This window comes from Loxodonta africana, chromosome 11 (genome assembly GCF_030014295.1).
Source record: "Loxodonta africana isolate mLoxAfr1 chromosome 11, mLoxAfr1.hap2, whole genome shotgun sequence".
NCBI lineage: Eukaryota > Metazoa > Chordata > Mammalia > Proboscidea > Elephantidae > Loxodonta > Loxodonta africana.
This window is the reverse complement of record NC_087352.1, coordinates 102,816,080-102,960,258: the sequence shown is the minus strand read 5'-3', so window position 1 is coordinate 102,960,258 and position 144,179 is coordinate 102,816,080. Positions and strand designations below refer to the sequence as shown.

General features: G+C 39.2%; 1 protein-coding gene across 2 annotated transcripts; it reads right to left on the bottom strand.

Moving 5' to 3' along the window:
* Nucleotides 1-80,678: 80,678 nt before the first annotated feature.
* Nucleotides 80,679-141,048, bottom strand: VAPA (VAMP associated protein A). 2 transcript variants are annotated; one of them, XM_064294730.1, is made up of 7 exons: nt 140,760-141,048; nt 113,245-113,397; nt 110,215-110,318; nt 109,775-109,855; nt 95,410-95,544; nt 90,911-91,084; nt 80,679-84,098 (listed from the first exon to the last, which is right to left on the bottom strand). In XM_064294730.1, the coding sequence occupies exons 1-7, from the start codon at nt 140,836-140,838 to the stop codon at nt 83,940-83,942; spliced, it is 885 nt and encodes a 294-aa protein (XP_064150800.1). In that variant the 5' UTR covers nt 140,839-141,048; the 3' UTR covers nt 80,679-83,939. The 2 variants fall into 2 exon arrangements, with proteins under 2 accessions (XP_064150800.1, XP_064150801.1); XM_064294731.1 differs by lacking the exon at nt 95,410-95,544 and having other exon boundaries at nt 140,760-141,034.
* Between the last annotated feature and the right edge of the window lie 3,131 nt (nt 141,049-144,179).

The following is a 144,179-nucleotide window of genomic DNA, read 5'->3' as shown; positions in this document are numbered from 1 at the left end:
GGAGTGTATCTTCTACACAGCATAAGGATGGACCGTGTTTTTTGTTTGTTCTGTTTTTGCTTTTTATCCATTCTGTTACTCTCTGCCTTTTGATTGAAGAGTTTAAACCATTTACATTTAAGGTAATTACCAAAAACAAAGGACCTACCTCGTTCATTTTGCTAAATATTTTTTGTATGTGCGTTGTGTATCTTCTTTGTTCCACTATTCCCATACTTTTGTTATTTTGTGTGTTTAGTGCTACTTTGTGTTGAGCCTTTTTCATTTCTTCCTTTTTTGATTCTGTGTCTATTTCCTCAGTATTTTCTTAGTGGTTAACACAATTGTAAGTTGTTCAATGTGATACTTGTGTTAACCACTAAGAAAATACTGAGAAAATTGCATCAACTTATTTCAGCTTGATGCCAACATTTAACATACAAACAACAAGTAACATACAACATTAACATACTAAAACTCTATTTCTGTTTTGCTCCTCCCTCCCTCATTCCTGCTGTTGAGTCTCCAGTTACGTCATTATATATCCTATATCTGATAGGTTAATTTGTACGTATTTCTTACACTTTTGATGCTGTATTGCTTGTGGAACTTGACTACTAAGTTTACTCCCTGGAAATACCATATACTTGGCCCTTGTATTTGCCCATGCCATTACCTTTACTGGAGATCTCTCTCTCTCTCACTGTCTCTATTTGTTTTTTGTTTGCTTGTTTTGTTGTTTTTTTACCTTCCCATGTGCAGATTCAAGTATTTGTCTAATTTTCTCTCCTTTCCAACCAAAGAATTCCCTTAAGTAACACTTGCAGAACAGGTCTGGTAGTAACAAATTCCCACAGCTTCTATTTATTTGGAAATGTCTTGATTCCCCCTCCCCCATTTTTAATGACAATTTGGCTGAGTAAAGAATTCTTGGTTGACAATGGTTTTCCTTCAATATTTTATATATGTTGTTCCATTGTCTCCTGAGGAGAAATCCACATTAATTCTTATGAAAAATCCTTGATATTTTGTATTGTGCTTTTCTCTTGCTGCTTTCAGAGCTCTCTCCTTGTCTTTGGTTTTCAGGAATTTTATTACAGTTTGTCTTCCTGTAGAATTCTTTGTATTCCTTCTACTTAGAGTTTGCCAAGTTTTCTGAATTTGCAGGCTCAGTTCCTTATTCAGGTTTGGGAAATTCTCTATCATTATCTCTTTAAAAAAAATTTGTGTGTCTTTTTTACTATCCTGTTGCTCTGGAATTCCAGAAATCCTAATGTTGCATTTCTTAATTGAGTCCTACTACTCCATTTGGCTTGGTTCACTTTTTTTGTTGTTTTCTCTTCTTTCTCTTGAGACTTGATAAGTTCAGTTACCCCACCTTCTAGTTTGCTTATCCTGTCTCTTATCTGCTTGAGTCTATTGTTGGATGTTTCTCTCGCATCTTTCAATTCAGTTATTTTATTCTTCAATTCCAGTATTTCTCTTTGGTTCCCTCCGCCGCCCCCCCCCACCGCCGCCCGCAATATTTTCAGTCTCCTCATTGAGTTTCTTAGTTTGTTTCCTTGTCTCCATTAGTTTGTTTTCTGTGTGTCGTTTGCTTTGAACATATTTAACACTGTTGTCTAGAGGTCCTCAATTTTTCCCATTAACCTGGCCTCCGCTTCTTCATGGTTTTCTTTTGATTGGGCCATCTTCTCCTGTGAATTTGTTTTAGTATTTTTTTGTTGCGTGTGGGATGTTTGAGTATCTTACTATGATAATCTGGAACTCAACATTTTCTCTTTTTCCAGGAATTGTTTTCCCTTTATTCCACCTACTTTCTCTAACTTCCACTAGACGGCACTGTGGCCCCTTGGTTTTTCCGGCACTGACAGCTGTTCTGAGGATGTGTGTACCCCTTCCCTCTTTCATGGCAGGGTCTCAGGTTTTTCCTTTGTTGATAAAGGTTCTACTCTGGTTCCACAGATTTTAGACGTTTTGGAAAATTTTAAGTCTCTGGGTTCCAATTCTTAGAATCACCTACGGCTTTGTGGAGACTTTTCCCCACAGTGGCTTATGTCACTGGGGCATGAGCTTTCCTCTGCAGCCTGTGCGCTGGGGTGCGGTCTCCCCAAGGTGACTTCAACACCAGGGTGGGGTTTCTTCATGTCTGTCTGTAGGGATAGGGCATGGCTTTCCTTCTGTGGCTTATGGTGCTAGCTCGGGGCTTTCCCACTGGCCACGGGTTGAAGGGCTGAGGCATGGCTTTCCTGCGGCAGCAGGTAGTGCTCTGTGTCCTTCCGCATGAGCGACATGGAGAAGGCTGTCCGGCATTGACTGGTTGTTGGATAGGAGCCAGCTGATTCCCGGTGGACTGCCTGTTTTTAAAGGTTCTCACCCTGGGTGATGGATGGGTCCTACAGTTACTCTGTGGACCTGGATCCTGGTGCCCTCCTGCCTCTGCTCTCAGTGAGACACAATAGCACTTACCTGCACCTTTCAACTTCCCTGTGACCTCCCCAAGTGCATACTCAGGCTTCTCTTCTCCCTGCTCATGAATTCCCACAGTCCAGTCTGCACCACTTTAATCAGGCTGGAATTTCATTGGTTTCCTGGATTTCAAATCTACCTTGTGGCAATATGCCACTCTCTCAGTTCTACCTGACCGAGTATGCACCTTACCCATTTGCCTCTGCTTTCCAAGGCTATTTAGCCAGTATCTCTGAGTCAGTCTGTGTCTTTAGTGTAGTTCCCATCCTGTGCTCTTTGTTCAGGGCTGCAGCCTGTCTCCATCCCAAAATGGCAGCAGTGAATCGAGCTGGCAGGTAGGATGTGGACAGTCAGCAAATCTCAGTCTTTCCACTGTCCTTGCTCTATCTCTGCCCTGATTTGGCATTCCCTTCGGTTCTCCACTTTAACTGCTGTCTAGAAATCTGAAATTTCTGTTTGTATTAATTTTTATTTGTTGTTTACTGACATGCTTGTAAGGGAACATGATGGTACAACTGTTTACACTACCATCTTGCTTCTCCTCCCCTAATTTGATCTAATTTTAATTAATTTAAACTTAAATGACTAGCAGCTATAATATTGGACAGTGCAGGTCTAGGTAAAGAAAGACAGTTATACAAGCTCTTACAATACTGTGTGCTGGGGCTATGATGGGGGAGTGGAGGGACCTCACATAGTCCAGGAAGACTTCAAAGAAGGTCTTCAAGAGGGAGTGACATTAAAATGGACATATGAGAATGAGTGTTTCCCCAGGAAAGAGGGCAGCTCCAAACAAAAGAAAGAAGTATGAAGGACCAGAGGTAAAAGAGAACATCACACATTGAGGAACTGAAACTCATTCTGTGTCGATCACTGATGGGCAGGGGGAGGAAAAGGGATTAGACAGAGGCAGGGCTAGGACACAAAAAACCCACACAAGTTAAGAACCTTGGACTTGAAGGAGGCGGGGCCAAGATGGCGGACTAGGTGGACGCTACCGTGGATCCCTCTTGCAACAAAGACTCAGAAAAACAAGTGAATCGATCACATACATAACAATCTACGAACTCTGAACAACAAACACAGATTTAGAGACGGAGAACGAACAAATACGGGGAGACAGTGATTGTTTTCAGAGCCAGGAGCCAGCGTACCAGTCAGGTGACCTTCGGAGCCCGATTTGGGGCAGAGCCCAGGGGGGCAGATGGCACAGACAAGAGGCCCAGCCCTAGCCCCTGAACTCATCCCAGGAGGAAGCCCAGCCAGTTGGCGCGGGCGGCGTGGTGGTGCAGTCGGTGGGAGAAGTCCCCGGGAGGCAGTGACTAGTCTTGGAGCAGGGAGAGTAGTGTCCCGGCCAGGGAGCCATCCCGCCGGGATTTTGGCGGGAGCGGACATAGCGTGAGCGCGGGGACCAGCTACCTTCCCCTGAATTGACCCCGGGGGGGGCCCAGCCATTCGCCCGGGCGACGCCCACCCAGTTCGCGTGAGCGGCGCGGCGCGCCGGAGGGAGAAGTCCCCGGGAGGCAGTGACTGGTCTTGGAGCGGGGAGAGCAGCGTCCCAGCCGGGGAGCGGTCCCGCCAGGATTTTGGCAGGCGCGGGCAGGGCATGAGCGCCGGGTGCAGCTCCGTCCCCCTGAATTGACCCCGGGGTGGTCCCAGCCGGTTCGCGCGGGCCCAGCCGGTTTGCGCGGGCGGCGTGGTGGCGCAGCCAGTGGAGGAAGTCCCCGGGAGGCAGTGGCTGGTCTTGGAGTGGGAAGAGCGGCGTCCCAGCCGGGATGCGCAGTCGCGGCTCAGGCGCGGAGAGCTGCTCCGCTCTCCTGAGCTGACCCCAGGGCGGGGGAGCCCACCCGGTTCGCGGGAGTGGCGCGCGACGTGGCTGGCGGGACGGGGAGTCCCCGGGAGGCAGCGACTGATTTTGGAGATGGGAGTGCTCCGTCCCAGTAGGGGAGCCTTAACCTTGGGGGTGGGGCCGACAGCGGAGGATCTGACTGTGACGCCAGCGGGCCAGACCCCCTGGGGGGCAATCTCCACACAGCCAGTACCTATAGGCGACATGCCCCATGGAAATCTCAGATATAAGAGTCATTCCAAGTAAGACAAACAACTCTGGCTATATTCTGAGGTGCTATACTCCTAGCTCTCTGATCCCTCCCCCACCCTCCCCAGGCGGCTCCATTAACATCCGAATAGCCTGAGCCAGAGGGAGAACTCTGATAGGGATCTGACTGCATTTTTTTTTTCGTGGATTTTCTGGAAAAACTAGTTTCCCAGTGATGGCTCGGAGACAGCAGTCCATATCAAACCACATAAAGAAGCAGACCATAACAGCTTCTCCAACCCCCCAAACAAAAGAATCAAAATCTTTCCCAAATGAAGACACAATCCTGGAATTATCAGATACAGAATATAAAAAACTAATTTACAGAATGCTTCAAGACATCACAAATGAAATTAGGCTAACTGCAGAAAAAGCCAAGGAACACACTGATAAAACTGTTGAAGAACTCAAAAAGATTATTCAAGAACATAGTGGAAAAATTAATAAGTTGCAAGAATCCATAGAGAGACAGCATGTAGAAATCCAAAAGATTAACAATAAAATTACAGAATTAGATAATGCAATAGGAAGTCAGAGGAGCAGACTCGAGCAATTAGAATGTAGACTGGGACATCTGGAGGACAAGGGAATCAACACCAACATAGCTGAAAAAAAATCAGATAAAAGAATTTAAAAAAATGAAGAAACCCTAAGAATCATGTGGGACTCTATCAAGAAGGATAACTTGCGAGTGATTGGAGTCCCAGAACAGGGAGGGGGGACAGAAAACACAGAGAAAATAGTTGAAGAACGCCTGACACAAAACTTCCCTGACATCATGAAAGAAGAAAGGATATCTATCCAAGATGCTCATCGAACCCCATTTAAGATTGATCCAAAAAGAAAAACACCAAGACATATTATTATCAAACTTGCCAAAACCAAAGATAAACAGAAAAATTTAAAAGCAGCCAGGGAGAAAAGAAAGGTTTCCTTCAAGGGAGAATCAATAAGAATAAGTTCAGACTACTCAGCAGAAACCATGCAGGCAAGAAGGGAATGGGACGACGTATACAGAGCACTGAAGGAGAAAAACTGCCAATCAAGGATCATATATCCAGCAAAACTCTCTCTGAAATATGAAGGAGAAATTAAGATATTTACAGATAAACACAAGTTTAGAGAATTCGCAAAAACCAAACCAAGGCTACAAGAAATGCTAAAGGAGATTTTTTGGTCAGATGACCAATAATATCAGGTACGAGCACAATACAAGTTAACAAAACAGAACGTCCTGATATCAACTCAAATAGGGAAAGCACAAAAACAAACAAATTAAGTAATTCTAAAAAATAAATAAATAAACAAAATAAAACACATAACAGGGAATCATGGAAGTCAATAGGTAAAAGATCACAATAATCAAAAAGAGGGACTAAATACAGGAGGCATTGAACTGCCAGATGGAGAGTGATACAAGGCGATATAGAACGATACAAGTTAGGTTTTTACTTAGAAAAATAGGGGTAAATAATAAGGTAACCACAAAAAGGAATATCAACTCCATAACTCAAGAAAAAAGCCAAGAAAAACGTAACGACTCAACTAACATAAAGTTAAACATTATGAAAATGAGGATCTCACAATTTACTAAGAAAAACGTCTCAGCACAAAAAAGTATGTGGAAAAATGAAATGGCCAACAACACACATGAAAAGGCATCAAAATGACAGCACTAAAAACTTATTTATCTATAATTACACTGAATGTAAATGGACTAAATGCACCAATAAAGAGACAGAGAGTCACGGACTGGATAAAGAAACACGATCCATCTATATGCTGCCTACAAGAGACACACCTTAGACTTAGAGACATAAACAAACTAAAACTCAAAGGATGGAAAAAAATATATCAAGCAAACAATAAGCAAAAAAGAAGAGGGGTAGCAATATTAATTTCTGACAAAATAGACTTTAGACTTAAATCTGCCACAAAGGATAAAGAAGGACACTATATAATGATAAAAGGGACAATTGATCAGGAAGACATAACCATATTAAATATTTATGCACCCAATGACAGGGCTGCAAGATACATAAATCAAATTTTAACAGAATTGAAAAGTGAGATAGATACCTCCACATTTATAGTAGGAGACTTCAACACACCACTTTCAGAGAAGGACAGGACATCCAGTAAGAAGCTCAATAGAGACACGGAAGACCTACTTACAGCAATCAACCAACTTGACCTCGTTGACTTATACAGAACTCTCCACCCAACTGCTGCAAAATATACTTTTTTTTCTAGCGCACATGGAACATTCTCTAGAATAGACCACATATTAGGTCATAAAACAAATCTTTGCAGAATCCAAAACATCGAGATATTACAAGGTATCTTCTCAGACCACAAGGCAATGAAACTAGAAATCAATAACAGAAAAACTAGGGAAAAGAAATCAAATACTTGGAAAATGAACAATACCCTCCTGAAAAAAGACTGGGTTATAGAAGACATCAAGGAGGGAATAAGAAAATTCATAGAATGCAATGAGAATGAAAATACTTCCTATCAAAACCTCTGGGACACAGCAAAAGCAGTGCTCAGAGGCCAATTTATATCGATAAATGCACACATACAAAAAGAAGAAAGAGCCAAAATCAGAGAACTGTCCCGACAACTTGAACAAATAGAAAGTGAGCAACAAAAGAACCCATCAGGCACCAGAAGAAAACAAATAATAAAAATTAGAGCTGAACTAAATGAATTAGAGGACAGAAAAACAATTGAAAGAATTAACAAAGCCAAAAGCTGGTTCTTTGAAAAAATTAACAAAATTGATAAACCATTGGCTAGACTGACTAAAGAAATACAGGAAAGGAAACAAATAACCCGAATAAGAAACTAGAGGGACCACATCACAACAGAACCAAATGAAATTAAAAGAATCATTTCAGATTACTGCGAAAAATTGTACTCTAACAAATTTGAAAACCTAGAAGAAATGGATAAATTCTTGGAAAAACACTACCTACCTAAACTAACACATTCAGAAGTAGAACAACTAAATAGACCCATAACAAAAAAAGAGATTGAAACGGTAATCAAAAAACTTCCAACAAAAAAAAGTCCTGGCCCGGACGGCTTCACTGCAGAGTTCTACCAAACCTTCAGAGAAGACTTAACACCACTACTACTGAAGGTATTTCAAAGCATAGAAAAAGACGGAATACTACCCAACTCATTCTATGAAGCTACCATCTCCCTGATACCAAAACCAGGTAAAGACATTACAAAAAAAGAAAATTATAGACCTATATCCCTCATGAACATTGACGCAAAAATCCTCAACAAAATTCTAGCCAAAAGAATCCAACAACACATCAAAAAAATAATTCACCGTGATCAAGTGGGATTTATACCAGGTATGCAAGGCTGGTTTAATATCAGAAAAACCATTAATGTAATCCATCACATAAATAAAACAAAAGATAAAAACCACATGATCTTATCAATTGATGCAGAAAAGGCATTTGACAAAGTTCAACACCCATTTATGATAAAAACTCTTACCAAAATAGGAATTGAAGGAAAATTCCTCAACATAATAAAGGGCATCTATGCAAAGCCAACAGCCAATATCACTCTAAATGGAGAGAACCTGAAAGCATTTCCCTTGAGAACGGGAACCAGACAAGGATGCCCTTTATCACCGCTCTTATTCAACATCGTACATGAAGTCCTAGCCAGGGCAATTAGGCTAGACAAAGAAATAAAGGGTATCCGGATTGGCAAGGAGGAAGTAAAGCTATCAGTATTTGCAGATGACATGATTGTATACACAGAACACCCTAAGGAATCCTCCAGAAAACTACTGAAACTAATAGAAGAGTTTGGCAGAGTCTCAGGTTATAAAATAAACATACAAAAATCACTTGGATTCCACTACATCAACAAAAAGAACACCGAAGAGGAAATAGCCAAATCAATACCATTCACAGTAGCCCCCAAGAAGATAAAATACTTAGCAATAAATATTACCAAGGATGTAAAAGACCTATACAAAGAAAACTACAAAGGTCTACAACAAGAAATTCAAAAGGACATACTTCAGTGGAAAAACATACCCTGCTCATGGATAGGAAGACTTAACATAGTAAAAATGTCTATTCTACCAAAAGCCGTCCGTACATACAATGCACTTCCGATCCAAATTCCCATGACATTTTTTACTGTGATGGAGAAACAAATCACCAACTTCATATGGAAAGGAAAGACGCTCCGGATAAGTGAAGCATTACTGAAAAAGAAGAAGAAAGTGGGAGGCCTCACTCTACCTGGTTTTAGAACATATTATACAGCCATAGTAGTCAAAACAGCCTGGTATTGGTTCAACAACAGGCATGTAGACCAATGGAACAGAATTGAGAACCCAGATATAAATCCATCCACATATAAGCAGCTAATATTTGACAAAGGCCCAGTGTCAGTTAATTGGGGAAAGGATAGTCTTTTTAACAAATGGTGCTGGCATAACTGGATATCCATTTGCAAAAAAATGAAACAGGACCCATACCTCACACCATGCACAAAAACTAACTCCAAGTGGATCAAAGACCTAAACATAAAGACTAAAACGATAAAAATCATGGAAGAAAAAATAGGGACAACCTTAGGAGCCCTAATACAGGGCATAAACAGAATACAAAACATTACCAAAAATGATGAAGAGAAACCAGATAACTGGGAGCTCCTAAAAATCAAACACCTATGCTCATCTAAAGACTTCACCAAAAGAGTAAAAAGACCACCTACAGACTGGGAAAGAATTTTCAGCTATGACATCTCAGACCAGCGCCTGATCTCTAAAACCTACATGATTCTGTCAAAACTCAACCACAAAAAGACAAACAACCCAATCAAGAAGTGGACAAAGGATATGAACACACATTTCACTAAAGAAGATATTCAGGCAGCCAACAGATACAGGAGAAAATGCTCCCGATCATTAGCCATTAGAGAAATGCAAATTAAAACTACGATGAGATTCCATCTCACACCAACTAAAAAAAAAAAAAAAAATTAATCCAAAAAACACAAAATAATAAATGTTGGAGAGGCTGCGGAGAGATTGGAACTCTCATACACTGCTGGTGGGATTGTAAAATGGTACAACCACTTTGGAAATCCATGTGGGATTATCTTAAACAGTTAGAAATAGAACTACCATACAATCCAGAAATCCCACTCCTCGGAATATACCCTAGAGATACAAGAGCCTTCACACAAACAGATATATGCACACCCATGTTTATTGCAGCTCTGTTTACAATAGCAAAAAGCTGGAAGCAACCAAGGTGTCCGTCAACGGATGAATGGGTAAATAAATTGTGGGATATTCACACAATGGAATACTACGCATCGATAAAGAACAGTGACGAATCTCTGAAACATTTCATAACATGGAGGAATCTGGAAGGCATTATGCTGAGTGAAATGAGTCAGAGGCAAAAGGACAAATATTGTATAAGACCACTATTATAAGATCTTGAGAAATAGAAAAAACGGAGAAGAACACATACTTTTGTGGTTATGAAGTGGGGAGGAAGGGAGGGAGGGAGAGGGTTTTTTATTGATCAATCAGTAGATAAGAACTGCTTTGGGTGAAGGGAAAGACAACACTCAATACAAGGAAGGTCAGCCCAATTGGACTGGACTAAAAGCAAAGAGGTTTCCGGGATAAAATGAATGCTTCAAAGGTCAGCGGAGCAGGGGCAGGGGTCTGGGGAACATGGTTTGAGGGGACTTCTAAGTCAATTGGCAAAATAATTCTATTACGAAAACATTCTGCATCCCACTTTGAAATGTGGCGTCTGGGGTCCTAAATGCTAACAAGTGGTCATCTAAGAGGCATCGATTGGTCTCAACCCACCTGGAGCAAAGGAAAATGAAGAACACCAAGGTCACACGACAACTAAGAACCCAAGAGACAGAAAGGGCCACATGAACCAGAGACCTACATCATCCTGAGACCAGAAGAACTAGTTGGTGCCCGGCCACAATCGATGACTGCCCTGTCAGGGGGCACAACAGACAACTCCTGAGGGAGCAGGAGATCAGTGGGATGCAGACCCCAAATTCTCATAAAAAGACCAAACTTAATGGTCTGACTGCAACTAGAGGAATCGCGGCGGCAATGCTCCCCAGACCTTCTGTTGGCACAGGACAGGAACCATCCCCGAAGACAACTCATCAGACATGAAAGGGACTGGTCAGCGGGAGGGAGAGAGATGCTGATGAAGAGTGAGCTAATTAAATCAGGTGGACACTTGAGACTGTGTTGGCAACTCTTGACTGGAGGGGGAATGGGAAGATAGAGAGAGAGGGAAGATGGCAAAATTGGCACGAAATGAGAGACTGAAAGGGCTGACTCAATAGGGGGAGAGCAAGTGGGAGAAGGCAGTAAGATGTATGTAAACTTACATGTGACAGACTGATTGGATTTGTAAATGTTCACTTGAAGCTTAATAAAAGTTAATTAAAAAAAAAAAAAGAACCTTGGACTTCATTCTAAATGCAATGGAAGCCACTGAAAGTTTTAATCAGAAGTGACTTGGTAAGAGCTGCGTTTTTAAAAGATTACTGTAGGGGCAGTTTGAATAATGGATTGGAGCACAGTAATACTCAACACAGAACAACCTAAGGGGCAGCTGCAGTAGCCTAGGCAAGAACTGATGGTGCCCTGGATAAGGGGGTCACAGTGGGCATGGGTAGACATGGCATATTTGAGATGCACCTAGTAAATAGAAGTCACAGGACTTGGTGATTGATCGGAGAGTGGGGCAAGAAGGACGAAGAAGTCAAGGATGAAGCCCAAGCTTCTAGACTGAGCCATGAGGCTGGTAGTGGTATAATTCCCTTGAAATAAGGATAGAGAAAGAGGAGTAAGAGGAAAGATAAGGAGCTCAATTTTGTGCATGCTAAGTTTCAGGTGTCTATAAACACCCAAGCAGAGATGACCATAACCAGTGGGCCGTGCATACCTGAAGCTCAGGAGAAACAACTAGGCTGGATATCTAGATTGGAGCCATTGGAAGGTACAGATGGTATTTCAAGCCATGGGAATAGTCACCATCAATCAATGGGGCATCCAGGTTAAGAAGGGAAGAGAAACAATCGGGTGCGAGGGGCATCATCCAGAGAGAAGGGGAAGACCAGAAGTATCATAAAAGCTAAGAAAATGTTTCAAAAAGGAGGAGGAGATCAGCAGCTTCAAATGCTGCCAAAAGCTCATTGGTTTTGTGGCCACAAGGTCACAGGTGACCTTGTTGAGCGCTGCATTGGTGGCAACAGAATCTACTGAGTAGATGAGAGGCGGGCAAGAGGAGACAAACTCTCAAGAAGTCTGACCATTATGGGGAGGAGAGGACACACTGGGGTTGCTGGAAAGAAATGCAGGAAGGTAGGTAAGGAGCCCTAGTGGTGCAACAGTTAAGCACTTGGCTGCTAAGGGAAAAGTTGGCAGTTCAAACCCACCCAGGAGTTCTGCAGGAGAAAGGCCTGGTGATCTGCTTCTATAAAGATTACAGCCTAGAAAACCCTATGTGGCAGTTCTGCTCTGTCAAATGGGGCTGCTATGAGCTAAAAACTGACTTAACAACGCCTAACAACAACCAAAAAACCACAAACCATCAAAAATTCTTAGAAGAAAATGCAGGGGCAACACTGTCAGGCCTAGTTCTTAACAATGGATTACCTAATATAATAACAAAAGTACAAACAGTAAAAAACAAAATAATAAATGGGACCTCAGAAAAATTAAAAACTTTTGCCATCAAAAGACTTTGCCAAAAAAGTGAAACGACAAGTTACCAACTGGGAGAATTATCTTTGGAAACCATATATCCAGCAAGAATCTAATAACCAAAAAATACATAAAATATTGACCAAAAAAAGGACAAATAACCCAGTCATAATATGGGCAAAGGACTTGAATGGATATTTCACCAGGTTTCCTGTCCCTTCTGCCTTTTTGTCTTTACTTTTGGGCAGGTATTTTCCATTTGGTCTCGTATATTTGATTGGACTAGAAGGACATTCCTCACGTGTGTTATTGTTTGTTTTATAGGCCTGTCTAATCTTTGGCTGATATATGGACTTCTGGAGTAGCTTCAGCCCTGAGTTAACAGGGTGGCTGGGGACCATAATTTCGAGGTTCCTCTTGTGTCTATCAGACCAATAAATCTGGTCTTATTTTGTGAATTGGAATTTAGTTCTACATTTTTCTCACACTCCGTTGGGAACTATCTATTAATATCCCTGTCAGACAGTCTGTGGTAGTAGCCGGGCACCATCTAGTTCTGGGCTCAGGCTGGTAGAAGCTGTGGTAGTTGTGGTCCATTAGTCCTTTGGACTGATACTTTCCTTGTGTCTTTGGTTTTCTTCATGACGGGACCGGTAGACGCATCTTAGATGGCCACTCACGAGCTTTTAAGACCCCAGGTAGTTCTCACCAAAGTAGGATGTAGAACATTTTCTTTATGTTATGCAATTGACCTAGATGTCCCCCAGACTATGGTCCCCAGCCCTCAGCCCCAGTAACTCAATCACTCAAGGTGTTTGAATGTGTCTAGGAAACTTCCATGACTTTGCCTTGATCAAGTTGTGCTGACTTTTCCTTTACTGTATGTTGTCTTTCCCTTCACCAAAGTTAACACTTGTCTACTGTCTAGTTTTAGTTTTTTTTACTGTCTAGTTAGTGATTTCCCCTCCTCACCTCTCCCCTCCCTCATAATCATCAAAGTTTTTTTTTTCCCAGTGTAAACATTTTCTTGAGATTTTATAATAGTGGCGTCATACAGTATTTGTCTTTTTGTGATTGACATTTCACTCAGCATAATGACCTCCAGATTCATCCCTGTTGTGGGATGTTTCACAGATTCTTCATCATTGCATAGTATTTCAATGAGTGTGTGTATCATAGTTTGTTTATCCATTTCTCATGGATTGAATTGTGTCCCCAAAATATGTGTCAACTTGGTCAGGCCATGATTCCCAGTATTGTGTGGTTGTTCTCCATTTTGTAATTGTAATTTTCCTATGTGTTGTAAATCCTAATCTCTGCCTGTAGTTAATGAGACAAGATTAGATTACGTTAAAGAGGATTAGGGTGGGATGTAACACTCTTAGCCAGGTCACATCCCTGATTCAATGTAAAGAGAGTTTTCCTGGGTGTGGCCTGCTCTCAAGAGCTAAAAGGAAAGGGAAGCAAGCAGAGAGTTGGGGATCTCATACCACCAAAAAAGCAGTGCCAGGAGCAGAGCACGTCCTTTGGACCCAGGGTTCCTGTGCAGAGAGCCTCCTAATACAGTGGAAGATTGATGAGAAGGACCTTCCTCCAGGGCAGACAGAGAGAGAAAGCCTTCCACTGGATCTGACGACCTGAATTTGGACTTGTAGCCTACTAGACTGTGAGAGAATAAATTTCTCTTTGTTAAAGCCATCCACTTGTGGTATTTCTGTTATAGCAGCACTAGATAACCAAAACACCATTCATCTGTTGATGGGAACTTACGTTGTTTCCATCTTTTTGCTATTGTGAATAGTGCTACAATGAGCATGCATATACATATGCCTATTCATGTGACAGTTCTTATTTCTCTAGGATATATTCCTAGGAGTGGGGTTGCTGGATCATACGGTATCTCTATTTCTAGCCATTTAAGGAGGCACCATATCATTTTCTATAGTGATTGTACCATTTTACATTCCCACCAGCAATGCATACAGGTTCCAATTTCCCCACAATCTCTCCAACATTTGTTTTTTTCTGTGTTTTTGATTAGTGCCAGTAATGTTGGGGTGAGATGGCATCTCATTACAATTTTGATCTGCATTTCTCTAATGGCTAATGATCCTGAGCATTTCCTTAGTCACCTATTAATCGCCTAAATGTCTTCTTCGGTGAAGTGTCTCTTCATATCCTTTGCCCATTTTTAAATTGGATTATTTGTCTTTTTGTTGTTGAGATGTTGAAGTATTTTATAGATTTTAGAGATTAGACCCTTGTCAGATATGTCACAGCCAAATATTTTTTTCCCAGTGTGTAGATTCTCTTCTTACTCTTGTGGTGAAGTCTTTTGATGAGCATAGGTGTTTAATTTTTAGGAGCTCTTTGTTGTTGTATAGAAATCCAACTGATTTTTGTATGATGATCTTATATATTGCTACTCTGCTGAGTCTATTAGTTTCAGTAGTTTTCTTGGAGAATCTTGGTTCTCTATGTATAGTATCATATCTTCTGGAAATAGGGATAATTTTAATTTTTCCTTTTCAAATGGGATGCCCTTTATTTCTTTTTCTTGACTTATTGCTCTAGCTAGGACTACCTCGATACAATGCTAAATTAAAAAAAAAAATGTTAAATAGGAGTGGTGAAAAAGGGAACCCTTGACTTGTTTCCATTCTCGGGGGAATGCTTTCAGTCTTTTTTCATTGAGAATGAAGTTGGCTGTTGATTTTGTAAAGATGCCCTTTATTATGTCGAGGAATTTTCCTTCTATTCCTATTGTATTACAGTTTTTATCAGGAACAGGTGTTGGACTTTATCAAATGCCTTTTCTGCATCAATTGAGATGATCATGTGACTCTTTTCTCTTGTTCTCTTTATGTAGTGGATTACATTGATTGATTTTTTTTTTTAATTGTGTTTTAGGTGAAAGTTTACAGAGCAAATTAGTTTCTTGTTAAACAATTAATACACATATTATTTTGTGACATTGTTTGCCAACCCCACGACATGTCAACCCTCTCTCTTTCTCAACCTTGGGTTCCCCATTTTCATTTGTCCAGCTTTCCTGTCCCCTCCTGCCTTCTTATCCTTGCCCCTGGGCTGGTGTGCCCATTTAGTCTTGTGTATGTGGTTGAATTATGTGTGTTATTGTTTTATAGGTCTCTCTAATCTTTGACTGAAGGGTGAATCTCAGGAGTGACTTCAATACTGAGTTAAAAGGGTGTCTGGGATTCATCTCTGTCAGACCAGTAAGTCCGGTCTTTTTTTATGAGTTAGAATTTTGTTCTACAATTTTTTCCAGCTCTGTCAGGGACACTCTATTGTAATCCCTGTCAGAGCAGTCGGTGGCTGTAGCTGGACACCATCTAGTTGTGCTGGACACAGTCTGGTAATCTTTCCCTTGGGTCTTTTGTTTTCTTCATTCTTCCTTGCTCCAGACAGGGTGGGACAAGTAGACCTCTCTTAGATGGTCACTCCCAAGCTTTTAAGGCCCCAGACACAACTCACCAAAGTAGGGTGTAGAACATTTTCCTTATAAACTATGTTATGCCAACTAAGCTAGATGTCCCCTGAGACCATGGTCCCCAGCCCTCAACCCCAGTAATTCAATCCCTGTGGGAGGTTGGATGTGTCTGTGAAGATTCTGTGACCTTGCTTTGGTCATGCTGTGCTGGCTTCCCCAGCATTGTGTACTGTCTTACCCTTCACCAAAGTTACCACTTACCTATTGTCTAGTTAGTATTTTTCCCTCCCCACGCGTCTCCTCCCTTGTAACCATCAAAGATTGTTTCTTTCTGTGTGTAACTCTCTTAGTGTGTTTTTATAATAGTGGTCTCATACGGTATTTATCCTTTTGTGATGGACTTATTTCACTCATGATAATGTTGTGAGATTCATCCATGTTGTGAGACGTTTTGAGGATTCATCATTTTTCTTCATTATTTTTCATAGTATTCAATTGTGTGTATGTACCATAATTTTTTTATCCATCCTTCTGTTGATGGGCACTTAGGTTGTTTCCATCTTTTTGCTATTGTGAATGATGCTGCAATGAACATGGGTATGCAGATGTCTATTTGTGTAATGGCTCTTATTTCTCTAGGATATGTTCCTAGGAGTGGGATTGCTGGATCAAATGGTATTTCTATTTCTAGCTTTTTAAGGAGGTGCCATTTCATTTTCCAAAATGTTGTACCATTTACATTTCCACCAGCAGTGAAATAAGAGTTCCAAACTCCCTGTAACCTCTCCAATATTTGTTCTTTTCTGTTCTCTTTTTGTGTGTGTGTGCCAGGAATGTCGGAGTGAAATGTTACCTCATTGTAATTTTGATTTGCATTTCTCTAATGGCTAATAATCTGAAACATTTCCTCATGTGTCTGTTAGCTGCTTGAATGTCTTCTTTGGTGAAGTGTCTATTGATATCCTTTGCCCATTTTTTAACTGAATTATTTGTCTTTTTGTCATAGAGGTGTTGGATTTTCCTATGGATTTTAGAGATTAGACCCTTGTGGGATATGTCACAGCCAAATATTTTTTCCCAGTTTGTAGGTTCTATTTTCACTCTTTGGTGAAGTCTTTTGATGAGCATAAGTGTTTAATTTTTAGAAGATCCTGTAATCTAGCTTATCTTCTGGAGTTTGTGTGTTGTTAGTTATGGTTTGTATCCTATTTATGCAGTCCATTAAGGCCTCTAGGTTTGATCCTATTTTTTCATCTATAACCTTTATAGTTTTGGGTTTTTTATTTAGGTCTTTGATCCATTTTGAATTAGTTTTTATGTATGATGTGAGGTATGGGTCTTGTTTCATTTTTTTACAGGTGGATATCCAGTTTTGCCAACACCATTTTTTAAAAAGACTGCCTTTTCCCCCATTTAATGGACTTTGGGCCTTTGTCGAAGATCAGGAGGATGGATTTACATCTGTATTCTCAAGTCTGTTCCATTGGTCAATGTGTCTGTCATTGTACCAGTACTAGGCTGTTTTGGCTACCGTAGCTGTTAGTAGGTTCTGAGGTCAGGTAGTGCAAGGCTTCCTGCTTTGCTCTTTTTCAGTAATGCTTTACTTATCCAGGGCCTCTTTCCTTTCCACATAAAGTCAATGATTAGTTTTTCCATGTCTTTAAAGAATGCCATTGGTGTTTGGATAGGGGTTGTATTGTATCTGTACATTGCTTTGGGTAGAATTGATATTTTCACAAGTTTTTCCATTTATGTAGGTCTCTTGGTTTCTTGCAGTAATGTTTTGTAGTTTTCTTTGTATAGGTCTTTTATGTCCCTGGTTAGATTTATTCAGAATTTTTTTTTTTAGGGGCTATCATAAATGATATTGCTTTTGTGGTTTCCTTTTCATAGTTCAGTTTATTGTATAGGCATCCAACTGATTTTTGTATGTTTATCTTGTATCCTACTACTCTGTTGAATCTTTCTATTAGTTCTAGTAGTTTTCTTGGGGAGTCTTTTGGATTCTGTATGTGTAGTATCATATCATCCACAAATAGGGACAGTTTTACTTCTTCCTTACCAATTGAATCCCCTTTATTTCTTTTTCATGCCTTATTGCTCTAGCTAGGACTTCCAGCACAACGTTAAATAGGAGTGGTGATAAAGGACATCCTTGTCTTGTTCCTTCTCAGGGGGAATGTTTTTGGTCTCTCTCCATTAAGAATGATGTTGGCTGTTGGATTTGTATAGATGCCCTTTATTATGCTGAGGAATTTTCCTTCTATTCCTATTTTATTGAGAGTTTTTATCAGGAATAGGTGTTGAACTTTGTCAGATGTCTTTTCTGCATCAATTGAGATGATCATGTGATTCTTTTATTTATGTGACGTATTACGTAGATTGGTTCACTACTGTTGAACCATCCTTGCATACCTAATATGAATCCCATTTGATCATTGTGCATTACATTTTGATAAGATGTTCAATCCTATTGGCTAACATTTTGTTGAGGATTTTTGCATCTATATTCATGAGAGATATTGGTCTGTAATTGTGTGTGTGTGTGTGTGTGTGTGTGTGTGTGTGTGGTGTCCTTACCTAGCTCTGGTATAGGGACTGTACTTCATAGAATGAATTCAGAGTATTCCCTCTTTTGCTATGCTTTGAAATAGTTTGAGTAGTACTGATGTGTGCTCTTTTCTGAATGTTTGGTAGAATTCTCCAGTGAAGCTGTCCAGGCCAAGACTTTTTGTTGTTGTTGTTGGGAGGCTTTTTTTTTTTGTTTTTAATTACGTCTTTAATCTCTTATTATGGGTCTGTTCAGATTTTTTTTTAACCAGTTTGTGTTAGTTTAGGTAGGTAGTGTGTTTCTAGAAATTTGTTCATTTCCTCTAGGTTCCCTAATTTGTTGGAGTACAACTTTTCATAGTATTCTGTTATGATCCTTTTTATTTCAGTTGAGTCTGTTGTAATGCCCCCACCTCATTTCTTATTTGCGTTATTTGTTTCCTCTTCTGTTTTATTTTGTCAGTTTGGCCAAAGGCCAAAGAACCATCAAAGAACCATCTTTTGGTCTTGCTGATTCTTTCTATTGTTTTTCTGCTTTCTATTGCATTTATTTCTGCTCTAATCTTTACTATTTCCTTTCTTCTGGTGGTTGTGGACTTCTGCTGTTCTCATTCTATTTGTTCAAGTTGTAGTGCTAACATTTTGATTGTGGTCCATTCTTCACTTTTGATGTGTGCATCTATTGCTATAAATTGACCTCTGAGCACTGCCTTTGTGGTGTCCTAAAGGTTTTGGTATAATGTGTTTTCATTCTCATTTGATTCTAGGATTTTTTGTCGATGTTGTTCCCTCTTTATTTCTTCTGGAAACTCTGGTGGTGTAGTGGTTAAGAGTTTGGCTGCTAACAAAAGGTTGGCAGTTCGAATCCACCAAGGGATCCTTGGAAACACTATGGGGCAGTTCTACTCTGTTCTATACAGTTGCTATGAATCAGAGTAGACTCGACAGCAACAGTGTTTTGATTTCTTCTATTACCCAGTTGTTTTTAAGCAATATGTTATTCAGTTTCCATGTAATGGATCTTTTTCCTTGATCTTCCTGTTATGGCTTTCTACTTTTATGGCATTGTAATCAGAGATAATGGTTTGTCTTATTTTGATGTTCTGGATTTTATCGAGGGTTGCTTTGTGGCCTAAAATGTGGTCTATTCCGGAGAATGTTCCATGTGCATTGGAAAAGAATGTATATTTTGCACCTGTTGGGTGAAGTGTTCTATATATGTCTATGAGATTGAGTTGATTATGGCCTTTAGATCTTCTGTATCTTTGTTGAGTTTCTTTCTAGATGTTCTGTCCTTTACCGAGAGTGGTGTGTTAAAATTCTCCTACTATTATTGTGGAACTGTCTATTTCTCTTTTCAGAGCTGTTAGAGTTTATGTATTTGGAGCCGTGTCGTTGGGTGCATAGATATTTATTAAGATCACATCTTCTTGGTGGGTTGTCCCTTTAATCATTATATAATGTCCTTCCTTATACTTACGGTGGATTTTGCTTTACAGTCTATTTTATCTGAGGTTAATATTGCCACTCCTGCTCTTTCTTGGTTAATATTTGCTTCATATATTTTTTCCATCCCTTGATTTTTAATATATTTATACGTTTGTGTCTAAGGTGTGTCTCCTGTAGACAGCATATTGATGGGTCGTGTTTTTTTTTTTTAATCCATTCTGCCAGTCTCTGTCTCTTTACGAGTACATTTAAGCTATTTACATTCAGTGTGATTATTGATAGATATGAGTTTATCACTATCATATTATTGTGCTTTTTTGCATGCGGTGCTATATTTTTGCATGTGGTACTTTGCTACTTGCTCTTCTGTGGGCACAATAGCACTTATCATCTTATCTGGGTGTGCAGGGCAGCAGCAAGCAGGGAGAACCTGCTTCACTGTACACTAGTTTGGCAAGGTGGCTGAGGGTAGATTGAGCAGGCACTATCTCACTCTTGATGGTGTCCAGTGGTGTGAGAGCATTTGCAGCCCTTGCCAGATGGGCAGAGGTGTCAGGGAGTGGTATGGGCTTGCTTCCCACCATTCAGCAGCTGGTCGAGTGGCAGAAGAGGAGGAGCATTGTGGGCCCAGCATGGCGGTGAATCTGAGAGCTGGGGGCACCCTAGCCAGGGCAGCATGGGATGGGCTGGCAGGAAGGGGAGAGAGGTGGCATATAGGACTACGTGAGAGGGAGAAAGACAGAAAAGAAAAAAAAAGGGCGGTGCTACAGGTGCTGGTGGGTGGGGTCAGGGAGGTCTTATAGGCTGGTGGGAAGTGGGGTGGGGGGAGATGGCATATGAGGCAGAAGGGTAAGGGATGGCAAAGCATGTTTCTCTGGTTACCAGGTGCTCTGTCTCCTGTTGGGAGTTCCTTCTATGAAGTTCCTTCCCATACTCCCTGTCAGGGGTCGTTTCTGGCTGTGTTTCAAGATGGCCATGCTGTGCCATGTTAGTTGGCAAGGGACCTCCACTCCGTATCTCTCCTGTTCTTTGTTTTCCATTAGTTTCTTCTTCCATTTGATGTTTGATCTAATTCTTTATCCCTTCATTTGTTACTCAGGTTTGCAGGATTGATGTTTGTAACTGTTTTGCTTAGTTTTTCAGGTCTTTGCTGCAGAGGGATGGTATGGTGCGTCTGTCTAGGGCACCATGTTTGATATTTTGAATGTTTTTTAATTTGAACGTTCATGCTGAATTGTGCATGTAAAAATGGTTGACATGGCAAATATTTCTTATACTATTTTACCAAAATAAAAAAAAAAATTTTTTTGTTTCGTGAAAAATCAATGGAATAAGTTAAAGTGCTACTCTCTTCCAGCTTTGGAGAATTGGCTACAACTACATCACCAGCATTATTAGCCAACACCACCACCACCAAGCCTCACACACACACGCTCCCTGGCAACGTACACTTTACACTGGCAAGATTTTCCTAAATGTGAGAGGGCAGCAATTTTCCCTTGGGAAAACTTTCTATAGCTGTGTCTTGAGCTGCTCACTGCGTTCGCTACTTTCCTGGGCATCATAGGCTGGGGAATATTCTTCCACCTGCTCCATACAACTTGTTTCACTACTAAAATCTTCTAATCCAGAATGGCTAAGAGATCAACTGATGAGTAGTACTCAAACTGAGTGGGCTTTGTAGAACTGCAAGACAGCTTCCTTCGTGATTCCTGTCATTGGGTATAAAAGGAAATTAAGATACTGCTGCCATAAATATGGCATCCTTATAGCCTTATATCTTATTGCTTTGGATTGGGTTTTGTTTTTGCTGTTTATAATTAAAAGAGCTTCAATTTTTTTTCCGATTACATGAAAAAATACATGATCTATATTTTAATACTTTCGCTTTGAATAATACCTAAAAATACAAGGGAGAAAGAGCTATTCACTTAAAAGTCCAGTATCCTGAGATAAACACCATTAACAATTTGACACTCTTTCATATAAACCTTTACGCATAGACGTATGGACACATACACCCACACTCACATAATGTTACCTAATTGGATCATATCACACATACTTGTATATGATATGTTATGGATCAAATTGTGTCCCCAAAAAAGATATATGGAAGTCCTAACCCCTATACCTGTGAATGTGACCCTGTATGAAAATAAGGTCTATGAAGATGCTATCAGTTAGGTTAACATGAGGTCATACTAGAGTAGGGTGGATCTTATGTAACTGGTGTCCTTATAAAAGAGGAGAGGCAGGGAGACAGAGGAAGGATGCCATGTGACACAGTAACCGCAAGCCAATGAATGCCTAGAGCTACCAGAAGCAAGGAAAGACACAGAACAGATTCTCTCTCAGAGCCCTCAGGATGAATCAATATGGCCAAGATCCTGATTTGGACCTAGCCTCCAGAGCCGTGAGACTATTCTCGTAAGTCATCCAGTTTCTGGTATTTTGTTACAGCAGCCCTAGGAAAATGAAACACAATGAAAATTTTTTTTATATCTCTGTTTTTGTTTTTTAGTTTCCTTCTAATTTAACCTTCTTTCCTATGCCAATACCATAAATTTTTGTTGTTGTTGTTGGTTTTTTTTTTTTAGTACATTTAAATATTTGGCAAGTCAACTTACACACACACACATTTTTCAAATTTTTCATTTAGTTTTCTAAACATAATTTTGGGAAACTAGCATTCTTATGATGTTAAATCTTTCCATTATGGGCTGTCTTCCCATTTTGTTCAGATTCTGTTATTCTTCATATAGATATAATATCTTTCTTGTTCAATTTACTCCTAATCACTCTGTAGTTTTTACTGTTTTTGTGAGTATTTCCTGTTTCATTATCATACAGGGCTTTGCTGATAGTAAAGCTATTGACTTTTGTATGTCTATCTTATTCAGTCACCTCTCCAAACTACCTTGTAAATCCTAATCATTTTTTCTAGTGTTTCCAGGATTTTCTAGGTGTATGATTATGTTATCAGCAGAAAAATAAATTTTTTTCTTCTTTTCCAATATTTAAACCAATCATTTAATCATATTGCATTAACTAGAACTTCCAAAATGGTGTTATTAAATGGCAACAGTAGATGACATTGCTTGTTTCTGTTTTTAATTAAAATGGTTTTAGGATAGGCAAAAACATTAATCAAGAGTAGAGGTCCCCAAACTACGGATCATGGACCAAACCTTCAACCCATTTTTGTAGATAAAATTTTATTGGAACATTGCCATGCTTGTTCATTTAGGTATTGTTTATGGCTGTTTTGGGCTACAGTGGCAGAGTTGAGTAGTTGTGACAGAGACCATATGACCTGTAAAGCCTAAAATATTTATTAGCTGGCCCATTACAGGAAAAGTGTTCCAACAACCCCTGATCAACAGAGGTTATGCTATGGTAACAAAAAACTCCAAAATCTCTGTGGCTTAACACAACAAACATTAATTTCTCACTCCCACAAATCCTTCTGTGGGTCTGGACAACCCTCTAGGCTTGTTGTTCTCCATGAAGTGATGTAGTGTAGGCTATTTGAATCCTGTGGTTCTGCCATCATGACACAAAGCCTCCCGGGTCACCATAGTGGAGGAGGAGAACACATGAAGTTCTCACACCCACTCTTCCATGCTTTGGCACAGAAATGATACCACATTTCCATTCACAGTTCATTATCCAAACCTACTCACAACTCCACCTAGATAGCTGCAAGCAGGCTGGGAAGTATAGCTTTCTGTATGTCTGAAAGGAGATAGAAACTGGATATTAGTAAGTACTATTAATATCTATTGGAGCCCTGGTGCTACAGTAGTTAAGAGCTCGGCTGCTAATCAAAAGGTTGGCAGTTTGAATCTATCAGTTGCTCCTTGGAAACCCTATGGGGCAGTTCTATTCTGTCTTATAGGGTCACTATGAGTCAGAATTGACTCGACAGCAATGAGTTTTAATATCTTTCAGACTTTATTACATCTTAGTAATTTCCTTCCAACCCTATTAAGAAGTTTTTATTTGGTTGCTAAAATTTCAGCATCTATTGATATGTTCCTATGGGTTTTCTCCATAGAAAATGTAATGAAATAAACTATGTTCATAACTTTCTGAGAGGAAAGCATTCATGTGTTGCTGGAATAAAGCCTACTTGATCAAAGTTCGTTATTCTTTGATGAGAATTGAGTTATATGTTAGCATTTTATTTTTGCAACTATATTCATAAGTACAATTAAGCAATCGATATTGTTTTCCCTTTTCGTACTATCTTTATCATGCTTTGAGTGCAGATCTTAATCCTGTGCATATTGGGATTATCTGGGGAACTTTTACAAAATACTGATGTTCAAGCCCAACTCCAGACCACTCAGATCAGAATCTTTGGGGGTGGAGCCCAAGCAGCAGTATTTTTTTAAACTCCCTGGGAAATTCGAATTGTGCGAATTTTACTAAGGTTATATTCACTCATGTTCTTTTGTAGGAAGATAAAAATCACTCTAGGCCTCAAATTATTTTACCATATTTCATATACAATTTCTGACATTAAAATAAAACTAACCAAGTAGACAAGAAAACATAAACAAACACCAAGAAAAACAACAAAATGGAAACTGACCCTTTGGATTTTAGATAATGGAGGTATAAGGCACAGAATTTAAAATAGTTATTCTTAATATATTCAAGAAGATAAAGATACAAGAGTGAAAATTTAGTCAGAGAACTGAAAACAATAACAAAAAAAATTCTAGAACTGGAAAACAAAGAAATCAAAATTAAGAACAGAGTAAATAGGTTTAACCACAGATTAAACATAGCTGAAAAGAGAAATGGTGAAGTAGAAGGAAGATCATAAGAAAATATCCAGGCATAAATCACAGAAAGACAAAGGATGTAAAACACAAAAGAGGAGGTAGACACATAAGGGATACAATGGAAAAGTGTAACATATGAGTAATTGGAGCTTTATTAGGAGAGAAGAAATAATTTGGGTAGAATATATTAGAAGAAATAATGGAGGAGAATTTTCCAAAGCTTATGAAAGACAAAGTCACAAAATCAAGAAGCATTACAAGCCTCTACCCCCGCCCCCAAAAATTAAAAAACCCACGCTTAATCACATAGTAAAAGTGCTGAAGACCAAAGACAAAGAAAACACATTTAAAAAGCCTGAGGAAAATAGGCAAAATCATAAAAGGAGCAATAAATAAACTGACAGCTGGCTTCTCATAGAAACAATGGAAGCCAAAGACAATGGAATTTTTTAAAGAACTGAAAAAAAACTAACTACGAACCTAACAAAAATATCCTTCAAGATGAAAGTCAAACAACGGTATTTTCAGATAAATTCTTTTTCAAAAATTTAAAAGGAAAGGCTGTAGCACAGGCAGGTTAGGAAGCACCAGACTGCACAGGATCAGTTTTCAAATGCAGCAATAAAATCCTAGGTAAGCAATAGTCTCTGCCACTAAGCAACCAGGTTTTCCCGTTCTCACTCTGCCTGGCTTTGGAAGTGGGATGAATACCTTTGGTCAATTCTGAGGGTTCAGGAGGGTAGCAGGAAAAGAGATCTCAAGAGAGAGACTGAACTTCTTGCATATATGGACATGTGACAACTGAAATGTTTTACTAAGAGAAATAAGAGTAATTATACTTATACTGGTGAAATGTGATGTATAAATTAGGAACGAAGAAAATTTGACCACAAGGCACTTAAACAAATTAGGCTGTTATTTCTTTCTCATGTCACATGAAATCCAGCAGAAAGCCAACTGGCATTGGTTCAGTGGCTACTAGACATGAAACCAGGCAAACTCACATTTCAACCTGGAAAAAGGAACAATAGCAAAAGGAAAAAAAGTGGAAGCTAAAATAGGAATGTAAAACCTTCCCAGACTTTTCCAGTAGTCTTCTGCTTACTTCTGATTGTGCCCTTTCCCCAGCTACAAAGGAAGCCAACAATGTAATTTTTTTATTTGGGCAAGCGCTATCCCAAACGAAAGCAGGATTCGGTTAGTAAAGAAGAAAGGGTAAAATGGTTACTGGGTAGGCAAGTAGCAGGCGTACCAGTTACACATGAAATGCATTATTGTAATGCATATGCAAAAATTCATTGTAATGTCTACTTAGATTTCCAAAATACCTCTATTCTTAGCAATAAATTTATTTAAAAATTATATCTTATTCTCTAAAAGCCTGTATGGTATTTTTTGGTTTGTTTGCTTTTTACAGATGTTTCCATGCTGAGTTTCTAGAACATGGTTTGGACACCACAAAGACTGTTTTAATCTTTATGGTCGATAAAAAAAAATGTTCTTTTAGAAGTCAAAGAACATCATTAGAAATGGAATGTTAAGAAGTAAACATAAAACCATTCCTCAAAAGGTTAAAATTAGGTCTTTTTTTTTTGTCATCGAAAATGTCCTGAGGCTTCATTCCTTTCCATTAAGGAGGCAGAGAAAATGTATTTATCCATTCTTAGGATAAGCTGTTTCATAATGCTAACGAGCTCCACTTAGCCTCTCTCTTCTCCACACGCAGCCTAATGAGAAGCAGACATTCCCAGTGGTGCCTCCAGGCTGTGTTGTTTGCTCTCATTTCTAATGCAGGCGGAAAGCCGGAATGAGCCATGGCTGGAAAATGAAGGCAATTCCGTTTCCTGGTAGGCCATGTCAGGTAAAGGGGAAAATGCCCCATTAGCTACCAGGGGGAGACACTATGGCTTCTCTCCCAGATTCTGGCCATAAGACTGGATTTCCTTATGCTGGAATTTGCCAGTCTGATCACCTGAAGCCCACCAAAGGTGCTGTAGGGTGCAACAGAGATTGGCTCTAACCCCAGCTCAGCCTCTGCTTTAGGGGACATTTTAACAAATATTAAACACGCACATAATTTTTTTAAAAAAAAATCGTTACTGTCGAGTCGATTCTGACTCATGGTGACACCATGTGTTTCAGAATAGAACTGCTCCATAGAGTTTTCTTGGTTGTGATCTTACGGAAGTAATCTCGAGGTCTTTCTTCCACAGTTTGGCTGGGTGGATTTGAACCGGCAAGCTTTCAGTTAGTAGTCGAGCACAAAACATTGGCGCCACCTAGGGACCTGCACGTGTTAATAGCCCCTTAAAGCATATTCCTCTGTAGTCTCCAGATTTATCTCTCTGGGGCAACAAAGGGCAGGTACTTGGTCCTTTAGCAGGACAACAGGCCTGAAAAAGTGGCCTAGATATTCAGAAGGGTATCGCAATTTTCACTAGCTTTTATAGAACCAAAGTTAGAGAATTCAAATCAATTTCATTCCTTCCTATTACTATGACTAGACAAGAATTTGGGGACAGGAGGGTGTAAAATTTAGTATTTTATAGTTCTGAAGGTCAGAAGACCAAAATGGGTCTCACTGGGCTAAAATCAAGGTATCAGCTGGGCTTCATTCCTTCTGGAGACTAGGAGAAAATCCTTCCTCGTCCTCTTCTGAATCCAGCTTGAATTTCTGGCAGTTCCCTGTCGATGTACAGCTGCAAACACTTTTGAATGGTCTTCAGCAAAATTTTGCTTGCATGTGATATTGTTCAATAATATCACATTCTGTTGGATCACCTTTCTTTGGAATGGGACAAATATGGATCTCTTCCAGTCGGTTGGCCAGGTGGCTGTCTTCCAAATTTCTTGGCATAGACGAGTGACCACTTCCAGTGCTGCATCCATTTGTTGAAACACCTTAATTGGTATTCCACCAATTCCTGCTGTCTTTTTATCAATGCCTTCAGTGCAGCTTGAACCTTTTCCTTCAATACCATTGGTTCTTGAACATATGCCACCTCCTGAAATGGTTGGATGTCAATCAATTCTCTCTGGTACAGTGACTCTGTGTATTCTTTCCATCATCTTTTGATGTTTCGTGCATTGTTTAGCATTTTGCCCATAGAATCCTTCAATATTGCAACTCAAGGCTTGAATTTTTTCTTCAGCTTTTTCAGCTTGGGAAATGCCACGTGTGTTCTTTCCTTTGGTTTTCTACCTCCAGGTCTGTGCACATTTCGTTAAGATACTTTAGTTTGTCTTCTCGAGCTGCCCTTTGAAATCTTCTGTTCAGCTCTTTTACTTCTTCATTTCTTCCATTTGCTTTAGCTACTCAACATTCAAGAGCAAGTTGCAGAATCTCTTCTGACATCCATTTTGGTCTTTCTTTTCTGCCTTTTTAACAATGTCTTGCTTTCTTCATGGATGATGTCTTGATGTCATTCCACAACTCATCTGGTCTTTGGTCATTAGTGTTCAATGCATAAAATCTCTTCTTGAGGTGGTCTCTAAATTCAGGTGGGATATACCCAAGGTCATATTTTGGCTCTCGTGGGCTTGCTCTAATTTTCTTCAACTTCAACTTCTGTTTGCATATGAGTAATTGATGGTCTGTTCCTCAGTCGGCCCCTGGCCTTGTTCTGACTGATGATATTGAGCTTTTCCATCATCTTTTTCCACAGATGTAGGCAATTTGATTCCTGCCATGTAGCCTAACATATTCACAGGTTCCAGGGATTAGGATCGACATGGATATCTTTGAAGCCATTCTCATTCCTAACATACCAGGTAAACCTGTTCTCTCAGGTGAGGGGTGGCAGAGATGAGGTTGCTGGGAGAATTCAATGAGCTAATGTAAGTAAACTGAGGTCACATAGTAGGTGTATGCAGTGCACGCTCAACCCCACCTTTGACTAAACCTTGGGTCTCAGGCCTGCTTTAGCCCTATCATTAATCCCTTTGTCAACCCCTATGGCTATCACCTGCCCAGATTGGTGGGGTTTTTTACCAGGTGCAATTCAAACATTCAAAAAATGGTGACTCAAGTCAGGGATAACCACCCTCTTAAACTAGTTACCGTGGAGTCAGTTCTGACTCATGGTGACCATATGGGTGTCGGAGTAGAACTGTGCTAGATAGGATTTTCAATGGCTGATTTTCTGGAATTAGATCACCACACCTTCCCAGGTGCCTCTGGGTGGACTTGAATTTCCAACCTTTTGATTAGCAGCTGAGTGTGTTAACCATTTGCACCACCCAGGGACTCTACCCCCTCTTAGTCCTTGGCTTTTAGGTAGGATGGTGTGTTGAATTCACAGGCATGGGTGTGTGTTAAGTGAGATGCATTCCAAATAAGTGTGCACACAGAAAGAGCTAAGCATTTTATCCTGCCTGAGAGCAGAGAAAATCTACAGCTAAATCGTGTTTCAAAGCTACATAGTAAACCGTTAATGCGGTTACTCTCATTACAGTTTCAAAACAGTGAGCTGAATTATGCTAATGTTTTTAATGATATAAAAGTTATGAGTTACTGTTTTTTAAATTATTGTTACATTTCAACCCTGATTCAAGCTTTGCTCTCTCCTGGCCAGAGGCTCCACTTGACAGCTTCTGGCAGGATGTGCATTTACATGTTAACCTGTGTGTGTGTGTGTGTGTGTGCACGTGCAAGTGTGTACATATGCAAGTGTGTGCAGGTGAATGACAGGGGTAGGGAGGTGATGTATACGGAACTCAGAATTTAACAATTTCCATGGTTAAAACAAAAAGTCATTCAACATTTTAGTGAAGGGCCAGATACAAATAAAGACATAATGCCATAGGTAATTTTAAGGCATTATAAGAAATTAATGCTTGCAACAAATTAAGTCACACAGATGAAAATGACTATTAAATTAAAGGAATTATTCTATAGTATCTTTCATCAAAGATACCACAAGGGTTTACCCACATTATTGTTATAATTATCCCAATTTCATAATAGGCAAACATATTTTATAGCAACTATCTGATATCTTGGGGAGAGGGAGGGTTATATCTATTTTCAGAATGAAGACAAAAGCTTCCTTCAGTCAGTAATTACAGTTTAAATAAAAAGCATAATAGTTTGCTTTTATTTGAGATGAAATTCTTTCAGAAATTCACATATTAATACAGATAGAATAAACCAACTTGGGTTTTCCATCCTTTAGCAAGTCTCAAGACATAAGACTACATTGCCATCTGGTGTCAGACTTAAATTTTACAATTCATTTTTAGAGCTCACCAGCTGTTATTTTACAGTTAAAAACTGAAAATCATGTGTTTTCAATGTTTATAGTTTAACTTTGAGAAAGATAAAAGGGTTTGGGGGAGCAGGGGCTGTGAGTGTCAAATCTCTGTGAGTACCTCCCTGTTCTTGGGTCTGGGCCCAGATTGCTGAGGAAATCCCTCTTTCTCCAAGGCCCGAAGCTTACCTCATTTCCAAATAACCACCCAGAATGACTCGTAATGAGCACACCAATACTTCTCCAAAAAAATTTCCACCTAGTCGTCCAAGACAATCACTAAGAGGCCAGCACTGATTCATTTCCTAAAGCCAGGGTTAATTGATTTTATACATAAGTGCTCACTTTGACTGCAATACTGAATGGTCCTGAAAATAAAACAAAGGGAATGCTCGAGCCACCTAAAGGCCTTTGCACTTCCTAGAACCTTCCCTATACCCTGTGAACCCAGAAAGGGTTGGTGTTTGTTAAGATGATGGGGAGGGGGGGTGGGCACTGAAGCAATAAAGCTAAGAGTATTGGCTAAAGAGGGATTAGAATAATGGACTGTGGAATCAAATCCGGACAAGGAAGCTGAGAAAAAATTGTTGCATAGTGAGAAAATGGGGGATTTTATGGGTGGAAGAGTTATGTGGGGTCAAAAATTATAGCAGTGAGGGAGCTAACATGGCATTATAGACAGAAGCACCATGCCAGCCCTCTACAGCAAAGACTTGGAAAATTAAGCAAAACAGATACAAACATCAATATTGGAACCCTAAGTTTCAAATGAAGGAATAAAGAACTTGATCAAGCACTGAAAGGAATGAGAAACTGACAGAGAACAGAGAATGAGGAGAGCTACAGAGTGAAGGTCACCTATCAGCTAACATGGCCAGATTTGCCATCTTGGAGTACAGCCACCAAAGAATGCAGATAGGAAGTACAGAAAGGCAACTTCAAGTAAGGAACTCTCAACAGAAGACAGAGCACCAAGTAACCAGGGATAAACACTTTCCCACCACCCCCCAACTCTTCTTCCCTGTACGAGGCTTCCGCCACTTGCCAATGGGCCACAGTCACTCAGCCAGAGAGATACCAGTTCCCTGCCGCCCAGATTTACTATCTTAGACCTTAGCCACCAAGGACTGCAGACAGCAAGCATGGGAAGGCAACTCCACAGACCTCCCAGCAGGAGACAGATCACCTGGTAATCAGAGATACACACTTTCCCATCCCTCACCCTTCTTCCCTGTACCAGGCCTCCACCACTTGCCAATGGGCTGGTCACTGAGTCAGAAAGATACCAGTTCACTCCTGCCCAGACTCACCATCTTCGACCCCAGCCACCAAGGACTGCGGACAAGAAGTATGGGAGGGCAGCTCCACAGAGATCCCAGCAGAAGACAAAGCATCCAACAAGCAAGTGACAAAACACACCCAGCCCACCTGCCCAGATGTAACCAACCAAAACAAAAAATCAAGATGAAACAATGAAATCTACAATCAATAAATGAAGAAAATAATTCCCGAATGTCCCGGAGACAGCAGACAATATCAAAACATTAAAAAAAAAAAAAAAAGGACAAGGTGGCTCCAGAAATCAACCATAATAAAACACCAAATGACCTTCTGCTAGAAGAAAAGGCACCAGAACTACCTGACAGGGAATTCAGAACTCTAATATTCAGGGCTCTCCAAGAGATAAAGGAAAACACATGCAAGAATAAGGAAAAAATAGACAAAATTATGGAAAATACAGACAAAACAATGGAAAAATTCAGGAAAATAATGCAGGCACAAATCTCAAAATAAATGAAAATTACAGACCAATATCTCTCACGAATATAAGAACAAAAATTCTCAACAAAATTCTAGCCAATAGAATTCAGCATCATATCAAGAAAATAATACACCACAACCAAAGGGGATTCGGGCCAGGTATGCAAGGATGATTCAACATTAGAAAATCAATCAATGTAATCCACCACATAAATAAAATAAAAGAACCATATGATCATCTCAATTGAAGAAGAAACAGCATTTGACAAAGTCCAACACCCATTCATGATAAAAACTTTCAATAAAATAGATATAGAAGGGAAATTCCTCAATATAATAAAGGGCATTCATACAAAACCAACAGCCAGCATCATTCTTAAGGGAGAGAGGCTGAAAACATTCCCCTTGAGAACGGGAACAAGACAAAGATGCCCTTTATCACCACTTCCATTCAACATTGAGTTGGAAGTCCTCGCTAGAGCAATAAGACAAGAAAAAGAAATATACGGCATCCAGATTGGTTAGGAAGAAGTAAAGCTGTTGCCATTTGCCAATGATATGATACTATACACAGAAAACCCAAAAGACTCCACAAGAAAACTACTGGAACTAATAGAAAGATTCAGCTGGGGAGCAGGATGAAAGATAAACATACAAAAGTCAGTTGGATTCCTATACACCAATAAACAGATCTAAGAGAAAGAAATCAGGAAAACAATACCATTTATAATATCCCCTAAAAAAATAAAATACTTAGGAATAAATCTAACCAGGAATGTAAAAGACCTATACAAAGAAAACTACAAACGACTACTGCAAGAAACTAAAAGACACCTACATAAATGGAAAAACATATTATGCTAATGGATAGTAGACTTAACATTATGAAAATACCTATTCTACCTGAAGCAATGTACAAATACAATGCAATTTTGATCCAAATACCAATAGCATTCTTTAAAGAGATGGAAAAACTAATTATTAACTTTATATGGAAAGGTAAGAGGCCCTGGATAAGCAAAGCACTATTGAAGAAGAAGAATAAAGTAGAAGGACTCACACTACCTGACTTCAGAACCTGCTATACAGCTACGGTAGCCAGAACAGCCTGGTACTAGTACAATGACAGACACATTAACCAACAGAACAGAATTGAGAACCCAGATGTACATCCATCCAACTACGGTCATCTGATCTTCGACCAAGGCCCAAAGTCCATTAAATGGGGGAAAAGGCAGTCTTTTTAGCAAACGGTGTTGGCAAAATTGGATGTCCACCTGTAAAAAAATGAAACAGGATCTATACTTCACACCATACACAAAAGCTAATTCAAAATGGATCGCAGACCTAAATGTAAAACCAAAAACCATAAAGAACATAGAAGAAAAAATAGGATCAATGCTAGAGGCCCTAATACACAGCATAAATAGAATACAAACCATTAATAACAATACACGAACACCAGAAGACAAGCTAGATAACTGGGATCTTCTAAAAATTAAACACTTATGCTCCTCACCAAAGGAATAAAAAAAGAACCTATAGACTGGGGAAAAAAAATTGGCTATGACAAATCCAGCAAAGGTCTAATCTCTAAAATCTACAGGAAAATCTAACAACTCTACAAGAAGGCAAATAATCCAATTAAAAAATGGGCAAAGGATATGAACAGACACTTCACCAAAGGAAAGATTCAAGTGGCTAACAGATACATGAGGACATGCTCACAATCACTAGCCATCAGAGAAATGGAAATCAAAACCACTATAAGATACCATCTCACCCTAACATTACAGGCGCAAATAAAAAAAAAACAGAGAGCAAATGTTGGAGAGAATGCGGGGAGTTTGGAATGCTTGAGCACTGCTGGTGGGAATGTAAAAATGGTACAGCCATTTTGGGAAATGATAGGGCGCTACCTTCAACAGCTAGAAATACAAATACCATATGATCCAGCAATCCCACTCCTAGGAATATATCCTAGAGGAATAAAAGCCGTCACATGAATTAGACATAAGCACACTCATGTTCACTGTAGCATTGTTCACAATAGCAAAAAGATAGAAACAACCTAGGTGCCCATTAACAGGTGAATGCATAAACAAACTATGGTACATACAATGGAATACTAAGCAATGATAAAGAACAATGATGAGTCTCTGAAGCATCTCATAACATGGATGAATCTGGAGGTCATCATGCTGAGTGAAACAAGTCAATTACAAAAGGACAAATACTGTATGAGACCACTACTATAAAAATTCATGAAAAGATTTACACACAAAAAGATACAATCTTTGATGGTTACGAGGGAGGTGAGGGATGGGAAGGGAACAACACTAAATATGCAATAGATAAGTGGCAACTTTGGTGAAGGGTAAGACAGTACACAATACTGGGGAAGCCAGCACAACTTGTCCAAGGAAAGGTTATGGAAGCCCCATAGACATATTCAAATTCCCTGAAGGACCAAGCTACTGGGCTGAGGGCTGTGGGGACCATGGTCTCGGGGAACATCTAGCTCAATGGGCATAATATAGTTTGTAAAGAAAATGTTCTGCATTCTACTTTGGTGAGTAATGTCTGGGGACTTAAAAGCTTGTGAGCAGCCATGTAAGATACTGGTCTCAGCCTGTTTTCAGCAAAGGAGAATGAAGAAAGCCAAAAACAGAAGGGAAAGATTAGTGCAAAGGATTAATGGACCACAACTACCACAGCCTCCACCAGACTGAGTCCAGCACAACTAGATGGTGCCCAGCTACCACCACTGACTGCTCTGACAGGGATCACAATAGAGGGTCCCGGATACAGCTGGAGAAAAATGTGGAACAAAATTCTAACTCACACACACACACACAAAAGACCAGACTTACTGGTCTGACAGACCGGAGAAACACCAAGACAATGGATCCCAGACACTCTTACAGCTCAGTAATGAAATCTTTCCTGAGGTTCACCCTTCAGGCAAAGATTAGACAGGCCCATAAAACAAAATGAGACTAAATGGGGACACCAGCCCAGGGGCAAGGATGAGAAGGCAGGAGGGGATGGGAAAGCTGGTGATGGGGAACCTAAGGTCGAGAATAGGGGAGTGTTGACATGTTGTAAGGTTGGCATCCAATGTCACAAAACAATATGTGTGTTAACTTTTTAGTGAGAAACTAGTTTTCTCTGTAAATCTTCATCCAAGGTACAATTAAAAAAATTACAGCAGCGAGTGATATTGATGCAACTAAGATGGAAGACTAAAAAGTTGTTACGGAAAAGTGGTATACTGAGATCATGAACTCAGAGATGTATAGCTGACAAAAAAAAGAATAATCAAACTAAAAAGTGAAAGATGGGACATCAAAACTGACCTGATAGAAATAAAAAGAATTATGACAAAATATTATGAGCAACTGTATGGTAAAAAACTGGATAACTTAGATGAAATGGACAGATTCTTAGAAGCAAACAATCTACCCAAGCTGACTCAAGAGGAAATAAAAAGTCTCAACTGACCGATGACAAGTAAAGAGATAGAATCAGTGATCAAAACCTCTCAACAAAGAAAAAGTTCTGGAGCAGGTGGCTTCACCGGGGAATTCTACCAAACATTTAGAAAGGATTGACACCAATAGTGTTCAAATTTTTCCAGAAGGAAAGAATACTCCCTAATTCATTCTAAGAATCAAACATAACCCTGATACCAAATTAGACAAAGACACCACAAGAAAAGAAAATGACAGACCAATATCTCTTATGAATACAGATGCAAAAAGCCTCAACAAAATACTAGCAAAAACAATCCAACAGCATATTAAAAGAGTAATACACCACGACGAAGTGGGGTTTATTTCAGGAAACCAGGGATGGTTCAACATTAGGAAATCAACTAATGTAATACAGCACATCCATAGAACAAAGGAAAAGCACCACATGATCATTTCTATGGATTCAGAAAAAATATTTAATAAAATCCAACACCCTGTCTTGATGAAAACCCTCAAGAAGGTTGGAATAGAAGGAAAAGTCCTCAATATGATTCAGGCAATACATGAAAAGCCAACAGCCAACATTACACTTAATGGAGACAGAATGAGAGCTTTCCCTTGGAATTGGGAACTAGGGTGCCCACATTCACTACTTCTATTCAATATTGTATTAGGAGTTCTAGTCAGAGCAATAAGACAAGAAAAAGAAATAAAAGCTAACCACGTTGGAAAAAAAAGAAGTAAAATGATCTCTATTCATGGATGATATGATCCTATATATAGAAATTCCACAGTCCACAAGAAAGTTTCTAGAGCTAATAGAGGAATTTAGCAAATTGGCAGGGTAAAGGATCAACAAACAAAAATCAGTTGGGTTTCTATACACCAGTAATGAGAAAACTGAAAGGGAAATTAAGGAAACAATTCCATTTACAATAACATCTAAGAGAGTAAAACACCTAGGAATAAATCTAATCAGGGACATGAAGGACTTCTACAATGAGAACTATAAAATACTGCTGAAAGAGATTAAAGAAGACTTAAAGAAATGGAAAGATGTTTCATGTTCATGGATTGGAAGACTTAGTATTGTTAAGACATCAGTATTACCCAAAGCAATCTATAGAGTCAGAGCAATCCTGATCAAAATTCCAACAGCCTTCTTTACAGAAATACAAAAACCAATCCTCAAACTTACATGAAATGGCAAGAGGCCCCAAATAGCTAAAGCAGTGTTGAAAGAGAACAAAGTAGGAGGACTCACAGTGCCTGATTTTGAAACATACTATGCAGTTATAGGAATCAAAACAGCCTGGTACTAGTATAATGATAGACACATAGACCAATGGAATAGAATTGAGAGCTGTGGTGCAATGAATTACCTAATATGGCCCTTCTAGCCATATTGTTTGTAACTCTCACAAGTGATCAGATGAAACCATGCTAATAAGGTATATGGAACCCTAACAAGGGGGTTGGTCAGTTTTGCCATCTTGCTAGGCTTAAAATGAGCTATCCCAGAGACAGGAGGAAAGAATCTCACCACCACCAAGGAAGAAGAGCCAGGAGTGGAGCACATCTTTTGGACCTGGGATCCCCGTGCTGAGAAAACGGGAGAGATAGAGAGAGCGAAAGCTGTAACTTCAAAGATGGCAAGAAGCAGCGGCAGAGAAATGGCAGCAGCATAACCAGGAAAATGGCAGAAGATGGTCCAGCCCATGAGAAGATGAGTGACTTTGGGCAGGAGATTGCTGACAGAATAGGGTGTCTTTGTGCACTTAGTGGAGTTAGGCTTGCTGAGCCATGAGTTGAGTGCCTTTGGACCAAGGCTTACTGGTGGAGTGGGTGCCTCAGTGCTCTTATTGGCAGAGCTAAAAGAGCTCTGTAACACTTGCTCAAGCATGGGAGAGACTTGAGGGGCCAGAGAGAGGCATGCCTGAAAGCACAGCTGAAAAGAGGTTATCCTGGTGGAAGAACTGTATCCCAGCATTCCTGAACCTGAATTGTAACCTGTTGCTTCCCTAATAAACCCCATAATCACGAATATGGTCTGTGAGTTTTCTGTGGCCATTGCAAAGGATCACCAAACTCAGCAGAGAAGTAGAGAGTGCCATGGGAGAGACGGTTGGGGTCAAAACTGGTAAACATGGTGGAAACAGGAGAGATTTCTGACCTCTGTCTCCTAGGAATTAGCCTTGGGTTGTTGATCTTGATTCTCCTTGCTCCTTGTGAAGTTAGAAGAGGTCAGACATCTCCGTCAAGCCATTTTTATAAGAGTCCAGAAATAAATCCACACATCTATGGTCAACGGATTTTTGACAAGAGTGCTAAGTCCACTTGATGTAGAAAAAACAGTCTTTTCAATAAATAATGCCAAGAAAATTGTATTTCCACATGCAGAAAAAAGAGATAGGATCCATACACAAAAAGCAAATTCAAAATGGAGTAAAAACATAAATGTGAAAGCTAAAACCATAAATTCTTAAAAGGCAGGACAAAACTGTCAGGCCTTGCTTTTAAAAATGAATTATCTAACATAATAACAAAAGCATAGACAGAAAAAGACAAAATAAATGGGACTTCATAAAAATTAAGAACTTTTGTTCATCAAAAGACTTTACCAAGAAAATGAAGACAAACTACTGACTAGAAGAATATCTTTAGAAAACATATATCCAGCAAAAATCTCATAACCAAAAAATACATAAAATTTTGACAACTTAACAACAAAAAGACAACCCAATCATAAAATGGGCAAAGGACTTGAATGGACATTTCACCAAGCAGGACATTCAAATGGCCACCAAACACATTAAAAGATGCTCAGCATCATTAACCATCAGAGAGACGAAAATCAAAACCACAATGAGATACCATTTCATTTCCACTAGGATAAAAAAAAAAAAATGGCTAAGATAAAAAAAATAAATTAAAAAAAGAGGGCGGTGCCAAGATAACAAAGTAGTCAGACACTTCCAGTGATCCCTCTTACAACAAAGACAAGAAAAAACAAATGAAATGATTATATTTATGATAAGCTAGGAGATCTGAACATCAAAGGCAAAGTTAGAAAACGGACAGAGCCGCATGGGGAGGGAGAGACAGTTCAGAAACGGAGAGGAATTGCCGGACCTGAATCACTGGGAACCCTCAGGCACCATTCCCTGGAGTGATTGCGGTGGGCTGATGGTAGCGTTCCAGGCGCAGTTTCCTCAAGGAGGGACAGCCAGCAACACAGCCTACTCACACCTCGGGGACCAGAGGAGAATGGCGCTCTCAGCAAAAGTTAAATATTCGTGTATATTTTTAATGCGCCCCCCAGCCCCCAAGCTGGCTTCTTTGGCTGTTGATTTCCCTGGGCCTGAGATAGGTCCTGATGAGTGTTCTGAGCCATTCTCATGCCCTTGGAGAAGGAATAAATTCACAATTGGGAAAAAGATAATCTGCCAGCTCCACTCACCTGGGGAGCTCAGGACAGAAGCAGCTCCTGTCCAAGCATAAACGGTCCATGGAATTTGAATACCTTTTCCCCCTGCGTGGACCTGTATGGGCCTATTTCAGAAGAATAGTCCCTTGTTGGCAGACTGCGACCGTTTCAGCTGTGCAGTGGAGAGGTGGGTGTTTGATGTTTAACACCACTTTGCCGATTAAACAGGGCCCTCACCTACCCACATGAGGATCCTGCTCCACCCACATCACCCAGCCATCAGCAACAGGGGTCCAAGGATAATTGGTACCTCCCAGTCCTTACAAACAAAAGCATTGGATGCCTATGGTCCATTTGCAGAACCGACCCACCTATGCACTCTAGGGAACAGGGACACGCTTTTCTCACAGATACATGGGGGATGGTTGTCAGCATCCTGCTTTGTTCAGAGTGTGACCCCCTGCTGCAACCAGATACTGGTACCTAAACCAATCACCCCCGCCCCTCTAAGACTGTAGGACAGAGCCTATACCACACACTTGATGACCAAATACCTGGACCTGAGCTGAATGCATACAAGAAAAGTGAACAGACTCCTAGGCTCATATACCTAATAACAGCTCTAGCCATCTGGTGATAGGATGTTCCGAACTTCAAAGGTGAAAATAATCAAGCTAGCTCACTCAAGCAACCTATTTGGGCATATCAAAACAAAACAAAGCAAGAAGCTAGGATACAGTAAGCAAACATAAAACCAACTAGTACAATAACTTATAGATGTCTTGGTCACAACACTTAATATCAAATCACATTAAGAACCAGACCATTATTGCTTCAACAAGCTCTCAAAAAAAATCTAGAGATCTTCTGGATGAAGCTGCCTTTCTGGAATTACCAGATGCAGAATACAAAAAATTAATATACAGAACTTTGAAGACATCAGGAACGAGATCAGGAAGGCGATCAGGAACTACACAGAACAAGCCGAGGAGCACACAGATAAAGCAGCTGAAGCAATTAAAAAGGTTGGTCAAAAACATAATGAAAACTTTAATAAGCTGCAAGAATCCACAGACAGACAGCAATCACAAATTCAGAAGATTAATAATAAAATTACAGAATTAGACTATTCAATAGAAAGTCAGAGGAGCAGAATTGAGCAAGTGGAAGGCAGAATTAGTGAGACTGAAGATAAACACTTGGCACCAATATATTTGAAGAAAAATCAGATAAAAAATTAAAAAACAATGAAGAAACACTAAGAACCATATGGGACTCTATCAAGAGAAATAAGCCACGAGCCATTGGAGTACTAGAACATGGAGAGATAACAGAAAATACAGAGAGGATTGTTGAAGATTTGTGGGCAGAAAACTTCCCTGACATCATAAAAGATGAGAACATATTTATCCAAGGCGTTCATCGAATGCCACATAAGGTAGCTCTCAAAAGAAAGTCACCAAGACATATTATAATCAAATTTACCAAAACCAAAGATAAAGAGAGAATTTTAAGAGTGGCTAGGTATAAACAAAAAGTCACATACAAAGGAGAATTGATAAGAATAAGCTCAGACTACTCGACTCAGCAGAAATCAGGCAGGCAAGAAGGCAATGGGACAACTTATATAAAGCACTGAAGGAAGAAAATTACCAGCCAAGAGTCATGTATCCAGCAAAACTGTCTCTCAAATATAAAGGTGATATTAGGACACTTCCAGATAAACAGAATGTTAGGGAATTTGTAAAAATGAAACCAAAACTACAAGAAATACTAAAGGGAGTTCTCTAGTTAGAAAATCAATAATATCAGGTATCAACCCAAGACTAGAACACAGGATAGAACAACCAGATGTCAAACCAGATAGGGAAATGACAAAAATAAATCAAGATTAAAAAAATGTTCAAAACAGAGATGTCATTATGTAAAAGAAGATAACATTAAAACAATAAAAAGGGACAAAGAAATGTAGTCATAGATCTTTTATATGGAGAGGAAGACAAGGTGATATAAAGAAATAAAAAATAAGTTTAAACTTAGAAAAATTGGGGTAAATATTAAGATAACCAAAAGGAGACTAACAACCCTATTCATCAAAATAAAATACAATAACAAAATAGAAACTCAGCAGAAACAAAATCAACAATAATGAATAAGAAGAAAAGGCAATATATAAAGATAAAGTACTCAGCACAAAAAATTAAGTGGGAAAAAGAAACGGTCAGCAACACACACAAAAAGACATCAAAATGACAGCATTGAGCTTATACTTACCCATAATTATGCTGAATGTAAATGTACTAAATGCACCAATAAAGAGACGGAGAGTGGGAGAATGGATTAAAAAACACAATTCATCTCTATGCTGTTTACAAGAGACACAACTTAGACTTAGAGACAAAAACAAACTAAATCTCAAAGGATGGAAAAATATATATCAAGCAAACAACAATCAAAAAAGAGCAGGAGTGGCAGTATTAATCTCTGACAAAAGAGACTTTAAAGTGAAATCCACCACAAAGGATAAGGAAGGACAATATATAATGATAAAAGGGACAATATACCAGGATCATATAACCATATTAAATATTTATGCATCAAATGTCAGGGCTGCAAAATGCATAAAACAAACTCTAACAGCATTGAGAAATGAGATAGACAGTTCCACAATTATACTAGGAGACTTCAACACGCCACTTTCAGAGAAGGAAAGAACATCCAGACAGAAGCTCCATAAAGACACGGAAGATCTAAATGAGGCAATCAACCAACTTGACCTCATAGACATATACAGAACACTCCACCCTGCAGCAGCCAAGTATACTTTCTTTTCTAGTGCACATGGAACATTCTCTAGAATAGACCACATATTAGGTCATAAAGCAAGCCTTAGCAGAATCCAAAACACTGAAATATTACAAAGCATCTTCTCTGACCATAAGGCCATAAAAGTAGAAATCAATAACAGAAAAAGGCAGGAAAAGAAATCAAACACTTGGAAACTGAACAATACCTTGCTCTAAAAAGACTAGGTTATAGAAGACATTAAGGATGGAATAAAGAAATTCATAGAATGAAAACACTTCCAAACAGAACCTTTGGGACACAGCTAAAGCAGTGCTCAGAGGTCAATTTATATCAATAAATGCACACATACAAAAAGAAGAAAGGGCCAAAATCAAAGAATTATGCCTACAACTTGAACAAATAGAAAGAGAACAACAAAAGCAAGCTTCAGGCACCAGAAGAAAGCAAATAATAAAAATTAGAGCAGAATTAAATGAAACAGAGAACAGAAAAACAATTCAAAGAGTTAACAGCACCAAAAGCCGGTTCTTTGAAAAAAATTAACAAAATTGATGAACCATTGGCCAAACTGACAAAAGAAAAACAGAAGAGGAAGCAAATAACCCAAATAAGAAATGAAGTGGGCAATATCAAAGCAGACCAAACTGAAATTAAAAGAATCATATCAGACTACTATGAAAAATTGTACTCTAACAAATTTGAAAACCTAGAAGAAATGGATGAATTCCTAGAAACACACTACCTACCTAAACTAACACAAACAGAGGTAGAACGACTAAATAAACCCATAACAAAAGAAGAGATCGAAAAGGTAATAAAAAAACTCCCCCCCCCCCAAAAAAAAAAGCCCTGGCCCTGATGGCTTCACTGCAGAGTTCTACCAAACTTTCAGAGAAGAGTTAACACCACTACTACTAAAGGTATCTCAGAACATAGAAAAAGACGAAATACTCCCAAACTCATTCTATGAAGCCAGCATATCCCTGATACCAAAACCAGGTAAAGACACCACAAAAAAAGAAAATTACAGACCCATATCCTTCATGAGGGAACCCTGGTGGCATAGTGGTTAAGTGCTATGGCTGCTAACCAAACGGTCAGCGGTTTGAATCCGTCAGGCGCTCCTTGGAAACTCTATGGGGCAGTTCTACTCTGTCCTATAGGGTCACTATGAGCCGGAATCAACTAGACGGCACTGGGTTTGGGTTTTTGATTTTTATGCCTCATGAACTTAGATGTGAAAATCCTCAACAAAATTCTAGCCAACAGAATTCAACAACATATCCAAAAAAAAATTCACCATGACCAAGTGGGATTCATACCAGGTATGCAGGGGTGGTTCAATATTAGGAAAACAATTAATGTAATCCATCACATAAATAAAACAAAAGACAAGAACCACACGATCTTATCAACTGATGCAGAAAAGGCATTTGACAAAGTTCAACGCCGATTCATGATAAAAACTCTCAACAGAATAGGAATAGAAGGAAAATTCCTCAACATAATAAAGGGCATTTACACAAAGCCAACAGCCAACATCATCCTAAATGGAGAGAGTCTGAAAGCATTCCCCTTGAGATCTGGAACCAGACAAGGATGCCCTTCATCACGACTCTTATTCAACATTGTGCTGGAGGTCCTAGCCAGAGCTATTAGGCTACATAAAGAAATAAAGGGCATCCAGATTAGTAAGGAAGAATTAAATTATCTCTATTTGCAGATGACATCATCTTATACACAGAAAACCCTAAAGAATCCTCAAGAAAACTACTGAAACTAATAGAAGAGTTCAGCAGAGTATCAGGATATAAGATAAACACACAAAAATCAGTTGGATACCTCTACACCAACAAAGAGAACATCGCAGAAGAAATCACCAAATCAATATCATTTACAGTAGTCCACAAGAAGATACAATACTTAGGAATAAATCTTACCAGAGATGTAAAAGACCTATATAAAGAAAACTACAAGAAGCTACTGCAAAAAACCAAAAGAGACCTACATAAGTGGAAAAACATATCTTGCTCACGGATAGGAAGACTTAACTTTGTAAAAATGTCTATTCTACCAAAAGCAATCTATAGATACAATGCAATTCTGACCCAAATTCCAAGGACATTTTTTAATGAGATGGAGAAACAAATCACCAAGTTCATTTGGAAGAGACAGAGGCCCAGGATAAGTAAAGCATTACTGAAAAAGAAGAACAAAGTGGAAGGCCTCACACTACCTGATTTTAGAGCCTATTATATCGCTACAGTAGTCAAAACAGCCTGTTACCGGTACAACAACAGTTACTTAGACCAATGGAAGAGAATTCAGAAGCCAGACATAAATCTATCCACATATGACCAGCTGATATTTGACAAAGGCTCAAAGTCAGTTAAATGGGGAAAAGACAGTCTCTTTACTAAGTGCTGCTAGCATAGCTGGATATCCATCTGCAAAAAAATGAAACAAGACCCATACCTCGCACCATGCAAAAAAACTAACTCAAAATGGATCAAAGACCTAAATATAAAATCTAAAATGATAAAGCTCATGGAAGAAAAGATAGGAACAATGCTAGGAGCCATAATACATGGCATAAACAGTATACGAAACATTACTAACAATGCACAAACACCAGAAGAGAAACTAGATAACTGGGAGCTCCTAATAAACACTTATGCTCATCCAAAGACTTCACCGAAAGAGTAAAAAGATTACCTACAGACTGGGAAAAAGTTTTTAGCTATGACATTTCCGATCAGCACCTGATCTCTAAAATCTACATGATACTGCAAAAACTCAACTACAAAAAGACAAGTAACCCAATTAAAAAATGGGCAATGGATATGAACAGGCACTTCACTAAAGAAGACATTCGGGTAGCTAACAGATACGTGAGGAAATGCTCACAATCATTAGCCATTAGAGAAAAGCAAATCAAAAACTACAATGAGATTCCATCTCACTCCAACCAAAAAAAAAAAAAAAACAAGGCTGGCATTAATCCAAAAAACACAAAATAATAAATGTTGGGCAGGTTGTGGAGAGACGGAAACAGCTACACACTGCTGGTGGGAAAGTAAAACTGTACAACCACTTTGGATATCAGTTTGGTGCTTCCTTAAAAAGCTAGAAGTACCATACGATTCAGCAGTCCCACTCTTTGGAATATATCCTAGAGAAATAAGAGCCTTTACACTAACAGATATATGCACACCCATGTTCACTGCAGTACTGTTTACTATAGTGAAAAGATGAAAGTAACCAAGGTGCCCATCAATGGATGAATGGGTAAATAAATTATGGTACATTCACACAATGGAATACTACCCATCATTAAAGAACAATGATGGATCTGTGAAACATTTCATAAAATGGAGGAATCTGGAAGACATATTATGCTGAGTGAAATTAGTCAGTTGCAAAAGGACAAATATTGTATGAGACCACTATTATAAGAAATTTAGAAATAGTTTAAGCAGAGAAGAAAATATTCTTTGATGGTTACAAGAGTGGGGAGGGAGGGAGGGGGTATTCACTAATTAGGAGACAAGAACTATTTTAGGTGACGGGAAAGACAACACACAATACAGGAGAGGTCAGCACAACTGGACTAAACCAAAAGCAAAGAAGTTTCATGAATAAACTGAACGCTTCGAAGACCAGCGTAGCAGGGGCAGGTGTTTGAGGACCATGGTTTCATGGGACATCTAGGTCAACTGGCATAATAAAATCTATTAAGAAAACATTCTGCACCCCACTTTGGAGAGTGGCATCTGGGGTCTTAAATGCTAGGAAGTGGCCATCTAAGATACATCAATTGGTCTCAACCCACCTGGAGCAAAGAAGAACAGAGAATACCAAAGACACTAGGTAATTATGAGCCCAAGAGACAGAAAGGGCCACATAAGCCAGAGACTACATCAGCCTGAGACCAGAAGAATTAGATGGTGCCCAGCTACAACCGATGACTGTCCTAACAGGGAACGCAACAGAGAGCCCCCGAGGAAGCAGGAGAGTAGTGGGATGCAGACCTCAAATTCTAGTAAGAAGACCAGACTTAATGGTTTGAGACTAGAAGGATCCCAGAGATCAGGATCCCTAGGCCTTCTGTTAGCCCAAGACAGGAACCATTCCCAAAGCCAACTCTTCAGACAGGAATTGGACTGGAGAAAATGATACTGGTGAAGAGTGAGCTTCTTGGATCAAATAGACACTTGAAACTATGTGGGCAACTCCCGTCCATATGGGAGATGAGAGGGCAGAGGGGGTCAGAGCTGGCTGAATGGACACGAAAATAGAGAGTGGAGAGAAGGATTGTGCTGTCTCATTAGGGGGAGAGCAACTAGGACTATACAGTAAGGTGTATATAAAATTTTTGTATGAGAGACTTGATTTGTAAACTTTCACTTAAAGCACAATAAAAAAAAATTTTTAAAGCAGAAAATAACAAATGTTGACTGAGATGCGGGGAAATTGGAACCCTTATCCATTGCTGATGGGAATGCAAAATGGTAGAGCCATTGTGGAAAACAGTGTGACAAAAAACCGAAACCAAACCCATTGCCGTTGAGTCTATTCCGACTCATAGCGACCCTATAGGACAGAGTAGAACTGCCCGATAGAGTTTCTAAGGAGCACCTGGCCGATTTGAACTGCCGACCCTTTGGTTAGCAGCCGTAGCACTTAACCACTACGCCACCAGAGTTTCCAACAGTGTGACAGTTCCTCAAAAAACTAAAAACAAAAGCCTACCACGTGATCCAGCAATTCCACCTCTAGGTATATACCCAAAAGAATTGAAAACAGAGACTCAAAGAGAGGCTTGTACACCAGTGTTCATTGCAGCACTATTTCACAATAGCCAAAAGGCAGAAACAGCCTAAATATCCATCAACAGACAAACAGACAAACAAAACGTGGTACATATACACAATGGAATATTATTCAGCCAGTAGGAGAAGTGAAGCCTTGGTGCATGCTACAATGGGATGGAGCTGAGAGATATTACGCTGAGTGAAATTAGTCAATCACAAAAGCACAATTATTGTATGACCTCACTTATAAAAAAGACAGGAAAAGGTAAATGTATAGAGAACAAAGTTTATTAGTGGTTACCAGGATGGAAAGGGAGACAAGGAAGGGTTAACGGTGATGGAAATATTGCATTGATTAAGGGTACAGTTGCACAACCAATTATTGTAATTGTCATCAATAAATTGTACACCTGGAAGAAGTTGAATTGGAAAAAAAAAAAAAGAATTCAGTGGTGTTTCCGTTTCTTGTGACAATAAAATCCAGGAAAGGCTATGACAGTGGGTGGTGTGGAGAAAAAATGTCCTTGTCAGTGGGTGATCAATAACTAGAGACTCAGCCCATGGAAACCCCCAATGATGACGGACTAGGGGTTTGAGGAGGACTGTGCATGGGGCTGAAGCAGGAACTGCGATGCTCAGTGACAGGGGAGAGGAGCAGGCGGGCTCTCAGAAGGTGTGTTAGAAATGAGTGGTGACTTTTGCAACAGGGAAGGAAACAGGAATGGGGATGTGGAAGGAAGCCAGCCCTTCCTCTGGCTCCGAAGTGGATGGTGTGAAGAAAATAGTCTCCACTTGAGAAGCCTGCAGGCCCTCAGGAACAGCCAGGGAGCAGAAGGCCAGCCCTTAGAAGCTGAAGGTAAGAGAAAGCTTGTTGATCACATAGTGTGAATTCCAGACGTCTCTGCAGACACTGGGGTAAGGAGAAGGGCGAGGGTTAGGGTCAAATTAAGTCAGGGGCTTCCAGATTTTTCTTTTAACTACACCCCACAGTAAAAGTACATTTCACACTGCGAGCCAGCATGCATGCACAATCCCTCATGCACTTGATGTCCCTCTCAACAAAGATGTCCTGTGCTCCCACTGTAACCCGACAGCCTGTCCTAGGCACTGGGTACAGCGTTGAGCAAACATACAAAGTCTCTGTCATATGGCACTTGCGCTCTGGTGGGGAAGCAGACAATAAACAAGATAAGTAGACAGCATATTAGATGGAAATGAGGGATGTCAGGGAACAAAGAGCATGAAGAGGCCGAGAATGTGAAAGGCAAGTTATCACAATTTCAGCTGGCGTGGCCTTGGAAGGTCTCACAGAGAAGGTGCTGTAAGTGAAGACCTGAAGCAGGTGAGGGGAACCATGTGGCACTGAGGAAAAAGCATTGGGACAGAGGTAACAGCGAGTGCGAAGGCCTTGAGACTGGAATGTGCCAGAGTGTTCCACGAGTGAGTGGCTGAAGGAGAAGGAAACTGGAGAGGTAAGTGGGGGTGGGGTCAGGGGAAACAGTGGAGTCCAGTAGGGTATTGCAAGGTCTTGATTTCTCAAAATGAAACAGGAAGGCTTTGCAGCATGATGAGCAGAAGAAAGCGAGGCTCTGGCTTGGTCTGATGTGGGTACCCTGTGTCCTGGTCTAAGAGCAGACTGAAGAGGAGCAGCCAGGAGGCAGACCTGGTGAGAGACTGCTAAGAAAAAGAGGGACATGAAGGGGCTTAGACCAGTGGTAGCTGTGGAGGTGGAGAGAAGTGACTGGCGTGTGGGTGTATTCGGAAAGTAGAGCCAACAGCAGTTTCCAAGAAGATTGGTTGTGGCTTGTGAAAGAATGAAAAGGGTCCAGGATGACCCCAGGGTTTGCCCTGAGCACCAGGACATGGATGGGGAAGGCCTGGAGAGGGTCAGGTTTGGATACATCTTGTTCAAGGTGTTGAGTAGATGTCCAAGGTAACTGCAGGTATAAGTCTGGAATTCAGGGGAGATATATGGACTGAGGCTGTAACTTAGAAGTCATCAGCATAGAGATAGGATTTAAAGTAACAGGGCTGCATGAGATCACAAGGCAATGAGCACGCACAGAGAGAGAAAGGTCCAAATATTGATTACACATTAAAAAGGCAGGTAAATAATAAGACCACTGTGTTGCTGTGGTACAGTAAGCTATGCTGCCAGCATTTAAAATATCAGCAGGATGTCCCATGATGGACAGGTTTCAGCAGAGCTTCCAGAGTAAGACAGACTAGGAAGAAAGGCCTGGTGAGCTATTTCAAAAAATCGGCCAAGGAAAATCCTATGGATCACAACAAAACTGACTCACTTGCTTTGGATACATCATCAGGAGGGATCAATTGCTGAAGGAAAACATCACGTTTGATGAAGTAGACGGCCAGTGAGGACGAGCGAGACAGTCAGTGAGATGGATTGGCATGATGGCTGCAACGATGGCATTTGTGAAGATGATACGGAGCCAGACAACATTTTGTTCTGTAATACATGGGGTCCCCATGAGTACAAGTTGACTCAACAGCAGCTAACAACAACAAACGAGGAAGAGCCAGTCAAGATGTTTGAGAGGGAGTGACCACCGAGGTAGGGATGAAAACCACCAGAAGAATGCCATGTTTGCGGAGTCATGTAAAAGAAGCGTTTCTGAGAGAAAATGATCAACTGTGTTCCTGGGATAAGGAAAAACTTTATCCTAAGAATAAAAGAGAGAGTAAGAAACAAAAGGAAAACAAAAACTGTTTTCCTAAAGACCCCGTATCACAGTAGAAAATTCATCATAACTTATATATATTCACAACAGCCATTTTCACGGTGTACACTTACATAAGAGTCTAAGATGCTTTTGAAACGTTAAACTCAATATCTGCTCTTCCTTAAATCACCGTAACTTAGGAACAAAGAGGACAGCCTCCCCACCCCAAAACTTAGAGTTCAATAACACCGGTAAGAAGGACACTCTGAGGTAGAGCGAAGACCTTTGGTGGAGAAGGGAGAAGGGGAGAAGGGAAGCCAAGAGAAACAGTGAGGACACGTGTGAAACCTGGTGGGAGCAAGAGGTGGTAGCAAATGGCCTAAAATTCCCAGGATAGCGAAGAAAGAAATCCAAGGTGAGAGCTCTTCACAGTGGGCATTCTAGCAGGAGGCAGCCTCAGAAGAGAAAATGTGCTATGGCACTAGGAAGAAAGAGAGCAAGGAGAGTGGAGTTTCTGTCCTCCACTCAGTCATCCCACTGGGGGCTGGGAGAATAACTCTGATGTGAGAGGTCTCAGCCCTGGTGGTGGAGGGCAGGACACACTGGGGCAGGGACAGGTGGCAGAATGCAGCTGAGACCAGAGGACCCCAGCACCAAGGAAATCCAAATCTTTGGGATGAGAATAGTGTCAATAGTACTTGAACCTTGACTTGAATATGACTCAACTAATCCAAAAGGGACTTACTAAACCAGAAGAAACAGATCCGTTTAAGTGGTCAGGTTTTATCTCTTCTCATTGGCTCTGGGTCACATTCCTATCTCTGAGCCAATGGGTCCATTGATTGGCTTTAGATTTGGATTTAGTCCCCACTCTCTGTGGAAGAGAGGAAACCCTGGTGGCATAGTGGTTAAGAGGTATCTATGGCTGCTAACCAGAAGATCAGCAGTTCCAATGCACCAGGCATTCTTTGGAAACCCTATGGGGCAGTTCTACTCTGTCCTATAGGGTTGATATGGGTCGGAATCGATCCAACGGCAGTGGGTTTGGTTTTTTGGTCTGCGGAAGGTGGGGCCCAACCCAACTTCCATTGACTGAGAGTGGGGGAGGGATGGTTCCTATAGTTGACTGAATAATGGCCCCACAAAGAGGCTTGTGAATATATTTCCTTATATGGCAAAAGGGACTTTGCTGATGTGATTAAATTAAGAATCTTGACATGTGAGATTATCCAGCTGTGCCCAATGTAATTGCCAAACCAACTCATGGTGACCTCATGTGTTACAAAGCAGAACTGCTTCAATAGGGTTTTCATGGCTGTAATCTTTACAGAAGCAGATCACCAGGCTTTTCTTCCATGGTACCACTGAGTGTGCTCAAACCACCAATCTTCAGTAAACCAAAAAAAAGCCAAGCTTCTCACCACCGAGCCAATTCTGACTCATAGGGACACTATTGGACAGGGTAGAGCTGCCCCATAGTGTTTCCAAGGAGCAGGTGGTGGATTCAAACTGCTGACCTTTTTGGTTAGCAGCTGAGCTGTTAACCACTGCACCTGTGCAAACTATTTGTGCCACTCAAGGACCTTAATGTAATCACAGGGGTCCTTATAAGAGGGAGACAGGTCAGAGTGGGAGACATGTGGTGATGGAAGCAGAGGTTGGAGTGATAAGGGCCCATGAGCTAAGGAATGGTCGTGGCCTCTAGAAGCAGCACAAGGCAAAGAAACAGTCTCCCTAGAGCCTGCAAGAGGGAATGCAGCCCTGTCTACACCTTCATTTTAGCCCAGTGAGACTGAGTTTGGAACCCTGATCTCCAGAACAGTAAGATAATAAATTTGTGTTGTTTTCAGCCACTAAGTGTATGGTAATTTGTGAGAGCAGCAACAGGAAACTAATACAGTTCCCCAGAACCGATCACAGTAACAGAAAGAAGAGGGAATAAGTCTGTTGCATAAACCATGTCCTGTATCCATGTTTGCTTGCTCAGCTCCTCTGCTTGATGAGCATAGCTATTTGCTCTCCTTTTCTTCTCTCTCTCCTTCCTTCCCTAATGCAAGTGACGACTGGGTGGTGATCTTGTTTCCTAGCAAGGAAAGTATTTACGAGCAGGTAAAAACACACACACACACACACACACACACACACACATACCAATTGCCCTTGCATCAATTCTAATTCATGGTGACCCCACATGTTAAAGAGTAAAGCTGCTCCATAGTGTTTTCTTGGCTATAATCTTCATAGCAGACCACCAGGCCTGTCTTCCACTGGCACCACTGAGTGGGCTCAAATTACCAACCTTTCAGTCAGCAGGTGAGCGCAAACCATTTGCTCCACCCAGGGACCTCAGGTGGCATCGCCATAATTCCTCACACGTTGTGTAGATACTTACCTGTAATAGGTGAAGCCAGCATGGAAACCCAGGCTGTCTGATTCCATGTCTTAACCATAAAGTATGTGGGTTCTTTTTCCACAATTCAGTTGAATTTTTATTCACAAACAAGTTGACGAACCACGTGTGCCTCTGGGCACGATATCCTGAGAAGGGCATAATCTCACTTCTGCAGAAATCTACCTGAGAATTCATTACTTGAAACTAATACTGAGGAAACATTAAAGAAAGCCCAAATGAGGACAGTGTTCTTCAAAGATAAGTTTAATAAAGGGCAGATGGAGGAAATAGCTCAGATCAAAGGAGACTAAAGAGACATGAAAACTAAATGTCATCTCAGACCGAGAAAGGAAAATGCTATAAAAGACATTAGCCAACTTGGATAGGGACACAGATCTGGGGAAAAAAGTATTGTGTCAATGTTTAATTTGCTGAAATTGATAACTGTACTCTGGTTAGGTAAAAGGATCTTATTTTTCTTAGTCTTAGGAAATACATTCTGAAGTTTTTAGGGAGAACATATGCATGCTGTATGGTATATGCAACTTACTCTTGAATGGCTAAAAAAAAATAAAGTGTGGGTATATGTATAGATTATATATATATATGTACCTACACATACATGTATACACATACATTGTGAATGCGTGCATATATGTACATATGAATAAATTGTGTGTATATAAAATGCATATGTACTTATGTGTAAATGTATGGAAGAGACAGAGTGCAAGTGACAAAGCAAATGTGCAAAATTTTAATAATAGGTGAATCTGCTTGAAGGATATATGGGTGTTTTCATGAACCTTTTCTTGAAAAATTCCAAATATTGTTTCCAGATAAGTGATTTATTTTAATGATAATTTTGTTAATTGGTTTACAAAGATACATATGTTGATTTAAAAAAACAAATTAAAGCATTGTCATTCAGTTGATTTCAACACATGGCAACCCCATGTAATATAATATTCATTATATATATATGCTACCCTCCTCCTATGCATTAAAAAAGTTGTTAATAAGTTATATCTGGGGAGTGAGATATTGAAAATTATTAACTTTTTCAAATTTTTTTCTCTAATAATTTTTACTCTTCAAAGATTAGACAGGACTATAAAACAAAAAAAAAGTAATATATATGAGGAACGTGCTTCTAAGTGTAATCAGACACACAAGACCAAATGGGCAACTCCTGTCCAAAAGCAGGATGAAAAGGCAAGAAGGGACAGAAACAGATGAGTGGACACAGTGATTTAGGAAATAACATTGGAATCATTATTCCCTGTCCTTGAGCATAGAGAATGTGACGCAGCTAAAGCTGGGCTCACAAGGACTCACAAGGACACATCAAGTGAACCCTCAGGTATAAAGACCATAAAAAAATAAAAAAACCATAGATAGGATAATCTTGGAAAATATCTTTTAGGGAACGTTACACACAAGCCAATCAAACAGAACACAAAAGAGTTTCCACTCTTATATTTTTCTATTAGCATGTAGTGAATAGAAGATTTGTTTGACAAGTGAAGACCTTCCTGACTGTCCTTACTGAAACCTGTACCAATGATTGTTAAGAAAGATGATTCAAAATGTAGGATCACAGTTTCTAGCCAATCTGTGAAAAGGTGAAGCTTTCAACGGTTTTGCCTATTTGTAATGTTAATAGATATTGATGATTCTGTAACATTCCTTGGACTCAGGCAGACATGACTGTGGCAGCATGCGTGTCCATTTTCCCACTCTTGTCTACTCTATAATATTCTCTGGTCATGGGCAGACATAGCTGTGGCAGCATGCTTATCCATTTTCCCACTCCTGCCTCTTCTGTAATATTCCTTGGACTCAGGCAGACATGACTACAGCGGCATGCTCATTTTCCCACTCTTGCCTATTCTGTAATATTTCCTTGGATTTGTGGACACATTAGCTCTGGCAGCATGCTTGTCCATTTTCCTACTTTTGCCTTTTTGAATACATGCTGAGTAAAACTTTCTTTTTGCTTTATGATTTTTTTTTTTTACCCTACAGCAGTTAATGGTGTAGTTGTCAAGGATATCTGAAACCATGGATCGAATGCAGCCGAACTCAAGGAGACCTGGACTGTGGAACAGAAGCCAGCAAAGAAAGGTCCTATCTCCTAGACCCACATATGTTCCTGTTACTGAACACAATGGGTCAGCTGCTTGAGCTCCATTAAGAATAACTAAGAGTCAAGTGGATTTAAAACAGGCATAGTTTTATACCCTCAGCGAGTAGGAGACAGGGAGATCACTCTCTAAGCACTGTCTCACAGAACAAAGGACTGGGAAAAGTTTTATACTATGCAGTAAAAGGGAAGTTATACGTATTTATTTTTATGCATATGCATATTTTAAAAAGGGCTGCGCTGAGACTTAACACGGAAGTGGAACCTCTCTCCCTTCTGAATTGGGTCCAACTTTTTTTTTTTTTTATTGTCTGGTGACATATATCTGGTGTTTTTAGTTCCTTGGCATGAGACTTTTGGTTCCTAAGTAGGACTCATTATGAGATGGGGACATTCATTGGTCACCCAAATCGTTTTTGTGCCTGTGCGGGAGTCTGGTTTTAGCTGGTTTGCCTGAAAAACAATCCCAAGAGGAAGCATTAAGGGAAATCCGATCACTTATCATTTAGAATTTAGCCTCAGGTTGAGATACTGGTTTTCTCGTGTTCAGCCTACGCCATATCTTGTTTGCCTTGGAATTTTTTTACAGCCTCTGTTCACAAGAGAGTTAATTTTACCTCAGAGCCCCAGACCTGTCTCATTCCCACTCCATTGTCTTTTCAACACTGACAGGATGAGTGCTCTTAGAAAAAGAGCCTTTGCTTAATCTTTTTTGTTTCCTTTCTCACGTTTCCTTAAGCTTTGTTCAGCATATTTGTTTGAAAAACCAGTTGTTTGATTAAGGAGAATCTTTCTTAGATTTTTGCCTGATCGTTTGGTTAAGAGTGACATTTAGTAACTCTTTGGCTGAACTGCTGTTTAGTTCCGAATTCGGGTGTTTGAAACATTAAAAAGGTAATTCTGTTTTCAAAGAGTTTTGAGCCACTATAATAAATAAATAAATAAGCCTATAAGCCACAAAAATTCGGGCACAGGTCAACCAGTAAAAGTCATTACAGTGGTAGCCGGTGCTCCTCACAAGCATTAAAGTCTCCCATGCCAGATAAGGCAGTCTCAGGACAAGCTAGAGCACTAGGCTACCTGCCACCCGCAAGCCATCTCTCGCGTAGCAGAGGTACACGTGGTCTAACACAAAACACTGTCCAAATCCCTTGGTGTCCTCGTTAGGGTTTTTTTTTTTTTTTGGTGGCTCAGAGAAAACCTGGAAAATCGTGCTGTTTTATCAAATTCTCAGGGAGAGATGGCAGCTTCTGACTTGTGTTATGAAATTCTCAGGGGGAGGTGGCACCTCCTGACCTATGTTATGAAATTTAAGGGAGAAGTGGTAGTTCTGTACCTTTTTTTATGATAGTTTCTCAGTGAAGAATCACAATGTTAAAATTAAAATCATCAGTAGCTTTAAAGTACTTTCCAATTGGAAGAACTAACATAAGTCTAAAATAAGAGACTAGGTCTGTAGCCAGCAAAATGAATTAAGTTCAAAAAGAAGGAAACCAAAAGCTTGAACCTTAAAGCTTAATAGCTTTGATAAAGAAGCCTGGATTTCCCCCGTTACTGAGACACTGGTTTAGGGTTTGTATTTAGAAACGCCATACACTGAGTACACTGGAGATAACTTGGAATTTCAGTGAACATACTGGGAAAATGCAATTTCCTTTGGGTTGTCCTTTCTTTCCTCCGTAGGAAAATTTTGCTTGATGCTCAGGTTTTGTCCAAAGGTCTAATATTCCCTCCATCTGAGGTTCTGGCAGGTTAATAAGTTTTATCTAGAACCTGTTTTTCCCATTTAATTGAGTTGATCTTACCAAAAATTGCTATACACACTTTAAGAAACTGGATTTCCCGTATCCTTGTTTTGTGTGGTATTCTTCGGTGAGTTTATGGATCTTTCTGTTTCCTTTTGTTCTGAGAGCTTGCTCCTGGTGTAGAGCCTGGTGTCTAAGTTTTTGTCTTGTATCAGGCTGGAGGCTATGGCTGAGAATTGCTGTTTTTTGCAAGGCTGTCTAAATCCTCAGATCTTTCCTCATCCAAGAAAACTGTGTCTTGTGTCTGTCTTAGGATTTAGATTTTTAGTAGTAATTTAGAGAAACTTTTATATTAATTGGTCTATTTGAAAAGTACACCAAGACCTTTACATTCTATTTTCAATCTTAAAAGCAAAACCTAAGTAACTTAAGCTAGATATTATATGAAATGTGTTTTATTTAAGGAAAAGGGATGATTTTTGTCTTAAAGTAAAAGTAGCAGTTCCAGAAAAGTAAAAGGGGGAAAAAAAAAGTTATCTTTTTTGCCTTTCAAATGCCTAGGTCAACTTAAACATACGTAAGTAAATGGGAATGACCTAATCTTGTCTGCTACCATGAGTTAAAAAATAGGGAGGGCAGGGGCAGGATCAGTCCTCCCCAGCCCCAATCTCCAAGGCCATATAGCTCCAGGGAAGATTTCCAAAGACCCTTTCCAACTAGGTGGAGACCTTTTTGAGACAAAGAGAAGATTAAAAAAAAAAATTGCTGCTTTACCATAGTTATCAGAAACTGGGTGGATCCCAATTGTAAAAGAACTATAAACAAGTTCTCTCTATTGTAGGGGAACTTTTAAGAAGTTAAAAGATAGAAATCACAATGAGGCACACCTGAGATGGCCTGGAAAACTGTTTCCAGCAGTACCCAGAGACTTAAGGTTATATCCATATCAATGAATTGGTCAACTGAACAGAGACTTCGTGATTTCCAAAGCCAGTTGATAAAAATTTAACGGCTAAAATTAGATTGGGGAAAATATGAGAAATAGTAAAAGCTGAATGAAAATTTTAAATGCTTAAACAGACTTTATTTCAATTATAATTATGTTTTATGGTATACGGGCTTAAAATATTTTCCAAGACCTTTTAGGTAACTTACTGATATTAAATTGAGTTAATAATTTAAGTTTATATACTTTTTCTTTTTATACCACAAAAGAATATATATAGTATATATGTACATATTTAAGTCTGCTAATGAGTGTTTATTTTTGCTATTTTAAAGGGGTGCACCCTAAGAGATACGCAACAAAGGCAACATTTAAGAGGCTTATTAAAAGAAACTTATTTGATACAGTCAGAAGTTTTATCTGTCTGACTGAAGTTTAATGGTTTAATTTCTGAGAATTACAGGATCTTTAATGTTAAATAGCATATAAAACTTAGAATTAGGCTTCCTGCTGTTATTTTAAACAAAATTTTCTTTGATTATTGAGTTTAAAGAGTTAATCTATTCTTTGTGTAATCTGCCTCAAAGACAAAGTTTCAGTCTCTAATTAGAATAAGATTCCTGAGTTGAAAACCAAGCCACATGACTTCAGGGAAAAAAAAAAAAGCTAAGGTTTTTACTTTAAGATCATGGTTAAATAAAGTATCGTTTCACACTAATTTATGATAAACTCCTGATAAGCTTGAAACGTCATGGAAATCCACATTTTTTTTTTTTTAAATAAAGGAAAAGCTCTAAAAAAGTTTATTTAACACGTTATGTGGCATGTACTGTCAAAGTCAAGAGAAGCACCTGATTCTCTTTGGGTTAAAATTTATATGTTAGTATTTCCTCTTACGTTTTTGCCTAATATCAGTCAGCAAACACATATTATGTCATACTTTTATTATTATATCTTTAATGTTAACTTGGTCACAAACTTGTATTTTTTTTTAATCTAGCATCATCAAAACCAATAGTTTGACTGGGGAATTCAAATTATTTACCTATGAAGTTATTTTTATTAGTACAAGGAAGAGTAGTCTGTGCTGAGGCAAATACCTCTTGTTGCATTTGAATAACACAGGAGAAGTAGAACAAGGTATACACAGAATTAGACAGCAAGCTACTTGGTTACACACTGTAACACCCGTACAAACACCATATTTATTTGGTTGGTTATCATCAGGAATAAGTACATGTGATAGATCACTACTGCAAGAGAGAGTAATATTCTTAGTCTGCATCCTGATAGTATTAGATAAAATTTATCTTCTATCATCTTACACACTTAAAAGGCAAAAGAAGGCCTCGGACTAAACTGTTGACGCATGTTGAGTCCACTCACTCCGGCAATGGGATTGATGAGAAGATCCTGGTGAAGAACTAGATGGTATCCAGTGGAAAACCAGCACCATGAGTTTAAAGAGCCTGCAATGGCCACTATATAGGAGCTCAACTAAATACAAGTATTGATCATTGATGCGTTATCTCCAATTTCCGATCAAAAGGAGGGAATGATTTAGGAAATAATATTGGAATCATTATTCCCTGTCCTTGAGCATAAGAATGTGATCCAGATGGAGCTGGGTTCACAAAGGGCTCACAAGGACACATAGACTGGGCCCTGAGGTATCAACTGGGCCCTGAGGTATAAAGACGATAGAATAATCTTGGAAAATATCTTTTGGGGAAACTTTCACATAAGCCAATCAAACAGAGCACAAAAGACTTTCCACTCTTATCTTTTTCTATTAGCATTTAGTGAATAGAAAATTTGCTGGACCAATGAAGACCTTCCTGACTATCATTACGGAAACCTGTACCAATGACTGTTAAGAACGATGATACAAAATGTAGGATCACAATTTCTAGCCAATCTATGAAAAGGTGAAGCTTTCAATGGTTTTGCCTATTTTTAATATTAATATATACTGATGATTCTGTAATGATCTTTGGACTCAGTTAGACATGCCTGTGGCAGCATGCTTGTTTCCGTTTTCTCACTTTTGTCAATTCCATATTTCCTCAGATTTGGGCAGACATTAGCTCTGGCAGCATGCTTGTCCATTTTTCTACTTTTGCCTTTTTGAATATATATGTTAAATAAAACTTTCTTTTTGCTTTACTTACCTTTATGATGTTTTTTTACCCTACAACAACAGGGAATACAAGGTGGAAAGGGGGAGGGTCCCGTCACATTGTGGGGATTGCAACCAATGTCATAAAACAGTATGTATATAAATTTTTGAAAGGGGGGAAAAAAGTAAGGACTAACTTAACAAAATTGTAGGTATAAAATAGATATTCATTCAATTGATGAAATGATTTTAAAATTATCGATAATTATGTATCTAATAATATTTTCTGTGCTAGGGACCATTTTAAACACTTGACATGTACGTCAACTAATTCACCTTTATGTTGCAGATGGAGGCTCAGCATGAAATTTTTTTCTACTGTGCTTTTCCACGTTTTCAAAAATTCCTGTAATCCACTAGTGTTACCTTCATATTCAGAAAAAGTGAATCAAAGAACAAAAAAGTGCATCATGTTAACACTCACAGATTTTTCAATTTCAAGAATAGCCTTCATCTGTACATTTGAAAATATTTTTACATTTTCTAACTGAAGATCCTACATGACCATTAAGCAGCTATTAAAACTTTTAAGAGGGCAGGGCCAAGGTGGCGGAGTAGTCAGGTGCTTCCAGTGGTCCCTCTTACAACAAAGACCGAAAAATACAAGTGAATTGATTATATGTGACAATATAGGAGCCCTGAACATCAAAGACAAAGTTGAGGAATCAGACTGAGTGGCAGAGGGAGGGAGAGATGGTTCAGAAGCAGCGAGGAGTTCCTAGACCTGATCCAGTGGGAACCACACCCTGCAGGCCAGATCGGCTGGTGTGCACGGTGAGGCAAGCAGTGGCGTTCAGGATGTGTTTCCCACATCGGAAGAGACTGAGTAGCAGAGAGTCTACTCAAGCCTCCAGAACCAGTGAAAAGTGGGGCTCAATCGGAAAAAGATAAGTTCGTATATCTAACCTATCGCGCAGATCAAGAAACACCCTGTTCGGGAAGAACCTCTCTCCCATTTACCTGCTCCCTCCCCACTCTGTACTGGGTCCCAGTCTGGCTTCAGTGATTGCCATGTCCCCTGGGCCAGAAGTAGAACCTGTCACACCCACTGAGCCATTCTCCCAGCCTTGGAGAGTGAACAAATTAACAAACAGGAAAAAATAACCTGCCAGTTCCCCAAGCCAGGAACTCAGGGCAGCCACAGTTCCTTTGCCTAGGCACAGGCATAAGGGTTCCATGGACTTTGAATGCCTTTCACCCCTGCATAGACATGTGTGGGCCCATTTCAACAGCGTAGGCCCTCATTAGCACAGTACAAGAGGGTATATACCTGAAGCCTAACTTCAACTGTGTCAGCTATAAGGTGGAGTGGCAGGTTTGTGATATTTGACACCACTCTGCCTATTAAGCAGGGTCCTCACCTACCCACATCAGGGCCAGAGGACTGGGAACTCCACCCATGCCACCTAGCCCCCTATGACAGGGGTTCAAAAATAAGTGGTGCCTCCCAGTCCTTACAGCCAACAGCATTGGGTGCCCATAGACCGGCTGCAAAACCCATCCACCTATGAATGCACTCTAGGGAAACAGGGACACGCTTTCCTCCCACTTAGGGGCAGCTGTCAGCCTCCTACCTTGCTCAACACGTGACGCCATACTGCAGAGATTTACCTGTGCCTACTCCAGTCACCCCTGCCCGTCTAGGTCTGTACGTGAGAGCCTGCACCACACACTTCATGAACAACTAGACTACCTGGACACCTAAGCTGAATCCATACAAGTAAAGGGACTTCTGGGCTCACATACCTAGTAACAGATCTAACCACCTGGTAACAGGACATGAGAGCTTCAAAGATGCCAATAATCAAACCAGCTCACATAAGCAGCCTATTTGGGCAAAACAAAAAAAACAAGAAGCTAGAACACAGTAAACAAATATAAAATAAACATAATAACTTATTAATGGCTCAGAGGCAACAGCCAACATCAAATCACATAAAAGGCAGGCCATGATGGATTCTGCAAGCTCCCAAAACAATCAAGAAATCATCCAGAGGAAGAGAACGTCTTAGAATTACAGGAGGTAGAATACAAAAGATTAATATACAGAACTCTTCAAGAGATCAGGAAGGAGATCAGGGAAAACACAAAACAAGCCAAGGAACACACAGACAAAGCAATAGAGGAACTTAAGAAGATTACAGCAGAGCATAATGACAAATTTAACAGTTTACAAGAATCCATAGAGAGACAACAAACAGAAATCCAAAAGCTTAACAATAAACTTTCAGAATTAGACAACTCAATAGAAAGTTATAGCAGCAGAATTGAGGCAATGGACATCAGAATTAGTGAGAGTGGAGATAATATACTTGACACCAACTTATTTGAGGAAAAATCAGATAAAAGAACTTAAAAAACAGGAAGAAACCCTCAGAATTATGTAGAACTCTATCAAGAGGAATAACCTACGAGTGATTGAAGTATCAGAGCGGGGGGGATAACAGAAAATGCAGAGAGAATTACTGAAGATTTGTTGGTAGAACACTTCGCTGATATTGTGAAAGATGAGAAGATATCTATCCAAGATGCTTATCGAACCCCACGCAAAATAGATCACAAGAGAAAGTCACCAATACATATTATAATAAAACTTGCCAAAACCAAACACAAAGAGAGAATTTTAAGAGCAGCTAGGGGTAAACAAAAATCACCTACAAAAGAAAGTCAATAAGACTAAGCTTGGACTACTCAGCAGAAACCATGCAGGCAAGAAGGCAATGGGATGACATATATAAAGCCTTTAAGAAAAAAAATTGCCAGCCAAGAATTACATATCCAGATAAACATAAGTTTAGGAAATTTGCAAAAGCCAAATCAAAATTACAAAAAAATACTAAAGGGAGTCTACCAGTTATAAAATCAATAACATCAGATAACAACCCAAGACTAGAACACAGGACAGAGAAATGAGATATCAACCCAGATAGGGAAGTCACAAATCAAAGCTTTTACTGAAAATAGGGAAACAGAGACGTCAATATGTAAAAGATGACATTAAAATAAAAAAGAGGGACTAAAAAATGTAGAAATACATCTTTCATATGGAGAGGAAGTCAAGGTGATATCAAGAAATAAAAGATGAGTTTAAACTTAGAAAAACAGGGGTAAATATTAAGGTAACCACAAAGGAAGCTAACAATCCTACATATCAAAATAAAAAAAACAAGAAAAACATAAAGACTTGGAAAATACAAAATTAACAACAATGAACTGGATGAAAATACATAAAGAAAAATGACTCAGCACAGAAAATTAAATAGAAGAAACTCTCAACAACACACACACACACACAAAGACATCAAAATTACAGCACTAAACTCATACCTATTGTCATGAATTGAACTGTGTTCCCCCGCAAATATCTGTCAACTTGGCTAGGTCATGATTCCGTTGTTGTAAATCCTATCACTACGATGTAATAAAATGGGTTAGTGGCAGTTATACTGATAAGGTCTACAAGATTTGGTGTGTCTGAAGACCACCTCTTTTGAGATATAAAAGAGAGAAGCAAACAGAGAGACGTGGGGACCTCATACCACCAAGAAAGCCTCACAGGGAGCAGAGTGCTTCCTTTGGATCTGAGGTTCCCGCACTGAGATGCTCCCAGACCAGCTGAAGACTGATGCATCACAAGGACCTTCCTCCAGAGCCGACAGAGAAAGCCTCCCCCTGGAGCCAGCGCCCTGAATTAGGACTTCTAGCCTACTGCACTCTGTGAGAATAAACTTCTCTTTGTTAAAACCATCCACTTGTGGTATTTCTGTTATAGCAGCACTAGATGACTAAGACGTCTATCAATCATTACGCTGAATGTAAATGGACTAAATGCACCAATAAAGAGACAGAGAGTGGCAGAAGGATAAAAAAACAGAATCCTGCCTACAAGAGGTCCACCTTGGACTTAAAGACACAAACTAAAACTCAAAGGATGGAAAAAAATATATCAAGCAATCATAAAAGAGCAGCAGTAGCAATATCAATCTCTGACAAAACAGATTTGAAAGTAAAATCCACCACAAAGAATAAGGAATGACACTATATAGTAATTGAAGGGTCAATACACCAGGAGGACACAAGCATAATAAATACCTATGCACCCAATGACAAGGCTCCAAAATACATAAAACTCTAACAGCATTGAAAAGAGAGATAGACAGCGCCACAACAAAAGTAAAGGACTTCAACACACCACTTTCGGTGAAGGACAGATACCACAACCCTACAAGGTTACAAAAGCCCTACAAAGTTACAAAAAAAAAAAAAAAAAAAAGAGGAGTTAAAAATTAGGTGTTACAGCTAAGGAAGTTAAGATTCTGGAGAGGTTAAGTAATCTGTTCAAGGGCACATACCTATCAAGGGCAGAGCTGGGCTTCAAACCCTAATTTGCCTGTTCTCCAAGGCCGGTATGTACATGCCCCTGCAGGGGCACAGTAAACAGTGTCGCACTGTCAGGGAATGCCGTCAACTGCGACACTGAAATTAATGGCTTCAAAAATAAATAAAATTCCAAGCCAAACACCCATTGTCTGGATATCTCATGTGAATTTTAAACCCATTCAGACAACTGCCCATTCTTCCACTTCTCATGTACATATACAAGTAATGGCTAACATTTGTTGAGCATCTGCTTTGTGCAAAGCTCTGCTCTAAGAGTTGTAACTATATAATCACCTTTACATCCAATGAAATAGTTAGGTTATCATTCTGTCGTAAAGAGGCAGAAACTGGAGCACAGAGAAGTAAACTGCCTGTGGTCATAACTAGGAAATCAATAGAGCCAGAATTATAAATTCCAGTCTCTTTAGAGACCCCAGGCTCAGTACCACTGCTAGGCTTAACAATGGAAACTACACTACATATCATTCATATAGTTACTAATCTAGGTTAACCGGTTGAAAGCCCAGCGGTACTGAGCCTTAAGTTCAAAATACCTTAAATTTTGAAACCAAATTGCAGACACATCCCAACGTCTAACCACTAGTGCAGTGTGTAATCAGCTTTAGGTACATTATTCCTTGATTTAGAATTTTTTCAAAAGTGGGAACAATTTATTTTATATTCTTAGTACTTGGAGTGGCTGAAACCAAAGTTAGCTCTGATTTTAATTGAACTGAATACCATTAACTCTGTTTCAGTCTTATTCCTGCCTTTGAACGGCAGTATGTATAGTGAAGGCACAAGCATGGCACAAGATTTGCCTCTACTATGGTAAGCCTGGACACGTCAATTTCTCTGAATATTTCTCATCTGTGTCAAAAAGCTTGAAAGTTTATTCATACAAAGGTACTCCATGTAAGTACGTCTTATGGATCAAACTTTATTGCTATGTTTCAATTTATCATATTTTGAACATTCTGGGATCAATCATTCATTGACTAGGTACAAGTGTTTTTAAGTATTGTCTCCTGATAATAGAATCCTCTTAGATCATAGTATCTGGAACTAAATTATAATCTGGTATAATCTTACCCTACTTTCCACTGCACCCCCACTCCCAACAGTGCCCAACACAGGGGAACTACCTAATATTTATTAATCTGTGATGAGTATCTAAACTAGGAGTCACAGATTCAAATGAATACAGGGATTATATGGGTAACAAAACAGAGCATAAAACGATAAGTGATGGGGAATTGTAGGTACAAGTGACTCAGTTCTGGCAAACTTTTGCCACATGGTAATGCAAGTCCTGTGCTCCAAATCTTGAATTTTCAAAAGTATGAATTCCAGATCTTTGTGACATGTATCCATTTTCAAAACATGCAATAAAACCACGACACCACACATATAGGCTTGTGTATCTCATCTCTTAGTTTTACACTTACTCACTTCTAAAATTGTTTGCATGTGTACATATATGCACATACGCAGTCAAATATAGCAGGTGGCTTTTAGGGCAACATTTGCCACACCAATTGTCCTCTGCTCAACTTTCATATCTGAGTCCTAGAACAAATGACCTACAATGAAAGGTCCAATAAAAATGAAGAGTTGAGATGTTCTGTGTGCTATGACCATCTGTGCCAGAAGTATGAGAGGTGTCATTCCTCAACAGGCCCTAGTGCTAACATCAGGAATTGAATCATTAACAGGGTTCAACAACAGTGGCAGTGCCTTTGGTAGGTATTAGTGTCATACTTTCAAGTTTAGCATTGGCAACAGGAAACATCACTGCAACGAGTCCAAACTGGTACAGTAGAGGAAAATGGCATACTAGTTAATGGAACACACATGAGACTTCCCAAGAGAATATCTGGAAGATGGGGTGCAAAAAATTCTGTTGTTGTTAGGTGCCACAGAGTCGGTTTTGACTTACAGCACCCCTATGTACAACAGAATGAAACACGTTTCCGCCCTGCACCATCCTCACAATCATTGCCATGTGAGCTTATTGTTGCAGCCGCTATCAATTCATCTCATGGAGGGTCTCCCTCTTTTTCACTAACCCTCTACCTTACCAAGCATGCTGTCTCACCATCTTTGCTTTCAAGGAGCACTCTGGTTGTACTTCTTTCAAGACAGACTTGTTTGTTCTTCTGGAACCCGATGGTATATTCAATATTCTTCACCAACCCCATAATTCAAAGTTATGAATTCTTCTTCAGTCTTCCTTATTTGTTGCCCAGCTTTTGCATGCATATGGGACAACTGAAAACATCATGGCTTTAGTCAGGTGCACCATAGTCCTTAATGTGAGATCTTTGCTTTTCAACACTTAAAAAGAGATCTTTTGCAGCAGGTATTTCCAATGCAATATGTTGACTTCTTGACTGCTGCTTCCATGGGTATTGCTTGTGGATCCAGATAAAATGAAATCCTTGACAACTTCAATATTTTCTCCATTTATTGGAGAAAATAAATGTTGCTTACTGGTCCACTTGTGAAGGTTTTTGTCTTCTTTATGTTGAAGTATAATACATACTGAAGACTGTGGTCTTTGATCTTCATCAGTTTAAGTCTCTTCACTTTCAGCAAGCAAGGTTGTGTCATCTGCATATCACAGGTTGTTAATGAGTCTCCCTCCAATACTGACACTGCATTTTCCTTCATATATAGTCCAACTTCTCAGATTATTTGCTCAGCATAGAGACTAAGTATGGTGAAAGGATATAACCCTGACACACACCACACAGCATTCCCTTGCTCTGTTCAAATGACGGCCTCTTGGTCCATGTACAGTTTCCTCACGAGCACAACTAAGTGTTCTGGAATTCCCGTTCTTCACAAAGTTATCCCTAATTTGTTATTTTCCACACACTGTCTGTATTCTCTGTTCTCCCTCCCTGTTCTGATACTTCAATCACTCGGTTATTTCTGATAGAGTCCGACATGATTCTTAGGGTTTCTTCATTTTTTTTTAATTCTCTTACCAGATTTTTTCTTTGAACATATTGGTGCTAAGTGTTTTATCTTCTATCTCACTAATTCTGCCTTCCATTTCCTCAATTCTGCTCCTTTTTTCTATTGTCTAGTTCTGAAGTTTTATCGTTAATCCTCTGAATTTCTGATTGCTGTCTCTTTATATATTCTTGCAGCCTATTAAATTTGTCATTACATTCTTGAATAACATGAATTTCCTCGGCTGCTTTTTCTGTGTGTTCCTTGGCTTGTTCTGCGTTTTGCCTGATGTCCTTCCTAACCTCTTTTGAGTCCTCTATATTAATCTTTTGTATTCTACCTCTGGCAGTTCCAGGAATATCTCTTCATCTAGAAGATTCCTTATTTTGGGAGCTTGTTGAAGCGATCATCATCTGCTTCTTTATGTGATTTGATATTGACTGCTGTCTCCGAGCCAACTATAAGTTATTGTACTTATTTTTTACATTTGCTTACTGTGTCCTAGCTTCTTGCTTTGTTTTGTGTTGATATACCCAAATAGGCTGCTGGAATGAGCTAGCTTGATTATTGGCACTTTTGAAGCTCTAATGTTCTGTTATCAGATGGCTAGAGCTGTTACCAGGTATATGAGCCTAGGTCCATTCACTTTCCTTGTATGAATTCAGTTCAGGTGTCCAGGTAGTCGGTCGCCAAGTGTGTGGGTGCAGGCTCTCACATATGGTCTTTGAGGAGCAGCGGTGATTGGTGTATGCACAGGTTTCTGGTTGGAGCAGGGAGTCACACTATGAGCACGGCAGGGGGCTGACAACTCTCCCACGAATGTCTGTGAGGAAGGTATGTCCCTGTTCCCTAGAGTGCACAGGTGGATGGGCTCTGCAGCTGGACCACGGGCACCCAATGCTTTTAGCTGTAAGGACTGGGAGGCATCACTTAACATTGGACCTGTCCTGGGTGGCTAGGTGGTGCGGGTGGAGCCACCAGTCCTCAGGCCCCTGATGTGGGTAACTGAGGACCCTGCTTAATAAGCACAGCAGTGTCAAACATCAAAAACCTGCCTCTCCACTGCACAGCTGAAAAAGTTAAAGTCAGACCTCAGGCATATACACCCTTGCACTGTGCCAACAAGGGACTAGCTGTTGAAACGGGCCCACAGGTGGCGGGTCCATGCAGGGGTGAAAGACAAAGTCTGTGGCCTGCTTGTGCCTGGACAGGAGCTGCTTCTGCCCTGAGTTCCCAGCTTAGGGGAGCTGGCAGATTATTTTTTCCCCATTTATTAATTTGTTCCTTGCCCAAGGCCACGAGAATGACAACAGGACCTATCTCAGGCCCAGGGAAATTGCTACTGAAGCCAGCTTGGAGCCTGGGGCAAAGGGAAAAGGGATCAGATAAATGGGAGAGAGTTCTTTCAGAAGGGGTACTTTTAGATCCATGTGGTAAATCAGACGCACTTATCTTTTGCCAAGAGCACTATTCTTCACTGATTCTGAAGGTATGAGTAGACTGTGCTACCCACTCTCTGTAGCTGAGCAAACCACGTCCCGAACGCTACTGCCAGCCCTGCCATGGTCACACCAGGGAATCGGGGCTGAGGGGCGCCAGTTCCCACTGAATCAGGTCCAGCAACTCCTTGCTGCTTCTGCACTGTTTCTCCCTCCCCCTGCCACTCAGTCCGATTTAACTTTGCTTTAATGTTCAGGGATGCTCACTTGTCATATATATAATCGATTCATTTGTTTTTCCAGGTCTTTAAGAAGGACCATCAGAAGCATCAGACTACTCCTCCATCTTGGCCCCGCCTCCTCAGGTTGTCTCTTTCCTGTCCTTTTAATGCCCCTTTGCTTTCTCTATTTATGATGTTCCTTGATGTTTCCCAGAACTCATCTGGTCTTCTTCAGTCCTTAGTGTTGGATGCATCAAATCTATCCTTGAAATGGTCTCCGAATTCAGGTGGGATATGCTGAAGGTCCTATTTTGGTTCTCGCGGACTTTTCTTTCGCTTCAACTTAAATTTGCATATGAGCAATTGTTCCACAGTTGGCCCCTGGCCTTGTTCTGATGATATTGAACTTTTCCATCATTCCTTTCCACAAATGTAGTCAATTTGTTTTCCAGCCAGTGAGATCCATGTGTATAGTTGCTGTTTACATTGTTGAATAAAGATATTTGCAATGAATCAGCCATTGGCCTTGCAAAATTCTATAATGCAAACTCTGGCATCATTTCTATAGCCAAGGTCTTATGTCCCAGCTACAGATTCTTCTTGCTTCCAACTTTTGCATTCCAATCACCAGTAATCATCAACTCATCTTGATTGCAGGTTTGATCAATTTCAGACTACGTAAGTTCGTAGAAATAAATTTCCTCATCTTTGGCATTAGACTGTTGGTGTGCAAATTTGTGTGATTTGAATGTAACAGTCATATTAACCAGTCTTCCTTATGGGCATACTGATACTGTCCCTTCACTGATAGCATTGTACTTCAAGATAGATCTTCAAATGTTCTTCTTGACAAAATATGTGAAGACATTCCTCTTCGTCATTCCTGGCATAGTAGACCATATGATCATCTGATTCAAAATGGCCAATACCACCAGTCCATTTCAGCTAATGCCCAGGGTATCAATTTTTATGTATCCCATTTCATTTTTGACTTCATTTTCCTAGGTTCATACTTTGTACATTCCATGTTCCTATTAACTGATATTTGCAGCTATTTCTTCCCATTTTGAGTTGTGCTACATCAGCAAATGCAGGTCCTGAGAGCTTTACTCCATCCATGTCATTAAGGTCAACTCTGAAGAGGCAGTTCTTCCCCAGTTGTCTTTTGAGTACCTTCCAATCTGAGGGGCTCATCTTTCAGCACTGTATCTGATAAATGTTTTGCTGCTAGCCATAGGTTTTCACTGGCCAATTTTCTCAGAAGTAGCTTGTCAGGTCCTTCTTCCTAATCTTAGTCTGGAAGCTCCACTGAAATCTGTCCCCCATGGGTGACCCTGCTGGTATTTGAAATACCCATGGCATAAGCTTCTAGCATCCCAGCAACACATAAGGTACCACAGTATGACAAATTGAGACGTGTGGTGGCAAAAAGCTTTAGTGAGGGTAAAAAAAAAAAAAAATGCTGTGAAGTCAACTCCAACTCATGGCGACCGCATGTATGTCATAGGAGAACTATGCTCCATAGGGTTTTCAATAGCTGCTTTTCCAGAAGTAGATCACCAGTCCTGTCTTCCAAGGCATCTCTGATCTCTGGATGGACTCAAACCCTCAACCTTTTGATAAGCAGCTGAACACTTAACCGTTTGTGCCACCCAGGGAAGTCAGGTGAGGGTAGAACTAGAAAGATATTCTGAGTAGATGGCACACTTGTCTCATTTGAAAATATGTCAAACACACCATATACTAATTATCATGACATACATGTATAGTAATATACCGAAACACAGACAAGAACAATAGGAACTTCAGGTTAGTGGTTTGACAGGAGAAATGTGGTCGGGGAGGAGAGTATAAACAGGCCTTCAATTATATCTATGAAGGTTTGTTTCCTAAAAGGAACAAAAAGATCTAAAGCCATTACGACAAAACTAAATCTGTTAAAACCTGGGGAAACTTCATAATGAAAAAATAAAATCAAAAGGGAAGGGAAACACTAATTTTTGGCCAGTGTAGCTCACTATTGAGGAATAAGGAACACATCGTGCAAATGTAAAACACTGTTCTATTGGCATCTGCAACGTATGTTTTTGGAGTTACAGGATCTAAATATTGGATAGAATTTACATACTTAACATAGTTTAACCATTTGTTGGAAACATTTACATTTACTTCCTCAACCAAATTTATAGATGTTACCAAACCAAAAAAAAAAAAAAAACCCAAATCCATTCCGTTGATTCAGACTTATAGTGACCCCATAGGACATAGTCGAACTGCCTGATACTAGTTTTCAAGGAGCAGCTGGTGGATTTTAACTGCCCACCTTTTGGTTAGCAGCAGAGCTCTTAACCACTCCATCACCATTCACAGATGTCACAAGGTTTGTTAAATACTAAGCAGCTGTTCCCCTTGTATCAAACTGTGATGTAAACTTAATGAACTTTTAGCACTTTGAAGTTCCTGTTGAGAAACCAATACTCCTATCTCTTCAAATTCCCATTCCACCCACCACCTGTCTCAAAAGGAATCACTTAATATGATTAAAAACTTTTTAAGATTATTATTAAAGGATTTCCCCACCGCAGAACGCACATTCTTGGTAGGAAACCATTTCTTAAAACTTTTAAGGAAATTTCACAATTGATGAATCCCCATCTCATCTCAAAGTGGAAGAGTGTTTTTCTTTGAGGGAGATGAGAATTCACTTCTTTGAAAGTACATTAAACATTTAAAAAGAAAATTCATATTTCAATAATTTCATAGAATTTGCTTGATGATAAATTACAGAAAAGCATCCAAAGAAATACTGTGCAACAAAATTTTCCTTTGACTCTCAAACACTTAGCTTCAAACTGATTTTTCAAGCGAAGTATTTCCTTAGGTGTAATTCAAAGTTGTTTGATACAGACCCTCACATACTCATCTCTATACCACTACTTAGGACATACACGTTGGATTAAAATAGCACACGAAGAAAAATCAAAGTTTGCCTCCCTTCAACACACTATATTAAAACTTTTATATACTTCCTAACAATAGGGTCACTATTAGTCGGAATGGACTCTACAGCAATGGGCTTTTTTTTTTTTTTTAAACGCCTACTTCTTGAAACAAAAAGTTAGAAATTCTGTAATTAGAAATTCTTATTGACCAGGAATGCTAAACAGATTTCAATTTACTTGCAATTCCAACACTCCACATTGTTTTCTTTTTAGAACTTGCAGGTCAATAACATCTCTCCAAGAAAAGCTCTATTCAGGGTCCGTCCTGAGCGTACACGGGTTCCGCATCCGCGTTTTCAACCAACCATGGATGGAAAATACTTGGGGAAAAAAAAAGTTCCAAAAAGCTTGCAAAGACTGAGACAGCTTTAAGTGTAAAGTACTAACAACTATTTACATAGTATTAGGTATTATAATGAACCTAGAGATGATTTAAAGTATACAGGTGGATGTGCATACTTTATGTGCAAATACACACCATTATAAGAAGCTCCGGCAGCGCAGTGGTTAAGAGCTACCGCTGTTAACCAAAAGATCGGCAGTTCGACTCCACCACCTGCTCCTTGGAAACCCTATGGGGTAGTGCTACTCTGTCCAAAGGGTTTGCTTTGAGTTGTAATTGACTCCACGGCAACGGGCTTGGTTTTTTAAATTTTTTTGGTGCATCCCCGGATTTTGGTATCTATGGAGGGTTCTGAAACCAATCCCCCACAGATACCAAGGGATGACTGTACTTCTTTTTCCTCAGGATTTTTAAGCACTTATATTAACAGCCTTTGTTCCCTGCAGAACTATACAAAGCATCAAGAATTTAGACCCTAAGTCGATTACCAAAAATAAAAAATACTTAGTTCAAATAATCATCAAATCTTAAAGGGCCTTATAGAAAAAATTTCAAAAGGTCACACTGCTCTCTAGCCTTGAAGGGCACATAGACCATTTCCTTAATTTAAGAGCCTTCTTTTGATGATACACACTAAAAAAATTGTTTAGAAATGTTCTTTTTTTTTTCTTCAGGAACTGAGATCCTTTATGGACAGTAGTTTTATTTCTTCACTTCTTTGGGGGGGGGAAAAAAGTCCTTGAAATTTTAAGACCAAAGTTTTCACAAAGAAAACATCAGTATTGCCTTTAGAAATCAAACACAACACAAATTATCACACTTCTGTGAGAAGGCAGTATTTGATTTAGCATAGTAGATTACAAAGGTCAAGAGCAGGGGCTCCAGGGCCAGACTAAAAAACTGTTGATTCCAGCTCCCAGCGATCCCATCAGGCACAGAACTGCCCCAGCAGGTTTCCAAGGAGCAGCTGGTAGATTCGAACTCCTGACCTTTTCCTTAGCAGCCAAGCTCTTAATCAGTGTCCCACCAGGGCTCCAGAGCCAGACTACCTGGATCCAGTTCCTGCCTCTGATATGTGCAAGTTATGTAAACCCGAGCAAGCAAACCTCTCTAAACCTATCTTCCCTCCATACAATGGAGACAGGAAAAGTATCTACTTGCCTCCTAGGACCTCTGTTAGGTTTAAATGCGTTGACGTAAAACTAATGCCTGGAACATAATAAGCATCTTGAAAACTGTTTTGCACTTTTAGGAATATATGACAGAGAAAAATATTTCAGGTGGGTAAAGACAGTCACTTTGGATGTCAATAAAGTGACAAAACCAAATCCTATAACTTTTCTCAAACCATTTTTTAATTCTTGTACAGACATCCACATTTACTGACAAATTCAAAACTTTCTGTTCTAGCAATCCTCAACTTCACAGAGCTTTCGCATTAGGTACTATCTAAAGGTGACACTTGCAATTTTGTTTTTAAAAGCAATAAACAAATGAATTCTGAAAATGCAATTTTCCTATACGACTTAAAGTCTTAAACTATTTCATAACTGCCTTTGGCATTTAAAAGCCTATACAGATGTTCTGGCTGCAGATTAAAAAGAAAAATTACACCTGGTCTCCACCCTAGACCAGTTAAAGCAGTACCTCTAGGATGTTCTGGTAAGTTTTTTTTTTTTTTTTAAACCTTTCCAGATGAGCCAATGTCCTGCCATAGTCGGATGCCACTGATAAAAACAAACAAAACTGATAGTTATATTAATAGTTTTCTGCACCTTCTTCCCAGAGGGGTGTTATATATAGGAATGAGGACACAGTGAGTTTTAAGGCAAAAGAAACGTGAAAATAAGAGGGAGTGGGTAACTAGAAAGGAAACTAATGGAGGCCAGGCCAAAACAAAAGCATTACAAATAAAATGCTCATAGCCTTAAGAAAGCTACCATAGAGGGTGGGAACAAGATGGCGGAATAGCCAGGTGCTTCCAGCAATCCCTCTTACAGCAAAGACTCAAAAAATCAAGTAAAACAACTACATTTATGACAAGCTAGGAGTCCTAACGTCAAACGCAAAGTTAGAAAATGGACTGAGCGGCACGGGGAGAGAAAGGCAGTTCAAAACCAGGGAGGAGTTGCTGGACCTGAATCAATGGGATCCCTCAGGTACCATTCCCAGGGGTGGCTGTGGTGGGATCATAGTAGCATTCGGCTGTAGTTCTCACAGGGAGAAGCAGCCAGCTGCACAGCCTACTCACACCTCCGGAGCCACAGAACAGCACTCTTGGCAAAAGCTAAGTACTTGCGTATATTTCATGGCACACCTCCCCCCCGCCAAGCCGGCTTCAGTGACCGTTGATTTCCCTGGGCCTAAGACACGCCCATTTGAGCGCCCTGAGCCATGCCGTCGGCATTGGAGAAGGAATAAATTCACATCACGGGAAAAACAGTTTGCCAGCTCCACTAACCAGAAGAGCTCAGGACACAAGCGGCTCCTGTCCAGGTATAAACACAGTCCGTGGACTTTGAATACCTTTACCCCTGCATGGACTTGTGTGGGCCTATTTCACGAGAATAGTCCCTTGCTGGCAGACTGCAACTGTTTAAGCTGTGGAGAGATAGGTGTTTGATATTTGACGCCGCTTTGCCTATTAAACAGGGTCCACACCTACCTACATCAGGGCCTAAGGACCGGTGACTACATGCAGGTCACCCAACTACCTGTGACAGGGGTGCAAGGATAACTGGCACCTCCCAGGCCTTACAACCAAAAGCACTGGGTGCCCATGCTCTGTCTGCAGAGCCCACCCACTTGTACAATCTAGGGAACACGGACATGCTTTCCTCAGAGATACTCAGGGGACGGTTCTGAGGCCCCTGCCTTGTTCAGAGTGTGACCCCCTGCTGCAACCAGATACTGGTACCTACACGAAACACCCCTGCCCCTCTAAGACTGTACAACAGAGACTGTATCACACACTTGAAGACCAGCTACCTGGACACCTGAGCTGAATCCAAACAAAAAAGTGAATGACCTCATAAGCTCATATACCTGATAAGAGCTCTATCCAACTGGTGACAGGATGTCAGAGCTCTAAAGGTGAAAATAATCAAGCTAGCTCACTCAAGCAACCCATTTGGGCAAATCAAAACAAAAAAAAAAAACAAGAAACTAGGATACGGTAGGCAAACATAAAATAAACTAATACAGATGGTTCGGAGACAACAGTCAATATCAAACCACATAAAGAAACAGACCATGATGACTTCTACAAGCTCTCAACATAGAGAATCAAAGGATCTTCAGGATGAAAGTGCCTTTCTGGAATTACCAAATACAGAATACAAAACATTAATATACAGAATTCTTCAAGACAACAGAAAGGAGATCAGGCAATACGCAAAACAAGCCAAGGAACGCACAGATAAAACAGCTGAATAAACGAAAAAGGTTATTCAGGAATATACAGAAAAAATTTAATAAGCTGCAAGAATCCACAGAGACAGCAATCAGAAAATCAGAAGACTAACAATAAAATTCCAAAGTTTGAAAACTCAACAGAAAGTCAGAGGAGCAGAATCAAGCAAGAAGGCAGAATTAGTGACACTGAAGATAAAACACTTGGCACCAATATATTTGAAGAAAAATCAAAGAATTTTCAAAAATGAAGAAACCTTAAGAATCATGGGGGATTCTATCAAGAGACATACCACACGAGTGACTGGAGTACCAGAGCAGGGAGCGATAACAGAAAATACAGACAGAATTGTTGGCAGAAAACTTCCCTGATATGTGAAAGATGAGAAGATACTGATCCAAGATGCTCATCAAACTCCACATAAGGTAGATTTGAAAGTCACCAAGACATATTATAATCAAACATGCCAAAACCAAAGATAAAGACAGAATTTGAAGAGCAGCTAGAGATAAACGAAAAGTCACCTACAAAGAAGAGTCACTAAGAATAAGCTCGGACTACTCAGCAGAAACCATGCAGGCAAGAAGGCAACGGGATGACTTATATAAAGCATTGAAAGAAAAAAACTGCCAGCCAAGAATCCTATATCCAGCAAAATCCTCAAATATGAAGGTGAAATTAGGAAATTTCCAGATAAACAGAAGTTCAGGGAATTCGTAAAAACCAAACCTACAAGAAATACAAAAGGCAGTTCTTTGGTTAGAAAATCACTAATATCAGGTATCAACCCAAGGTATCAACACTGCACAGAGCAATCAGATGGCAACCCCAACGGGGAAACCACAAAAAAAATCAAGATTAAAAAAAGCTCAAAACAGTGAAGTGGCAATGTCATTATGTAAAAGAAGACAACATTAAAATAATGAGGGACTAAGAAATGTAGTCATAGATCTTTTGTATGGAGAGGAAGACAAGGGGATATAAAGAAATAAAAGTTACCTGTAAACTTGGAAATACGGGGGTAAATACTAAGGAAACCACAAAGGAGGATACCCCCCTACTCATCAAAATAAAATACAAGAAAAAATAGAGACTCAGTAGAAACAAAATCAACAACACATATGAAGAAGAGACCATTTAAAAAGATAAACTACTCGGCACAAAACATTAAGTGGGAAAAAATTGTCAACGACACACAAAAAAGGACATCAAATGTAAATGGACTAAATGCACCAATGAAGAGAGAGTGGAAGAATGGATTTAAAAAAAACACTATCCGTCTTTACAATGCCTACAAGAGACACATCTTAGACTGAGAGACAAGAACAAACACTCCAGGGATGGAAAAAAAATACTTCGAGCCAACACAATCAAAAAAGAGCAGGAGTGGCAATATTCATTTCTGACAAAATACTTTAAAGTTAATTCCACCTCAAAGCATAAGGAAGGAGACTATATAATCAATGATTAAAGGGACAATATACCAGGAGGATATAACCGTATTAAATATTTATGCACCCAATGACAGGGCTGCAAGATACATAAAACAAACTCTAACAGCACTGAAAAGTGAGACAGACAGCTCCACAATTATACAGGGAGACTTCAGTGCACGACTTTCAGTGAAGGACAGAACATTCAGAAAGAGGCTCAGTAAAGACACGGAAGATCTCAATGCCACAATCAACTTGACCTCACAGACATATACAGAAAACTCTACCCAACAGCAGCCAAGTATACTTTCTTTTCTAGTGCACGTGGAACATTCTCTAGAATAGGCCACATATTAGGGCATAAAGCAAGCCTCAGCACAGTCCAAAACACTGAAATATTATGAAGCATCTTCTCTGACCAAAAGGCCATAAAAGTAGGAATCAATAACAGAAAAAGCAGGAAAAAGGGAAACCCTGCTCAAAAAAGACTGGATTATAGAAGACATTAAGGATGGAATAAAGAAATTCATAGTACCCAATGAGAATGATAACGCTTCCTGTCAGAACCTTTGGGACACAGCAAAAGCAGTGCTCAGAGGTCAATAAATGCACACATACGAAAAGAAGAAAGGGCCAAAAATCAAAGAATTATCCCCACAACTTGAACAAACAGAGAGGAACAAAGGACACCCTCAGGCACTAGAAAAAAGGAAATAATAAAAATTAGAACTAACTGAAACAGAAGACAGGAACGCAATTCAAAGAATTAACAAGACCAAAAGCTGGTTCTTTGAAAAAATTAACAAAACTGATAAACCACTGGCGAAACTGACAAAAGAAAAACAGGAGATGAAGCAAATAACCCAAATAGGAAATGAGATGGGCGATATTACCACAAACTCAACTGAAATTAAGAGAATCATATCAGATTACCATGACAAATTGTACTCCAACAAATTTGAAAACCTAGAAGAAATGAATGAATTCCTAGTAACACACTACCTACTTAAACTAACAAAGAGGTAGAACAACTAAACAGACCCTTTAACAAAAGAAGAGATTGAAAAGATAATCAAAAGCTCCCAACAACAACAAAAAAAAAAAAGCTCTGGCCCAGAGGGCTTCAACACAGAGTTCTACCAAACATTCAGAGAAGAGTCAACACTACTACTACTACTACTACTACTAAAAGGTATTTCAGAGCATAGAAAAGGTCGGAATACTCCCAAACTCATTCTATGAAGGCAGCATATCCCTAATGCCAAAACCAGTTAAAGCCACCACAAAAAAAAAAAAGAAAATTACAAACCTATATCACTCATGATAGGGTCACCGAGTCGGAATAGACTCGACAGCAATGAGTTTGGTTTTTTGTTTTTTTTTTTTAGTTTATCCCTCATGAACTTAAAAAACAAAAAAACCAAACCCGGTGCCATCGAGTCGACTCCGACTCATAGTGACCCTATAGGACAGAGTAGAACTGCCCCACAGAGTTTCCAAGGAGCACCTGGCGGATTCGAACTGCCGACCCTTTGGTTAGTAGCCATAGCACTTAACCACTACGCCACCAGAGTTTCCCTCATGAACTTAGACGTGAAAATCCTCAACAAAATTCTAGCCAATAGAATTCAACAACATATCAAAAAAATAATTCACCATGACCAAGTGGGATTCATATCAGGTATGCAGGGATGGTTCAACATTAGAAAAGCAATTAATGTAATCCACCATATAAATAAAACAAAGACAAGAATCACATGATTTTATCAATTGATGCAGAAAAGGCATTTGATGAAGTTCAACATCCATTCATGATAAAAACTCTCAGCAAAATAGGAATAGAGGGAAAATTCCTCAACATAATAAAGGGCATTTATACAAAGCCAACAGCCAACATCGTCCTAAATGGAGAGAGTCTGGAAGCATTCCCCTTGAGATCTGGAACCAGACAAGGATGCCCTTTATCACCACTCTTGTTCAACACCATGCTGGAGGTCCTAGCCAGAGCTATTAGGCTACATAAAGAAATAAACGGCATCCAGATTGGTAAGGAAGAAGTAAAAGTATCTCTATTTGCAGATGACATCATCTTATATACAGAAAACCCTAAGGAATCCTCAAGAAAACTACTGAAACTAATAGAGTTCAGCAGAGTATCAGGATATAAGATAAACATACAATATAAGATAAACATACAAAAATCAGTTGGATACCTCTACACCAACAAAAAGAACATCAAAGAGGGAAACACCAAATCCATACCATTTACAGTAACCCCCAAGAAGATAAAATACGAAGGAATAAATCTCACCAGAAACGTAAAAGACCTATACATAGAAAACTACAAGATACTACTTACAAAAAACCAAGAGAGACCTACGTAAGTGGAAAAACATACCTTGCTCATGGATAGGAAGACTTAGAATTGTAAACATGTCTATTCTACCAAAAGCAATCTATAGATACAATGCAATTCCAATCCAAATTCCAACATTTTTTAACGAGATGAAGAAACAAATCACCAACTTGATATGGAAGGGAAAGAGGCCCTGGATAAGTAAAGCACTACTGAAAACGAAGAACAAAGTGGGAGGCCTCACTCTACCTGATTTTAGAACCTATTATACCACCACGGTAGTTCAAACAGCCTGGTATTGGTACAAAAACAGACACACAGACCAAGGAAACAGAACTGAGAATCCAGACATAATCTGGTATTTGACAAAGGCCCAAAGTCAGTTAAATGGGGAAAAGACAGTCTTTTTAACAAATGGTGCTGGCATAACTGAATATCCATCTGCAAAAAAAAATGGAACAAGACCCGTATCTCACCCCATGCACAAAAACTAACTTGAAATAGATCAAGGACTTAAATATAAAATCTAAAACAATAAAGATCATGGAAGAAAACATAGGGACAACACTAGAAGTCCCAACACATGGCATAAACAGTATACAAAACATTACTAACGATGCACAAACACCAGAAGAGAAACTTAGGTAACTGGGGGCTCCTGAAAATCAAACACCTATGCTCACCCAAAGACTTCACCAAGAGTAAAAAGATTACCAAGAGACTGGGAAAAAGTTTTTAGCTATGACATTTCCGATCAGCACCTGATCTCTAAAATCTACATGATATTGCAAAAGCTTAAACACAAAAAAGACAAATAACTGAATTAAAAAATGGGCAAAGGATATGAACAGACACTTCACTAAAGAAGAAATTCAGGTAGCTAACAGATACATGAAGAAATGCTCAGGATCATTAGCCATTAGAGAAATGCAAATCAAAACTACAATGAGATTCTATCTCACCCCAATGAGGCTCACAATAACCCAAAAAACGCAAAATAATAAATGTTGGAGAAGTTATGGGGAGACTGGAACACTTCTACACTGCTCGTGGGAATGTAAAATGGTACAACCACTTTAGAGATCGATTTGGCACTTCCTTAAAAAACTAGAAATAGAACTACCATATATCCTAGAGAAATAAGAGCCTTTACACGAACAGACACATGCACACCCAAGTTCACTGCAGCACTGTTTACTATAGCAAAAAGATGGAAGCAACCAAGGTGCCCACCAACGGATGAATGGATAAATCACGGTATATTCACACAATGGAACATTATGCATCGATAAAGATCATGAATCTGTGAAACATTTCATAACATGGAGGAATGCTGAAGACACGCTGAATTAGTCAGTTGCAAACGGACAAATATTGTATAAGACCACTATTACAAGAACTCGAGAAATAGTTTAAACAGAGAAGAAAATATTCTTTCATAGTTACGAAATGGGGGAGGAAGACAGAGGGGTATTCACTAATTAGACAGCAGATTAAGAACTATTTTAGGTGAAGGGAAAGACAACATCCAAAACAGGAGAGGTCAGCAGAACTGAACAAACCAAAAGCAGTTTCCTGAATAAACTGTACACTTCTAAGACCAGCGTAGCAGGGGCAGGGGTTTGGGGACCATGGTTTCAGGGGACATCTAAGTCAACTGGCATGATAAAATCTATTAAGAAAACATTCTGCATCTCACTTTGAAGAGTGGCAGCTGGGATCTTAAGTGCTAGCAGTCATCTAAGATGTATCAATTGGTCCGAACTCACCTGGACCAAAGGAGAATGAAGAACACCAAAGACACAAGGTAATATGAGCCCAAGAGACAGAAAGGGCCACATAAACCAGAGACGTTAGCCTGAGACCAGAACTAGATGGTGCCCGGCTACAACCGATGACTGCCCTGACAGGGAACACAACAGAGAACCCAAGGTAGCAGGAGAGCAGTGGGATGCAGACCTCAAATTCTCGTAAAAAGACCAGACTTAATGGTCTGACTGAGACTGCAAAGATCCCGGAGGTCACGGTCCCCAGACCTCCTGTTAGCCCTAGACAGGAACCATTCCCAAAGCCAGCTCTCCAGACAGGGATTGTACTGGACTATGGAATAGAAAATGACAGTGGGGAAGAATGAGTTTCTTGGATCAAATAGACACGTGAGACTACACTGGCATCTCCCGTCTGAACGGGAAATGAAAGTGTAGTGGGTGTCAGAAGCTGGCCAACCGAAACGAAGAGAGAGTGGAGGCAAGGAGTGTGCTGCCTCATTAGGGGGAGAGCAATGAGGAGTATATAAAGGTGCTTATAAAGAGAGTCCGACTTGATTTGTAAACTTTCACTTAAAGCACAATAAAAATTCTTTTTTTTAAAAGCAAACAAACATAAAGGAAAATATTTTTGCAGTTACATCATACTGGTCCTTAAATATATCACAGAGAAATGATTAAGTGAAAAACTGTAAACAAGCTTACATATACAATTCATGGTTATGCTTAAAGAGCAGTAATACAAAGGTGTTAATCTAAAATAGTCATAGTAATTACTGCTGTTAGATGGCACAATTTGGCACTATTCTTTATAACTTATTTTCTAAATTGTCTAAAACGTATACATATCATTATTTCTATAATCACAAATGTGCGGGAAGCTAAAATTTCCTTTTCCTTAAGGAAAGTGTATGTTCTAAGTTATTTGTACCAACTCCTAAATAGGCTGGTCATTCTCAAGATGTCACAATTTTTGCACAGAACTCAGCAGAAGCATGGCTTCTACCAACAGGGTGCTATTAAATGTGGAAACAGAAAACCATCTATCCCCATTACCCATTAAAAAGTCCTGATTAACCTCAAGGTCACTAAGCAAATGACTCAGTGCCATCAAGAACTCAAATCCCAGTTAATTATTAGCTATCAGTGCTTGTCTGAAACATAAATATGCAAACCATCAAATTCTGAAGTCAAACTCTTAAAGTTTTTTTTTTTTTTTGGAAAGGAAAATGACACTTCACATTTTTAAACAGTTTATTTATTCACGCAATATTTTAATTTCCCTTGAAAGCTATAAAATGACCATTTACCTTTTTTTGTTGTTTCTCCTTATGGTAAGCATTAATCTTTCCCTAATTCTCATAAAGGTCTTTTTTTTTTTTTAAACTAGGCACACACCAAAATCACTGAATAGGAATGTGCGAAGCTCTAGGGAAACTATTACATGTTTCTCAAGAGTCAGATGATAATTTGGGGATATATCCTTTAAGAAATTTTTTTTTTCCCTACCTTAATAAAACGTGTTTCACAGTGGTGTATTTCAAAAGATTGCAATCCAAAAGTAATTTCCATACCAGATAATATCAACTTCAGAAGAACTTCTGAGTTAAGATACTTAAAGGAGAAATTAAGAATGTTTTCCTTTGACCAGAATTTCTGAATTTGATACGCATTTTTCTCTAAGTCATTTCTTTGGGGGGGATAAAAAAAAAGTTACCATACCATAGACTCAGAACACAACTCTTAGACTTGTTTCTTGTAAATACAAGAAGAACGGGCAAAGTTAAGGTAACTTAGTTATAGAAAGAAGGAAGGAAGGTTGTGTATTTGGCGTCACATATGAGCTCAAGGCCTTAATTATCTGACGGTAATTTTAGTATTAACAATGGTATTATTTCCCTCATGCTTACATACACAAGTAACCAGGAAGAGCAAAAATTTCTGAACATGTAAGGAATGAGAACAATTTATATATTGTCAGTCAGTATAGTTGTACTCTTTGAAAGTAACTGCTGGTAGTTAAAGTCTGATCACATTTCATACAGCAATTAAAAGTAATAAAAATTAAGAGTCCCCTATACAATCGGAATATCTCCTAGTATGCAAAACAGTTAAGAAGTCCATGTACACTTCGATTTTGCAGGTGCTACTGAGACTATCTCAAAGCTAACCACTGCATAATACATTTTGTAAAACACCTATCTAAAAATACACTGTACACTGTATGGGTGACAGTTCTAAACACTAAAACCAAATATATATGTGACACTATTAAACAACAGCCTGTAAGAAAATTTTATGATAGGAAATTTCACTTTTTAAATAGCATCTTGTGTTCATTATTTCAGTCATCTATCAAATTAGGATTTTTTTTTTTTTTTTACAAAATTACCAGAAAAGACATTAAGCTGGAGTCAGAAGAGGATATTCTAGTTCCAGCTCTGCCTCTACCTACCTGTGAGACATGGGGAAGTTTTCCTTAACCCTCATTAAGGCCTGAGATTCCTCAACAATAAAACAAAGGGGCTGAATGGAAAGAATTCTAAGGGTCATTTCCATAAAACGGGATTTTGCTAAATTCTTCAGGACTTAAAACTGGAAAAAAAAAAAAAAAAAGACGATAGCTATGAAATACCAAGTTTGGTACATATCATCAATAATACAGATTACACAGACCACTTTAAGCCAAAGAATTACTAATTCTGCACTTATGAGATGAAAATGCAAGGCCTTTTTAGCAAGCGTTTCCAGAGCTTTGACAGTGATGTACAGCACACAACATTAGAGACAGTAGCTGCCGCAGCACGTTAACAATGGGGAGGTGTCACTTATATTTGTTTTTAGTCATTTTTACACACAAGCAAGAGATCTTATAAAAGATACCACAAAGCACAATGACAAAATACATGTGATCTGACAAATTTAAAACACACTTTAAATGAAAAGGCAACCAAAATGCTTTAGAACATTTTACCTTTTTATAAAATCTGTACGCACACAGACCTGGGCCTAACATACTTCACTGCACCACATCAAAGTCCAATTTCACTTTCAGGTGAAAGTGCCCCTTTTATGAAAACCTACACTTATTTTCAAGAATCAGAACTGACTTGTATTAGATTGTACTCAGTTAAAAAACATGTATTTTCTCTGGTTCCAATATTTCTTCTCGTAGTACAAACAGAATAAATGAAAACAGAAGACTAAGTGCAGGAAAGTACCAGACCCTACAATGTTCATCTATACTGAAAATGTGTTTCATGGGGTTAACAGATTTGCAAAGGATGAAGTCATTTTTCACAAAGAAAATCCCCAAAGGTTTTTCCATTACAAATTCCTGTAATGGAAATTTCAGTGTCAAATTGGGCAAGAAAAAAAACCTACTTTTAACTATTATTGTTTCGAGTATTATGTAAGTATTTAATTCATAAAAATCAAAAATTCATGGGCTGCTTAAAAAGCACTTGACTAGAACAAAGGAAATTATCATCCTTGAGAAGATAACTAAAATAATCTGATAAGCGTGTGGTAAATTAAGTGCAGTACAGCCAAATGGCATACATATAAACTAAGAGTACAGTACTTTTATTCTGATGGCATGCTTATTTCACATTATCTTGAAGATAAACTGATTATGATCTTTCAAAATACCAAAATTAACTTAAAATTTTATCAATTCTTTTCCAAAATACGACGAGGAATTTTTTTATTGCAAATACTGTAATATCTGAGAGGGTTTCAATGTGAGAAAGAATATGCCTGATAAATTTCAAATTACCATACAGCAGACTCCCTGCTATCCCATCTGATGACACGACGGAGACAGACAAGCTATCCAGCAAGCATCTGTTAACAGTTTTTTTATTTTTTAATGTTAAATACCATGGGACAGGATTGTAAGGATGAAAAACTCGGTCAACAACTGCCTCACAAGGGGTAAGAAAAATTTTGCCATGATATTAGCAAAGGTAAAGGAGAAAATTTACACTGTAAGAGGCACCATTTCCCCACAGAATACCTCTTGGCATTTCCTGAATGAGTGGGATTAGCAATCTAAATAAATCATATTTCAAGAGGTAACAGCAACAGATAAAATTTAAAGGGATTATTAAAATAACATTTACAAGACTCTGAACAATTCTTGAACTCTTATTAAAACCACAAAGGAAGAACAATTCTTTATTTATGAATTTCATCAAGGACTGAATGTGCAACTGACACCTGCTATCGATGATCTGGTAATATACAATTTGTCCAGTAGCCGAACAGTTTGTTTTTATTGTGTTTTCTAACCGTAAGAGATCATTAAAGGCAAAGCCTATTATGACGCTGTACACACACACACAAAAAAAATGGTCACCGTGGACCATACTACCAATGAAATGGTAGGTAAACAAATCTTTTTCTGGTCAAGAGAAAAAAAAAAAAAAAAAAAATAGCACTCTGCATGCTTCACTCTACAAGATGAATTTTCCTAGAAAGAATCCAATGAAAATGGCTGCAATTACAACAAGAAGCGAAGGAAGAGGACTGGTGACATTATCTCTGAAGGATGCAGCTGAGGTTGATCCTGGTTTATCCAAATGTGCTGCCTTTCTGAGCCTTAAGCCTTCATCCTAGAAAACACAAAAAAATAAAGGAAGTTTTAGAAACAAATAGCCCTATACTAAGACTTCTGAATCTTCAGTCAAAACTGGAGCTAAAAAGCTGTACAGAGAACGCCCATCAGTGGTCACCTAAGACTGGACATGGGAAGAGGGACTGACTGTTGACCAGCACAGTGAGACTTCCTGGAGTGATGGAAACGTTCCAAAGCTGCACTGTGGTAAGCGTTTCACAATTCTACGAATTTACTAAGAATCACTGAACTGTACATTTATTATGGGCTACTTTATGGTATGTAAATTATACCCTAATAAAGCTGATTAAAAAAAAAAAAAACAACTGCAACTGAGAAATATATTCCTAAAAGCCTGGAAAATCAGATATGGCTATACTTACATAGAAGGGAAAAAAAAATCCCCCTGAAATAAATACAAACCTCGGAGATATTGCAGGTTTGGTTTGAGACCACCACAATCAAATGCATATCACAAAAAAGCAAGTCACACAAAGTATTTGGTATGCCAGTGCATACAAATGTTGTTTACACTACACTGCAGCCTATTAAGCGTGCAACAGCTTTATGTCTAAGAACATATATGCATACCTTAATTTAAAAACTTTATTGCTAAAAATGCTAACCATCATAAGCCCTCGTTTTGCTGGTGGAGGGTCTTGCCTCGATGTTCATGGTTGCTGACTGTAAAGGGTAGTGGCTCATGAAGGCTGGGGTAGCTGTAGCAATTTCTTAAAACAAGACAACAATACGATTTGCCACGTCAACTGACTCTTCCTTTCAGGAAAGATTTCTCTGTAGTATGTGATGCTATTTGATAGCATTTTACCCACAGTAGAACTTCCTTCAAAATGGGAGTCAATCCTCTCAAACCCTGCCTCTGCTTTATCAGCTACCTTTATGTATATTCTAAATCTTCTGCCGTCATTTCAACAATGTTCACAGCATCTTCACTTCAGCAGTACATTTCATCTCAAGAAACCACTTTCTTTCCTCATCCACAAGAAGCAGCTCCTCATCCGCTGAAGTTTTATCATGAGATTGCAGCAATCCAGTCACACCTTCAGGCTCCACTTCTAATTCTTGTTCTCTGGCTGTTTCTACCACATCTGCAGTTGCTCCCTCCACTGAAGTGATCGAAGCCATCCATGAGGGCTGGAATCAACTTTTTCCAAACTCTTGTTAATATTGATATTTTGACCTACTCCCATGAATCAAGAATGTTCTTAATGGCATCTAGAACGGTGAATTCTTTCCAGAAGGTTTTCCATTTACTTTGCCCAGATCCATCAGAGGCATCACTATCTATGGAAGCTGTAAGCCTTACAAAACATATTTCTTAAATAATAAAGACTTGAAAGTCAAAATTACTCCTTGATCCATGGGCTGCAGCATGGATGCTGTGTTAGGAGGCAGGAAAACAACATTAATCTCCTTGTACATCTCCATCAGAGCTCTTGGGTGACCAGGTGTATTGTCAGTATTTTGAAAGGCATCTTTTTTCTGAGCAGTAGGTCTCAACAATGGGCATAAAATATTCAGTAAACTATATTTTTAAGAGATGTGCTGTCATCCAGGCTTTGTTGTTCCATTTATAGAGTACAGGGAGAGTACATTTAGTGTAAGGGCCCTAGGATTTCCAGAATAGTAAATGAGCACTGTGTTCAACTGAAAGTCTCTAGCTGCGTTAGGCCCTAACAAGACAGCCTGTCCTGTGCAGCCAGGCACTGACTTCTCCTCTCTAGCTATTGAAGTCCTGGATGGCATCGTCTTCCAACATAAGGCATCTTCTTCGTCCACACTGGAAATCTGTCGTTGAGTGTGTCCGCCTCCATCCGTCAGCTGGATCTCCCGGATACCCTGCTGCAGCTTCTACAGCAGCACTTGCCGCTTCCCCTGGCACTTCCATGCTGTGGAGACGGCTTCCTTCCTTAAACCTCATGAACCAACCTCTGCTAACTTCAAACTTTTCTTCTGCAGCTTCCTCCCCTCTCAGCCTTCAGAGAACTGAAGAGAGTTAGGGCCTTGCTCTGGATTAGGCTTTGGCTTGAGGAAATGTTTGGCTGGTTTGTTCTTCTACCCAGACCACTAAAACTTTCTCCGTATCAGCAATAAGGCTGTTTCACTTTCTTAATCATTCGTGTGTTCACTGGAGTAGCACTTTTCATTTCCTTCAAGAAGTTTTCCTTTGCCATTTGCAGCTTGGCTAACTGTTTGGCACAACAGGCCTAGCTTTCAGCCTGTCTCGGCTTTCCACATGCCTTCCTCACTAAGCTTAATCATGTCCAGCTTTTGATTTAAAGTGAGAGATGTGCGACTCTTCCTTCACTTTAACACTTAAAGGCCACCGTTAAGGTTATTAATTGGCCTAATTTCAATACTGTTGTGTCTCAGGGAATAGGGAGGCCTGAGGAGAGGGAGAGAGATGGGAGAACAGCTGGTCGGTAGAGCAGTCAGAACACACACAACATTTATCAATTAAGTTTGCCATCATACACCAGCGTGGTTAGCGGCACGCCAAAACAATTATAATAGTATCAGAGATCACTGATCACAGATCACCATAACAGATATAATAATAATGAAAAAAGATTGAAATATTGCAAGAATTACCAAACTGTGACACAGAGACACTAAATGAACACATGCTGTTAGAAAAATGGTGCCAACAGACTTGCTCGACACAGGGTTGCCACAAACCTTCTATTTGTAAAAAAAAAAAAAAAAAACGCAGTTATCTACAAAGTTCAATAAGCAAAGCACAATAAAACAAGGTATGCCTGTACAATTAAAGAAGAGTTCTGTCCATTCACGCATTTCCAACTTGGCCCACAGGATGTTAGATCAGTTATACTTGCCCTAGCCCCATCAGACATAGATTACCAGGAACAAACCCGTAGTCTGACAGTTAAACCTTGCAAGTGATTAAAAATTAACTCAGTACAACTAGAAAAACCATAGCAGAGGAAGAGTGCAGTGATTTGCCAAAGGAACGGGAATGGGAAAATGTTAACAAGGCAGTGTTTTAATAGGCCCAAAGCAAAGCAGGGCCTTGCGTAAAAGACTCAGCACCAGATATGGACTGCAAAGACGACCCAGAGTCTTGTTCCTGTTGGAATTACCAATTAAGACAGATGTGGAATGTTGTGTACAGAAACCCCTCATCTGAAGCTCTGTACCTGGGTTGGAAATTGAGGCTGCTTCTCTCTGTCAAAGTGACTTAGATCCTCCAGACAAGAGTAGGAAGCTTCATTCTTACTGCTATGGTTTCATGCAGCAAAGTTTCTGACACTCTATGATTTTAGGGGACAAGGTTTTTAAGTAAGAAAGCAGTAGATACTTTACTAACTACAGTATGGCCTTGGGAAAAATGGCTGCTAACTTTGCAGCTGGCTTTAAGCACATCTGTTATACCAGCCTGATGACTGGCAGGGCAGATTTTTACTTCCTTGGCCAGAGCTAGTTTTTATTTTCTCACACTGATTCCTCTAGTGAGCTTATAAATAAACACCACTACAAGACTACTCTGATGGCATACTGTCTTATTTGCACTGTTGGGTTTTCTGGTTTGTTTTGTTTTTTCGTCTTCTGCTATATAGAGAAAGCAATGGTTCTCAATACCAGCTATACACCTGAAGAACTCTTTAAAAATATAAATGTATAGGTCTTATTCCCAGTGGTTCCAGTTCACTAGGTTTGGAGTCACTGTATTTTTTAAAAGCTCACTAGATAATTCAGACGCACAGTCTGAACTATGAACCACAGGGTGAGAGGAATAAAAAGGGGCAGTGATCACACAAGAGCAAGAAAGTCAATCTGGCAACAAATTATGATGGGCCTTATGTGTCAAATGTTAAGGAGTCTAGAACTGATTCTTTAAGCCAGTGGTCTTCAAGGTTCATTTGTTTTGTTTTTTAAGCAGCAGAATCCTTTTTCCAATGGAATCTCACCTAGAACATCAGTATATAGAAAGCAGTCAGTCTCCCTTCACCTAGCTTGCTGCCCACTCTTCCTATTTTCCAGCCCTGCCCCATCTGCCATTCTGATCTTTTCCACTTCCCCCTTCCCTGTCAAGAGAGAATAGGTTTTTGAATAAGGCCATTGGGCATCCTAAGGAACGTATCTTCCAGGAAAGAATGTAACTATGGAAGTCATGGCATCCTGAAAAAGTCCATGGTGTGTCAGTGTGGGTGTGAAACAAAAATATTTTTTCCACTACCCAGACAGAGTGCCAAGGGCGGACAGCCCAAAGGGGTCTTATAGAATGAGACAGCCAAAGAGGAATTTATAGATCAAGTCAAGATACAGTGCCTTTGTCATTCAGAGTATAGTTCGTATATACATTTAACAGATGTAATAATTAAATATTGGATAAGGTCCCATAAACAAACAAACAGAAACAAACCAAACCCACTGCAGGGGAGTCGATTCCAATTCATGGAGACTCCATGTGTTACAGAGTAGAACTAAACTCCATCGAGTTTTCTCAGCTGTAATCTTTATGGAAGCAGGTCGTCAGAAGCTTTCTTCCGTGGTGTTAATGGGTGGGTTCAAACCACCAACCCTTCAGTTAGTAGCCAAGCCCAAACCATTTGTGCCAACCAGGGACCTACAGGTCCTATAACCAAAAAAAAAAAAAAAATCCCGTTGCCCTTTAGTAAATTCCAACTCATACCGACCCTCCAGAACAGAGTAGAACTGCCTCAAAGGGTTTCCAAGGAACAGCTGGTGGATTTGAACTGCCGACCTTTTGGTTAGCAGCCAAGCTCTTAACTACTGCACCACCAGGGCTCCAAATTTTCTAACAGTCACATTAAAAAAAAGACTTGTAAGTGGCCATCCGAGGCACAACAAGTGGTCTCTATTTACCTGGAGCAACAGAGGAAGGAGTAGAATCAGCAATAACAGGGGGATATGGAATGTGTGGGCTAACTGCCTCCACGAACAACTGCCTCCTTTGCCTTGAGACCAAAAGAACTGGATGATAGCAGGCTACCATTATTAAACATTTTAATCAAAGAATCCAAAGAACACTCCTTATCGAAAGGGGGAATATACAGAACAGAATTTCAAATTCTCATGGACTCTAGGCTTTCTGGAGCCATAGAGGGTGGATGAACTGAAACTACTGCCCTGAGATAATCTTTACACCTTAAACCAAAACTATCCCCGTAAGTCTTCTTAAAACCGAACAATAGTTTAGCTCAACTAGTAAAAAAGGTCTGCCTTACGTACTGTCTTAGTTGTCTAGTGCATCACAGAAATACAAGTGGACACCTCTAACAAAGAGAAATTTATTTCTCACAGTTTAGGAGGCTAGAAGTCCAAATGCAGAGCACCAGCTCTAGGAAAAGTCTTTCTGTCTCTGTCAGCTCTGGAGGAAGGTTCTTGTCTTCTCACCTCCTTCTGCCTAGTTCCTGAGAGATCTCCCTGCAGCCTGGAATCTATCTTACACCATCTGTGCTCACTGGCTTGCTCCTTTTATCTCTTTTATATCTCAAAAAGAGATTTACTCAAGACACACCCTACACTAATCCTATCTCATTAACAAAGACAATCCATTCCCAAATGTGATTATAACCACAAGCACAGAGGTTAAGATTTATAACACATATTTTGGGGGGATACAATTCAATCCATAACGAGCATTATGCTCTTTTAAGAACTATCTACACGAGATCAAACTGAGAACCAAACCAAACCCACCGCCGTTGAGTCAATTCTGACTCACAGCAACCCTACAGGACAGAGAGAACTGTCTCACAGGGTTTCCATGGAGCGACTGGCTGGTGGATTCAAACTGTTGACCTTGTGGTTAGCAGCAAAGCTCTTAACCACTGTGGCACCGGGGCTCCAAATTGACAACAGCAACTGAAAAGATTGGATAAGAACCTCAGACAGCAGTGAGTTCATGTTAATGAGGGAGGAACACTTCAGAAATGGAGGGTAAGAATGGTTACACAACTTTAAGAATGTAATCAATGTAACTAAATTGTACATGTAGAAACTGATGAATTGGCATATGTTTTGCTGTGTATATTCTCAGCAATAAATAAAATCTAGGGGAAAGAAAAAGAAATTAGTAAAACTAATTTTAATAATGTATTTTAGCTAACCCAACATATCCAAACTATTATTTTAATTGTTACAAATTTTAAAAAAGAGCTTTACTTTCTTTTTCTTGTACTAAGTCCTCATAATCAGTATGCATTTTACATTCACAGCACATGTCAATTGGTACATCTACATTTTAAGTGCTCAGCAGCCACACGTGACTAGGGGCCACTGCAGCAGACAGCACCGTTCCAGGCAGGTCAGTATGACCGGGGCACAGAATGTGAAGGATAATACAGGCAATAGGGGAAGCTGGCAATGTCACAGGCCAGGTCACAAATAACTAGGACGTTTGCTAAGAGTAACCTGTAATGCGTTACAATTAAAAAAAAAAAAAAATTAGTAAGAGGTAATAAACTTTGAAATAAGGGTAATAAAACATATTTGGAAACGGACAGTGGTGATGCTTCACAACGTGGTGTGAATGTAATTAATGTCAATGAACTATACATGTAAAATTGATTTAAATGTTTTGTTACACCTCTTTCATCACACACACAAAAAAGGGTAACTTGTAGGCGGTGAGAATCCATGGTAAGATTTTTAGGAAAGTAGGGGTAGAGAGGGCAGGTGAGGACATAATCAAATTAGGGAAATGGAAAAAGAAATGATCAAGGATAAATTTTTTAAATGACTGATAAAATGGACTATTAGTAATTTAATACACTGAATTTTTTCTCAAAGAGCAGAACTTACTATCAGGTGTCGATTTTCTTCGGACAGTTTCATCATTTCTCCCTGAAGTCTTTTACACTCTTCCATGAGTTTCCTTGTCTCAGTATCGTTGAGTGAAACACTATGTGGTTTTGGCATGGGTCCGTCTTGTTTAGACGCATTCAGTGGAGCAGCTTTGCTAGGTTCCATTTCATTCTGTATCATAAAGATATTGGAATGTTTAAACAAACAAAAATTTAAACTCTACATCATGCTCTTCCCCCCAAATTTTTTAAATGATACATTTTGACAGCTTTCAATTTATAAGAATTAAAAAAAAAAATACTAAACATTATAGTTGTCCGTGAATCATTTTAAAAGGCCTAAATCCCTGCCAGTAGTTAAGACAGGTCAAGATAAGCAGCCCACTCCCTCCTCTACTCCCAGAGCCTACCCCGTGCACTTACCTCTACCATAGCACTTATCATGTATTCTAAAAATTTACTTCTGACGTTCTCTGCTATAATACTCAAAGGCTGGGAGAGCAAGAGACATTTCGTATCACCCTTTGCCATTTACCCCTAAACCCAGCATTTTGGCCAACTGCAGTTATTTAATCAAAGTATGATGACTGACGGACACCAATCAAAATCCAAATTTGAAGTTTTCAGTGCTGATTCTGCAATCCAAATGAGGTTCTGGGGGAAGGGGTAGTATCATAATCATTCCAATAAAATTAGGACACTACTTAAGAAAAAATATTTAAAAGCAAATCTAACTTCTATTAATGAGAAAAAATAACTGAGAGATATAAATACTGAAGGGTAGATAACGAACACAAACATATAATGGCAGTAAGAGGAAGAGAGTTAAGAAGTCTGTGATCTCTCACTTGAAACAAAAATGAGTCTTTCAAATCATTAATAACACTGCTTTAGTTCATGCAATTCAAGACAGAATCACAGCGATACCACAGACACTTTGAAGCCTATGAGTCCCGAAATGTTATTCTTACCAGCACTTACCCATTTGAAGCTAGTGGCAAAGGCCTGGACGTAAATACCTAGGGCAGTGCCTAAGTATTCCTGAGCCTGCGGTCTAAAGTGCCTCAACAGTCTTCATCCTGGTATTATTTATACCACCAGTATTGGTGAAGTCTTCTTTTTAACTTTAATTAAAATCCGTGCTTCTTAAAAAAAATAACTTTTTAGATAAAAAGATATATGTAACTGCTATATTCTGATATGGAAACCCTGGTGGCGCAGTGGTTAAGGGCTACGGCTGCTAACCAGAGGGTTGGCAATTTGAATCCACCAGGCACTCCTTGGAAACTCTATGGGGCAGTTCTGCTCTGTCCTACAGGGTTACTATGAGTCGGAATCGACTCAGTGGCACTGGGTTTTTTTATATTCTGATATAATAGAATATCTGAATAAATAAGATGCTAAATAGCCACTTATAAAATTCAACTTTTTGACATTCCACCGTACACATTAATAGGATTTAATTATAGACTGCACACCTACCACATCTTTCCAGCTGCTAAATTTACATTAAGCGTAAATAAACTGTTCAAGGACTAACGCTAATATTTCTTGTGAAAGGGTTGTGATTTGATCGTTATGCTTAAATCCATGTAAAATATCAATCATATTATAAGGAGGCTTAAATGCACAAAACTGTATAATTTGACCTGTTCAGCATTTCAATTTTTCCTTCAGAGACTTCACGGTTGCGAAAGCTCACTCCCATTTCCTTCTTTGGGTTTCCCTCTTGCTAGCTTTCTGTCTCTTTCCCTAACCTTCCGATCCCAATTAATCCCACCTCTATCTATTAATAAAAATTGGTCAGATATATTTTGTTCTCCACCAATATTCTTTACTATTCTTTTCCTTAATAGTAATTGGAATTCATTTCAAAATGATTTTTCAAGTGTGCTCGAATTCCATCCAAGTACAAGTCCACCTTCTGAAAATGAGGGTGGCACTTTGCCTTCCTCTGTAAAGAACACAATGGCTGCCAATATAGCAACTGAGGAATCTTTAGATTTTGGTTAAGAATTGGGACAAAATACCCTAACTCATAACAGTGAGTTGCCTAAAAAATAAAGAGGAGATACACGAGGCCAACAGTGAAGAGAAAAAATTTAAATAAGGAATTATCAAGCTCTTCTCAACTGGCTTTTTATTTTTAAATAAATTCTAGAAATTCCAGAAAACTTAGAATTATGAGGGGGGAGAAGAGGAAATTACCTTGTCTCACCATTCCATGACGTGAACTTCCAATATTTTTATAAGCACATTTTACACAGCTAAGATCAGCATGCATATTACATTTCACCTTGCTTTATTCCTTATATGTACCTCTTTTAATTATCATTTTAAATGACACAATATGTCATTAAATGTTCTACTTTGTGCCTTACCAGAACTACTTAACCATTTTACTCTTGTTAGACACCTGAGGTAGCTTCCAATTCTGAGATTTTAAATAAACACACCAATGAGTATCTTCTTATGGCAGCAGAATTAGGACTTTTCTTTTTTATTGGAATTTTTCTTAATGCTGTTATGTTGCTTTAACAACAAAAGGGGGAAGAAATGACATAACGAGCTTGTTGGAGCACCAACAGAAGACTACAGTGCAAAGCTGGAAAAGCTTAAAACACACTTCAAGTTACACAGAGTAGGGATACATCACACGCTGTCTAGACCCCCTACAAACCAGTCAACATACAGAGCAAATGCAATGAAATCTAATTTATTTATGTAAATTTAAAGTATAAGCATATATAACCTAACTTAGTTGAGAGTTTTAAAAAAAAAAAAACAAACTGCCGAGTCCTTCAGGTAGTAACAATCTGAAGAGCCTGATGGAAACACTAAGGCAGGTGTGACTTTAAATATATACTTCCATGCGGGAGCTCCATTACTGAGGTTTGGCTCCCGGAAAACAGTTTGTTCCTTGACAGTTGCTTCACACTGGTCCAGAAAGAGGAGACTGGTTGCTCTGAGAACCATGAAACAAGCAAACTAAAGGGATTCAACATGCTGTGACTCTTGGTGAACTGATGCATACTAAACATACATTAACATTATATTTAACACTGCAACTTACAATAAGCTGAAAGGTCAAGGCAGTGATATCTATAAAGATGAAATAATATAGCATATCTAGTACATTTCCCACTCTAAATTATTTAGCCTATCTGCAGTAATCCCTATCTATGAGTTGAATTTACCTCTGTATTCTTTTTCAGCCACCAACAGAATTTAAATTCCAATATTCCTTACTGGAGATAATTAGAGAAAGAGGGAACTAGGAATTGGAAATAGAAAGGAAAAGTTATATATAAGGCAGAGTAGTTTTTTTGCAGTGAAGCCTTGGGAAAGACAAAGAAAGCTGAAGGACAGTAAGTATGGGGCTGTATGTTTGTGACTTTAAGGAAGGGATGAATGTGTAGGGAGAAAAAAAATCCACTGTAGTGGAGGCAATTCTGATTGGCTAAAGCCCAGAGCTACGAAATGACGTTGTCAAGGCCAGCATTAAGACCTTAACCTGTGAGCTGAGAAATGGTATCTAAATACCAAGATCATCCAAAGATTGAGTCCACTCCAAACAACCAATTTACTCTGTTTCTCTAGGACCATGATTCCCAGAAGTAAGTAACTCCAAACTGCAAAATCGAAAAAATACCAGACATGTCAACAAAGGGTCAGATTTTTTTTTTTTAAAGTCTCAGTATGCATATTACCTGCAATGTCAAATCACAGAATAAGAAACCTGTTAAAACTGAAAGGTCCCTTAAGTTTCCAGTAAGCAAGAAATGGTAATGGGCATCATACAGCACCCATTCCATCACCCAAGTCACTGTAACTTCACTGATGTGCTGGCATTTCACTTGATGACTGTCACTACACACACACACACACACACACACACAAGTATTAATAAGCTCAGTTATGACTTAAAGTCTTCAGGGTTTTAACCACAAATTCTCCTACCCTGGGGCATTGTAAAACCTAACAATTACAGATAAGGAGAGATTACTATATATTTATATTTGATAACAAAACATGTATTAATGATTTCATTTATCTTTTTTTATATAAACATGAGTACTTGCCTGAAAAGCAATGTTTGCGAGCACATACCTTTCCTGCTATACAGGTTATCCTGCTCAAACAAGCTACAAAGTTGCCTAGTGGTTCATTAAAAGGTAATAAATTAGGAAAATCTTTTGGAGTATGCTCCCAAAATCTCAGTGACAGGAAAAAATTAAAAGTTCACCACAATGTTCACGCTTACATTTGCCCTGTGCACCACTGAGGATTATGCGTTGTTCTCTGTTTTTTATTACAACAGTTTGTTTGCTTGCTTGATTTTTAAGTGCTTTGTGGTTCTATTATAATTGGAAACATAACTGAAAATTTCAATTCCATTTCATATAACACACTCACAGTACCAGGTATCTACATTAACTTTTGTTTTAATCAGTAATACTAGTAAACTCCTAAGTCTGTTAGCTCCTTATGACAAACCTTCTGCTTCTCCTGTTTGAACACACTGAGTCCCCTGAGATCATTCTTCATGTTATAACTGGCAGGTGTTGCAACTGTGCTGTTGATGCTGTTCAATGAGGTGATAGCCGTAGCAGTCCCTGGTGGAGTTATACCCTGAGGTGGCATGGGAAACATTCTCAGATTCACACCCAATTCTGATTTCTTCTGCATGATACTGGGAACGACTAACAAAAAGCATTAGACTCTAGAACATTCACATTTTACTCTATAAAACTGTCTTATACATAAGAAATAATACTAATGAATGATAGCTATATTTAAGGAAAAAAAAGCTTCTGACCTTTTATTTCTCAACAAAATTAGCTATGATCAACTTGTATTAGATTCACTGATTGAATTCATACATATTTTTAAATTATGCTAGCTTCATGGAATCCTAAAATGAGTACCTTCTAACTCCAACTTTGTGGCACTTAATGTTTTTATATACTTGATATCTGAAAAACAAGCATTTTCATGTTTTCTTATCCTTGATAACACTTAATCTGCATACTGATTTTAAGTTAAATAAATTTTTCCATTAATGATGTATAACCCTCTCTTGTACTCAACATCTCCCCAATACAAGACCTAATAAACAAATTAAAAGACTCATAAAACACTGTGATGCGCCATTATCTCCAACGTTCTCTTCCTTTTAACAATCAATCTTGATTAATACAGGTAAAAATAATACTACACAAAAAGATTGGTACAGGCTCTGAAATAACCCAGAACACTGTATATAAGAGAAATGAATAATGCATCCTCTCCCAATCTGTTCTGCACCTTAACAAAAAATAATATATGTTTCATCATATCATGTCTTTGTAATAAGAGACCCCTGAAATTCCCTGTTCTTTACAGCTCTTCAGCCTCCATTAAGACAAATCAATATTTTGAGAAAATGTATCATCATCAAATGTTAGATGGAGAACATAAATAAGATGCAATACATTCAAGATATTTGGGAAATACCTATTGGAGGCCTCAAAATAAACCAAACTTTTTAAAAAATTGAATATAAAGTGAATATTCAATTAAACAACAGAAATAACAAGTTAATTAAAACCACACTGAATCCTGAAAAAACACTACCACTAAACTGGACATTCAATTTTACAACACAAAGTTAGTAACAGCTAAACAGAGGTCATAATCCAGAGAACCCCATTTTGTAAGATAGTTAAGTCACACTTTAGTACCATCCATCTCCAGCTCCAACTATCAACCAACCACAAAGGGAACATACTGAATGGCTCTCAACACTAGCAATGAAAACAACTGAAGAATCAATTAAAATATACTTAATCAAAGACTTCTGGTCCCTAGAACTAGGATGACTGTATACTTAATGTGCTTAAGGGCAGTACAAGTTTAAACCTATGAATAATTATTAATACCATCTCCTTTTATTCTAAAATAAAAGGGTTTCTGGGTTCCCTAGGTCACTCTGTCTATGACCCAAATCAGAGAGCTATTACCCAAAAAGAAGCCCACATTATAATAATGGTTTAAATAAATTAGGTTATTTCATCATCCAAAAAAAAAGACTTTCGGCGGGGGCCAAGATGGCGGACTAGGTGGACGCTACCGCGGCTCCCTCTTGCAACAAAGACTCGGAAAAACAAGGGAATCGATCACATACATAACAATCTACGAACTCTGAACAACAAGCACAGACTTAGAGACGGAAAACGAACAAATACGGGCAGACAGCGACTGTTTTCAGAACTAGGAGCCAGCGCACCAGCTGACTACTTGGAAAATCTAGTTTCCCAGTGATGGCTCGGAGACAGCAGTCCATATCAAACCACATAAAGAAACAGACCATGACAGCTTCTCCAACCCCCCAAACAAAAGAAGCAAAATCTTTCCCAAATGAAGATACAATCCTGGAATTATCAGATACAGAATATAAAAAACTAATTTACAGAATGCTTAAAGATATCACAAATGAAATTAGGATAAATGCAGAAAAAGCCAAGGAACACACTGATAAAACTGTTGAAGAACTCAAAAAGATTATTCAAGAACATAGTGGAAAAATTAACAAGTTGCAAGAATCCATAGAGAGACAGCATGTAGAAATCCAAAAGATTAACAATAAAATTACAGAATTTGACAACGCAATAGAAAGTCAGAGGAGCAGACTCGAGCAATTAGAATGTAGACTGGGACTTCTGGAGGACCAGGGAAACAACACCAACATAGCTGAAAAAAAATCAGATAAAAGAATTAAAAAAAATGAAGAAACCCTAAGAATCATGTGGGACTCTATCAAGAAGGATAACTTGCGAGTAACTGGAGTCCCAGAACAGGGAGGGGGGACAGAAAACACAGAGAAAATAGTTGAAGAACTCCTGACAGAAAACTTCCCTGACATCATGAAAGAAGAAAGGATATCTATCCAAGATGCTCATCGAACCCCATTTAAGATTGATCCAAAAAGAAAAACACCAAGACATATCATCATCAAACTTGCCAAAACCAAAGACAAACAGAAAATTTTAAAAGCAGCCAGGGAGAAAAGAAAGGTTTCCTTCAAGGGAGAATCAATAAGAATAAGTTCAGACTACTCAGCAGAAACCATGCAGGCAAGAAGGGAATGGGACGACATATACAGAGCACTAAACGAGAAAAACTGCCAACCAAGGATCATATATCCAGCAAAACTCTCTCTGAAATATGAAGGAGAAATTAAGATATTTACAGATAAACACAAGTTTAGAGAATTTGCAAAAACTAAACCAAGACTGCAAGAAATGCTAAAGGAGATTGTTTGGCCGGATGACCAATAATATCAGGTACCAGCACAATACAAGGTCACAAAACAGAACGTCCTGATATCAACGCAACTCAAACAGGGAAAGCACAAAAACAAACAAATTAAGACTAATTCTAAAAAATAAATAAATAAACAAAATAATACACACAACAGGAAATCATGGAAATCAATAGATAAACGATCAAAATAATCAAAAAAGAGGGACTAAATATAGGAGGCATTGAACTGCCAGATGGAGAGTGATACAAGGCGAAATAGAAGGATACAAGTTAGGTTTTTACTTAGAAAAATAGGGGTAAATAAAAAGGTAACCACAAAAAGGAATATCAATCCCATAACTCAAGAAAAAAGCCAAGAAAAACGTAACGACTCAATAAACACAAAGTTAAACATTATGAAAATGAGGATCTCACAAGCTACTAAGAAAAACGTCTCAGCACAAAAAAGCATGTGGAAAAATGAAATGGCCAACAACACACATGAAAAGGCATCAAAATGACAGCACTAAAAACTTACTTATCTATAATTACGCTGAATGTAAATGGACTAAATGCACCAATAAAGAGACAGAGAGTCACGGACTGGATAAAAAAACACGATCCATCTATATGCTGCCTACAAGAGACATACCTTAGACTTAGAGACACAAACAAACTAAAACTCAAAGGATGGAAAAAAATATATCAAGCAAACAATAAGCAAAAAAGAAGAGGAGTAGCAATATTAATTTCTGACAAAATAGACTTCAGACTTAAATCCGCCACAAAGGATAAAGAAGGACACTATATAATGATAAAAGGGACAATTGATCAGGAAGACATAACCATATTAAATATTTACGCACCTAATGACAGGGCTGCAAGATACATAAATCAAATTTTAACAGAATTGAAAAGTGAGATAGACACCTCCACATATATAGTAGGAGACTTCAACACACCACTTTCGGAGAAGGACAGGACATCCAGTAAGAAGCTCAATAGAGACACGGAAGACCTACTTACAACAATCAACCAACTTGACCTCATTGACTTATACAGAACTCTCCACCCAACTGCTGCAAAATATACTTTTTTTTCTAGCGCACATGGAACATTCTCTAGAATAGACCACATATTAGGGCATAAAACAAATCTTTCCAGAATCCAAAACATCGAAATATTACAAAGCATCTTCTCAGACCACAAGGCAATGAAGCTAGAAATCAATAACAGAAAAACTAGGGAAAAGAAATCAAATACTTGGAAAATGAACAATACCCTCCTGAAAAAAGACTGGGTTATAGAAGACATCAAGGAGGGAATAAGGAAATTCTTAGAAAGCACCGAGAATGAAAATACTTCCTATCAAAACCTCTGGGACACAGCAAAAGCAGTGCTCAGAGGCCAATTTATATCGATAAATGCACACATACAAAAAGAAGAAAGAGACAAAATCAGAGAACTGTCCCGACAACTTGAGCAAATAGAAAGTGAGCAACAAAAGAATCCATCAGGCACCCGAAGAAAACAAATAATAAAAATTAGAGCTGAACTAAATGAATTAGAGAACAGAAAAACAATTGAAAGAATTAACAAAGCCAAAAGCTGGTTCTTTGAAAAAATTAACAAAATTGATAAACCATTGGCTAGACTGACTAAAGAAAAACAGGAAAGGAAACAAATAACCCGAATAAGAAACGAGAAGGACCACATCACAACAGAACCAAATGAAATCAAAAGAATCATATCAGATTACTACATAAAACTGTACTCTAACAAATTTGAAAACCTAGAAGAAATGGATAAATTCTTGGAACAATACTACTTACCTAAACTAACACATTCAGAAGTAGAACAACTTAATAGTCCCATAACAAAAAAAGAGATTGAAACGGTAATCAAAAAACTCCCAACAAAAAAAAGTCCTGGCCCAGATGGCTTCACTGCAGAGTTCTACCAAACCTTCAGGGAAGACTTAACACCATTACTATTGAAGGTATTTCAAAGTATAGAAAAAGACGGAATACTACCCAACTCATTCTATGAAGCTACCATCTCCCTGATACCAAAACCAGGTAAAGACATTACAAAAAAAGAAAATTTTAGACCTATATCCCTCATGAACATAGATGCAAAAATCCTTAATAAAATTCTAGCCAATAGAATCCAACAACACATCAAAAAAATAATTCACCCTGATCAAGTGGGATTTATACCAGTTATGCAAGGCTGGTTTCATATCAGAAAAACCATTAATGTAATCCAGCACATAAATAAAACAAAAGACAAAAACCACATGATCTTATCAATTGATGCAGAAAAGGCATTTGACAAAGTCCAACACCCATTTATGATAAAAACTCTCACCAAAATAGGAATTGAAGGAAAATTCCTCAACATAATAAAGGGCATATATGCAAAGCCGACGGCCAATATCACTCTAAATGGAGAGAACCTGAAAGCATTTCCCTTGAGAACGGGAACCAGACAAGGATGCCCTTTATCACCACTCTTATTCAACATCGTACTTGAAGTCCTAGCCAGAGCAATTAGGCTAGACAAAGAAATAAAGGGTATCCAGATTGGTAAGGAGGAAGTAAAGCTATCACTATTTGCAGATGACATGATCGTATACATGGAAAACCCTAAGAAATGCTCCAGAAAACTACTGAAACTAATAGAAGAGTTTGGAAGAGTCTCAGGATATAAAATAAACATACAAAAATCACTTGGATTCCTCTACATCAACAAAAAGAACACCGAAGAGGAAATAACCAAATCAATACCATTCACAGTAGCCCCCAAGAAGATAAAATACTTAGGAATAAATCTTACCAAGGATGTAAAAGACCTATACAAAGAAAACTATAAAACTCTGCTACAAGAAATTCAAAAGGACACACTTAAATGGAAAAACATACCCTGCTCATGGATAGGAAGACTTAACATAGTAAAAATGTCTATTCTACCAAAAGCCATTTATACATACAACGCACTTCCAATCCAAATACCAATGTCATACTTTAAGGGAATAGAGAAACAAATCACTAATTTCATATGGAAAGGAAAGAACCCACGGATAAGCAAAACATTACTGAAAAAGAAGAAGAAAGTGGGAGGCCTCACCCTACCTGATTTCAGAACCTATTATATAGCTACAGTAGTCAAAACAGCCTGGTACTGGTACAACAACAGGCACATAGACCAATGGAACAGAATTGAGAATCCAGATATAAATCCATCCATTTATGAGCAGCTGATATTTGACAAAGGACCAGTGTCAGTCAATTGGGGAAATAATAGTCTTTTTAACAAATGGTGCTGGCATACCTGGATATCCATTTGCAAAAGAATGAAACAGGACCCATACCTCACACCATGCACAAAAACTAACTCCAAGTGGATCAAAGACCTAAACATAAAGACTAAAACGATAAAAATCATGGAAGAAAAAATAGGATCTACCCTAGGAGCCCTAATACAGGGCATAAACAGAATACAAAACATTGCCAAAAATGATGAAGAGAAACCAGATAACTGGGAGCTCCTAAAAATCAAACACCTATGCTCATCTAAAGACTTCACCAAAAGAGTAAAAAGACCACCTACAGACTGGGAAAGAATATTCAGCTATGACATCTCAGACCAGCGCCTGATCTCTAAAATCTACATGATTCTGTCAAAACTCAACCACAAAAAGACAAACAACCCAATCAAGAAGTGGGCAAAGGATATGAACACACATTTCACTAAGGAAGAGATTCAGGCAGCCAACAGATACATGAGAAAATGCTCTCGATCATTAGTCATTAGAGAAATGCAAATTAAAACTACGATGAGATTCCATCTGACACCAACTAGACTGGCATTAATTCAAAAAACACAAAATAATAAATGTTGGAGAGGCTGCGGAGAGACTGGAACTCTCATACACTGCTGGTGGGGTTGTAAAATGGTTCAACCACTTTGGAAATCCATCTGGCGTTATCTTAAACAGTTAGAAATAGAACTACCATACAACCCAGAAATCCCACTCCTCGGAATATACCCTAAAAATACAAGACCCTTCACACAAACAGATATATGCACACCCATGTTTATTGCAGCTCTGTTTACAATAGCAAAAAGCTGGAAGCAAACAAGATGTCCATCAACGGACGAATGGGTAAATAAATTGTGGTATATTCACACAATGGAATACTACGCATCGATAAAGAACAGTGACGAATCTCTGAAACACTTCATAACATGGAGGAATCTGGAAGGCATTATGCTGAGCGAAATGAGTCAGTTGCAAAAGGACAAATATTGTATAAGACCACTATTATAAGATCTTGAGAAATAGAAAAAACGGAAAAGAACACATACTTTTGTGGTTACAAAGAGGGGAGGGAGGGAGGGAGGGAGGGAGAGGGCTTTTTATTGATCAATCTGTAGATGGGAACTGCTTTGGGTGAAGGGAAAGACAACACTCAAAACATGGAAGGTCAGCCTAATTGGACAGGATTAAAAGTAAAGAGGTTTCCGAGATAAAATGAAAGCTTCAAAGGATAGCGAAGCAGGGGCTGGGGTCTGGGGAACTTGGTTTGAGAGGACTTCTAAATCAATGGGCAAAACAATTCTATTATGAAAACACTCTGCATCCCACTTTGAATTGTGGCACCTGGGGTCCTAAATGCCAACAAGCAGCCATCTAAAATACATTAATTGGTCTCAACCCACCGGGAGCAAAGGCAAAGGAAGAACACCAAGGTCACACGACAACTAAGAACCCAAGAGACAGAAAGGGCCACTTGAACCAGAGACCTACAATATCCTGAGACCAGAAGAACTAGTTGGTGCCCGGCCACAATCGATGTCTGCCCTGTCAGGGAACACAACAGACAACTCCTGAGGGAGCAGGAGACCAATGGGATACAGACCCCAAATTCTCATTAGAAGACCACACCTAATGGTATGATTGCGACTAGAGGAATCCCAGAGACAATGCTCCCCAGAACTTCTGATGGTACAGGACAGGAACCATCCCCGAAGACAAATCATCAGGCATGAAAAGGACTGGTCAGTGGGGGGGAGAGAGATACTGATGAAGAGTGAGCTAATTAAATCAGGTGGACACAGGAGAGTGTGTTGGCAACTCTTGACTGGAGGGGGGATGGGAAGATAGAGAGGGAAGAAGGTAAAATTGGCACGAAACGAGAGAATGTAAGGGCTGACTCAATAGGGGGAGAGCAAGTGGGAGAAGGGAGTAAGATGTATGTAAACCTACATGTGACAGACTGATTGGAATGGTAAATGTTCGCTTGAAGCTTAATAAAAATTAAAAAAAAAAAAAGACTTTCTTAAGCTAAAAATAAAAACAGACTCAACTACTATACTTCTAAAGCTCACACCTTTCTTACCCTACAAGATGGCCACAAAACTTCGTTTTCTTATTTATATATTCAGTATCAAGGCCCTAAAAAGCATAAAGAAATCAACAAAATAATACCATAACCTCTGCCTACTGTTATCAGAACTGTGTAAATGCCCAGGAAATAAGAGCGTACCTAAAAAGATCAAGATCCTCAAACATACTGTACTTACATAAATGCTACCGGGGGGAGGCTGCAGGGACAGGGTGAAGGAGTAGGGTGGGACTATTAACTTGAAACATTCGATCAACATCACAAAATTGAAGACCTGTTATCTACACCATCTTGAAAAATGGATCAACCGTGATAGCTATTGTGGTAACTGCTTTGGGTATGAATCAAATTTTTCTAAGTTGATAACTAAAGATCATAAATTCTGATGACCAGCTCTTTAAAAGCAGATGTACGAGAGAGCACTAACTCAACATGGACTTCTCTACTGCTCCAAAAACTAAATGAGATTGAATATAAGTACATCTACCATCCAGAGGGAGGGGTGTATTAAATCTTAAATTTTCACCAGCAATTCAGTTCATAGCTAAGACTGAATTGTGCTTAAGTCAACATACTTTTTAACAACATACAATTAATAAACTGAAAAAAAGAATAAAGGGTCAAAAGACCTCAAGGAATTTATTATACCACAATAAAAATTAAAAGCTTTTTAAAATCTACATTACCAACATAATTTCCATTATATTTTTATTAATCTTGCACATTTAGAAATGTATCTTTAACGGAGTGTCATCTTTAATCAATTTGTATAAATGAGGACCTAGCATCATAGATCACTTCATCAATTTATCTGAAGTAAACTGAAAAACTATTATCTAGGTATCACACTATCCAATAATGCCCTCATTTCCAAAGAAGTTTCAGACTAAACCCAAGATATACACACCAAAAAGAGGATGTTAAGTAATCTTATCTATAAATGCTAGAAAGAAACCACTATTGAAGATACTATGACTTGGATTAGTTTTCTTGGTTCAAAGGTTTAGCTTCATGGGTGTAGCCAGTCAGCTGGCTGGCCTAAAGTTATTTTTAGAGTTTTCGTTCCACCTCCTAGTTCAGTGGGTAGTGCCTGGGGTCTTAAAACCTTGCCAGCAACCACTCAAGATACAACAATTGGTCTCTATTCTCCTGGAAGGGCAGAGGAAGGAGACCCTGGAATCAGAGAACACAATGAACTGCAGGTTTAATTGCCTCCATGACCTACCACCTCCTTTGTCATGAGACCAGAAGAAATGCATGGCCCAGCTACAATTCCTGAACATTTTGATCAAGGATCCAATAGATAGATCCTGATCAAAAGAGAAAAATCAGGAAACAGAACTTCAAATTCACATGGATCCCAGACTTACTGGATCCACTGAGACTGCGGGAATCCCTCAATCTATTGCCTGGAAATAATCTTTAAACCTTGAAACAAAACTATCCCATGAAGCCAACTCAACAAGTTTAGCTCACTTAATAAAGAACATTTGCCTAAAGCACTATGCTCTTATAAAAGACGACACAAGTGTAAACTGACAACAGTTCCTCTGAAGCACAGATGAGACCTTTAAAGGGCAGAGTCTAAATTAATGGTGATATAACAATATAGATAGAACAGTGGGCCAATGTGAAATATGTAATCAATGTCAATGAACTGCACATGTAGAAACTGTGAAAAGACATAAATGTTTGGCTGTACATAATACTGCCACAAAAAAAAGATATTATGATTTTAAAGCATTTTTATCAACTTCATCTGCAAATCATACTGAACTGGAAACACATGACAGAATTATCCATAGGGTCTTATTGCCACAGGAATGAAGCATTATGGAAGAGATGTTTCATATGTATTTTTACATAGATATAAAAGGTTAAGCATTGTTACAATAAAAAAAAACAAGAAAAAACAAAAATTTTATATATGTTTTGTTCCATGATAAAAGCTTCAGATTTGGCACTCTGAGGTTTCGTACCTTCCACAAAGGATAGGATACAACATTAAATTAATGACTTGACGGAAAGTCACATAATCAACTAAACCCAGGTGGAACTGGGTCTGCTGTCAGACTGCAATGAATTTAAAACATTTCTCGATAATTAACATTTCTTGAAGAGTCTGCAGGTTAACAGCACCACAAGAATGGGTTTAGGCAGGAACGGTCAGTGTCCCCCAAAGTGTATTTTACAGAAAAACAGATATTCCATGAGAAGTTAACGGTGTTACATTAAATAAAAAAAGAAATACTTGGTCAAACATAGTTCTCTCAGTCTTCTTTACTGTAGGTCTTTACTGTAGGCTTTCTTCATTGTAGATCAAATAAGCCACATGAAACATGGTATTGTAGTATTTTTCGAAAATCATTTGACCACAGAACTCTTCCAAATCTAATACCCTTTGGGAAACACTGCCTTATAAAAACATAGCTGTGTTTCAGCCTCCTCTTTCTAACATACACATTCATCAATTAAGGCCACCTCTAGATTGCGTACAATGCAGATGTAGATGCGTTTCTGCACGCTTCAATTACATAAATTTGAAATGATGATATAATGAAATATTAAAACGTCTCACTTTGTATGAACAACTTAAAATGTGAACTCCAAACACTTAAAAATATCCATCAAGAATCGTAACTGCAAAGCTAGTGAGCCCTGTGAACCAAAAGCCACGTTTATCATATTGCTACATGGCAACAAACCCTTTAGCTGTTTCAGAGGTACTGCCCATCCTTGTCAGGACAGGCGTTGGATTGTGTAGGTTTTGAATTAGCCAAGATCTTCAAGAACATATCTCAAGCATAAAATGTAATCGCTACCACAAGAAATAAAAGAATAAGCATCATCCTTTGTGCTGCTGACACAATTTATCATTAGAACTTTACCGTTTGAAGAAATGCCTTCGAATGACAACTGGACCTGAACTCTTAATCCTGGCCAAGAGAATTGGCTTGATAGGAATTCTGACACAGTTAAAAACTGGTATCTTGCCCCTAAAAGAAACTATAGCTTCTCGAAGAAATGGCTGATTCCAGGTTTGGGCCTAGAAAAAATCTTACCATATTAGGTTACAAGAAAGTTATCAAAGACTAAAGGTAAAAAAAACTCAGGAACCAACTTGAAGAGGCTCCTGATAGGCAGTCAGAGCACCAATAAGGATAATAACTGCAAGGAGTTGAAACACAAATATGTTTAAATCCATTTTAAGTTTATAATATTACCGAAGGGAGGAAGAGGAGGAAAAGCAGAAAGGAAAAGTGATTGTATATCTATCATCAGAGGGATACTTCTGAACTAACGCATTTCTTAAAAACCTGTAACCAAGCGTCAAAAAGCTCAGGCATTTTTCCTGCTTTTATAAACTCTATCGCTGAATAAACAAATATTACTTGAGAGAAATTTTCTCTTTATAGAAGTATCTTAGCTAATAAATGAAGTAGGAATAACAGAATATCACCATTATGCAAATGAAAATGAATTAATGGAACTAGATTGATTTTCTCCATCTCTCAGCATACTGACATTTTGAGCCTGGTAACTGTTATGGAGAGCTGCCCTCTGCATTGTAGGATGTTTAATAGCATCCCAGGCCTCTACCAACTAAATGTCAGTAGCGTTCCCACATGCCCACACCCACCCTCACCCCCTCAGCTATTACTACCAAAAATGTCTCCAGACATTGCCGATGTCCCCGGGGCGGCGGGGGGGGGGGGGGGGGCGGAGATCACCCCTGGTTAAGAATCATTCATCTAGACATTGTGCCTTCAGTGATTTCTGGCTTAACACCCCCCCACCAAAAGGAGATACATATTTCCTTGAGAGAACACATAACCACCTATGAAGCAGTCTTGCCCCCAACTCCCCTGCCACCAAAACCATTCTAAATTTAATCAAGCCTCTACATCCAACTACCAATTTAGGAAGAAAATATCAAGGACAGTGGAAAACTTCAATGACATCACAGGAAGCAATCAGCAAAATCTAGACCATGGGAAAGTCTATACAACAAGCCCAGTCGCTTTAAGAAATAATTTGCGAGAGAGAAGCAGAAGGAACTTATAGATGAAAAGACTTAAGAAATAGATCAACCAATAGCAGCATGCTGACTTTATTCTGATCTTGATTCAAACCAACTGCAAAACAAAATTTTAAATCACATTTGTGAAAGCTGCCTGAATCATTTGGTTTATTACCAGATTATTAAAATTTAAAGGCGCAATAACGGTATTGTGGTTACCATTATTTTTTTCCTTTTCAATCTTTTTCCTTTTTTTTAAGTCATTATCTTTGGGAAATACATACTGAAATAGTTACAGATGAAATTATATGATGTCTTGGATTTGCCCTAAAATAAAATGTGCGATGGAAAGTGGTGGGGTTTAAATGAAAAAAGATTAACCATAAGCTGATGAATGGGTTCACTCCTGTCTACTTTTCTATGTGCTTGATTTTCCACAATAGAATATTTAAAACAAAAAAAATCATTAGCAGATACTCCCTACAATTTAATTGGAATATTAACTATACCAGGAGTCCAAGTAGTTTAATTAGTAGAAGTACATTCTACAGCTAGCTCACCCAGGCTCAAAATCAGATATTCTCTGAAGTACTTTGAAGTTACTCAACAGCCTCTGCTTTAGCACTTGCTCTGAAATGGTTCCAGGGCAACTACTGGTGCTCCATCACGTGGGAACTCCATTCAAGCACTAAAGCAGATCTAACTGCTGTCTCGGGTCACGCTGTGCTGTACCTGTATGTACATATATAGCAGGTATGCCTGCTATTCTCCACTAGGCAGTAAAATGGCTAGGCTCAGCTGTGACAGCCATACCATTCTAGCCCTTTTCAGATTTTAATCTCAAATTGTCTGCTATCTAGAACAAAACAGAAGCCCAGACGAAAGAGTCAGATCTAGCTGTTTGTTAAATGATTGTAAAAAATGCCACAAAATTCTAAGTGAAAAAGCATACGAATGTACTTAAAAAAAAAAAGTCAGCCTGACAACATGCTGTTATGTGTTCTAGGTTCCAATAATAAGAGCTGTACAACCAATTAGCTTCCTGGCAGCTTAGGTAAAAGGGAAAGTAAACTCTGAACAGGAAACACAAACATGCGCTGTCCTCACTCTGCAGTAAGAATATACGCAGGCACGTTTTCCCTGATAGGATATACAGCCCAAGTTTTTGTTCTGGGCAAATAGCTCAAATTCTCTTTCTAAAAAGCATACAAAATAATTTAACAGCTAATTACCATTCAGGAACTTTATCATCTCAGTTTACCCTGAAAGAGTAACACAGTAATGGAGCCCATAGAGTAATCTGCGAGTTTACTGTCCAACAGGGCAAATGCCCTCTCTATGAAAGCAATAGTCATGTCAGAGTATAACCAAACTGTGTGCCAAACAATTTTATTTATCCGTATTATCACATATATTAAGTCACCAAAAAGACACTTACCTCCTCTCCAGTCCTTCCTACAAACCATAGAAAAGTATTCAAATTTGCATTCCAGAAGGGGAACAGGGGAAAGGATCACAACCCATTCTATATACATTCATAAGCTACTATATTTTTAAACTACACACATATCCATCGGCCTTCCCCCCAATTTTATTTGCCTCATGCTAATTAATAAGCAATGTAAAGATTATTCACTAGAGAATAAAATCAAATGGATCTGGACCAAAAACAAAATCGAGTAAAATACCTGGACAGTCAGACCTGGAATAAACTCCTTGTCTATGTAAATTAAGTCCTTTATCCCCAAACTGCTGGTATATGGCTGCCAAAAAGCAGTTTATGTCTCTTATTTAATTATATTTATGCATACATATGTCTCATTCCACCCCCGAAAAAAACTTTCAAGTGGCTTAAGTAGTAAAAATTTGACAGAATTTTAAAAAGTTCTTTCTCTAACATGCAGCTTGTACATAAAAGTGAGTATTTCTTTCTTCTTGGATTAAAAAAAAAAGTTCTAAAATGAAAAAAGCATATCAAGTTTTTTGTTTTTCTTTTTTAACCTTAAGTCAAATAAGCACTGAGTCCTTTAAAGTAGGACACCCATATCCCACATTCTGCAAGGCCAAAAACAGAACCAAAACTAATTTCAAGAAGTGGGAGCTTAACAGCTTCCATTTTCCTTATGTTCTTACATTTCCTACTTACCAATTTATCATTTTCATTGGGCATTTCAAATACACATCTCAATTTAGAATCCATTAATTCATCGGGTTTTGCCTCTTTCCACTAGAAACAAACAAGAGCAAACATAAGGCACGTGAGGTATAATCCTGGCAGACAGGCTTCACCTCAAGGGAAAACTAAAGGACGAGTAGCTGCTGGGGGCTCAGCCAGGATTCACTGCCGCACTTTGCATTCCTCACAATAAACTAACTGAAAATACTAAAAAGAGCTACCGGCACCATCTGTGAAAAATCATACAAACATTTCTAGAGATTACAGGACTTTCTTTGTAGTAGTGGCATTTCTAAAGTTATTATTAAGAAATACTATTTCAAAATTATTAGGTTTGTCAATTGAGAAATAAACAAAACACACAGTTTAAACATTACCCAAAATAAATTCTGTCCAAACTCTACACTTACCACAGCGTCCATATCTGAAGTGTTTGGTGGAGCAAAAATTGTCTGTACCATAAACTTATGTTTACTCTTCTCATTTGGATCATAGTCAAAAGGCTGTAGCATTACTAAACAAGAAGAAACAACACATTATATTGTCTTCTGTGTCTGTTTGCTTCTTACCATCCCTATTACCTCCTTTATGACATGAAAATTAAAAAACAAAACAGGAGGGGTTTCAAGAAACCAACACTAGATTATTTACATTAAGACTCCAGAATTAACTTTATGATTCCAATTATTTTTAAGTTATCCACCTTTCTGCTCTGCTAAGTCTTAAACAATCTGGCTAGTTTAAGAAAATTTTCAAAACTTTGCAAAAATTAATTATGATAATGCCTATAAGCTAAAATTAAACCCTGTAAGCTATTTATCAAAATTAGTTTTAATATCAATTTAGGCTTCATTTTTGTATTTGGTAATAATATCTAAAATTAGACAATTTGAGGTATTTAAAGGAGAACTACTGGTAACAAAAACTATCATTTATTGTTTTAATATAACATGTTAATTTTTCTAAAATCAATTTTAAATAAAGACCAACCTACTTAAGAAGAATATCAACTTGTTTAAATCCGATTATAAAAGCAAGTAAAGAAGAAAAACACACAGCTTAAAAAATTCTGAATTAAACAAACAAAACCACTGCCATCAAGTAGATTCTGACACATAAGCGACACTATAGGACAGGGCAGAACTGCCCCACAGGGTGTCCAAGGAGCACCTAGTGGATTCAAACTGCTGACCTTTTGGTTAGCAACCAAACTCTTAACCACTATGCCACTAGGGTTTCCACGAATCCTGGATTAGAGTCGCAATAATTGGATCAACATTTTTTTCTAGGCATTTATGATTTTCAGAGGCTCCATCTGGTTATAAGTCACACTAAATTTATGCAATAAAATAAATTTAATATATGAGACTGCAAACAGACAAAATACTGTATTGTGGAGCTTTTCCCTAATACTTCAATTATTTCTAAGACATATATATGATGGTGTCAACACTTTCAAAAAGATAACTGCAATTAAGAAACTGTAAGAAATATCAATTGCGTAAGAAAATTGTATGTATGACTGAGAACTCCATTAACTCCCGTGATGATTAAAGTTTTTTTTCAAGGGGGCCAAATACACAGGGGCAGAAAATGCACAGGATAAGTGCCACAGAGTCAAGATAGAGCCCAATACAATTCCAATAACAACAGTCACTGAGCAATTACTGTAGGCTGATCAATATTTGCCAAAAATTTGAGGATAAGAAGAAAGCTTAAAGCAGTTATAACTTTGTAACAGCTATGCTCTATTAAGTCTGCAGACCATATAACATAAAAGACAATTTTTAAAACATGCATAAATACTTTTAAAAAGGGAGAGAAGAAAAAAGAAATGACTATGTAGTATACAGTGTTAATCAGGAAAAGGCAGCCAAAGAAAGCAGAGTTCGAGTGAATCCTTATATGTAAAGGCAGTGCGCTAAGTCTGAGGGCACGCTGTGCAATTAGCACCTAGTTTGTTTCAAGTTTTTAATAAGTCAGGTGCTCAATACAAGGGGTTTATGTGGGAGAGAGTGCTGATAAAAGCATAAAGTTTCTTAAGAAATATTAATACAGTAAAAGGTCAGCAATCCAGAACCCTCAAATAAATATGAATAGCCTTACGAATTCCTACGGGTATAACTTCACCAAAAACTGTTTTTAATCATGTGGACAGAAATAATTCTATCCTCTTCCAATCTAGCTAAAGGCTTAAAGATATAGAGACCAACATCTTATTTTCCATCCATTTTTCCCAGGAACTGCTGAAAGGGACTAAGGTATCAACTTTACAATTAAAATGCACTCCTCCCAAGGCCTCTGACCTCAAGACTCACTAAAACATCTTTTCTAGGCCACCTAGCTCTGAGAGTTTGACTACACCTACTGAGAGAAGATTTATCATCACCAAGACCTCTGTCTTTTACTGCCTTGCAGTCAGGTTCCACTTTTAAATACGTTCAATATGCCTGCTCTAGGCTCTCACTCTTTGTATAATTTGCCATTTTTAATCTGCTGTGGGCTTAAAAACCAGAAAACTGATACCGAATTATTATAGTATTTTATTTTAGATGCTCCTGTAAGAATCATCCAGGAAGTTTTTTTTGTTGTTGTTTTTAAAAACATACACATGCCCAGGCCATGTCCCCAGAGATTCTGATCTGGGAGAGGCTGGTGTATGTTCACGCTCCCCACGTTACCAGGACAGAGTGGGAAATGAGAACTACTGCTATAAAGTAAGAGTAAATGGTCTCTGGGTGAGATTCACTTTCTCATGCTCGTTTCCTGTTTCTCAGCTACCTTAGACAACATAGTTAATAGAGTACCGTCTTGGGCTACACGGGAAGAAAAAACAGTTTATAACGTTAACTGTGGCACCAGCACAGGTTCCACAGCAGGAGGCAGCAAGCCATACGGAAGGAACCAAGGACACTTCTTTGACTATAAGTAAACAAATGAAAGGAGCAACAAAAATAAAGTTTTCAAGTGCAGAACTGTTGGCATTTACAATGAATGAAAAGCTGAAAGACTTACCTGATTTGACACAACAGACAATAAGGAGGTACTGTATATTTCTAAGCAAATGAACTGAAAAAACACTTCTACAGCTACATGTAACACATAATAAGCTAGAGATCCAAACGAGATCAGTCATAAAAACATGGTGTAATATTTCAAAGACAAAATAATTAGGACAGAAATTGTGGTAGCAGACTACAGAAAAGAATAGATCTAAAAGTTTTTAACTGATCATTACTCATAAATTGATCATACCTCCCGTAAGGATGCAAGATGAGGGTGAGCAATTTTCTGGCAGTTTGCATATGGTAAGATAACAGGAGGGCACCATTAAAGGCACAGCCAGAATAACTAAGAGCGACTTTATTCCCTCCACATCAAACCAAATTAAACAAAATCATAAAATGTTAAAATTCAAAACTCAGAAAGTGATTTGCTACCTGAAACAGTCACAGTCAACCCTGGGTCGATAATTCCACTGTTGGGCCTCACACAGTACCGGCGAGGAGCTGTAGTCTTCACTTTGAAACACACTTTTCTATCCGATGGATTTCTCAATTTAAGATTTGTAGTGACTACATCTGTGAAGGGGCCTGTAAGGTTTAAAAATTAAAAAGACATTTAACTGTATTCGCAATTTTGAAAATAAGAGAATTCAAAACTGAATGTATATAATCCCAATTTCATTTAAAGTATGTATTTAAGTCTACATGCATAAATACACCAAAGGGTTAACAGTGCTTTTCTCATTACAAACGAGTTTTACTTTCTTCATTCTTTATCATGTATTACAAAACATATACAGTGAACATGTACTATTTCTAACCAAAAAGGGCTTTTTAAAAGTCTGAATCTATGAAACCAATTTACAATTGTATTATTACAATAGGCTTTTACTGCACTGCTGACAATATGGGGTTTCCCAGTGGTTTGCAAACCAGTGACCACCTTCACATTCACTTCACTAGGCAAACTGCAAACACCTGGAACAAGAAGACACTATACCAATGACAACAGTGCCCTTGTTTCACCTCAGCTAAGTCTGAGTCAGTCATTCACTCATTCACATATCTGTGAAGTGTTTATTATGTGCACTGTGCCACATGTCCCAGATGCAAAGTTTTTAAGCTTTGGTTCTGCATTCAAAAAACATAAAGTTGCAAAATAAAGAGGCTGAAAAGATGATCCAGTCCTGCCTAAATTAAGTAAGCATTAAACCAGCATATTCTTTTTTTTGTTTGTTTTCTGAAGGAGGAAAAAATTACTGTAATTTTGCCCTTGGCTGAAGAAAATGCTATAGACACGTTTCACAGATTAATTTATAAACTAAATGAATACCTGTTAATTTGGAGACAGAACAGAAACTGCAAACATGTGCCAATCACTGGGGAACAATAATCATATACTTCTAATATTGCAAAAGCAATTTTAAATGGTTCTAAAAACACTCAGTTTTGAGTTACATTTTTTATTTCAAGTTAGATGGCTGAAATCACCAACAGCTACTATAAAGGCAATCTTTAAAATACCTCTTCTTAAACAAGAATAACCATGTCTTTCAAAACTTTATTTCTATCATGGAAGTTCAGAGAAAATTTCTCCTACCAACTGTTGTTGTTAGGTGCCAAAGAGTCAGTTCCAACTCACAGCAATCCTATGCACAACAGAACGAAACGCTACCTGGTCCTGCGCCATCTTCACAATCATTGCTATGTTTGAGCCCATAGTTGCAGCCACTGTCCAACTACCTAGCCCAGATAAAGTTTCCCGTTTTGTTGAATATTGGAAAATTATCTGAGACAAAACCTTGGAGGGGAACAAAAAATACAGTCAAACAAAGAGGCATCAGGTAGAACGCAGGAGATGAAACCAAACAGATCTGCCGAATGTTAGCAACTGGAAGAAAAGACCTTTGTCTACAGACTTGACAAAGGCAAGGCAATTAAAACACAGTTAGCTCATGTCTTAAGAAATGAAATAATTTTATCCTATGCTTAAAAGTTTGTGAGTTGTAAAATAATTTCTAAGAAATAAAGATGCATAACTGGGATGAGAGGGAGACAGAGGTAAGGGAAAATTACAAGGATGCACGTAAAGGCTGAGCACCAGTTACAGGAAAGAAAGCATTTTGGTGGAAAATAACCACCTAAGGCAACAGGTATATGTGGGTTTAAAAACATATACATACAGTACACTCTTCTGAACAGCTTGTTTTAACTATACAGTCAAGTTAATCATCCAATTTGTAGATTATCTTAAACCCTGTGCTGCTTCAACTGCTGACGTTTTTGACCAGCTCCACCACATACATGGCATCTGAGAGTAAAGGAGAAAATTCTCATCTATTTTGCTAAGTGAATCACAAAATGGTTGGAGAAGCATTGTGAACAACTGATAAAACTAGGAGTCTTAAAGACAAGGATTTCTTTTTTTTAACATTCTCAAAGCCCATCGATACTAGAGACCATTGAAAATATGTACACATTTTTACAGGATTATTTCAACTAAACCCAAAAAACCATGGATTAAAACAAAAATTCAATTTCTTCTTAAAACATGACAAAAGAAAACAGTACACAAAACTTTAATTTTGAACAACCCTATGTTTTCATAACCTTTTTTTTTTAATTCTTTTCAATTTTAGAGGAAAACATCAATTATCCAATACAAGGCAAAATAACTCATTTTTTTCAAAACTGACTTTTAATAAAATGACCACGTATCAATTTTCATCAATAAACTCCAGAAGAGTTGTATGACTTCTGAAATAGTATCTAAAATTTATGATATAACCCAGCAGAGCTTATAATCTCCAACAATATATTGTGGTCTTTCTAGACATACAAATGGAAACTATCTGAAGATGAAGATAACATGCCAAAAGGAAAAATCCACCAATTAAAACGAATTTCTTAATGGACGTGCTAACCTTTTGTTTAAAGTGTAAAATGACCTATTAATAAACCCACCTAACAAATGAATTTGAGATTTTCTCCTCCATGTGCCCTCTAACCAAGTCTTTCAATGAGGGTTGCTCCCTGTAGACAGTTCAAGAGTCTGAGCCCATTTTCCTGGTTAAAATGGAAAATTAGCAAGTACTAGTGACCATTACCATAACAATAACCAGACTTCATAGCTTTTAAAAGAGACCTTGGGAAGAAACAGCTGGTCCATTTTTGTGGGTCACAGAACCCTTCAAGAATCTGATGGAAGCTACATCCTAACCCCAGAAAAACACACATAGGTACATATCACAAACATTAAACCCTCGAATTTTTGGTGGGGTACGGGTGATGTAAGGAAGTTGGGGGGAGGGTTGTATCATAAACTCCCTGAAGCCTGCTGGTTAAAAAGACCTGATAAAATCCACCTTTACAGATCCTCAAGACAGAGGAAAAGAGAAGTTACGCAAGTTATTAAAAGGGCTAACTGGGTTGGTTGGGTTTTTTAAAGACAATGCTAAATAATCCAGCTGCTACTGCCCTTTACAGACAGGGAGTTTTTGTTGAGCATCATGACTGAATGGTGCTACTATTGAGGGAGAAAGGAGGCAATGCTAGAGCAAAAAAAAAAAAAAAAAAACCCCCCCACTGCCATCGAGTTGATTCCGACTCATAGCGGCCCTACACCTACAGGACAGAGGAGAGCTGCCCGGCAGAGTCTCCAAGGAGAGCCTGGTGGATTCGAACTGCTGACCTCGTGGTTAGCAGCAGTAGCACTTAACCACTACACCACCAGGGTTTCCAATGCCAGGACAGAGCCATACAATTACGTACCCATCCTGGCAAATTTTAGAATATCCTTTCAGAAATTCATACTGGTGAAAAATTTCTTTATAATTATTTGAGCCTGGTACCTAGCTTCATTTTACATTTAAACACAATTTTCCATAGTTTTAATACACATGAGTTTTCCAGGACTGCAACTATTGTATAAAACAAAAAATTTATTATCTTTTGTTTAAAATTTTAAAAGGTGAGTTTACCATTTCAGATTTTTTTTTTATCCTACCAACAGCACCGCTACCCACCGTACTTGAATCACCAACACAATACATATATGTATCTTGTCGACAGGCATTTGTAGGTGCCACATTCATAGGATTCTATCTACACAGATTATATTCTTATTTTGCCCTCACTTCGAAATGTTGAAAAAAGGTCAACGATATTCAGGAAACTCTTGTCCAAACATATTATAAGGAGGTACAGGCAGTTGACTACTTCTTTATGTCCTCTAGTATAGTCATGCTCAAACATCACATATTAAAATGTCTATTTCATTATGAACTTGCTTCCTTTTTATTTCTCCTTTAAGAACCACTGGATTACACTAACAATCTCCTGCCTTACTAATTCAGAGTTTATCCTTCATAATCTTAGGTGGTAAGACTATTAAGAAAAACAAGAAAGAGGTGACCACAGAGGTCAGTAGTGGTTAGTTTTGCAGGGGAAGAAGGAGGTAGTAACTGGGAAAGGGCAGAAGGAGGGTTTTTGAGCTGCTGGCAACCTTCTATTTCTTGTACGGGGTGGTAATTACATGGGTATTTTTAATACTTTTTTTTGAACTGAACACATTTTTCCTTTATTGCAAACCAACCAAAGTTGGAAAAAAAGCTGATCCTTGATGTAATTTAAAAAACTGAAAAACACAAGGAAAAGCAGTTTGAAGGGAAAAAGAACATTTAAAGCAATCTGATAGGAAATAACTACTCCTGTTTTGAGTACGTTTAAACTTTAATCCCCTGTGAATGAGGAAAATCCTGACATTTGCCCAATATGAACACTTAGTTTAACATTTAGAAAACAACTGGTAAAACACTCCATTTCGAGATTATCTGAAAGTGAAGTTTAATATTCACCAATTACAGTCACTGCCGAACGCTAATACATACTTCGTATGCCAGAGAAGAAATTTCACTGTTCACGTATAATAATATTTTATATAAAGAAAATCCCACACAGTACAGATTACATTTATCTGCACTCTTTTATTGGGGGAGGGGGGCCTACAATCAAAATAACTCAATTACATGGCTTCCCCTTTAGTCTCCTCTTCAAGAGCTGTAACATTTCCTGCCACTAAGTACTGTATCCTAACTCCACTCCAACTGTCATTACCAAAAAAAAAAACCAAACCCATTGCCATCGAGTCAATTCCGACTCATAGCGACCCTACAGGACAGAGTAGAACTGCCCCATACGGTTTCCAAGGAGCGCCTGGTAGATCTGAACGCTGGCCTTTTGGTTAGCAGCCATAGCTCTTACCTACTATACTACCAGGGTTTCCCTGTCATTACCAGTAAACCAAAATCCTATTCCTAGCCACAGATTCTTAGGACCAGACAGAAACCTAACATACAAATGTGGCCCCTTTGTAAAAAAGTCTGGGCAGGGGACACTGAGCTTCTGTTGAGGGTGATGGAAAGTTTTGGAGGTGAACAGGGGTGACAGTTGCACAATGTGATCAACACAGTCACTGAAGTGTACATATAAACAATACTGATTTGGCAAACGCTGCGTTACACATAAATTTACCCTAGTTAAGGAAAAAACATTTGGGCATAATTATGTGACATTATGATTGATTTTATTTACTGCCTTAATTAAAGAAGGTCTTCTACCCTATAGTAAAGATGGAAAATAACATTCAGTCCTAAACTATCACGACATTTTTTTGACATTTCGTACACATTTACCTTAAAAATTTTAGGAAGGAGTCTTGGCAGTGTAATGGTTGAGCACTCAGCTGCTAAGAGAAAGGCTGGCGGTGTGAACCCACCCAGTGGCTCCACAGTAGAAAAACCTGGCAATTTGCTCCTAGAAAAATTATAGCCTAATAATAAAATCTACTAAGATAACATTCTAAATCTTACTTTCAGAGAGTGGCGTCTGCGGTCTTACGCACTAGCAAGCGGCCACCTAAGATGCGGCAACCGATCTCAACCCACCTGGTGCAAAGGAGAATGAAGAACACCAAAGACAGAAGGAAAATATGGGTCCAAGAGAAAGAAAGGGCCACATAAGCCAGAGACCGGAAGAGCTGGACGGTGCCCAGCTATAACCAATGACTACCCTGACAGGGAACACAACAGAGAACCCCTGAGGGAGCAGGAGAGCAGTGGGATGCAGACCCCAAATTCTCGTAAAAAGACCAGACTTAATGGTCTGACTGAGACTAGAAGGACCCCAGTGGTCATGGTCCCCAGACCTTCTGTGAGCCCAAGACAGGAACCATTCCCAAAGCCAACTCTTCAGACAGGGATTGGACTGGACTATGGGATAGAAAATGATACTGGTGAAGAGTGAGCTTCTTGGATCAAGTAGACCCTTGAGATTATGTTGGCATCTCCTGTCTGGAGAGGAGATGGGAGGGCAGAAGGGGTCAGAAGCTGCTGGAATGGACACGAAGAGAGAGAGTGGAGGGAAGGAGTGTGTTGTCTTATTAGGGGGAGAGCAATTAGGACCATACAGCACGGTGTTTAAATTTTTGTATGAGAGACTGACCTGATTTGTAAAGTTTCACTTAAAGCACAATAAAAAATTAAAAAAAAAATTATAGCCTAGAAAACCCCACAGGGCAGTTCTACTGTCAGATAGGGTCATTGGGTGGAAATCGACTCTATGGCACCTACTAACAACAATAAACATTTTAGGAATATTTTTTATGGCATTTTGATGCATGGGCTAAAAAATTTGGAAACTGAGATTTCAAATATACTGGAAATGTTTAGGACAGGTGACCCAGAAGGAAGTCCCCAGTGGACTGGCCTGTCTCCTTTGTTTTCCCAGCATGAAATACCCTTTATATCCATGCTATGTATCTAAAATTCTAACTTCAGAAGAATGATTTTCTTCTAAATAGTAGGACACTTAGTCTCCAAACTTCCCAATCTTAAAAGGAACTCCACTAAGCTAAATACAGTCGGTGGAACCACTGACTAAACAAAAAATTAATAGTTATCATCTATCCATATTTTTATGTGAATCACTGATAATGTTTTCTTGAAATGCAAAGCTGAGGTCAGTTGTAAAGTTTAATTCAGGATAAGCAGTAGTATACAGTACGGAGTATTTCAGTAATAGAAAAGGCCTTAGAGATTATAGATAAACAGGCAAAGTAGAGGAGGTGAGAGATCAGAAATATTCATGAGCATTAATTTATCAACTCTGAGACACCCATTTAGGCTAGCTACTGAGACCAGTAGGGAGACAATTCTCTGTGGGTCCCCAGCATTTCCACACATTTTGTGAGCAGAGCCACTGGCCTGCTTTTACACCAGGCTATCTTTTCAAGGTTGAATTAAATGGTGAACAGCCTTGGAAGATAATGTCTCTATCCTGAGGAGAGGGCAAATTTACTTACTGACCAGTATAATAAACACATGGAGCCCTGGTGGTGCAGTGGTTAAGAGATTGGCTGCTAATTAAAAGGTTGTCAGTTCAAAGCCACCAGCCACTCCCTGGAAACCCTACAGGGCAGTTCTACTCTGTCCTGTGGCGTCGCTAGGAGTTTGAATCAATTTATTGGCAACAGGTTTGGTTTTTGTTTACAAAAAAGATAAGGGTTCTCTCCAGGAACAAAGGTCAGGCAGGTTTCCATGCAGTCATTATAAAACACAGGTAGTCCCCAATTTATGATGTATTCAAGTTACGACAAACAGCACTTATGACTGTTTTTTCACCTTATCGTTAAAAATATGTACTACATACGACGTTGCAGTACACAATTTGCTGATGTTATCGTTCTCGTGCCAACTGCCAAAAACAAATATAGATCGAATTTATGAAGATATTGATAATACAGGCAATAATATTGAAAAAAAAATCTTTTTAAATGAGGTACTCGACTTACATCAGACAGACTCACAACAGAGTCATCAGGAACAGAAGCCCATCATACATCAGGGACTATCTGTATTCAGGCTCCCTAAGCTCAGGGCTCTTCCCCACTACATGTACAGCATCCACCTGAACTCCTCTGTGCGTACCCTCATGGAACTTCAGGGGTCAAGGGAAATCAACACCAATATGAAGTTCATGCTGCTTGCAGTGCTGTGAATAATAAAAGTCTTTTGTTTCTGACCCAGGAGTCTCATGTCTTCTTCTAGTACTCACAAAAATTGTAAAAACCAAAACCTGCTGCCATGGAGCCAATTGCAACTCATAGCAACCCTATAAGACAAAGTAGAACTGCCCCATCGGGTTTCCAAGGAGCAGCTGGTGGATTCAAACCACCCACCTTTTGGTTAGCAGCAGTAGCTCTTAAACACTGTGCCACCAGGGCTCCCATAAAATGGTTAGCAGGCTAAAATTCCAAACCCTTCACAGTTCTTGACAGGTCCTTTCGAGTTCCTGACTACGAAATACAGGGTGAGTGAACTCTGGATGAGTCACAGCAGAAGTGCAATGAACTGAAGAATAAATATCTGACCAGCAAGAACATGGCTGAATATACAACTCCCATGGCACATAATCTATACCTCTTCTCGTGGCACTGTTCACTTTCCATTAATTATTATTTACGCATGTCTTATCTCACCCAACTAGATTCTAAGCTCCTTGAGAAGAAACATTCAACTCATCTCTGAATGAAATGCAGTAATTAACACAGACCTTAAGTCAGAGTAACTCCTCAATACATATTTGCGTTGAAGTATGGTTGGTTTCATTTAATCAACATGCAACAATGAAAAAAAAAATCAGAAGTATAAATGTTTGTTCCAAATGCTGACTCAAGGTCTTCATAAATCATTTATTCCAACCATTAAAGTTTTACTCCATCAACATACTTCTTTCTTTATTGAAGTAGAAAAAGTAAAAATCCTAAAGAGGAAAGCTGGATGCTCACCTGCAATAAATTAATGTAGCTCTAGCAATGCAGATGACTACTTCAATTAAGTTTCTACAGGTTTTAGCAAATGAACAGAAGTACCACTGATTAAACAGTTAAGGGTTATGTTACTAACGGTGTCACATTATATTAACTGAAAATAATCATGCATATGAAATATATTCTGTATAGCATATACATTAACTACTAAGGATTTCCACAGTAATAGTATTAGCAATAGCAGCACTAACAGTAAAAATAGCAATAACAGAAGTTTTTTTTAATAATGACAAGCACTTACTGGGCATGCAACCACACACCAAGAGCTCTGCGTGACCTACGCGTTTAATTTCATAACAACCCCGTAAGGCAGATACTTTTATTATCATCCTCATTTTACAGACAAGGCAACTCCATCTCAGAGAAGTAAAACACCTACTCCAATGCATACAACCAAAAAGCAACAGATAGCGGGCACTGGAGTTCTGCTAGAGATGATGGAAGAATCTGGAGACAGGCAGCGGTGACGGCTGCACAACCTGATGAACTCAGTGTCACTGAGTGCACACGTGGAAAATGTCGGAATGGCAAATGTTTTGTGATACGTGTATACAGGCAGACGTCAGAGATACTGTGGGTTCAGTTCCGTAATAAAGGGAACAACAAAGCAAGCCACACGATTTTTTGGTTTCCCAATGCATATGTTATGTTTACACTGTATGTAGCCTATTAAGTGTGCAAAAGCATTATGTCTAAAATACAATGACATACCTTAATTAAAAATACTTTATTGCTAAAAAATGCTAACCATCATCTGAGTCTTCAGTGAGTAGTAATACTTTTTGCTGGTGGAGGTCTTACCTCGATGTTGATGGCTGCTGACTGATCCGAGCTGTGGTAGCTGAAGACTGGGGGTGGCTGTGGCAATTTTTAAATATAAGCCAACAATGGAGCCCTGGTAGCAGAGTAGTTAAGAGTTAGGCTGCTAACCAAAGGGTCGGCAGTTTGAAATCACCAGCCACTCCTTGGAAATCCTATGGGGCAGTTCTACTCCTTCCTACAGCGTCACTATGAGTCAGAATCGGCTCGACGACAATAGGGTTTTTCGTTTTTTTTTTAAGACAACAATGAAGTTTGCTGCATTAACTGACTCTTCCTCTCACGAAAGACTTCTCTGCGGCACGCTATGCTGTTTCATACCATTTTACCAACAATAGAACTTTTTTCAAAATTGGAGTCAATCCTCTCAAACCTTGCCTCTGCTTTATCAGCTAAGTTTATGTAACAGTCTAAATCCTTTGTCATCTCAACAATGTTCACAGCATCTTCATTTCACTTGTTTGCTCATCCATAAGATCTAACTCCTCATCTGCTGAAGTTTCATCATGAGATTGCAGCAATCCAGTCACACCTTCAGGCTCCACTTCTAATTCTTGTTCTCTGGCTGTTTCTACCACATCTGCAGTTACTCTCTCCACTGAAGTCATCAAAGTCATCCATGGGGGTAGGAATCAACTTCTTCCAAACTCATGTTAATGCTGATATTTTGACCTCCTCCCACAAATCACGAATGTTCGTAACGGCGTCTAGAATGGTGAAACCTTTCCAGACGGTTTTTAATTTACTTTGCCCAGATCCATCAGAGGAATCTCTGCCTATGGCAGCTAGAGCCTTACAAAATGCATTTCTTAAACAGCCAAAATTACTCCTTGATCCACGCGCTGCAGAATGGATGCTGTGTTAGGAGGCAGGAAAACAACATTAATCTCCTTGTACATCTCCATCAGAGCTCTTGGGTGACCAGGAGCACTGTCAATGAGCAGTAGTATTTTGAAAGGAATTTTCTTTTTCTGAGCAGCAGGTCTCAACAGTGAGCTCAAAATACTCAGTAAACTATGTTGTAAACACATGTGCTGTCATCCAGACTTTGTTGATCCATTTATAGGGCACGGGTAGAGCTGACTTAGCATAATTCTTCAGATTCCTAGGATTTTCAGAATGGTAAAATGAGCATTGGCTTCGAGGAAAAGTCACTAGCTGCATTAGGCCCTAACGAGAGAGCCTGTCCTGTGCAGCCAGGCACTGACTTCTCCTCTCTAGCTATTGAAGTCCTGGATGGCGTCGTCTTCCAACATAAGGCATCTTCTTTGTCCACACTGGAAATCTGTTGTTGAGTGTGTCCACCTCCATCCGTCAGCTGGATCTCCCGGATAACCTGCTGCAGCTTCTACAGCAGCACTTGCCGCTTCCCCTGGCACTTTCATGCTATGGAGACGGCTTCTTAAACCTCATCAATCAACCTCTGCTAACTTCAAACTTTTCTTCTGCAGCTTCCTCCCCTCTCAGCCTTCAGAGAATTGAATAGAGTTAGGGCCTTGCTCTGGATTAGGCTTTGGCTTGAGGGAATGTTGTGGCTACTACTAAAACTTTCTCCATATCAGCAAGAAGGCTGTTTCCACTTTGTTATCATTTGTGTGTTCACTGGAGTAGCATTTTTAATTTCCTTCAAGAACTTCTCCTTTGCATTCATAATTTGGCTAACTCTTTGGCCCAAGAGGCCTAGCCTTTGGCCTAGCTCGGCTTTCCACATGCCTTCCTCACTAAGCTTCATCATTTCTAGCTTTTGATTTTAAGTGAGAGACTTGCAACTCTTCTTTCACTTGAATAGAGGCCACTGTAGGGCTATTAAGGGGCCTACTTTCAATATTGTCATGCCTTAGGGAATAGGGAGGCCCAAGGAGAGGGAGCAAGACCGGGAAACAGCTGAACAGCTGGTCGGTGGGGCAGTCAGAACACATACAACATTTATTAAGTTCCGACCACATATGGGTGCAGTTCGTGGCTCATCAAAACGATTACAAAGATCACTGATCACAGATTACCATAATGGATAGAATAAGAATGAAAAAGTTTGAAATACTGCGAGAATTAACAAAACGTGACAGAGACACGAAGTGAGCACATGCTGTTGGAAAAATGGCACCAACAGGCCTGCTCGACGCAGGGTTGCCACAAACCTTCAGTTTGTAAAAAACACAGTTTATCTGTGAAAGTTAATAAAGCAAAACACAATAAAATGAGGTATGCCTGTACTTAATACAATAAAAAATGTATATATGTATGAATGTGTGTAGACATACACATATCCTGAGCTTCTGGAATTATTTCGATATGCATTTTATGCAAATTACCTAGCTCTGTTTATTTCCTAATTCGTAAGCATTCTAGGTAGCTATAGCATTAAAGCAAGAAAATGCAGTCGAATCAGTAATATATGATCATATTTTAATGGATACTGTATCTCTCCTAGTCCCAGTGGTTAATGCTGAACATTTTCTGAAGTAAGTACCAACACCAAGAAACATTTAAAACATTTTATATCCAAGAAAGCCCTAGAATATTTCATTACAAATTTTTAAAATTAAGACTACCTCAATTTATCTATCTTATCTATCTTACGCATTTTGTTCAAACACATTAAAATCTCAGACTTGAATATAAGCTCCATGAAGTCTGAGTCTCTGTTTTGTTTACAGCTCTATTCTCACTCAACAGCTAGAATAATGCCTGGCATAGAACATACTGAATAACGTTGTGCAAATAAACACAGTATACCACTTTCTAGAAAAAGAAAATATGTCTAAGGCCCACTCAAGAAGATTTAGCTATTAAAGTGCTAAAAATAATGCCATCATAAGGAGGTTTTACTAACACAGATACTATGGATTCCGAGATCAAACCAAAATTCAGACTTTGTTATTAAACCTATGTGTTTAAAAAAAGCTTTAATTACTTACTCTGCGCTTCACTGTCCCTGCTAATCTATTTTATATAACCAACTATTTCAGAATGTATCATGAAGAATTGCCAAGATCGTCTTAATACAGCAGTGTCTGAGTGTTTAAAAAAGGAGAGTTTTCTAACTCTAAGGGCTTTAATGTCATAGAAGTTACTAACAGGCAAGGACCATATCTTTTATTTCCTTTGTGCCATCTCCTAACAGCACAGTATTTTTCTGGCCATACAGTTAAATGCTCTCCATCGCTTTCACATGAAAAAGCACCTCGGTCGAACGCCAAAACAATTATTCTCTTCATTCCTTGTGAAGGCTTTCAGTGGAAGGGGAACCAGTTACTGTTGTTGATATTTTACTATGACTAAAAAAAAGACAATGTAGTGTGCTGAATTAGAAATCATTAACTAGGTGATCAACCCTGGGCAAATCGCTGAACCTCTCCAAGGAGCTGGTTTAACCCCCTTCATTTTAGAATTTATTTGATAAAATGATCTGTAAGGCTCCTCTCAGCTCTAAAATTATGTGGCATTATAATTGATTTTACATACTCACTGCCTTAATTAAAGGTCTTCTACTCTATTGTAAAGATGGGCAATAACAATTCAATCATAAACTATCACACTCTTTTTGACATTTTGTATATACTTACTTTAAACATTTTAGGAATACTTTTTATTACATTTTGATGCATAAGCTAAACAATTCTGGTGGCAAAATCCTGAAAACAAGGGCAAGAGAATCAAGTCCTTACACAGAAGAGGAACATTTTAATATGCAAAATTTATACATGTTATATATCCTTTCACTTAACATAACCTTGTAAAGAAAAATAATATGTAAACATATATAAAAAAAACAAGTATTTGAAAAAAGAAGAGTCTCTTCAATAAATGGTGCTGAAAAACTTAGATTTCCACATGCAGAAAAATGAAACGGGATCCATGCCTCACACCAGACACAGAAACATTCAAAACGGATGAAGGACCTAACTGTAAACAGAAGAAAATACAGAGACAACGCTATTGAGCCTAGCTTTTAGCAATGAATTATATTATAACAAAAGCATAAAGAGCAAAAGACAAAATAAATGGAATCTCATAAAATTAAAAACTTTTGTTCATCAAAAGACTTTACCAAGACTTGGACACCAATGTTCACTGCAGCACTATTTACAATACCCAAAAGGTGCAAACAACCTAAATATCCATCAACAAATGAACAGATAAAGTATGGTACATACCATACCATGGAACACTACTCAGCCAATAGAAAAATGCAGTTTTGATACATGCTACAATATAGATGGAGCTGGAAGACATTATGCTAAGTGAAAAAAGTCAATCACAAAAGGACAAATACTGCATGCACTCATTTATATAAAAAGAAAAGACAAATGTACAGAGAACAAAGTTTATTTGGTCATTACCTGGGGTGGGAGGGAGTAAGAAAGGGGGAGTTAATGGGGACAGAAATATTACCTCAAGGAATGGGCTGCACAGCCAATTATTGTAACTGCCATCAATAAGCTGTATACCTTTAAAAAGGTGAAATGGCAAAAGTTGTGTCATAGATACAACAATGATAAAAAAAAAAAAAAAGAGTAGCTGATGAGGCTTGTTCATGTACAACCAAACACTTCATGGGATTTGATTTCTGGGTTGGAGGTTTAGGACCATACTTTCATAGGACACACCTCAGTTAACTGGCCTAATATGGTGTCTAGTACTTCTACCTCCTAGCTCCTTAAAAAAAAAAATACATAGTCTTAAAAGCTTACAAGGAGCCACCCAAGGAACAATTGGCCTTTATTCGCCTGAAGTTACAGAAGGAAGAGAGTCAGAAGAGGATATGGAACAGGTGGCCAATTGCCTCCACAAATAACTGCTTCCCAGGGTCAACATGAGTCGGAATCAACTCGACGGCCATGGGTTTGGTTTGGCTTGGCTTTTTCCTTATGCCATGAGGCCAGCAGAGCTACCACTGCTAGCCCAGCTACCATTACTGAACAATTTGATCAAAGAATGAAAAGACTACTTATCAAAAGCGGGAAAATGCAAACAGAATTTCAAATTTTCATGGACTCCAGACTTTGCAGAGCCATGGAGGTTGGATACACCCCTGAAACTATTGCCCTGGAATAATCTTTAAACCAAAAATATCCCCTGAAGTCTTAAAACCAAACAACAGTTTAGCTTAACTAGTAAAGAATGTCTGCCTTGAGCACTATGCTCTATTAAGACTTATCTTTATGGGATCAAATTGACAACAACCCAGAAGATTAGACAGGAAAGTTATGGGGCAGTAAGTTTACGATAATGAGGAAGGAATAACTCAGAAATGGAAGGTGAGAATGGCTGCACGACTTAAAGAATATAACCAATGTCACTGAATTATACATGTAGAAACTGTTGAAATGGCACATGTTCTGCTGTATATATTCTCAACAATAGAATAAATTATGTAAGTATTAGTGTAAGAAAGGAAAAAAGTATTTGAAAAAGATCAATCAATGTTTATGTTGAAGACTGAACATTAAATGTGCATGCTACTTAATACTTAACATCTTTATTAAAACAGAAAAAGGTAAAAGTACTTTTAGATTATTGTTAAAGTATGGTTATACCTGAATAGATTAACTTTTAAAAAAAAAAAAAAATAATAAATTTTTTTTATTTTTTTTTTTTAAATACTAGATAGGTAGGACAAGAGCTAATAGACATTTTGGATGAACTTGAAATAAACCTTTTAGCATCATTCATAGATCTAAAGCTTTTGTTAGAGGCGAAATATTTATAACACGACAAAATGATCACAATATTAACTAAAAAAAATACAAAAGCTTAAAAACATTACGTTCACTGAAATAAATCAGACAAAAAGGAAAATATTGTATGATTCCACTTATAAGAGAAGTCTGGAATAGGAAAATGCATAGAACAAAAAGTTATTAGTGGTCAACAGGCTGCGGGGAAGAAAGAAAGGAGGTTATTGCTGAAGGGGTACCAAGTTTCTGTAGGGGTGATGTAAAACTTTTGGAGGTGAATGGTGGTAACTGCAGCACAATATGGTGAATGTAATTAATGTCACTGAATTGTAAAAATTTTTTTGCATGGGAAAACAGACTAAACAGTAAACACACTTCAGATTCAAAGGTACCCTATACTTTTAAAAGTATGGCAATCACTCAATTCATGCCGTATTACTTTTTTTTTTTTTTACCCAAGTACTAAAATAAAAGCAAAAAAAAGAGAAAGCGAGCTACAAAATAAAGGGTTGCCATAACTTAGGCCATGAGGAAGAAGTCTGTCAGATTAAATTGCAAACTGATACATTTACAGCCCCTGACACAGTAAAACCTGTGAAAGCCAAAACCTGTATAAGGTGGAAACCTGTCAATGCAACGTTAATTACCACTAGCAGCGATAAAAAAGTGGCAAGGCTGCACCCTTCAAAGGCAGAAAACTTGGGAGACCTGGAGAAACAAGGCAGTCCCACTGAGTTCCAACTCTCACAGGTTTCGCTGTATTATCAGTTATTTCTTTATTAACCTATCTTTTCAAAAACATTAATTGCATCTGATCAGATCCTTAAATGGTTGAAATACACATAACTTTTCATTCATATAAAAACCTGAATTTCGAAAAAATACCAAATGTTAATAACTCTAGTTACAGAGAACATCCCAAATACCAGAGAAAACCAGCTAAGCAAACCATGATATATTAATGACACAACCGTATGCGATCATCAAAAATGCTATCTATGTGGATGTTTCTTTTATAAAAATTTACGACACTGGTCTAGTTTTTTTTTAAATAAATTGAAATATGTGTCACAAAATCATAAGGTTTAAAGTATTTTCAGAAGTTATAAAAACCAATCTTGTTTAAGAAAAAAAAAATTTTTTTAATGAAGAACAAAATCTTACTTAGGAGTTACAAGTAAGCAATCTTAGTAACAGAAAATGAAGTACAGCTGACCTCAGGACAGGGCTGCATTCAAGAGAAACTAATCCCTGGTTGCTTCCGCTTGCATATGGCCCAAATCAGTCACTGTCTCCTAAGGGTCTAGTGAGTAACAACATCTAACTATAGCTGTGTTTACGGCTAGGCATCAGGATATACCCATTACTGAACCAATCAGCACTGTCTCGGGAGAGAAGAGGGATCCTATGAACTAATCTGGCTGCTCAGACCTACCTGCCTCTTTACTATAATCTGTGGAAAGGGGCTATTCTTGGAGAAGTAAACTGTGGACAGAACAGGTACCTCAAAACAAATCTACCATACTTCTCACAAGGGACAATCGACTGATGCTCAATGAAACTTAAATTTCTGTACAGTTATGATTTGTGAACTATTACAGGATTGTTAAAAACCAGATTTACTTTCAGGTCAAGATGCTTTTGTATTAATCTTTATATACTTCCATTTCACTTGTCAACTGTTACAAAATGGCTATAAATTAAATCTGTTTTCTATTTATCTTTATGTACCTAGCCTTATAATAAAAAAGATTTCAGACTGCATAAGTTGAATATTTTATTAGATTTAATCTTGAATTTACCGGAAATACGTATCATACATATCTAGATTATGAGACACTCTACCAGACAACTGACATGGTCTTTTCAAGAAATCAGTGATTAAAAAGAGGTGGGGGAGGCACTGTTCAATGAAGACCTAGACAGATGACAGGGTCCCTGGGTGTCACAAAGGTTAAGCACTCAGCTACAAACCCAAAGGCTGGCACTTTGAACCTACCTACACGCACCTCTCAAGAAAGGCCTGGTGACCCACCTCCGTAAGGTCACCGTTTTGAGAACCCGATGGGGTGCACTTCTACTCTGCCACACACGGGGCTGCCACGAGCCACGATCCCTCCAATGGCACGTGGTGCGTGTGTGTGTGTTTGTAGGGAGGGGAGTTAGATACATGACAATCAAACACAACACACGGACTGAACAAACCAACTGAAAAACACGAGTTCAATTTGGAAAAATCCCAGGAGACTAAATATTAGATGATATTACACAATTACTTTTGGTTTTATTAAGTAATGATGGTATCCTGATTATGTAAACACTCCTTTTTATTTCTGTTAGAAATGCAAGCTCAAATACTTAGAATGAAATGTTACAATATCTAAGCAAATATGGTAAAATCTTAATAAACACTAAATAAGTACACTGAAAGTCCTAAATTTAGGCATATGGAGGTTCATTATCTCCTTTCCATGAATTTTTGAAAATTCTTAAAATAAAAAGTTTAAAATACTTTACTAAGTAATATGAGTCATACAGAAAGCCCATTCTTAATTTTCTTTCAAAACAACTTTTCATGGTAGAAGGAAAGCAAGATTCCCCAATCTCCTCTGGGAGATAGTAAGACTTCGCTGAATAGTCTGTCAAGTTAAGATACAAAGAGAGAGATCAGGAGATTACTACGGTAATATAAAAAGATGCCTCCAGCAGGCTCTCCTCACAGACAATCTCTGCGTGGTCAAGAAAGGTCTGGGGGAAATTTAAAGGGTAACTGTTTTTGTTAATGGTGAACAGAACAAAACATTGCCAGGCCCTGTTCCATCCTCATAACAGTTGCTATGTTTGGGCCCACTGTTGCTGCCGTTGTGTCAATGCATCTCATGGAGGGTTTCCTTCATTTCTGCTGACCTTCCACTTTACCAAACACGATGTCCGTTTCACTGTAACTAGGTATAGTCTCGCTGTAATAAGGTACTACTAGTAAATCCTTCAATGAGTAAAATCCTTAACACGACAGAGTGACACGGTGGCTGCAACAACACGGGCTCAAGCGTAACAACTAGTGTGAGGACGGCACAGGACCGGGCAGTGTTTCGTTCTGTCGTTCACAGGGTTGCTGTGAGTCGGGACCGACTCGACAGCACCTAACAACAACAAAAAGAGTAAATCGACAACAAAATTATTAAGACAAACACAGAATATCAAACTTTGAAAAACATAAACTCAATCAAGTTTTCCCAATTTCTTATCCATATTATTTCCACTACACAGAAAAAATCTGCATTTTCTTTTTATACTCAGCTGTCAGATAATCACAAACCTTTAGGGCCAGAACAGCACCCAAGAAATCACCTATTCCTCCCTCTCACTTTACAGGTGAAAACGCCGGCGCACAAACATAAGACAATTTACCTACTGTTACTCAGCTCTTTACAAAATACCCCAATGCCCTTTTTCTGGAACTATAAAATTTTGAAAACACAACTAGCTGGCCAAGGTAGATGAAAAATCCAACAGGTAAGCCGAAGAATGAAAACATGGGAACTACAGAAGAAATCCTGAGCCTTATCATTAATTCAATCAATTTAGTGTTTACTGGGGAACCACTCCATGCCAGGGGCAGTTCAACTCTATCTTACAGGGTCACTATGAAAAAAAAAAAAAAGTAAACAAATACTATATAATGTGGCAAGTGTTATAAAACAATGGCATGAAGAAAGCCGTGATCAGCTTGGACCGGGAGAAACAGAGACTTCACAGGGGAAGTGATTCTTGAACTGGAGACTACCTGACAGATATAAAGAATACTCTGAGCACTGCACATGCAAAGTCTTGCAACAACTTGAAGTGTTTGAGGAAACGGTTTAACACAACCAAAGCTATACTTAGAAGAGAAATGATAGGAACTGAGGCTGAAGAGGTAAGCAGCGGATTCTGGACGTTTTCAAGTACGTCCAAACGGATAAACACTACAGGCTCTTTAACCAAGGGAGCAACATCAGATCCGCATCTTTTGGAGAAAAGGCTGAAGACAACTGATGCTGGAGATAGGGAGACCAGTTTGGTGACTAGTAAAGGTAGATAATATTCCCCTGAAATAAGAAAACCATCCAAAGCCTAGACCTCTCCTTGAGTAACACACCCATATAACCAAATGCCTACTTGACATCTCATTAATGTCTTGACAGGCCCTAAACATATCTAATGAACTAAACATGTCTAACATACCTAATGAGATCATGGCCTTCTTCCTAGCCTGTCCCACACACCTCCCAAATAAAATACATCTAGTCCTCACCCAGCCCTCCAGTGTTTTCTGAGCTCCCTGAATAGTACCACCATTCCTCCCGTTACACAAGCCAGAAATCTAAGCGACATCATGATACTGCCTTCTCTCTGGACAGGAGTTCCACTCACCTACCTTCTAACGTTTTTTCATCTCCAATACCATCACACCTCAGTCCAAGCAGTCACCTCTTGCCTGGAGTAGCCACCTAACTGATCTTCTCCCCTTTAATCTTACTTCCAGAATTATATTTTTGTAAATGCAAATGTGATTGTCACTCCAATCCCACTACCTTTAATATCCCCCCACTTAAAATCCTCCAGTGGCCATAATAAAACTCCTAACTTGACCTACTACAACGCACCACACTCCTCTTGGCTACTTCCACCACTGCCAAGCTGATTTCTTTTAATCTTGTAAATGTTTCATATTCCCTCCTGCCACAGGATCTTTGGACACGTTCCTATTGCATTTTCTTTTCCTCACGTAGGCAACTTTTTTCATGTTGGGAATCTTAGCTCAATTGTGACAGCCTTCCCTGACAAGATCAAAGTCCCTTAGTTTACATTCTCACAACACCACATACCTCTTAGTAGCTACATGTCTATCTGATTAGTGTCTATTTCTCCCACTAGAACTGCCCCATGAAAGCAAGAATTGTGTTTTACTCACAATTGTAGTTTCTGCACTTAATAAAAAAATAAAATGAATTTAGAAATGCAGATGGATCATAAGTAAGAGTCAAGAAATCTCTCCGAGAGGTTTAAACACAGATTTTAATTACTGAATGTGCAGAGTGTTTCTGGCATGAGTAATCATGATGCCATTAAAAAAATTTAAAATATGGGGAAGAAGAGTAGGTTTGGGTAGTCAAAAACCAGTTTGGGCTATTCTGAGTTTGAAATGCCTGCGGAACACCTAAATCTAAATAGTCAATAAGTAGTTAGTGTGGGTTCTACGGTGTCCAAAATAAAATGTAAAGATTTGGGTGTGTAATAATGCACGTAAGGGAAAAAAAAAAACAAACCAACTGCCATCAAGTTGATTCCAACTCATAACGACCCTATGGGACAGCGCAGAACAGCCCCATAGAGCTTCCAATGAGCACCTGGTGGATCTGAACTGCTGACGTTTTGGTTAGCAGCCGTAGCTCTTAACCACTATGCCACCAGGGTTTCCTGCAAAGGAAAGGGAATGCTCAATACAACAATACTGAACAAGTTCAAAGAGTGCGACAAAAAAATAAACCAAATGGGATAACACTAGCATTTAAGAAAAAGGTCACAAATAAGACAGTAAAAGGAGCAAAGAAAAAAAATTAGAAGCCAATGGTGTCACAGAAATGAAGAGAACTGAGTTCTTAAACAAAGGGACTATCAATAATGTCAAGTGCCAAAGAGGGTCAAACAAGATAAAAATTGGAAATGATTCATGCAGTTGACAATCAGGTCACCAGAAATCTTAGCAAGAGCACTTTTTCAGTAAGTAGTGAGTAAAGGCAGGACTACAGTGGACTGAGAAGTGAGCAAGAGAGGACAAACCGGAGACAGTGAACATGGACTACTTTTCCAAGAAGCCTGAATGCAAAGGAAGCGGAAGACAGAGAGGCACATATGCTAGGTGCTGGGGATCAAGGAAGTATTCTGTTTGTTTTTTAAATGAAAGACTTTGGTGTATTTATATGTCAAAAGGAATAAGCCAGTGGTTGAGGATATGAGAGTAAAAATATCTGAGGGAACACGGTGTAAGCATGAGCCATAAGAGATGTTACCTTGACCAGCAAAAACAGAGGAACAAACAACCTTGGATATGAGAAGGGATTTTCCTAGGGAAGAAAATATGGATGTGTGCAGAAAAACAGGTATTAAAACAGGCAGCAGCCCATCATAGAAGGGCTTATATTCCATTCCAAGAAAATAAGACTTTTATCCTATGGGCATTCAAGAGCTACTAAAAGCTTTTTTTTTCTTCTTCTTCTTCTTTGTACAAACTTTGACTTTGTTATTTTGCAGACTGGAATTTAGGAATTCTGTAAAACAGTTATTGCAGTTGGCATCACTGTTTTTACCATCCAACATTATTCATTCATTATCTTTCACTTAACAAATGTCTATTTAACGCTTACTACGTACCAGTGGGAAACCGATGGCACTAGGAAAAAAAAAAAAAGTACCAGTGGGAAACCCTGGTAGCGTTTAGTGGTTAAGTGCTATGGCTGCTAACCAAAACGTCAGCAGTTCGAATCTGCCAGGCGCTCCTTGGAAACTCTACGGGGCAGTTCTACTCTGTCCTATAGGGTCGCTATGAGTCAGAATCGACTCGACAGCAGTGGGTTTGGTTTTGGGTTTACGTACCAGTGGAGTCCCTGGGTGATACGAATGGTTAATACACTTGGCTGCTAACCAAAAGCTTGGAAGTTTGAGTCCACCCAGAGGCACCTTGGAAGAAAGGCCTGGTGGTCTATTTCCAAAAAATTAACCATTAAGAACTCTGTGGAGGACAGTTCTACTCTAGCACACCTGGGCTCACTGTGAGTCAGAACTGACTTGACAACACTGTTATGCACCACTACGATGTAGGTGTTGGGGATTCAGCAGCTAACAAGACAAAGCTCCAGCCCTCATGGCGCTTACAGCTTAAATCGATCACACGAACAAACAAGAGCACATACGTACACATATAATATCATTTCTGGTCATGATAAAAAAAAAAAAAAAAAGGTCATGATAGGTGTTATAAAAAAAATGTAGGGTAGGGTAAGGGACCAGGAAACAATGGTGGCATGAAACAAAAGGGGATGATGGTGGTTCAAATTGGGAGGTAAGTGATGTCTCCTTAGAGGCTGAGATGAAACATACCGCCCTGCAACGATCTGCAAAATGAGCTTTCCAGGCAGAAGAGCCAGCAAGTACAAAGGCCCTGAGGCTCAAGCAAGCTTGCTGAGATGAGGAACTACAAGAGACTAGTGTGGCTAGAGTGAGGAAAGGGGCAAATGGCTAGACTGACACTGAAGAGATGGCTACGCACCAGACCAGAGAGGACCTCCCAGCCCATGGTAACCAGTATGAATTTTATTTCAAATGTGAGCAGAGTTTGCTGGAGACTTATAAACAGGGAAATAATGTGACTCTAAATGTGGGCTTAAACTAAGCACTCTGTTCATTTCAAGGAGCACAGTCTAACGATCTGGTATAAAACCAAAACCAAACCCACTGCCATTAAGTCGATTCCGACTCTTAGCGGCCCTAAAGGGCAGAGGAGAACTGCCCCAAAGAGTTTCCAAGGAGCGGCTGGTGGATTCGAACTGCCAACCTTCTGGTTAGCAGCTGTAGCTCTTAACCACTGCGCCACCAAGGTTTCCACTTAAAGAGGAGGAGCGCGCCTAAAACACCTAAAAATTTGCCAAAATATCCAGCAAAAGCACTGATAATCTATATTCTCACTTGAGCTTCTTCTTAAGAGATGTGCTGCTATTCAAAGATGCTCTGGTGGACACTGACATCACAGGGTCCTTGGTCCCTCAGAGAACTTACTTTAGTAATTTGTTATTGTTATGAGCCACCTTCAACACATGGCTTTGGTTTATTCTCCTCTCCCTTGGATCATTAGAGGAACGATATCTTCACACCTTATTTCAGCATTTTCCAAGCTTTCTTCCTCAAAATTTCTTCCAAAACTGCTAATAAATAGGAAAAATAAAATGCTGCATAATAAAAAAACAAATTACAGAACTGGAAAAATTTTAGGAACGAAACGAAAAAATTCTCTGTGACATACAATAACAAATCTCAAATCTGAATTCCAGGTCAAATTCCCGCCAAGGTTTAAACAGAATTTGAAAGTTTCTTTTTCTTTACTTAATAAAAGATTTACTTCAGAATTTATTACATCATTGTAAGAGCATTTTTTATACATTAACTACTGTATAAAAAAGTGACAGTAAAATTTTGAATAAAATATTGAGGTACATAGAAAACATACTGAACTGGTATTGGTGTCTCCAAACTGTACTAAGTGTTGATAATTTGTATCAAGACATCTGTGTTAAGACTCTAACAGAAAAACTCACCACCCAGTTACAAATGAGGAAATGAGTCACTCCTAAATAAACTAAGTCAAATGTAGAATTAAAATAATTAAACCTAGAAAATGACACTTTGCAAAACTATTTTCTAACAGATTCTCACTTAAACTAAGAATTACAGGTGATTTAGCACAAATCAGAGTTAAGTGACTTTTTTATTATCATCAAACTAAGCATAAGCAGACTCTTGATTCTAAAGGAGTATCCTCTTTGATGTGGAACTGTGCATTTGAAAAGAGAGGTTTCCATCCAAGTAAACTACTTCCCTTTGATTAATGCAATAACATTAAGGATGAAGGAACCAAATGACCCCAAATGGCACCTCCTAATTCATCACACCCCTTCTGTCTCTCTCTAGACCCTTTCCATTACCTTCTCGTTAAACTGAAGCACCCAACAACCTATTAGACATTAAAGTATATGCCATCCATTTTCTCAAATCAGTGAGTTTATTCAAACACTCCCTGTGTCAACTGAAAACTAGCCTCTTCCTTGAAGGCTTCCTAAGGTAATGGGGGCTCCTTTCCTCATACATGTTTGTTCCTGTTACATCTGCCTTTTATGTTCCCCTTACTAGTCCTGGGAGTTCCTCAACAGCACATTTTAATGTTTGTCTGTATTTCTCATTATATTATAATTATACTCTGTAAGACTTTACCTTGCTTACCACTAAACACTCAAATATAAGCTTGATATCTGTTGAATGAATTACTCACTGTTAAATATTAAATACCCTTAATCAAATACAAATAGTCCCCAACTTAGGATGAGGTTCTGCAGCAACGACGACTCTATCTTACGTCAATTCTGGTGCAAGGTGAATTTTTTTTTTTTTTTTAGTTTTCATTATGATTGCCTCTTAGTACCGTAACTTTCTTTATAAATCCAGTATTTGTCTTTGGGGGTTGCAAACATTATATCTGAGAATGCTGACGTCAGCAAATTACGTGCTCCAACACTTTATGTAGCACATACTACTAACACGAAGATGTGCCATAAAAGAAGACAGTCACAGTGCGATTCCTCATAACTCCAATACGTGGTAAATTGGGGACCACCTGCATAATGACGACAAAACTTTCATTAAGTGTTCGCTAAATAAATGGCCCCATACACTTTTCAATATATCACTTTATACAAAAAGCCAGTTATAAAAAAGTCATTGATGCCCAAACTTTAAAAGAAAGGGCCTTGTAAATTACCTTCATTGATAACACAAGAACGAACTTCTTTAATCATACCTATAATTCTTCAATACTCAAAATAAGTGAAATACTTAAGTTGTGTAGGGTTTCTGGTGAGTTTGCTGTCGTTTTTCTTCACCTGCTTCTCCACTATTATTAACCTCTTACTATGCCAACATCGGAAACCCTGGTGGCGTAGTGGTTAAGTGGTACAGCTGCTAACCAAAGGGTCAGCAGTTCAAATCTGCCAAGCGCTCCTTGGAAACTCTACGGGGCAGTTCTACTCTGTCCTATGGGGTTGCTAAGAGTCGGAATCAACTCGACGGCACTGGGTTTGGTTTTTCTGGATGTCAACATCACAACTTCTATAGGGAGAAACCTTTGAACCCTGCTGACATTTTCTAAACTAAATCTGGTTTCTGATTTCCTAATGGCAATACACACATGGTTATCCAGTAGAGGAAATTTCCTCTGTAAACTGACGTTCTCAAAAGGTAAAAACAAACAATCAGTGGCATCATTAGGGTTGGTGTCACCCAGTGTAGTAACTCAGGATGTCACCTCCTCGTGGACCTCCTCCTGTACCAGACCATACAGAATCCTCAATAACGTTTTTTGTACTAATGTTACTCATACACCATAATTCTCGTCTAACACTCCTTCTTTTCCTTTAATTACTCTATTTCTCCAAAAAAAAAAAAAAATAGTTACTGATATAGGTTCACAAATGCTAATTACAATATTGTAGCTACAACACCAGAAAATCTGACGACATCAGCAACTATAAATACACCAACAGCGAAGAATACAACAGCCTGTGCATGTAGTGTGTGCAGATGAAACCACATGATTCAAAGCACGACTCTAACCGGGCAACGACCGCTCTGACTGGAGGCCCTTGGAAGGTTCAAAAGCAAATCAGCACAGAGTCTTGGCCGTGAGGGTATGTTGATAAACGTAAGCTGGGCTTACAAAAAAACGTTTTTGTTGTTGTAACTACAGGGATACTCTTATGAAAACAATGAATTTCTGCTGAAACTCTGCACAAAAATTTTATAGACATTTTGGTGTCACCTCATTCTGAAAGTGTCACCCAGTGGGGTGCACACACCCCCAGTGATGCCACTGCAGAATACTAAAACCCTAGAAGACCATAAAGGTTTTCACTAAAATTCCTTCAACTTAAGACAACAGTTATCTGAATTAGGTAATTTCAAGATCCACAAAGGTTATTTTTCTCCCAGCTAAAACTATGTAAAACCATGCAGCACATACAAACTTGCTACAATAAAATGCACTCACTGCACCTCAAAATATTTCTTAAGAGTTGTCTTAAATTCTTACCTAACAAGCAGCTCACAATTCCATTCAAAGAAATTTGCAAATGCACTAAAAAAGCTTGCAAAGTAAAAGAGGTATGCACCTTACTCTCAATTCCAGAGTACGGTATTTAAAAAAAACTTCCTAACACTATTTTAAAATTTTCCTATAGAAAGCAATCTATATTTTTTCTTTTAGACTCAATCTTAAACAGCAATAAAGGATCTAACTTTGTCTTCTAGCACTGGAACTGGTACTTATCTCACGAAAATTGTTTTCACCATAGCTACTGAAATTGAAATGTACGAGACTGGCTTCCATTCCAAAAGGAGATTCACTTCACATTTAACTAAACATAGGAAGGAACCTTTCTTTTCGGGATCTTCACACTCTTGAAGTAACCCCCCCCCCCCAAAAAAACAACTGTTCAGTTTAACTCTCGTCCCTAAAGTACCCTACATGTTGAAAAGCGAACAGGCCAAACAGTACCAGATTCTTCCAGGATCACAAAGTTAGACTGATAAACTTATCACAGGTATTGCTACAAAACAGGAGCACTGGTGGCGAAATGGTTAAGTCCTCGGCTGCTAACCCAAAGGTCGGCAGCTCGAATCCAGCAGCCGCTTCTTGGAACCCTATGGGGCAGTTCTACTCTGTCCTATAGGGTCCCTATGAGTGGGAATCGACTCCGACGGCAACGGTTATTGCTACAAAATAAGTCAACGACGTTCCAAAGCTGGGTGACCCCTCATCGGCCTTTTCAGGGTTTGCTGGGAAACCGCAAACCTGAAGACAAAAGTCACAAACACTGAAGATTCCGCAGCAAAGAGCTAAGCTAACAGGCTAAACAGTAGCTGACGAACATCAAGTGCGCCCTAGGCGGATGGCAAACTGAAGTGTCAGCTCAGAAGACGACGACCTACTACTATTAACCCAGCACTATCACTCCTCAGACTGACGCAGAGCTTTCCTCCTCGCCGCGCTACGGCCCCGCCAATCTATCCAGGTAAGCGACAACCAGGGGACCGCAGGGGCTGCCTTCGGCGTTCGATACACCGAACTGCCGAGTTACGAACTCAGCGGAGAGAGCTGACCCCAGCCGGCTCCCTCCTCGGCCGGGACGGGACGGCTCCCCTCCAGCTCCGGGGCAAGGAGCCGCTGTATCACCCGCTCGCCTCCCACCAGCCCTGACAGTCGGAAGCGGTCGGCGACGCAGCTTGCGCCACCTCCAGGTCCCCGCCTTCAAGCACAGCCGAGAGCACACGCTCTAAGGTCACCACCCACCCGCGCCCTCAAAGCGAGGCCAGACGGCCACCGGGGGCCGAGGTCCAGGCCAGGGCGCCGGGCTCAGCGAGGGGGCCCGCGGTCCCAAGGCCCGGAGGCGCTCCCGGGGCCCAAGATGGCGGCGGCGGCGGCGCCAGGTCCGGGCCGGGCCCTCGGTGGCGTCCCCGCCAGTCCGCCCGCCCGCGCGCGCCGAGAGTGCGTGTCAGGCGGGAGGGGAGAGGAGGCCGGAGGAAGGGCTGCGCGGAGCGAGCCTGGAAACACAAGTGCCTGCGCGTGGGGGAGGGTCGGGCCGCCGACATTCCCTCAGCGCCCACAGCCCGCCCCGGAGGAAAACCCACGGCGCTCTCCGCCGGGGAGGCGAGCCCCGTCGCCCCCCAGGGGTCGGCGGCGCCCCCTTCCTGCCTACCTTTAAATTTGAGGTCTGTGGGCGGGTCGAGAACCAGGATCTGCTCGTGTTTCGCCATGGCCCCGGAGGCGGACGCCATCGGAGAGGAGTGCAGGACGGAGGCGCGCCCGCGGCGGCGGTTTGCTGGTGGGGGCGGGGAACGACGGCGGGCACCCGGCTGCGGGCCGACTCGAGGACTGGGCCAGGCTCACCGCGCCAACCTCGCTTCCGCCCGCTGGTCTGTCGGCCGTCCCGCTGGCCGCCGGGTGGGTCCGCAGCTCTGGGTCTCACAACTGACTCAACCCAACACCCGCCGCCACGGCCGCGCGCACTGCGATCCTCGGCGCCCACGTGACGCCGCTGCGTGCCTACGTGCGCGGCCCCGCGCTGGGCCTAGCGCGGCAAAGTGCTGGTGCGCCTGCGCGCTCCCGCCGCGACCGCCGCTCGGAGCAAGCCCTGCTGTCAAGGGAATGGGTGTGGACAAGGGCGGGGCTCAGATTCCCGGAGGAACACGGCGCGCACCGCAGGGCAGGAGGGGGTATTCCTCTAACGCAATTACGAAACAAGAGTGCCCGCTCTAGCAGAGCATCGGCGTCTTCCAATTAGGAAGGCCTATAGGGTCGCTATGAGTCGGGATCGACTCGACGGCACTAGGTTTAAAAAAATTTAGTGTAAGGAAAAAGGCGTAGCCGAGAGTCGCCCTTGAACTACAATTCCCAGCATACCGCACTTCGGGGCGGAGCCCAAGTGTGGGCCTGGTCCCTTGCAGCACTCTCGCGGTGCTTGCCGGGAACTGTAGTAGCCGCTGCTTGCGGGCGGGAAGGAAACTGAGGTCTGGCTAAGGTGAGTGGGATGGGGCGCTCTGACACGCATTTTGGCTCTCAGCGTCTCATCTGCGCTAAAAAGGAAAAACAAAAATGGTTGGATCAAGGACCCCTGAGCAGAAATATAAAAATCTACCCTGTAGAAAACAGGCTAGGATTTATCAGTTTGTTCTCCAAAGCTATCAACCTCTATTGGGAGATCCAACCTCTCCTGCTTTCCGAATTCCCTACAGTGATGCAAAATCCAATGAAGAAACACGCCTTATTTAATAAACAGATGCGTCGTTGGGGAAATCGGACAAGGCACACGTATCAAGCTAGAAATAAAGGTCAAAATCTGCAACGCTGAATTTAGTTGCTGTAGTTCTACTCCCCAGGTTTGATCAATGATAGACCCAAACCAAAAACAGTTGTCACGTTCACATGTTAGGAACGAATTCCATCTGCATCACTGATGATACCCAGTACCCAGCGCCGTCGAGTCTGTTCCGACAAACTCACTGATAATAGCTGGTCGTAAACTGAACCAAATAAGAAAAATCCAAGCAGCAAAGTTGCTGACGAATTTTCAAACGATCGCCATAGCGGTGGGAACAGGAACATCAAATGAAACAAACGAAGAATGTGCTGTAAACCAACCTTTACGGTACAGCTTGGATTTAAATCCCTAGGGAACACCACAAAGCAGAAGACTCAAAGGAGCAGCCCGGTCTGTCCAGAAAATAAATGAGACAATTGGAACCGAAATCTAAACACAGGCACGAAGTCCAAGTTTTCATGTGCAATCCAGGGATCAGAGCTTCCACAAAGAGCTCTCGAAAATAGCTAACCTAGCATTCATTCACAGAAGATTGTGCTCTGCAGCAGGAGTATACCTTCAGCCGTGAAGAACCTGGGAGGATGGGAGTCCTTGAATAGTTTGAAAGGCATATTCTGAACTTTTCTTTTCTTTGGTATCTTTTTATTCACAAATCTATTTCAAAAGTTCAATTATCATTAAAAGAGGGTACAAAACTTATAAAGTTAATCAAAAGAGGATTTAAAGAAAAAAAAAAAAGAATGTGGTTGACAATCACTCCACAGGGTGGTGTCCCACACATACTTAGTTGTAAACTGACAACTAAAAGCCATCACCAACTCCAATGTTTTGCCTGCCTTGAAACCTCTCACCCATTGGTTAGTTAGCCAAGGGAATGGGAGCATTGGCGGAAATGGCTTCTACTCCCTCCACATCTGGATGGACGCTTCTGTTACCAGGAAGTGTTTGGGAACCCCTGGTGTACACACAGCCAACTAGCAGGTATAGCATGCCAGAGAAGTTTCCAGTCACTCCCTTGTGGGACAATGATTTGCCATCCACCGCGTGTTCAATGAGACACCTCAGTCAGACCACCCTAGTTTCCCAGTCTACCTCATGAAGAGCCTCTGCCCATTTCAAGTCATCCACCATTGGAATCAGTATTTTTTCTCTTCTCAATGTGGCTTCAAAATCATATAATCATAGTCTTAAAAATCTATAAGAATTTAAATATCTGATATTCTAGCAATACAGCAAGTATCTGTGGAGTAATTCTCCTGTTATTATTTTACGGCATTGCATTAATAATGACTCCACACCCTCCTGAACCTTCTACTCCTCATCAAATAGTGCACTACTTAAGTGGTTTGTTCTCTGGCATTTATTAATATCTTTCTTCTAGCAGTTCAGAGAACTTTACATACGTCATTACACACCACTCAGAACATCTTTATAATAGTTGGCAAGTGCTACTTTTGTTGTTAACTATAGAGATGAAAGCACAGCTGAGAGCATCTTAAGACAGTAGTAGAGATAAACTATGGGGGAAGAGGGGAAAGTTGCCGAGTTTTCCAGCTGCGTGTTTTTGCTCTTCCCAAAGCCAAATAAAATGACAACCCATAGTGATTAAGGCAACAGTTTACAATGTAATTGAGTTATCTATTGTTTAATATGTAAGCTAGAAATCATGATACATGGGGCCTGATGATCAATCTCTTTGTTTTATTTCACTGATTAGCGCAGTACATAAAACTTCTTATGGTATTAGCAAAAATACATATACTCTTAAGCATGTTTCTTTAGCTACCAAATTTTCATGAGTATAAAATCAAAGCCAAACCCACTCCTGTCAAGTCAATTCTAACTCACAGTGACCCTAGAGGACAGGGTAGAACTGCCCCATAGTGTTTCCAACGCTGTAAATCTTTACTGAAGCAGACTGCCACATCTTTCTCCTGTGGAGCATCTGATGGATTCAAACCGCTGACCTTTCAGTTAGCGGCTGAGTGCTTTGAAAAAGGTATAAAGGCCTTGAATATTACTTCAACCTATTTGAATCACTAGTTAGTATTCACCTTTGGGCAGGTTATCTTCAAATGTTTGGGAAGGATTAAAAGAAAATAGTTTCCAGTAGAGATGGCAACAAAGTATAACCATCTTCTTCTCCATAATTCAATACGTTAAACATTACTCTAGAGGTGCTCTATAACTATGAATTTCTTTGTGAGTAATTAAATTCAATAAGCATTTAAATATTGAGGCAGTGAAATGTATTGTGTAAGAGTACAGGCTTTGGAGCTGAACCACTGGGTTAAAATC

What these genes read in the sequence shown, in the direction of transcription:
- VAPA (XM_064294730.1), bottom strand. Translation starts at nt 140,838, where the DNA reads ATGGCGTCCGCCTCCGGGGCCATGGCGAAACACGAGCAGATCCTGGTT. An exon ending in GTTGACTGTGACTGTTTCAG is followed by an intron (nt 110,319 to 113,244) that starts GTAGCAAATCAC and finishes CTTCTTGTTTAG; the next exon opens with TAATGCTACAGCCTTTTGAC. An exon ending in CTTCAGATATGGACGCTGTG is followed by an intron (nt 109,856 to 110,214) that starts GTAAGTGTAGAG and finishes GTTTGTTTCTAG; the next exon opens with TGGAAAGAGGCAAAACCCGA.